The sequence below is a fragment of the Balearica regulorum genome, chromosome 5 (genome assembly GCF_011004875.1).
Source record: "Balearica regulorum gibbericeps isolate bBalReg1 chromosome 5, bBalReg1.pri, whole genome shotgun sequence".
NCBI lineage: Eukaryota > Metazoa > Chordata > Aves > Gruiformes > Gruidae > Balearica > Balearica regulorum.
Genome location: NC_046188.1, coordinates 9378614 through 9500509, shown reverse-complemented (window position 1 = coordinate 9500509; position 121896 = coordinate 9378614). Strand labels below are relative to the sequence as shown.

Below are 121896 nucleotides of genomic sequence, written 5' to 3'. Positions count from 1 at the left end.
GCTGGAGACACTTTCCTGACCAGCAAAAGGTCCTGGGGAGAGCTCAGAGACAGGTATGGCTCTGGAGGGAGGGAATAGCAATTTCTCTGCACTTTTCCATCCCCGTGACCTTTTCCTGGTCAGATCTGTGGTAAGAAGACCTGGAAAGCCTGTGAGTGCTCCTTTTCCTCAACAGCAGATCTGGAGTTCGGTGTTGACGGTTCCTTGTAAGCTGGTCATGTTGCTTCAGGAGCTGTGCCAAAACAATCAAGGCGAAGAAGTCATGCTATCTTCCTGTGCAGTGTAAGTCAACATAGACCCTTTTCTGACAACAACAGAGCTGTATTTGTTTGCATCCAACCTGTTTTGGTCCTGAGGTTGCATATAAAGCCGTATCTTTTCCATCAGTACTGTGAACAGCTGAACATTACCCTTTGCTTTTGGAGATCTCTTGAAGTGGGGATGCCTCACATTTCCAAGAAATGAAACCTGAAAGGATTAAGCCACAGTCCTTTGTCATCACAATGTGGGACACATGGACTTCTTGTGGGGGTGGCAGGAAAAGGATATCACTCAAGATGATCAAAAATGCAACCCAATGACCATGGTTGCTAAGGTCATACACATCCCCCAATTGAAGGTGTGTGGACAAGCCTGCACCAGGCTCAAGCTCCCTGGGCTGATGCCACTGAACCTGCAGGCATCTCTGCTGGGCTCAGTGAAGCCACCAGCCCCATGGTTGCCCCAGTCTGAGCACCTCCATCCTGCAGGAGCCACACTTCCACATGAGGATGGAGGAGAGACTTTCTTGGTGGATATTTATAGAGTTACAAGCTTTTCTGGGGCCCTCCATGGTGAGAGGTGCTTTATTTGTGCTGTGGCACAAGTCCATCTCCTCTTGGTCACTGCAGGGTGACGATGACAGACAGCTGCTTTCTGCCAAGCACTTTCCTCCCAGCCTAGCCTGAGCAGACCCAATCCTTTGGGATCTGATGTCTTCTTTTGTGATGATTTTCACCAGTGCTGAAAAGAAGCTATAAAATTAATTCAGTATAAAAGCACCCCCTTAGATGGGTACCAACACACAACTTACTGGGGAAAACAGCCTCCTGAAAAAGAGCCTTTTACACACAGCTTAGTTTAATCCTGCCCGCTCTGAGTGCGATAGCAAAGCTCCTGCTGATGGCTGTGAGGAAAATTAAGAGCTTTTGGCTTGTGCATCTATAATTAGACTGAGCAGAAGGCAAAATATTCTGTTATGACAACTTCAGAGTGGAAAGAAATAGGTCTGAGCAGATGTTGATTTGCAGGATAAACAAATTAATTCAATTCAATTTAGTCCCCTCTACTGTTTTAGTCCTTTGTTCCTTGATTTAAAGTGTCAAATACAGCGCTCATGCTGTATGCATGACAAAAAACACATGCCAGGACAGACACATAAATCTGCAAATAGAAATTATATCCAGTATCCTTGTAGGTCTGCTGTATTTCCCTATTGTCCTTTAACCTTCAGGACCTTGGCTTTTACCCAGGGCTGGTGTTCTACAAAGAAATACTCCATTTTAAAATCTTTCGCAGCTTGCAAATGAAACTATTGCCTTTGATGCTGAGGCCTCTCAGGACTACATTGCTGCGCTAGGTTGTACTAAATAAGCAGATCGAGCTTCCCAGTCTCCGAATTTTCAGGTGAAAACAATGATGTCCCTTTGAAAAGGCTGCTTGGTGGCATGATGCTGGCAGGGAGTTGGACCGACCGGCACACACAGGCTGGGAGCCAAGTCCCTCCTTGCACATCCATCTGTTATCACCTGGGCGGCACAGTCCTTCAGGCTGGGACTTTCCTTGAAGGACTGGGAAGCCCAAGCCCAAGTAAAGCGTGTTAATGCAAATCGCTTGGAAATAAGTTCAGTTGAAAACAAACAAGTAAATAAGGGATCCCTCCTGAAGTCGCATGCTTTTTCTGAAAAACTGAGCTTGGGTTTAAAGGACTTGACTTCCTTTAGAGGTCTTGGAGAGGTCTGTGGCTCCTCTGACTTCCAAGTTTAGACAGAGACATAATTCAGCCCTTTTAATAATTCAAAGGCATCTCAGTCTTCTCAGTCCAAGGAATAGATAAGCAGCTTTCTGAGTACTAAAACTCAGGCTGGTTTTATAAGGGGCATTAGTGCAATAGTCTTTCCGTGCTTAATAGTGTTTTGTAGCCTAAAAGGAGTACTAGTGTACACACACGCTTACAGAAATTGTCTAGTATTTTTAATGTTTAGTATTTACATTTCTTTAAACATGAATGCCAAACTATTGTAAGCTAAGACAGTATTATGAGCTGGGATGCAGGATATTTTTTTGTGAATATGTGAGTACACTGGTACACTAAACAGCAACAGCTAAATGTTTTAATTTGGTAAAGAGGAGGTGAGCACATTCAAAAAGTGCTGAAACACAGATCCCATGGCAGAGTGTAGATTGCTGGATCAAAGAAACAGGTAGAGATAAAAATGAGATCCCTGCCTTTGTACTGCAACACAGTTCCTGAAGTCCTGGTGCTTTGCTGACCATTTTTCACTTGTGTAATTTATGTACACAAATGTTGAAAATTACCTAAATTTTAGAAGAACTAATTTGATCTAGGGCATCCACAATCTACATGCAAATGGCTGGCGGGAGGGCTGAGCATTGCATCAGCTTAATGACCTGAAATACTGTTGATCCGCTCTGTATCGGGTGCTGCTGCGTGAGATCTAACATCTCCGGGTGGCACAAAGGGGCAGGCACGCTGCTGTAGTTTAACCTGGCCGGCAGCTGAAACAACCACATAGCTGTTTGCTCACTGGGATGGGGAAAAAAGTCGGACAAAAAAGTAAAACTTGTGGGTTGAGATAAAACCAGTTTAATAGGACAGAAATAATAATAATAATAATAATAATAATAATAATAATAATAATGGAATATACAAAACAAATGATGTGCAGCACAATTGCTGACCACCCGCTGACTGATGCCTAGCTAGGTCCCAAGCCGCAGTGATCCCTGGCCGCCTCCCCCCAGTTACATGCTGAGCATGATGTCATATGGTATGGCATATCCCTTTGGTCAGTTTGGGTCAGCTGTCCTGGCCGTGTCCCCTCCCAGCTTCTTGTGTACCCCCAGCCTACTTGCTGGCAGGGCAGTATGAGAAGCTGCAAAGTCCTTGACTGCTTGGCAACAACTAAAACATCAGTGTGTTATCAGCATTGTTCTCATCCTAAATCCAAAACACAGCACTATACCAGCTACTAAGAAGAAAATTAACTCTATCCCAGCCGAAAACAGGACAGAGCGACCCAGCTGCCCTGAAACTGGTTAAAGGGAAGGAAATGGTTAGTTCCTGACCTGGGCAGCTGGCTCCCGTTGACTCCCCTGTCTCATCCCTATAGCTCAGGCTATACGTGGCAGAACGTCTGCTGCTTTGCTGCCAAAAAGAAAGGAGCCGTGAAACGCCCCAAGCTGCATCTGATTGCTTTCCTGCAGGTGAGCACTTCACTTTTGTTTTGAACAACGCATTGGATGGATATTTGCAGTAGCAGTAGGGCACTTTGCAGGAGACACCAGACTACTGTCCCTGTGACCTCATGGGCCCTTCCCGAGCACCGAGGGCTTCCTCGTGCCATGGCAAGTCTCGGCTGTAGGTGGGTCCTGAGCCCCCTCGAAGCGTGCAGAGTGGTCCTGCCTGGCTCCAGACTCCCCTCCTAGACCTACCTGATTCCAGGGGCTCAGAACAGGGTCTCTACTTTTCTTGAAAAAAACCCTTAAACTCCCCAAATTCTTATTCCACATAAAAGATCTAAATATATTAGCTGAGGGGAAAAAAAGTTCCTAATTTTTTTATCAAGCCTAAGTGCTCTGTGTTAATTCTGCACTGCTGTATGCATATTCTGGATGTGCTATATGAAGCCAGTGAGGAAAAACCAGCCCTGCAAGCACAAGTCCTGCAAAGCCGAACCACCACACTCAGCTCAGATCATAAGACCCTCTCAGATCTTTTCCAGAAACAGGGAACAACATGTTTTACAAAGGAACAACTTTGCTGCATAAAAATGACTCACTTTTTGTTTAGCATTAAACTAGTTGCATTGCATGCTTCCGTCTCCTCTCTCTCCCCATGGGCAGCCCTGGGTGGGTGCCTGGGTGCAGACGGCAGAAGAAATGCTGGAAGAAACGTGTCGCTCTGCGAGCAGCAGAGCTTGGGGCCGGGTCTGTGGGATGCTCGTGTCTCTGCTCCGTGGGCTTGCCCTCTCCGATAGCATCGTTAAACCCGTCCTGCAGCAACTACCTGTCTGAGAGGCGGAGGTGCTGGGGGTGGGCAGTAGCTGGAGCCCCTGCACTCGGAGGCAGGCTGCATAAGCCCAATTTCTCTGGAAAAGCAGCTAAAAATAGCCGGGAGAGATGTGCCAAAGGCTGCACGCTCCCGGTGCCAGGTTTGTTTTATATTGCAGCAGCGCTGGGACTCGGGCCCAGGCCACGCACGGCACCCGGGGGAGAGGGGCCGGGGATGGAGGGGGGGACGCGGGGCCGGGCAGCCGTGAGCCAGCCACTGCGGCGGGGCCGGGACCAAACGCGATGCTCTGCGCTCTGTGCCCCTTCCCTCCGAGCCGTGGTCCTTGCTGGGTGCCAGCCTGGCTCCCCCGGGAGCACCGTCCCCCCGACCCACAAGAGAGCGGCTGGGGATGATCGTTGGGTCTGAGGAGGTAACGAGGAGGATCGAGGCGGTCTCAGTTTCTTTATCCCTCGTAAGAGGGTTTGCGCTATAAGGCGATACCTTAGTCCAGAGCAGCCTGGTCAAGTGGAAATCAACACTAGCTAAGTAAACGCTGATCATCCTGCTTAGAGACTTGAATTAAAAAGCTTTGCCAATCAGCCTTGATTGATAGAAAAAGGACAGGGCATTAGGATCAGTCATGTGGCTTTAGAAAGCAAGACCTTCACTTCCATCTTTTTGCTTTTTTTCATGCTTGCTGACGCCTCCCCTATTAACTGAACGAGGAGCAGACCTGTATCATTACCCACAGAATATTTACACATCGCTTTTGCCAGTGAGAAAAAAACAAATCTACACATTAGTGTCCATCTAGGAGCTAAATCCTGTGCTAGAGAGAGCTGTGCTCTTGCTCCGCTGTGATCAATAAACCCGTTAGCCTTCGCTCAGTGCCGTGGCTCTGTGAGAGCCCCTGGAATCAGATCTTATTATTTTGATGTATTGGTATTATTTTGACTGTGCTCATCTGAGAGACTGGGATCAGATTGCCTGTAAGAGCAATAAAAGAAAGAAAAAAATAGAAGACAAAAAAAAACCCCAAACAAAGGCATTAGAGGTAAAAGAAAGCCATTGGAAAAGATGAAGCTGGCAGCGTGACCGGGAAGATGCAGCAGACGAGAACATCGGGTACGAAGCTGGTACCTGGCTTGGCTGTCTCCTCTGCGTCGCTCCGGCTGCATGCAGCCCAGAAGCTGCTGCTGCAAAGCGGGGCTGCTGCAGATGGGACAGCCTCCACCCTTACAACATCAGCTGGTGGGGGATGCAAAGGGTTGTGCCTGAATTTGGAGGGCCAATGTGAGGCTGTGCAATTTCATACACGCCCGGCATCGGCCTAACTCTGCTCCCTGTTTGCACTGGGAGCCTGTTGCAAGCCCCCCTCCCTGCTTTTTAAAGATATTTCATAAATATCAGACAAAAGTATCAGAGGCAGAAGTTGCTCACCACAGCAAATGAGGGTTTCTGAAGCACTTCCATGACTAAGCGCAAATCTCGAATGTGACCTCAGCCGCTTTGCCCCTTCCTGAGGTGCCCTGATGCTGTCCCCCAACTTCCCCAGCCATGACAGGAAGAGGCAGGACTGATCCTAACACCGTTCCCAAAGATCAGGGAGACACATTGTGGATGTCCCCCTCCCTCTCCTGTTGCCTCTGGAAGGTCCCAGCTCCGGGGGCTGCGTATAATCCCCATACGCCTGGGGGTCCCTGCACGGCCACAGCCCTGCTAACCCACTGGAACGGGAGCAACCGTGCTGCGAACCCGCCCTGGGGCTCTGCACATGATTGATAGGAGCACGGAGCGGTGGGGCTGGCAGAGTGGATTAGCAGCTGATGGATTGCTGTAACTCAAGCCCTCGCATCCCTCTGCACCGCCAGCTCCGGGGTCAGCAGCGCTCGGGCTGCGGTAGAACCTGGCCAGGCCAGCGAGCTTCAACTTAAAGTCTGCTGAAGTCAGGAAGCCATGGAGGGGAAAAACCCAAGTTATGTCTCTAGGGAGACCTGTGGGGAGCGTTGAAGTTCTTACCAAAGTCCCTCGCTTTCATATTGGATAGAAAAGAAGAGCTGGAGATAGTGTGGCATGGGCTTGCAATACCTCTGGTTTGTTTTCCTGATTTCATTGCAAAAAGAGCACCCTGAAACCCCAGGGAGAGAGCGGGGCGGGGGGGGGTGGGCCTGAAGGACAAAACGAAGGAGGTTACGAAAGGAGCAGAGCAGGTTATCGGTGCAAGTGCATTCCTGCGAGGCCGGGGGGGCCGGGCAGCCGGGGCCCCTTTCACAAACCCCGGGGAGCTGTTTGCACAGCGCCCGCCGTTTGTCCCAAGAACATTTCTTAAATTGTTTCTAGCACTCTCAAGTGCGTGATTGTGCCTTGTCCAGTTATTTTAACGATTGCTGCACGAGCGAAAGCGTTACCCGAACCCCCCATCCCCACAAACACGCAGCGGGTCTGCCGGAGGGACCCACGTGGCAGGCAGGAGCTGGAGGCACGTTTTATTCACCGCCACCTCCATTGGCCAGGCTCATCAGAAACCCGATTAGTGACTCTGGCCCCAAAATCTGTCCCCATCCCTAGGCTTGTAGGAACAGCTGGAGCAGCTGCAGCCCTGGAGGGGACCAGCCGGCTGGAGCACGCCGTTTCCCACAGCCCTGGCCCCTACCCGTGGCTCCTGGGGATGCTTCGGAGGTGGCAGCCAGGCTGTGCCAGCCATGGGGCACAGTGAGCACCTGGCTCTGCCCACCAGCACCCGTTGAGGACTTTGGAAAGGGCTGGGGACAGGACCGGCGCCGTGCCAGACACGCCGCAGCAGTGGGGCAAGGCTGATCACCAGTGTTTCCATTGCACCTGGAGCCAGGTGGGATGGTACCTCCTACGCTTATTTTCAGGGGCATTAACAAACTGCTCTTTTTCCCCCGAGCCCCCCTCCACAACTCCAAGGGAACAGGGCTAAAACCGGGCTGCGTTTACATTGCGATGGACATGCACTCGGATGGCATGGTTGGGAGCGGCTGGGCTCTCGCAGGGGTGGCCTGGTCCCCGGGAGGTGCCCAGGCACACACAGGCTGCTTGGGGCTCACGTGGCACCTGGTCTGTCCCCAGCTGGTCGGATGTGGCCGAGCCAGGGCTGGATTCCAGCTGCCACAAGCACGTCTGTAGTGATCGCAGCAACGTTTTTGCTCTTGTAAAATGACAAAATCATGTTTATCTTACTATTGAATGCCCTACCCATCGCACCCATGCCCCGAACGCTGTGGGCACAAGAAGAGCTCAGGGATTTTTCTGTTGGAGGTTGGAGCATGAGGGTAGCCGTTGGCAAGGCTGACAGCAGTTCCTGCATCATCCATTCCCAGCCCGTTTTCACTGGAACCAAGTATCTGAAAGGGGTTTCTCAGAGCACCGCTGCTTTTGAATGTTTTATTAGAGACTGAAGCCAGCACAGGATATTGAGTACTTCAGCAGCAAAGCAATACAGTGCGTGGCTGGCAGGGTTTAATACCTATCTGATTGTATTTCCAATTACGAGAAATGCACTGAAGCCAGGCCTGAAGCAGGCCAGAGAGCTCTGAGCGCCGCAAATCTGGGCCATTTAGCTACGTTATGACTTCTTCTCCTCCCTTGTGATTCATCTGGAGAGCAATTAAAGCTGTGTTCCCAATTAAAAGAGTGAGACTGGCTCTGAAGGATTAGACAAATCGAGGAGTAACTTCTGCAGTAGCACAGGATTTGTACAAGCATCCCTCTTTTGTTTATAGCAAGCAAAATCTTGTGTGAACCAGTGGGAATGAACACTCCTGCTGGAAACCTGCTCCAAAGTCCACAGCATCCTTCCTTAAATTAAATTTGAATCCGGATTTGGGCTGGGGCTTTCGGAGCTCCACCTTAGTGCTGCGCTGGTTGAGATGAAGCAAAGCAGAGCAGGCAAAATCCTTTTTAGAGAGACTGAGCCCCAACAGGGGCTAGATTGCAAATCGCTGGTACCTGCTGGTAGGGCCACTCGGCAGCATCCCTGGGACTGCAGGGACCGTGCTGCACCGCGTCCCTGCCCTGGCAGCTACTTCCACCCCAGTGCAGCCGCTGAGGCTAAAGCTGCAAATCCATCTTGTGCGCACAGGCCTTATTCTGATCCCTCTGAAGCCGCTACATGCTTCAGGCGGTGGCTCCTAACAGCTTCAAACAACCCCATTAATCTGTGACAGCCTCCCTTGCCGAAGCGCGCGGGGCAGCGAAGGCGCAGGGAGCACAGCGGGAGCTGCGCAGCCAGACTTTTATGGCCACAAAGGCCAAGTCGCACCTGCTAACGGTTGTGAATAGACTTGCAGACAGCACCAGGTGTGCCATTTCAACAGATTTCACAACTGGGTGTGCCTTGCATCTATGTATAGAGCCCCGTCGAGGGGGTGAAGCGTGCTCAGCAATTGTCCTAATTTAGCAAAAATCCTATTTGTCCAGTGGGTCGCCCTGCTCGGTCGGCACGTGTATTTCAGGAGCAATTATATCGGTTGCCCTTGGCCTGGCCCCGGCCGTGGCTCTGCGGGGAGTCGGGGAACGCTGCTTTTATGGTTGGCGGGGCGGGATGGTAATGAGGGAGCGGGCGAAAAGGCAAGCGGCCGCCTGCTTCCAGCAGCGCACGGAGCATCCCCACCAGCCCGGCGGAGCGCGGGTGGCCAGGGGACCCCGCGCCCCATCTTGTGCCTGCCCCCACCTACCCCGCCGTGTAATTCAGCTCATTTCTTTAAAGCGTCAGCCTTCGAGAGGAGGCATTTTAATCACATCACTGTTCAGTGCTCAATACCAGGAGACCCAGGAGTAGCTCAGGGCTTGTAGATACTTTACAAATAGGGTAATAACAATAATAAACGAGGTCCACGTACTTGCAAGGTGTTGGTGACGTCTCTTCTGCCACCTCATAGTAAGCCTGACAGCGACGTTACATTCAAGATTTTATAATTTCAGGCTTCTTTAGAAACCTGAATCATAATTTCAAGTTCATTAGATTATCTCTGTATCCCGAAGCCATATCATAAAGATGAGAGAGATGCTAAGATTTGTTTTTTAAATGCGGACCACTCGATTGTGTTCAATAAAAGAAAGACACTGATCTCACGGGGATGGTTGGATGAGAGCAGATAAGATTTTTGCAAGCTGGAGTCAGTATTCATTACCAGCAAACGGGAACCCTGTTTTATTCTGAACTGTCTGCTCTCCATGGACATACGCGTGGTGGCACGTCCGAAGGATGCATCTAAAGCACAGTCGTGATTTCAAGCTTCCATTAGAAGCACTTTTTTCCTGCCCAGGCTTGGCCGATGTATATCAGATTTGCTCTAATTATGATCTTTGAAATGAGCCCTGACGAGAGAAGTAGCATCTGAATTGCTCTGGTTTTATTTTTATACATATGAATCATCTACTGTTTTGAAAAAAGTTGAAGCCCTTTCTCCTGCATTTTCAAACCTTCCTAATTACTTATAAAAATCCCCACCAAAATTAACAGGAAAAGGATGACGATATGTTTATATTTAATATTGCAAAGCCAAACACCAGATACAGCACCGCTTATGCACAGCTTTCACTATATTGCATCACTGCTATTTCTGTGGAAAACTCCCAAACTGTGGAAGGAAACTGAAGTAATCCCATGACCGTTTTGTTTCTGGTTGAGAATCACAAACTGCGGGGACGGCCGGGCAGAGCGCAGGCCTGGGTGTAGCATCCCTTGGGGTGCAGAGGCTTCAGAGCCACCGCAGTCCCCCGGGGTTTTGTAGGTGTCTGCCCAACAGACCCCTGGGGAGGGACGGCCTGGGAGGTGGGGACACTGCTGCCCGGCCTCTCGCCCGGCCTTCTGGATCATGGAGAAGTGCCAAGGGACTGCCCAGCTCATGCAACTGCCCTCTGACACGGTTATCCAGAAAAGAAATTATCAATTGCATAAAAAATGGTTAGTGTGAAGCCTGTAGCTCGCACTGGGGAGGTCGCCTCGAAGCACAGCGGAGGACTGGTGCAGGGGCTGTCCCTGTGCCCTGGTCAGGGCTGTGGCCTCCCTCCCCGCACGGCTCTCTGCACTGCTGCACCACGCGTCCCCTCTTCCCACGCCGTGACTTCCCGCTCTCATCCCGTGCCTGGGAAAGCCCTGCTGCTGCTCTGGTGGAGGTGGCTCCTCTGCATCACCCTGCATGCCCCGGGGCTGGGCTGGGAAGCGGGCAGACCTCAGGCACGTACAACTTGCAAGCCCTCCACCCTGCTGAGTGATGGGGAACGGCCTTCTGAGCAGCAGCGGTAGTTTGGGCCAGATTTTGGCAAGTCTGGCACTGCCCTTGGCGCTCCCCCAGCACACGTGCTCTTGGGGAGGGACAGTACGTTAGAGGGACAGCCACAGCGCCTTGGAGCGGGCAAAATACGCCTGTGTTTTGAACTGTACAGCTCAAAGACATGCAGCCAAGGCACATGCAATCTCTGCACGCAGAGATTTTAGGACCTTCATCCTCCCCTCGCTGGGTCCGGCTGTGTGCTCTCTCCAGCACAGTTCACAATGTGCAGGTTGCGTGGTGGCACGACAGATCCCTGCTGCCTGACCTGCCTCCTCCAGGGTTGGTCCGAGGACTCCTAGCCCAATGCAGGTGCTGCGATTTGAAGGCAGTTCTAGACAGACTGATCAGTGAAATGTGCATTTAGTCTGATGAATCACACTTTGAACGCTTGTCACCCACACAGGTGGGTCAAAGCCTTGGGCTCTCCCCGAGGTCGTTAATGCGATGTGAGTGCACCTTGTGAAGCACCGACTGCAGGTCCGGGATGCGGCAGGGGAGGGAATGTCTGACTGGGGAAAGCTCTCAGCATCGCACCAAGAACCATATGTAATTCTGGGGCAGACAGTATAAATGCTGCTTTAAAAAGTTTCAAACTCTGACCCCTCTCCACAACACCAATTTATTTTTCCAAATTACTGCATTATGCAGCAAAAAAGGCTTTTGCCATGTATACACGCACACCCATCACCTTGACACTAAATGGATCAACAAGCTACCGTGTAATAATTTTGATGGAATCAAATAGATGCCTTGGTAACTACAGCCTGGAATAAAAGACATTCTTTATTATACATATTATAGTAGTTCGTAAAGGCCTCAGCAGCAATCAGGACACATTGTACTCGACACCGTAGACACAAGAGCAGCAGAGACCCCAGTCTAAATCACCTTCCAATGTAAATACATCAGACAGAATTTATTTACTTTTCACAATAACTCAGCCCTTGACTCACCACAGACCAGGCACAGCTCAATGCAAATGCATCTGAACTTTCACAAAAGTTATTTATTTATACACCTATTTAGATATGCAGTGATTTTAAACCAGCCACTGGATACCATCAGGCATCTGTATGGCATTTATTCCAGTTGCTATATGAAAGTATGTGTATTCACAGTACTCATCTTCTAAACAGATTTAGTACTCAGTAATCCTAGAAGCACATATAATGGAGTCATGTTAATTAACATTAACTCAGTGAATAACATAAACCAGTGCATAATTAAATTGCCAGATTTGATTTTCTTTCATTCATGCTCCTAACAGCTTCACATGACAAACAGTCCACATCTAAACTACACTGATAGAACAAATAATATACGTTCTAATTAGACCACTTTATTAAATCAAATTGTGTTGCTCAGAACATCTGTGCAGGTTGCACGGGCTTCAATGTAAATTGCTCAAATGATGATAAAATCTCTCAGTAAAGCACTTCCGATCATTCTGTTTCAAGGAGCGTTATCTGAGGGGTAAGTCCCATTCTTCCCATTTGGGCGATAACGAAACTGAGACCACAGAACACCTCAGAGAAATAACTGGTATGAGTAAACTCAGAGTTAAATTAAAAACATTTGGCCTCTCGAGTCCCACTCTAGAGGACAAAGTTTGATCTAATTAATCAAGTATTACCCATAAAACAAACAAAGAAGCATGTGTTGCCGTAGAAGCCCCCATCATTCATCCCTCTATCACCATCGCTGCTGCTCAGCATTATAGTGGGAACAAACAGAAGCACATAATCTTACAGCTGGTCTATTGTCAAAATGACACATTAGCAGAAGGATTTACAGACATGTTTGCTTATGAAATAAAGGTTTGCATGTTCAGAAATGCAAACGTTTTCTCAGTACAGGAGCTACACACCACAGGGAAAGCTGCTCCCTGAAAGCTGTGCAGCTCAGGAATGTAGTTAGGGTATCTGCAACTATTCAGGTTTGCTGCCTCTCCCCTAAAAAAAATCAGAAACTACGGAGAATACACAGCTGCCAGGACGTACAGACCCCCAAGACCGGCTGGTAGAGCAGCTGCACTGAGGTCCTGAGCAACTCTTCAAAATAGTGGTAGAGCAGTGCCATAAGAAAGGAGAACTGGCATGTTTACTTTGCCTTTGCACAAAAATCAACATTTGCCTCTCAGAGGGAAATCCTGGCCCCAGTGAAGGCAGTAAATGTTTTGCTGATGATGGAAATTGGGTCAGAATTTTAATTTAGATTTTACTTCCAAATTTATTTCAGGAAAGATTTGCTCTGTGAAAAGTTGAGTTGATTGAGGCTGGCAGATTTGCAGTTTTCTGTATCCACCGAACCAGCAGGAAAGCTTTTCTTAAAATTATGATGTTTTGATTTTATTTTTTTGGTAGCTTGGGTGCTATGTTGTTCTGGAACCACATGAAGCTGAAGATGACACCCATCGTCTTCGGGAGAGTCTCATCATAAGCAAACTTCATGGCGTCTTGTAAAGGTACTTCTACAACTTCAATCAGCTCTCCTTCTTCAGGCTGGCCACCTCCTTCACCAGTTCTCATCTGGTCTGTTACTTCTGCATAAAATAACGTCTGCCTAGAACCTGTCACACCAACTCCAGACCTGGAAAAAAGCAGAGAGGAAACATTGTTTTAGATAAAAAGGAGGTAGCTAGGAACTAGCAATGGAAACTGGGGTCCTTCACTTGTGTCACTAAGGAACATAAAAATCCATGTCCTTATTCTCCACTAATGTCATTTAGAACCTACAAATGCAGTTTCGTTAATACAGAAATTGATTGCAACTCTCATGCAGAAATACCAACACTTGTGAGTACAGCTGCCTATGAGATGGAGCTGTCTTCAAATATATTCTGCAACTTTGGTAAAACATTAGTTTGGGAGAAAATAAAAGAAAAAAAAAGTTTTTGAACTGGTGAACTGTTGTTCTCCATATACTGAAGTCAACAGAAGTTTTTTCAACTGACCAAGTGAGAGCTGGACTGCACAGTGATTCAGAGGGGACTTACAAACAACAGAATGAAGGTTGTCGGTGTATCTGTCTGCTATCATGCTACATTTTTGCTTGGTTTTACACAAATATTTAGATTTTTTTACTCTTAAGAAGATTAGGTCCATTCACAGCTGGAGTTGTCTACTCATGGACTGGATAGGTACAGGAACAGAAAGGCAGCCTGAAAGTCTTTGTCTGTCCTTCCTGAACTTTAGCCTTGACCCCAATGGACCACAGTAAACACGCACGTTATCTGAAGTAATTCAGTCTCCCTGCTAAATTTGCTACAGTGGATTTAGTTGAGGATATTTTAGATTATGTGGTCTTTCTTCAGCTAGACCGCTTGCTGTGTATTATACTTCTTATTTGCTAATCCTCTATTTCCTTAGGACTATTTCATTTAGGTATCATTAAATAGGGGATAAGTACATAATCCACTCATTTAGTCCTTCCAAGAAAATATTCACATTGTAATCGCAACTTCTTCATTTTGCATAATTACAAGCGACTTTTCGCATTGAATCTGGATCCAAAGTTCACTGAAACTATGAATCAGGCATTAGGGCAAGCTGAAAAATTAGCTTCTGTATTATTATACATCCACAGGATTCTAAGATTTGTAGCAGTGTTATGATCTTAGAGTGTATATCCATACTTACTCAATCATTAGTCAACTAAATCTTTCAGTTAATCCAGCATAAATCACACCCCATAGCAGGAATTAATCATTTGTCCCTCAATTTTCCAAGAACACTGGCAATTACTTTGGCTGGAGAATTAATAGTGATTATTGAAGCTGGTTTCTTACATCAATTTACACTCTTTTTTAAAACACAGAATAGGGAGCAAACCAGTTAATTCTTTTCCTAAAATTACTTCTGGTACATTCTATGACTCTGGGAGAGACATTTCACAACTCCAGGATCATTCCTGTATCTCCAAGAAGTGCTCAAGAAACGAAAGCACCTTTTGCCCTTCCAGGAACTTCAAAGGCTGCTATGGGATTTCTGTCATTCTGGGCTCATCACTTTATTTCAGTGTTAGTAGTGGGTTTTTTGAAACACATTTTAACCAATAAAATGTGACCAACTAGGATGCAGCAAGAGGCCAGACTAACAGTTTTCCCTCTCTCTTCCACTCTCACCAAAGTACATGACCTCCTTCCTCAGTTAATCTGATTCAGTATTCACTTTCCTTAAAGACCTATTTTCTGCAGCCCCTGTCCTTGGTCTTTGTACGCTATTCTGATGACTATCAATCAGAGATGGTTTGCCAGTAGAAGAGCCATTTTTCATCAAGCTGCTATCAGCAACCAGCTCGCAAAAGTTGGAATGCTCCTTTTTATGCTCAAGTGCCCTTTCTGCCGTGAGGATGATGGCACACTTTACTAGATTCCCTTTGTGTTAAAATCCAATATATTTTTCTTGGTATTATCAAGCAATAGTAGATAATGTTTAAAGGCAACACTGGAAACATAATGCTGATTAAGAGCGAACGGATCCGTTTCACAATCCATCATGGCTGGGTATTTAAGCTCTAGTCATTCAGTGAACAGTCTCCTCAGCTTAGTCACCTCGATAACTGTCACTGACCTGTGTGCTACCCACACCTCACTGCCGCTGCTACGTCATAGAAGCATAGAAACGGAATCATTTAGGTTGGAAAAGACTGTTAAGATCATCAAGCCCAACCGTTAACCCAGCACTGCCAGGTCCACCACTAAACCATGTCCCTAACAGCCACATCCACACGTGAGTGTAGATGTCCATTGGAAGCAGCCTCATTGAGAGAATGTATTTGCAATGGAACAGTACATTGCTTGCTCATTTTGTGTTCCCTCTTTTCCTTCTTTTCTTGTGTAAGGAGGCAGAAAGGAGTTTTTTTTTTAAGCAACTAGAGATCTGGATCTGTTTTTCTCTCTATATAGTGATTGTTCTTCAATTGTTTCTGCAAGAATTTTATTTTTAGTAATTAAATAAACATAGGAAGCCTGGGGTTCAGAGATTGTTTTTTGGTAATTGATAATAAGAATAAAAAACACAAGTTAATTTATACAGTAAAATTTGCAAGATGAAGAATGTTGCTTGCTGGTCTCTACAGTCGCCATGAAAAAACACAGGGCTATGCATAATGTATTTAATATTCTGTTATTTCTGATGAGTATCAAATCTGAGCTTCGTCTGGGGTGCTGCACCTGGAGAATGAAAATGATCCTAAGTTGAGTATACCCACGTCCATTTGATGTAAAGGTTACGTAAAGGTTGTACACAAAAACATAGAGACTTTATTTAAGAAGCCCTTCTATGAGAACTTCCTGGCTTGATTATTTACAGCATAATCTGCTTCTATACCACCTGTGACCATTTACTTATGAAATCGCTGCAGCTGTGGAAATCACAGGAATTCACTTTTCATCCATCTTTTCTTTGAAGTAAAGGAAAACTGCTTCCTGAGGTGCTACACTGTAAGATTCAGTTTCTTGCCACTATAGCTCAAATAGCATGGAGTGATTTCAATATGCTGTTATTTCGTTGTATTTACTCATATGATACTTCTATTAAATCAGTGTTTCTCTTTTTATGAACTAAATAGATCAAGAGTGGCTACAACGCTGAATATACTTCAACAGATGAAAGCACTGGACATTAATGTCTTGTCTTTGCTATGACGCCCAAAGCTATGGCATTTCTTCACATATACTGGCATATAACTTGCCACAGAAACCAATTAAAAAATTGCAACAATACATATTGAAGGGAGGACATACCCCCATGTTCATTCTTTTTTATTTGATTACCTAACTTATCTTTTTCTGGTGCAACTTTGCCATGAGTTATTAATTAAAAATTAATTAAAACTTCCAAATTATATATAAATAAAATCAAAAGTCCTGGTATTAATAGTCATGTTATTCTATTCTACTTTTTCCCCAAAAGAGCAAATTTAACATTTCTAAGACTACTTAGAATCCCCTCACTATTTAGATGGGTGACTTTGGAGACTATTGCATGACATTATTTACAAACGTATGGACTGTTTTTATTTATTTTCTAACTACATGTCCATTTCAATGGTTTCAGAAAGAGGTTGAAAGATACAGTAACATAGTTTAATTCATAAAAAAAGGTGTATTTCTTACCTTTTTCATTTGTTATTTCTTACTCTAAATGCTCTATCTTACTCTGCCAATTGACCATTTTTGCATGTATCCATGTGGAATGCCCTTTAATAAATGTATTATTGTCTGATATTGCTGACTGCTGTCCTTCACAACATTTCCAGACTCTTAGATATTAACGTATCCTGCCTGCCCTTAGACAATTGTCCCAAAATCAATGCTATTGACATTTCATTTGTCTTAGTACCTTTGATTTTTATACAAATCCAGCGTTAGCAGGTTTGTTGCTTTGAAGCTGTTCTGAGCCTCCATCTGGTTGAAGTAATAAAGTATTTTAGCACATATCCTTGGAAAATGTGCATGCATTTCAGTGATTTTGGGTACTGGGACCAGGGGAGGAAGAGAGGAGAGAGGCAGAAGGTGGCTCTGCCTGGTAAATAGGCAACAGATGGCTATTATGTTTTCAGTATGCTTTCAGGTTTATCTGTCACTAGGATGTTCCTATGCTTTTACACACTTATCTGTACTTTCTGAGCATGATGTTTAAGGAATTTTGATGTGCCTTTATTTGTTGTTATATTCCTTTTCCTGCTACCTTCTTCCTCTATCCCAAGTCTGTGACATATGCTTTTCCTCGCACTAGTGTTTCACATTACAAATAAAATGCTTTTGCTATGGTCTGAAATGAGTCACCTATTAACAGATTACAGCTATATTCATTAGCTTTGCATCTGTGGGAATCACAGGGGTCAGCACACCCGAACTGCAAGTGATGAGTTTCACCCTGGGAAAACCACCTTTCTGATAAAGGTGTTTCCCCTCCCCAGTACCAGAGAGGCTTGGTTTGGGGGAGGGCAAGCAGGCTCTGAACTAACAGCACCAGCCCAGGGCGAGACTTCGGGCTTCAGTCTCACTCCACAGGGTCAGCATCACATTGCCCAGACCAGGCATGTCATGGCTCATACTGACCCAGACCTACTAAGCCTGGCTTGACCCAGCTGATTGTTCCAGATGTATTTTCATGTGTCCGTACAGTGCTTGACTCTCATTTACCACTGTGGGACAAATGCAAATGATGTATACAAAACGTAGCTGTTTTCCTCATCTCTTCATGGTGAAGATCAGTTTCCTCTGAGAAGTTTATAGTTGGTTCAATTAACAGCTATGTCGCTGACAAATACTCTTTGTCAAATCATTAGGGCTTAAGCTCACAAACCCTATAACTTCAACAGAGAGACTTTTAAAACCAAAAGACTATTGGCACTAAACTTTTAGCATTGCTTCAGGGACAATTAGAAACCACCATTACCTTTGACGACAGCAACCTTAAGAATGTAAGCATGTCAAAGCAAGAATACCAAAGTGGTATGGTTCTCATCACAATAGTAACTTAAACGTAAGTTTAACACATCAAAACATGATTGTACGCTGCATTCCCATATTTCATTTTAAATAACATACTCAAACACTGTGATTAAATCATGCTATGGCTTTCAAAGCTGTGGGCAACCACTTGTATGCAACAGCACAGCAGAGGAGGAGTTTCTGCAGAAGGACTTCAAAGCGCTTCTCCTCACCTCCTGCCCAGGGGTGGGACTGGCTGGCAGAACAAGGCTGTAGGTGGAGTATTTTCTATCTACTTCCTTCTTAGACTGGGGAAAATACAAGAGACAGATTGTCACTCCAATCTGTTTTTGAAACACGGCAATAGCAGCAATCATAAAGCCTTTGTTTAGCTCTTCCCTTTTATTAAATGTATGAAGAAACAGCATACGAACAAGAGCTCAAAAAATGGAAATGGGACTTTTCGCTTGTTATGTCTAAGTTCATAAGCATAATGATACCTTACGTACATATTTCTGATCACAAGTCGTTAACAGAATCTTATTGCTTGAAAAAAATAATCATGTTTAGTAGTGCCTAAAAGCCACAAGTGAGATTGAGCCCACCTTGTATGTTTTCCGATGCTCACTAACAGTGAGTTGTTTCTTCAGACTGAGCGTCTGCAGGCACATGTATGCATGTATGCATACACACGCATTTGTAAGCAGGGTCGAAATTCAAAGCACGTATTCGAGATTAGCTTTGTCTTCTTCTCATGTCTGGGTGCTCATCTATGCCAACCAATTATTAAATTCATAATTATTACTTTCCTAAATTTTACATTTTTAATTTGAAGGAACAAACATGTATGAGAAAATAAACAGCATCTTATACTCTACTCTGCTGCAGTGTGGGGAACAAATAAATTGACTGATCATTGTGAAGACTTACTAGTTTAATTCAGATTTCTGATAGACAGCAATTAAAAGCTAAATTTCTCATCATTTCTTAATATTTAACAAATATGAAATCTATAAACAATCAGCGTTTACCTGTTCCTAACAACACAGAAATACCTTTTTTTTTGTTTTAATCTGACATAGTTAATGTGAAAATTCCTAAATGCAATATATCCTTTTGTAAGATATAAACCATTTGGATGCAGAATTTGGGTATATAGTGAATACATAATTCACGTTTACAAATAAATGTGACACAAATCTCTGTTATTTATGCTGAAATCAAGATCTATTTAGGCATGCAACATGTAAACTGATGAACAGTGACATGCAGCTCCTATTGTCACTTCTTAGGACCTTTGTACAGTTCTGACACTATAAGCAGCAGGTGCAGGAAAAAAGCAGAGAAGTAATTAACATAAAATTATATTATATTATGCCATCACCCAACAGGTGTACTAGCAGGTGATCTTTCTAATTATAATGCACTCCAACATTTTCAAGGCTATTATTCTTTCTACATAATAACCTATGAATACAAACCATTTTTACCTCTTTGCACAGGGGCTAATAGCCATAGCACAGTAATTGGAACATCCAATATTAATTCTCTGAATGCTCTTCTTTGTTGTGTACTTTTGGAAAAAAATCAAATGTAGGAAGATTAAAGTAAGTACCTGTATTAATATAGCTAGGCCCTTAAAGTAATCCATCTGATTTTTTTGCAGCAGGGCTGAGAACCTGCAGCTCCTATTGAATCCAGTTCATAGCTAAGAGTTTATTAACAACCTCTGAGAGAAAATAAAGACTGAATGAAGGGGAAAGGAAGTTGACCCAGGAGCTCTGGTTCAACTTTGTCTTGATGTTCTGAGGCGTTATTTAAATCCAAATAATTTTATAAATAGTCTTCAAGAAGACCAAACATTTCAAGAACTAAAAGAAAATATTGTAAGTTGCAATGGCAATAACAACATATTTAATAACAACAACAAATTTCCCTGCCCCTGTCTGGTAAAGAAACAAGTCTCAAGGAAGACAGCTGGCAATACTTCAACCTAACAAACTAACTCTCAATTTCACCTGAGATTCAAACTGGAAGCTGCTGGGATACCATGACAGATAGAAAATTTGTTATATCTGATACACAAGTAAATCCAGAGTTGTGAATTTACAAAATTTTGCATTTGGAAAAAAACCCCAGAAAACAAACTTTTTTGTAACACCAAAATGAGGTTACTTATTGTATGCCAAGCACAAAAGTAGCAATTTGTGTAGCCATTCTAAGAGGAAACTCACCACACAGGTTGCAAACAATACAGATTTTTTTCCAGAATGATTCCTGCCTCCACCTACACAGCAAAATGAACCATTTGCATTTAAATTCACCTTCTGGCTGGCGTTATTCTATAATAAGACAGATATTTCTGATTCTTCAAAGTGTGATTCCTCTGCCCTCCTCCAGTGAAGTCCCTCCTAGTATGTTTGTCTTTCTCATTATCTGCCCCCAACCCAGTCTCCTTCATTCACCCACGCCATACTGTCCTCCTGTTGCTGGAACAACTTGTTCCTAAGACTCTTGCTCAACTAGTGTAAATTCCCCAACTCCTGGCTTCTTCCCTGATTTCTCATTGACTCCACAGCTACTCTTAGATTACCTCCAATCTTTACTGCTCCAGCTGCTTGAGAAAAGAGCAAAGTTCTGCTTGAACAGTCTAAGTACTTTCCTCATTTTGTTAAAGAGAATTCTTTTCCACCACCACGAATGTACTTTCCCCGAGTCCATTTAGTTCTCAGTCCATGTTTTTTCTCTGCATTGTTCCTTCATTGCTTCTTTCCCCTTTTCTACTTGAGGATCTTCTATTGCTTTCCCTCCCGCCCTGCTCTGAGTTCTTCCTACACATTGCCCATGACCTCCCCTTCTCAACTCATTAGCCACAGAACTGTATTGACCTCCCTAGCCCAAAACTGTTTCTCCCTCTACATTTGATGTGTCTTCTGTTTCCCCTATCCTTCTGTCAGGTCCAGCTCAAGTCCTGCTTTTATCCGTTCAGACAATTTCCTTCTCATGAACATCATTCTAGAAAGACGTGTCATTAGGAATACAAGACAACTTCTTTCTTTCATACCAAGGGGTGTGATGACACAGAATCCCTTGTTTGTATGCAAGTCTTTTCACCATGCACACAACTCTGAGTTATCTACAAAAATCTAATAGACTTAACTCAGTAATTGTGAATTATAGTTGTCTAAATATTTTAATGCAGCTTTATTTGCATCAAGAAAGAACGACAACTAACAGATCTGTCAGACATATATCAAGTGCAGTCAAAAAATATCAGCTATAATAGGATAATGGGTCTTGTGGATGGGAGGAGCAACACAAACAGTCTAACTTCAGTTTATTAAGGCTTTGAACCCTATCTGACAGTTTCATTATAAAGTTAGGAGATCATGATATACTTAGAAATTGAAGAAACTGAAATAGGTGTAAACCTAGTATGAAAGTGGTACTCATGGAATGGATATCACTGTCAAATTGGAAATACAAACTAAATAGGATTCCACTGGGGACCATCCTCCATTCAATATAATTTAGTGTTTTGTTTTAGGACTTGTATGTTGAAATACAGACTGCAGGTAGCAAAGCTGAGATAGATAGATTAATTATGAGTAACTAGAGATTAATATTAGAAATCAAAATCATCCCAACAGCTTGGAGAAATGGTCTGAAAAAATAGGATGCAATTCAGTAAAGGCAAGTTCAAGGCTCTGTGTTCAGGCAGGAATACAGCATAAATACAGACAGGAGGTGAATGTCAGTGCAGCATGGCTGCAGAAAACAGTTCTGAGAGACGGGAGGCATTGTGGACCATAAGTCAACAACAAAATACCACTGGAAAAATGCAAACATCAAACTAGAGCATATAAACAAAATCATCTGTAAGATTAGGGAAATAACAGTTTCACTCTGTCTGACACTGCTAAAGCCCCTGCTAAAATATTACGCTCCACTTTGAGCACTATGTTTTTAAGAAACATGCAGACCAGATGGAGAGAAGGCAGAGGACAGCAGAAGGAATGATCAGACAGCTAAAAAACATCGTCTAAAGAGAAAGCTTAAATCAACTAAGATGGTTTTGCGTAGGCAAAAATAAAATAAAGGGGAGACATGGTCAAATGAATACGAGGAAGGTGCAGAAGTACTTCATGTGCACTGGGAAGAGGGTAGTAAGTCACAGGCTTGAAGTGAAAAAAGGGAAGTTTAGGCAAGACACAAGGAAAAACTTGATCATGGTACAGATAGACTTCAGACAGAATGCTTGGAGAGGCTATGAAACGATCAGATTTTAGAGAAAGGACAGATACACATTTGTCAGAAGTGATTTAAATCCAGCTGAGCCTGATCTTTGGAAGGGGAGCAGTCTAGGTGAGATCCTCCCAAAATTTCTTCCAATTTCTAAGGCTTTTCTCTGATCTGATGCACTGGATCAATAAATAATATAGAACAACTATTATATGGATCACTGCGATGACAGATAATAGTAGAAGTGCATGATGTATTGTAATTATTAATGGGATGCATATGCATTAATGTAATAATTTATGTCAATGCTTTGTATTGACAGTCACAGTATGAAACAGCCTAAACCATTTAGAAAAAAACACTCTTACACTTAGAAAAAGCCCTGAAATTCTTATATATAATATAGCCATTACAGAAAAAAAATGTCCTTAGCAGAGCATAGGGCAACCAATTACTTCCTGTCTTTGCATCCAGTCCTCAAAGGATCAGACAGATATGCCAGTCTTTGGCTGAAGGAAGATCAGGACACTCCTAATAGGAAGACCCAAACATTTAGAATAAAATTCTAATACATAGCACAGCACATCCAACAAAAGAAACTGTAAAATATCATCTTTGAGGCTTCAAACTTTTGTATTAATCTAAAAAAGTAAATACTATACAGGTCCTGACTTCAGCATGGATCTCCATGGGTAGAAAGCTGTGCCCACATAGACAAAGCTGGATTGGGGGATTAACATATTAAGCGTCCTTTGCACGGCTCTCAACAGAGAAAACTCCAATTGTATACTCTCTTTGCAAGTCAACAAAAATTAAAAAAAAAAAAAAAGCAACTGAAAGAATAACCACCTGTGAGATACAAAGACATTTATCAACCAAAAAACACACGGTGTTTTAGCCAGATGTAAATCATCAATGTTGAGTCAAACATCTACACTGACGCTACAAACTTCTATGACTACAGAAATTATATTCTTTTCCTATTTGAGTTTGTATACACATACAAGCCTACATGTACATACGTATATATCTGCGTGCTATGGCCTGTCAGTGTCACCCAACCTATGAAATTCTACCGACAGCTTTTGCTCATAAATCTAGCAGGCACTTTTTCGTTCAGTAGAACAAACCTTAATCTAGTTTCAAGGAGTTGCAAAAGACAGCTCCTTTGATTCACCCCCTCCCCTCAACAGAAGCACTGCCTGTTAATCCAGCAGGAAATAACATTTGTCAGGATTGACAGCTGTGGATTTGTATTTAATTCCCAAATTAAAAACCAATGACAGGGCCTAGTTCAATGGAGATGTCAAGCAAAATAAAGAAATAAAAACCCTGCTGCTTTCTCTGTAAAATACAAACACACATACATTTTGGATAACAATACTAAAAGCTGGGAAGGAGATATAATGGGATTAAAGCTGTGTGCAAAGTTTCTCCTGGGGGTTTTTTGGCAGGTTTTTTTTTCCCCTCCAACAACTCACATTTTCTGTTTTTCTTCTTACATATTAAGTTTTCCTCTTACTCCTAATATATGTTTTAAAACATGTTAAAATCTCTTCCAATAACTATTTAAAACCCTGCAAAAAATATAATGTAGATGTTTTCAAAGTCAAATCAGCAAAATCTTCATTTATAACATTACTTACTGTCCAGTTCAAAGGAGGCTTAATTACAGTCCAAATATTATGAAGAGATTGAACAGTACAAGTTCTCATGCTTTAGCAAAATTGTGTTAATGGTAAATCAGAGTCTATCTTGGGCAGCTTCTAGTGTTAATCAGAGTAACAGAGACGGAAAATGCTTGACACAGAAAGACTGGCTGTTTTCTAGTGCTGTGACAAACTGCTCTGAAGAGCTCAATGCAATTTTTCCCAGTTCTAATAGTCTTTGGCATAAATCACAATAGTATCATTCTTACTGGGAACTCAATCCCATAATTATGAGTTTATAATTCCTTAAGTCTCTGTAAATACTCCTCTCACTTGCTGAAAATTACACCTTTCATATACTTTCAGATGTCCATGTTCCTCCAACACACTGCTTAAATAAGGAAACAGAGAACAGTAATTTACATTCAAGCCACTTCAGCAATGTGTGAAATAACAAAATGCAGTGTTTTAACTTACTGCTATTTACCTGTAAGAAGTGATCCTCCTCAGGTCTGTAACGGGAACACGATAGCCACACTCTTCTAAGACTTCCCCACATGCAATTTCTTCTAAAGAAAGGTCTGGCTTGTCTACAATGCCAGCGCAGAGTTCATAGGTCACTCCTTCCACAGCAGGTAAGGGATCCTCTAGACGAGAAAAGCTCTCCTTGTCCTGATGCTGAAAGACTTGAGGATGATGCCTTTCTACTTCACACATGTAAACAGCTTAAAAAAAAAACAAACCACAAAAGAAAATGTGTGTGGGGATGTTAAGTTTATTCATATTAAATAGAAAAAAAGATGGTACAAAAATTTTGCCTGGAAATTTCTAACCATAAGAGTACTTGGGAGTAACAAAGAGTTCAGTTGTGTTATCTGTTAAAATGATGACACACTGAAATTGGAATTTTAGAGAACAAAGGTTCCCTTGCCATTTCTGTAAAATTATTCTTTAAATTCTATTTGTGCTTATATCACTTGGAATGAATTCATGCACACCTTAAAATAAATAAACATTAAAAAAGGAAGGTAGTTCATCCAAGAAATCTCAGTTCCAGAAGTGCCATACAGCTTCCATTTGTTGGGCAATGCGGATATCAGGATCTAATTTAAACTATGCAGTTATCTTGCAGGAAAGTTGGGTTGTACATTATGTACCATGTGCACAATGATGAGTCTTTCAGCCTGTCAACTCAGCTGTTATTTAGAAAGGGTATGAAAAGCATGTATGTTTGTTTGAAGAAAAAAAAAAAGAAAAAAAGAACAAAAAAAAGAACCTCTTTTGAACATATAGTTCCTTGCACAGATTCCTGCGTGGAGTCTGAAAAAGACTTCTTGAATTAATCTACAAACAGCTGGCACTGTAATGCACTCCTAAAGAAAGTGCAAATGCCAGATTTTAGTCCTTATTTAAGCAAAACCTCTCACTGATGTCAACAGAAATTTTGCCTGGGTGAGAACTGGATGTTAACACACAAAGAATCACTACTGACAATTCCAATCATTGTAACTTTAGCTTACAGGTATAATCCCACCTGTTTCTTCTTTGAAATTTGCTCATGTCTATTCCTTTGCTTTTCATAAAAGGTTACCATGAGGGTGTTATAAAACACCCTGAATAAAACTATTTTAAAATTTGAAATTATTTTTATTTCATTAAAATATTTTACATGTATATTTCCAATACACCTAACATCGTTTTAAAATGAGCTTATCTTTTATTTCCCATTCTAAATCTTATAGAACTTTTATATAAAAAAGCTCAAGTTTAATGGACAACTTTTTGTTCTTCCACTTACTGGAAGTTATTTCTTCAAATTGTGAGATACAACAAGGTCCCTAAAGAAATATTGTTGCATAGAAGTGACTTCTCAGGTACTTGGTCTATGGGGAAGAGTCTGTACCCCAGAAGTTGATGACTAGGCTCCTCCTATAATGCTTCTTGCCTCAGAAGTGTAGTATACGAAGTTCAGCACCTGAATGGGAGATGTCTAGATCAGTCTAAAAAGAAAGACAAAGTGCAGAAGTTTGCCCCAAACTTAATCTTTCTCCAGAATTTAAAACTTTCAAAACTGTTTGCGGTAGATACATCTAGGCCTTTGAGATTCAAACATTTAAGAAAAGGAGCCTCCATTTCTTAGTTGAAAACCATGACTAGAGCTCAGTTTTGTTTTTAGAATGCAGCAAGAAAGTGGCAAAAAAACCAATCCATGCAGAGTCTGAAGGACAGATCCTTGAAGGGTGTCTATTGTCATTATTCCAAATAGTTCTAAAAGCTATGACGAGTATCATAAATGACAACTACCTCCAGGATCTCTCTAGGATGAGCCAAATACTCTTAAGATTGTATTGCTTTTTCAATATTGACTTATCTGCATCAGTAATTATAAAAAGGACAATGCATATATCCCAGTAAAGGACTTGGGCACCAAAACAGGATGCAGGTAAGAGAGCGGGTACAGAAATATGAAACTGTGATTAAAGTAACTCTCTGTTACAAGTCTCTTGAATCTCTGAAACCCATTCTGTCATTCTGGCAGGCACCTGCCATTCTCCTTCTCCCTCAGCACAACTGGGCTCCACGTAGATCAAAACCTACATTCCCAAAAGGACCCAATCCAGCAGTCCTCTTCAGAGCAAAGCCGACCCTCAAAGCACACTAACAGCTTTTCTCTGCAGTTAAGGAAGAAAAGAAGCAGTACCAGCCACTTCTGTAAGAGACCAAAAATCAGAGCATTCACCAGGAATCACAGCATGAATTCATTATCAGCAGGCTCAGAAAGGTTCAAACTCAATTTATCTCTCATAGATAAGCAAAGCCAGGAAAACCCAAGCTGCCAGCTAATATCAGGGAACAGAGGAGTCCCCCACACCGCTCCTGACAGTGCAAAATTGACTGCACAAGTGATGCACCACGGAAGATAAAGTACCGGATGGAAAAGCAGCCTGTGGCCTATTCGCTAGGGCACATCTTCACAGGGAAACCTGTGACTCCCCTCTTCCTCATCCCAGGTTGTCAGCTTATTGCAAATGCACAAAGCATTTGGAGAGCAGAAAACATAAGCAAGAACTCAGCTCCCAGCACAGTCACCCACCCACTAGTCCTGGGTCTGACTGCTCTCTTGTCTTCTGATGGCTTATGCTACTTTGGTCAGAAACTGCCACTTCATCATCACTGGGCAGTCTCCTCCATCATCAGATGGACACATGCAATGAGCAGCAGCAGCACAGTGAGGACTCAAACAACCATCTAGTGCTCATTAAACTTCTTGACTAATTACCCCAGAGCCACGCAGCTTTAAGAAGTCTCAGAGTGGAAACTCCAGTAGAATTGATGTACTTGCCTGCCTTTCTGCAAAGCTGGGACAAAGGATAGATAGCGCAACCAAACTCATCAAATAAGATCATAACTTATTCAAAGCAGCCTTGTTAGATGACTCATATACAAGGACTTGTTTGCTATCCCTAAGGAGAATAAAACATGAGTATGGACTGAGGGGTTAGTGGGGTTTAGCTGACTGGGGAATGTCCTTTAAACTTCTGATTTCTCTTGATTGCACCGTTGTTTTGTACCTCCTGAAACAGAACATGGCTTATGATTCACAGCTTTGATACTGTTTACTTTAAGTCAATGCAAATCCAAACACCACAATCCATTGAAACGTCATTATACTTACAGTGAAAAAAACAGGGCACATGTTCATCAGTACTAAGCCTTTCCCAGGAACATATTATTTTCTTATATTTGAAAACATGTGGTTAATTGACTACCAAAAAGGGCATTGACCAAGACCATGGCCTATCAGTCACGGGTGAGGAACTATATGGAAACTACTGAGATTTATGTGTAACTTTTTTCTCTCTGCTCTTTCCAAATGTGTGATTTTATGATCATTCAAGATGACCTAAGTCCACAGTACACTGAAAAATATGGTCCTGTCTGCCTGATCCCAGTTGTGCGTTTCTGCCACCGCTCAAGCCAGCATGAACTCTTTCAGACCAGTCAGATAAGCTGCCTAACCCTTAAAATTACCCGTTTGCACCCATATAAAACCTCTGCTTTAGCTGCGTAAGGGCTGGTGCTACCAAAGGGAATGGGGTGGGAATATACACACAGGGAGGGCTGACTGCCTTTACAAGCAGCACAGACTTCAATGAGAAAACCTGATCGTGACATCATGCCCTAAGGCAAGGCAAGCACATATGTTAACTAGCACAAGTGCAAGGGACGTGCCTGGTGAGTGAGTGGCAGCTGTTTGCTCACAAGTAACAAGCTACCGCCTTCCTGGTGGGACCCGGATAGGGGCAAGCAACGAGAAAGTCCTGGCCTTTATTTTTCCTATGTGGAACAGGCACCAAGGCAGACAATAACCATGGAATGGCAATATAATTATAGTGATGTGAGTAACGTCAGGGCATGGTTGCGATCACTGAACTGCTATCGGATGTCTGACTGACCACTGTCCCTAAGGCCAGGTTTCAGGCAGGTCCAGTCTCTGGAACAGTTTAACTCCAAGAACAGTCTAGTCTTTTGAGGCAGATTTGACACTTCCATATGGATGATGTAATCAACATGTCTCCTGCCTAAGATTGCCTCAGAGAAAGCAACAGCTATACAAGCCATTTTATTTAGCTGGCAAATAAAAGACATTGGATTATTGATAAATCATAGAATGGGTTGGGTTGGGAGGGACCTCAAAGACAATCTAGGGTTGGGTTGGGAGGGACCTCAAAGACAATCTAGTTCCAACCCCCCTGCCATGGGCAGGGACACCCTCCACTAGACCAGGTTGCCCAAAGCCCCATCCAGCCTGTCCTTGAACACTTCCAGGGATGGGGCATCCACAGCTTCTCTGGGCAACCTCTTCCAGTGCCTCACCACCCTCACAGGAAAGAATTTCTTCCTTATATCTAATCTAAATCTCCCCTCCTTCAGTTTAAAACCATTACCCCTTGTCCTATCACTACAAGCCCTTGTAAACAGTCCCCAAACACTTTCTCTTTATACTAGTCAATATAGTACTTCATGAGAAGTACACACTGTCAGTATAACAGTGCTGCACACTGCTGAAGAGCCAGTCAATCACTGTCAGTAAGAAACGACAGCATGACACCACCCTAGAAAGTTTCCTATGAAGTCTACCATGAACAGCCTTGAAATGGTCTCTTAGCAACAGTGAAATATCTTGTGATTTTTTTTTTAATTAACATGCAGAGAATATGCATTTCATTTTAACTTCCAAAAAGTAAATATTGCTTTGAATTAAAATAACTGATACAAAAGTCAGGAAAAAATAGTAACCTAAATTCATAATAATAACTGGTAAAATGAAGCTGTCGGCATATTGATAAACAAGCATACAGTCCTAAAATTCCCTCATTTTAAATTCCCAAGTATACAATGCACAACAGCACATTAAAAAAGGAATATTTAAGACAAAAAAAGAAAAAAAAAATTGTGCTTCTGCACAGAAGCTGCCTACTAAATACTAGATAGGTCAAGAAGGAACTTCAAATAAAACCCATCTATTGCATGACCATTGTAGAGCTGTTTGTAATTTCATCCAAAAGAGGACAATGACTAGCCGAAAAGCTAGTAAATGAAAAGAATGTAAGGCTACCCTGATCATTCGTTTCATCTGTAATGGAAATTTCCCTGGTTAGAAATTCTGACCAACTAAAAAGGGTGGGCTATCATACAAAGAAACAGAATATAGAACAAAGATTTTATCACCACAGATGCACCAACTTTTAACTGCTAAACCTTTGAAAGCTTGATTCACTAGAGAGCAAAAGTAAATCTAAAAAAGAGGATTACCTGGGCGGAACTGCTTCACCACAACAAAGCACTGCCGAGAAGTATTAAAGATCAGGACTGACACACTGAAGAAGATAAAAAAACAAAAGATCAATGCTTTATGAAGGATTAATGCAGAACTATTAAACTTACATCTTGTGAATTTAATTTTAACTACATAAATACATAGAAGATTTATTACTAAAGCCACAATGTAACAAGATCCTTGTCCAAAATCCATCAAGAGGTATAGATAATGGGTCATGTTCCCAAAGCCCATGAGAATTTATCCAAAATTAACTCACTTTTGTCTCCTGCCACGCAGACAAAGTAAGCCACCAATCAATTCCTTCTCCCCAACAGAAAAAAAAGGTCCATCTCTAGGAACATTGCTACTAGATAGTAATAACAAGAAAAAAATCCTTAAAAATAGAAATGTTTTCTTCCCTCATATCAGTTCCAGATTAGATTAGTCTAACTCTTAGGCACAGTCTAGTCTCATTCAGAGCCAGAGACTTCTGTATAAGCACAGAGCATCTCCTATCTGTGGCTACGTGCTGAGCCTGGGCCTTAAAACACACACCATCCATGTCCAATTTTGTACAAATTTAAACCAGAAGCAATTTTACCTGCTACCACATTCAATGGTTTAAGAGTCACATCTTTCCCCTGTCCTCTTTGATTGCTTGAAATACCTGTCATAGGGAAAGCTGACCAGCTGAGTATTTGGAGATGCTCTAAAAGTGTGGAGTACTAGTGTTCCCTGCTGTCTTTTTCACTTAAATTACTCCTGGGTTTTACTAGTTAAAAAAAAAAAAAAGCAGACAAAAGTCTCTCTCCTTAGTTGGTAGCCCATTAAAACCTGCAAAAACAAGTGTATATTTTGCTCATTACCATGGCAGCATTCTCTCATTTGTTATGCCTCACTGTATGCAATTGGAAAGTTAATTCATTATTCTATGAATTCTACAATAGATGAGACTAACAATGGCATATTTGTAGAGTTGAGTCAAACTTTCAACTTTCCTTGTAAAGGAGCTGTATATTTATTTTCACTATTTGATTTAATAATGAAGTCTCAAGCTGCCAGAGAAACTGCTATTTGATGATTATTAAAAATAATGTTAATGTTTATTATAATAATATATAAAAAACAAAACAGAAGGGAGAAGTCCAGATGTTAACATTTATATTCATGGCTGCTATTCTGAAAGACCCATACTGCATATTGATGGCTTCCTGCCCCAGGAGATGTCATTTGCAGACCATTTTAAAGCAAAGGGGTTTAGCCCTCAGAGAGGCTGGAGAAGAACATTGTGTCTGTTTACAGGCACCTAAAACCAGAATATCTTGGAGTTATGGTGCAGGCTGCTACAAGAGCTGAAGTTAAACCACAGCCTACAATGTTTTTAACTTTATTTAAGTATTATTCTTTGATTTTTTTTTTTTTTTTTTTAATCCTTTGCATGACTGTCCCTCTCTCCAAAGCAGTACTGTCTGAGGGTAGACATTGCACTACACAAGAGGGAAAGGAATTACTGCTACTGAACCTTTTTTTTGTGTCCATGGGTCTAAGGATGTGCACTGCCTGGAACTGGAGACAGCAGCAGTCTAAAGCTGAGGTTAAAGAGAAGAGTAGAAACTTCCCGAAGCATACAGTTGCCCTTTACCTTTCTTTACATCCACCACCCCAAGCCCAATCTTTCACTTGGCCTGCCTTCTTCAGCATGTCTCATTAAATAACTCATACCAACTCATTAAAAATAGCTTAGCTATTAGACATTATTTTTTTTCCTCAGAGTCAATCACTTGAGATTTTTGTGGAACAGATGGGAAAATTAAAAACAATCTGTCAGAATTAAGGAACAAGATCAAATTAAGCTGGAAAGAAGTAGCAGCAAGTTATTACAATTGTCTGCTTCTCACACCATCTTGAGATAAGAGGGTACAGAAATGGCACAAATCTGTAGAACTTTCTATTTAATTACTTCTAATTTTCTGAGAGACTGACAAACAATTTTGAACATAAATTTACTTTTTTTAACAAACCACTACACACAAGTTCTAATATTACTTGTCATAGTTGGAGGGTCATGGAGGAGAAAGTTCAGAATTACACCTTCTTAGGAGGAATGTGACATTACAAATGCCATTTGGTATTTCTTATTCCACAAGAAACAATATAACATGAAATATTTCCACAGGTCACTAAGTCTGTAACTTCTGAAAACCCACTTAAAGCCGCATTCAGGGCAGTTATTTGAGTATTATAGAAAGTTAGGGCAAGACTGTTCAATTGATCTAAGTGGAGGATCCCATGAGCCACTGCTTCCAACGGGTTTCTGTATTGCTGCAACAACCCAAATATGCGGGTTCAGCTGTTTGGTCTGGCCTATAAGATAAGGAAATTATCTTCTGGAGTTTTAAATCATCATACAAAGAATTCACTACAAAATTGAGATTACTATTTTTACAGATGATACAGGCTACCAAAAAGGACTACTACGAATACATCTTTTAGTGTTATCATACCACTGGATATTACAAGGCTATTTTATGTTTCAAGGCAATTCCCTCTAAAATACTACAACCAATCCTATTTTGGAATATTATATATGCATCTATAAGCTTTAAAGTAATCAATAAAGAGTAAACATATAAAATAAAAAAATTAAAACATTCACAATGACTTTGGGAATATCTTCACAAATAAAAGATAGAAAAGACAACCAAAGCCCAAGCTGCATGTTAGCAGAGAAGAGAAGAGAGGGAAAAAAAAAAAAAAGCCCAGCCAATTTTCCTAAAAAGGGAGGGATCCTAGACAAGAATCTATTCTGAAATGGACAAAGATCCTAACCCAGCAACAGGCTTCATGTGCCCATGTCCCAAAGAGGAGCACAAGACCACTTTTTTGTTATTTTTTACGAAGAAAAAGAATACTCAGATGTAACAAGATCACGATGGATCCAAAACTTGCCTACATACCTTAAAAACAAGCTATAACATGTCTAAACAAATGAAACAGTGTCTCAGCTTCAACCTGCCAACCTTTTCATTTTGGGTGGCAGATTATTACTTTCATCATATTCCATAGCTGTACATCTTTGCTGGCTATTCCTCCAGCAGCTGACAGCCAGGGAAATTGCTGGTGCAAAAAGAACAGGTCATTTATGCAAACGCAATGCCACTGAGCCCCAGATCTGCACCTGGGACTTGCTAAGCACACAGCACAAGTGTTGCACACAGGTATTGCATTCAGTACCTGCCACTGCCGGTGGGCTTGCCACCTCTGTAGGCAAGAGATGGTTGAAGAAAACTCTTCAAAATGTGCTCTATGTGTCATTCAGGAGCTATAATTTGCTTCTGTAAGACATAGATCATTTTGGACCATTGAAGGAGACTTGGATCCCTCACACTGCATCTGTTGGTGGCTGCTTTAGGAACTACAACCAAACAGAAAGACAACATATTAAGAGAGGACACAGGTTTGTACAGGGTCTTCCAGGGCTAGTGAAGACCACAGGGCTGCTCAGCTTTGAGCCCAACCCCTCCTTGGCTTCCCCTTGCAGTAGCTCCTGCTCACGTTATACATGCAATTAATCACTACTCCAATTACAGGAGACTTTTTCCCAAAGAAAGCACACATGTAAACAGGTTACTGTGCAATAATGTAGGACACTGTTTTTCTATAAATATAGGAACAATTAGGGTAGTCTTAAAATATTTTAAGAAAGATATACCCAAAATGTCAGCAAGACGTATCTACACAGATCAGCTAACCTGTACTTGAGCTTTTATTGTACTCAAGTTTGCAGTTAAAGTGTGCCTGGTCTTGGCATCTAACACACTGTGTTCTTAAAGGGATTCCAACTATTCAGTCAAGGATCTCATGTAGCATTTAACCATTTAAACTTCAAAGAAAACCTTGAGTGAAATAGGTAAGCATTAGGATTCTCTAATGGATATTTGGCTTTCCCAACGTGCAGAAGTTAAATATGACTGACCCATGGACATCTGCAACACAGGAGTCCAGAATCTTAATTCCTCCTCCACCTTTAAGACTCTCATTGAAAGAGATTACCCACCTGAATACAACCTTTATAGTTGAAAACACCTCTTACAAGATTTTAGAAAATTACTTCATTTTGTGCCATTGGCCTAGAAAACTACTTCCAAATTTCTTCCTTCCCCAAACACAGTACAGCTCTGTATTTATTGAACTCATGGTAACTGATGCTTTATAACATTCCAGTAGAGCAAACATTTATATAGAAATACTACTACAACTCACACACTCACACCTGAGAAAGGAAGGTGGTGTTTCTAGGAGCAATGTAAAAACCACACTATTTGACAACCGCAGTTATGAGGTAGGACAGATGAAAACTGACATCCTGTTAAATGTGCACACATATATGGACAGACAGAAAGTTAATTCTTTTGAAATATATCCTAGCAATTAAGATCAGCAAATGAGCTTTGCCAAAGCTACAAGAACATATACTTCTTGAGCTCCAATATTTGAAGGAAGGTTTTGAGGGATAGGGGTTGGGTGTTTTGGCTTTTTTCAGTGGGTTTGGCTTTTTTTTTTTTGTCTGAAGGGTTTGTTTGCATTTTGTTGTTGGATTTGGGGTTTTTTTTTAATGTAGAAAAGTAATTTCACCTTGTACTCATCAGTTTGGTAATCTTCTATCTTGATGATTTGTCAGTTGTTGACCTGGGCTACAGTTAATCCAAAGCAACTGTTAACACTTACTAATGCTTTTCATGAGACAAACTTCTGAAATCCTTTAATAAAAAAAGATTGATTCAGCCTTTCATTATTCTTAGATGCGACCTTAATATGTACTTTACAAATGTGAATTTGCAAAACTAAAAAATAATTTAAAAAAAAAAAATCACAGTATAGTAATAGCAAAGAAAAGGACAAAATTCTCTTGTGTTTCTGTGAATGAAATAAGACTCTCAAGGCTGGAGATGAGGATTTTTAAAGATAATCTTGTACTAATACCATAGTATGCTAAGTAATTGATGAGGTAACATGGGCAAAGAAGCTGACCTTTCTTTAATCATTGTAAGAGCAACTCAGGATCTCCTTGTGTCTAGCATGGGTTATGTGTGTGTCACACACATTGTGATCAGAATTGAATAATGGAAGACAAAGCACCTAAAAAACCACTAACGTTAACATTGAAAGCCTGGGCTTCCCAGCTCTTAACCTCAACCACTTCCACCTACTTTTAAAGGCTAAAAATTAGCTCAAAATTAGTTGAAAGTCTGTAATATCATTTGTGCTGCTTACAAACAATAATCTCAGCTCCATAATGGAGACTTTAGGAAGTAATGTTATTTGATTTTAAAAGAATGCAACAAACCAACCAAAACAAAGCACCAAAACCCCCGCAACATTATCAGAGTTTGTGGTAACTCAGTTACCATTCTCAAAGAAGACAAAGAAAAAACAATGGCAGATGCCAAAAAAGAAACACAAAAACAGCAAACAGGAATAAAAGCAAGTCATTGATCAGTCCCCTTGACTCTCAACAGATATTTGGTATTAAAAATCCCTTTGATACAATCAGAAGAAAATAATCAAATGTAGTGTGTAATCACAGAATTATTTAAGAGACACATATTAATCTCTGCTGGAGAGCATGTGGATATAAAACATACATGTAATATTTTTGCCTAGATGGCTCATAAGGGAAAAAATGTCAAGACTTAGTAATCATACTAGAAGGAAAGTTAGTAAGAAAATAAATAAATCATTTAGAAGTCCTATAATTATTTTATCTTTAAAATATAAATTTGTTTTGCTTCTTGAAGATATAGGAATTTGGCTTGCTTTGTTCCTACAGTGTTGACAAACTGATCTTTCATATTGTTTTCCATGTCAAGACTATATTTTAAAAAGACTAGATGGAATTATAATGTTTGATGAACACCTCAGATCAGGATTAAAGCATGTTAATGAAAAAGTGTCCTTTTCTTGTTCAAACCAGAAATGACTGTGCTTTCAATCTTAAAGTGATAATCAAAAAAAAAAAAAACCCCAACCCCAAACTTGTTTGAGAACTAACAATCAAAAGTAATTCTTTGGGAGGATTCATCCTTCAGGAGGGCCTACTTGATCTTAAGTCATTTCAAAATTATTTTGGGTGACCATGAGAAAGAACTGCATGTAGTCCCTGTGTGACTTCTGTATTCAAATTAACTATCCGTTTCATAGTTGGACACGTCCCTGAAAACTTCTAATGCAGTATCTGAAGTGCTGTCGTCTTCCTTTTATCAGAGCAGCACCCAGTATCTTAAGCCAGAGAAAACAGTCCCTTCGTTTTCAGAACAGACATGTAATAAAGCTGTACCCTTTGATTATTCTCCAGTGCAATTCCTTTAGTTTCCCAGAGCTTTAACTGCACTATAATGCAGATAGTGCTGAGATTAAATGTGTGTGCTTGCACAATCTTTCCTAGTTCATTTAAGTCTTCCTTCAAAGCATTTTACATTTTTCAAAGGCCAACACCAATCCAATTGGCTGCTTAAAAAGCAGCCTATTACAAAAGCAAAGCTATAAGCTCCTGACAAAAACGTTCAGCCTTTCATACTAATCACAGATAAAGTGGATTTGGCAAAAGATAATTAGAGACGTCTAGAAGACTTCTGTATTCTGATAAAATTTGAATGCTTTCTCCAATACAACTTAAATATTTAATAATAAGTAAAACCAGAATAAAGTTGTGAGACATGCATACTTAAGAAAAAAATGCTGTGGAAAAAATCTAAAGGAAGATTGGTTTCAGTAAACTGAACTGCAGCAGGAAGTTGTTCATGACACCATAAAGAAGGAAGCATATGTTTGGTTAATCATCGGACTGGTGGAAGAATGAATTAAGTGCTAACAAATCCATATACATGCACTTTAAAACATAATCTCTATCTACTTGTAAAGTTTGCAGCCAAGCAGAGAATATGATACTGGACAATTTCTTTGAAATAAACAATCCTGCCAGCACCCTGTTTTCATATAACAAAGGGAAAAAAAATAGAAAGTAAATTCAACTGCAAAATAAATGAGACATCAAAGCATGTTGCTCTCAATAACATTCTTTAAGTGTCGTATCTTGGCCCGTATCCCAGGATACCCTTGGAAATGACACACTGCATCTCAATGGGATTCTTTCAACAAAATATTTTAATAAATAAATTCAGGTTTTATTCTAAGTTATTTGATTAAATAAAGCTCTGTGGGTATTACGTGCAACAGATGTCAGAGCCTGATGGTCTTTTGTTCCAATTCCTAATTATTTGTGAAACTGCCATTTATAAATGCTATCACATAATAAGACCAATAAATAACCCATCTAAAAGGCATTAGTATGATTGCATTCTGAAATGGCAAAAATCAAAGTTTTAAAACAATAGCAGGTTTCAAGTTCACAAAATAAAGAGCCTGAGTGTTCTGCCCTAGTAAAAGTAAAGGACAAACCAGCAACTTTGTTTCTTACCTACCAAAACCCAAACATGAAGTAACACAATCTTTTGCCAGGTATGAACGTATAGATTCTCAGCACCATTAGTGAGAACATAAACTAAGAAAGTCAGTTGTTCAAAATTTACCTAATTTCCCCCTTTTGAGAATAATGGTTGCAACAGTTTCCTCTTTTCCAAGAGATATTTTCAGATAGAATTATAAAAATACACGCACTCAGATTATAGAACATTTTTGAGCTTTCGTAGGATTATTTTTACCAAACCCATATGCAGGCCACAACCGTGCTACCATCTCTAAACCATGTAAAACTTTGGCACCCTTCAGACAGAACAGGTTTAATTCAAAACCACCTGGAAGCAAAGGGAAGACTCTCTTTGATTTCAGTAACTACACGAGAATAAAAATACCCACAATAATATGCAACATTATTGTAAATACTAAAAAATGAAAATCCTAAAGTTGCAAAAACAAGATGCCTCTAATCTGGCTACCAGAAACCTGTATTTAGAAATTTATGACTAATCAGCCAAAACTCCTGTGTACCTCCTTAGTTTTAAGAATTCTTATGGATTCCGTTCTTAAAAATGAGGCAAACATTTAACTTCCCAATGAAGCAATGCCCTCAATAAAGATGTTATTGCCATTTTACCCTATTTCAGTGATACAGCAGAGAAGAGTTTATATGCTATACAGTGCTTTCATATCACATATTGAAAAAGGTGAAATGAGAATCTGAAAATTTGGTTTTTGATTTTGTGTTTTTCTCTGATAACTTTACAGCAGCAAATACATTTATTTTTGCCTTGTTGCTATGATTTTATTTAGATCGGATCCTAAGGTAACAACATAATAAGACATCTTAAAAAACAATAAATACGCCTGCAGAATTCCTGGCACATAAGCAGAGGATCTGTCAAGTCTTCACTTAAAAAACCCCCCAAAAACAAAACACAAAAAACTACAAGCATTAAGTGCATTTTATTTGCAAATATCATATGCAAACAAATCGTGTAGTTACTTGGGTTGAAAGAAACTAATAGGCTACTACATTTTTTCCTTCTAATAGCAGGAAAAATATCATTATCCTGATAGCATCCTTGATAGACAGATATCGAGTCCAGACCTGAGTGTTTTCAATGACAGTGATTACAAAACACGCCTTCCTAGATTGTTTTATTGCCTATTGGTAAAAATGGTGTCTTAGTGTTTAATTTAAAAAATACTTTCCACATGAGACACTATTCCTTGTTCTATCATTGATTATTGATGAAATTAAAATGATTCCAGCCTGCTTTATAACATTCCTTTACATTTTTGTGATAAGTAGTAATTTTTCTCTTCAGTTGTGTTATCCTTTGCATGAACATGCCCAGCCATCATTACCTTCTCTCAGCTATTATTTCCCTAAACTTTTCATCATTTTTGTTGTTTGTTGAACTACATCCAGTTTATTTTAAACAGTGCATTATCTTCTGCACTATCTTTGAAGATAAGCATGAAAATTCCACACCATTGACACCCTCAAGGAGACATTACAAAGACAAACAAGGTTTACAGCACAACAGCACATCATTGCACATAAAAGGCACATGCCACCCAAGAAAAACTTATTTTTTTTTTAACCTATAAAGATGTTAAAAAGCTGCATTTTACCCATTGTAAAGCTACTGTGGTAATTCTTGCACAAAGGAAGCATCTGAGTTAAATTTCATGGTGTCTTATAACACAGTAGGACATAAACCAGTAAAATACATATGAGATTAAGTTTCCATAAAGCCCCAAATGATCTGGCATATGAAATCGGAGAAGGAATTTAATCCACTCCTATAATGTGGTCAGGGCACATGACTTCCACCCTGTCTCCATAGCTGCCTGCTCCAGCCCCGGAGCCAGAATAGCATCCCCAGCTCCTCCAGGCCACTCGCGCGGCTCCAGCAACCCATCACCTGGCCGGCTCTCATGGCCAGGGCCAAGGATGCAGCAGGCTCCCGACGCAGCTGTTCGGCGGCAGCATACTGAGCTCCCCAACTTCAGTGGCACCCAGAAGCCAGTTACACAGGTAATTTCAGAGCACAGAGTAACCTGTTGAGTATATTCGTAGTCCTGTTCTGAGTTATGATAATTTTTAACTGGCCTCGAGAACCTCTTTCTGTTTATCCCCCAGCGCTTATACCTGCAGGAGACAACACGCCAAGGTGCGGATTGCCTTGGTTCCCTTCAGCCTGCAAACTCCCTCCTGACGGAAAACTACATTTTTCAGTTGTCTTTGTAATAAAGTATAAAGCCTCTTTTCTGAGCAAACAAAATTAAATTAAATTAGGAATTAGTTTGTTTTAAATGTGAAATAAATTATTCTCTTTACCTAAGCCAGTCTTAAAAAGCAGGAATATTATTTCCTTCTCTTTTTAGAGAGATAAGAAAAGACATAAAGTCTTTTCCATTAAGAATTTTTAAGTCAGGAAGTATTACTGAGCCACTGTGACATGTTTTTGTAGGTAAAAAACACAGCATAAAAAGGGTACAATGCACATGCAGAGTTGTAAGTTTTTAGTCCAAATGTCTTTTCCTTGTCACATGATAGTTTCAGGGTTGAGAGGAACTCACATAACAATCCTGCATGCTAGTCGGTCTCTCAAATTTGTTTTCTTTTAAATGTAGTGCATATTACAGTGAATTTTTCATACTTCTAAATAGAGAAGTAGCCATAATTTTGCTTTATATCCATTTACAATGCAATTGGAAAGCTGTCCTTTTACTTGTCAACTAGCAAAAGGTACAGTTATGTTCCTGTTCTGAAATGTTACTACTCAAAGCACAAAAGCGAGCACATGACTGTACACTGACCTTCATCTGTTCCCAAATTATGTTTTTTAAAAGCCTTGAATCTGTTTAAGGCGAGTTGCTGAAACCTGAAACGAACTTGGTCTATTGCTTTATAAAGCAGATGAATGTAAAACTTCAGTATTACATTTCAGGCTCTTACTGTACTAAATATAGCAAAATTAGGATGAAGGAGAATATAACTGGAACCTGAGTCTGGTTTGAGAGAATAATTTTTTGTTACAGGCATCAATGATTACTTTGTAATATTTGGTACGTTTCTATTTCTGACATAAAATCACCATAAATTTGCAGAAAGAAAATGTCCTCAAGTTTTTTATTTTTAAAAGCAATAACCTTAAAAAATATTAACTCCTCCCCCTGCAAATCACACCACCACAAATTGCTAACTAGCTCCAATAGACCCAAGTCTAAGCAGCACCTTGAAATACACCTTGTGTTTAAATTTTCATCGCTTGCACTCTGCTTGATATTAATTTTTAGTAATCTTCATTGTTGTTTCCAATGACATAATAAAACCTTGCAATAAGCTCTGCTAATGTTCATTTGCATGTTTCGAAGAAAGATTAACCTAAATGTAACTCCACAGGACAAGAACGATAGTAAAAGCATTATTTTCCAATAGAAAAATGGCTTATAACTTGACATTTCTTGACAAGTTTGCAAATTTTTGGCAGTTGTCAGATGGGAACTGTAACATTCATTAAGTATTTAATCTACTTACAAAATCATAGAAACCTTCAGGTTATAAGAGTTATGGAGATCATCAGATCCAACCTCCTGCTCAAAATCAGGCTAAATTCTAAGTTAGGTCTGATTTCTCAGAGCCTTGTCCAGTAAAGGTTTGAATTTCTCCATGGATGGAGGTTCCTCAGCCTCTCTGGGCAAAGTGTTTCAGGATGTACCTACGCACTGCGGGTATATCTTTTTGCCCTCAGTCTTTCTTCTGTTACAATTTAAACCTCAATATGGTAGGAAATGACACTTCTTTTGTCTATATTGACACTCAGTTGACTTTTAACAGCGCAGGTTTTGAAGGTCTGCCTTGCTAATGGTTTATTTTGTGACCAGTAATAATTTTGCACAAAACTGTTTTGTTTTTTTCTTTAAGTGGCATGGAAGGATTGAGAGCAAGCAATTATGTGTTCAGCATAAATTACAAACTATGTAAAGCAGAGGTGACTCCAGGACTGATACTCTAGTTCTAAATGGTCATGATCTTAAAAAAGATCTTAAGAAAGCTCAGGAGCCACACACTGCAGACTCAACCCCAGATTTGCGATAACTAAGAAGAAAAGAAAAGAAAAAGAAAAGGAAAAAAAAGAAAAAGAAAAAAGAAAAAAGAAAAAGAAAAAGAAAAATAGTATCTAATAAAAATTCTGCTATTTCAGCTTGTGCCAGTGTTACACCAGCTTGCATATGGTTAAATGACCTTGTCCCACTGCAATACACTGTGAGATTTTAAAAGGTGACTCACACTTAATGCAAATGAAATGACTACTGCTGTCCTCATGTTTTTGTCTTTGTATAATCAGCTGTTCGTCTGAACAGTTGGAAAGGATAAATTTATACAAAACTATCTTCATCTCTTTTGCTAAATATTTTCCTGTATCAAGTGTATATTCTGATACAAATCTATTGAATATTAGCTTGTGTTGATTTCCTTTAAAATGAGAAAGAACACTTGGGTCCCAAGGGAACCCAGCACACAAGCTCTCAGTTCACTATCATACAGCAAGGAAGTCAGTCTTAAGCACACATTTACTTGTGCTGCTGAAAGAGGATGACAGATAAAGACATAAGTTAGCCTCAATGTCTGGTTTTATATGATTAGCACAGTAATTTTTTTAATTCAGCATTATTAAATTCATTATGCATATCAATATGTAAATATATAATATATACATGTGTGTACAGATCTGACATGCCAATGTGTATGTTCAATTTAAGTAAAAAGACATTAAAAAACTTGGAGCATTTAACGGTATTAGAGTAGTTTCAGAAGTAAAATAAGTTTTGAATATTTTTGAAAAGTATTATGGAAAAGGGATCTCAATTATGGAAAACGCCTACAATCTTCCTGAAGAAGACATATGCACTAGGAAATCCTGATCAACAGGAAACCTCTCCTCTTCTTCAAGACTTTATCCGTCATTAAGAGTAGTGAACTCTAAGAGTCCTCTAAGTATGAAGTCCTCTATAATCTTCATCAACTAGACATAGTTGACTTTTCCATATAACTAGTATCACAGCTGTCCTATTAAAATACAGTAGAATGTGGAGCTTTAATGCATTATAAGGAATTTTGAACCTAATTCATCTGATAATAATTGGCTTCATATTCACAAATAGAATTTATTTAAAACCATGGATTTCCTATACAGAAAGTTCACATTATTACCTCTGGTGTCAGAAGTTGCACTGAATTTACTTGTGCAAGAGTGTTAGATATTCTACAGTTCAATAGTAGTCACTAATAAGTTAGGATGGCAGCTGTTGTACATCTGAAGCTAACAAATGTTATGTGACCAGAGATGACTGGCATGACATGTGGCTGTAGCCTTTTTATACAGTTATGTTCACAACTATTTTAAAAATGTCCACAAAAGTCCTTCAGAAATACTGTTCCCAAGAAGTTCATGGAAAACTGATCCTTTAATATTTACTCCACTCAGTTAGTTGCATATATTCACACATTATCACAGAGCGATAATCTAAAGTTTAAACAAAAATAGTAATGCAAATCATTCATCTGGAAGTCAAGTTCTCAACACTGTGACTTGAGGCTGGATTCACTTGCTTGAAACTATAGGGCATATATCAAATTTCCAGCAATCAATTATCATTTCAGCCTTTGTATCTGCGATCATAAATCCAGGCACATGCCCATATGGATAGACAAAGTGCAAAGACAGAACTGTCTTCCAGGCAAATTCCAAAAGCAAGTGCGAAGTTCAGGATTGAAATATCACTCCCTTTTCTGTCTTGATTCTCAAGCAGTACAGGCATTTTTAATTTAATCTAATATTTCCCAGTGTTCCTTGAACTTTTACTTCATGATCTTTATATTGTTAAAAAGCGCTGCTATCACTTTATGTCCATCCCAGATACCGACACACAAAAAGACTCAATGTAAGTATTTAGAGTGTTCCAACAGAGAAGAACTTCCAAAATGCAATTAATTTTACCAACTTATTTCACACACAAGAATAATATCTCTCTCAACATGGTTCTGGTTATAAATCACAATTTCTTTTACCATTAGCGTTTTGCTACAATTTTTTTACATTTAATAGATTTAGAAAAGCTTCTAGGGAAAAGTTGTTACCTTTGCTTTTTTGTTTTTATCTTCTAGTACCTGTGTGACTAGATTAAATATTTATACTTTAAAAAAAGACATAGTACTATTTCAGTATTTAATGGCTCTGAGACTGTGCCTGTTTCATGTATACCCTATTTGTTATAATTTTGCATGAACTGATCTTTGAAGTCAGGAGTTAACTGCCCTGATAGGAGAAACAAAATTGGAAAGACAGAACAAAGTTGTTGGCCATCCATTTCTTTCCATGTGCTTAGGAGAGGGTTTTGGCGTACAGAATGGGGGGCCTGATATATATCACTGACTATATAGCAGTGATGGAGAGGATTAAAATAAAAAAGTTAGCATAATACTGGGATTTGCTTAAACATAAAACACAATCTCTACCTTATTCCAAGAAATTGCCAGTGAAAAAAAAATCAAACAGTATGACCATAACTTTTTATTGCTTTTTAACAGTCTTTCTATTAGGATAATACCTGGGATTGTGTATTCACAGGTGAGAGGGTATGGTCACATACTTGGGACTAGACCATTTAACAGCACAAATAACAACAGGGTTAACTATGTCGGGGGCAGAGTCCTTCCTTCAGGTGATACATTGACTCTGAAAAAAAAAAATTTCATACAACCCAAACTTTCAGTTCCATCTTCTATGTAATCATTAAAATGTACAATACATCACGTACCAAAACTCTAATATTTGAAAAGTCAAGCACAGACAAAACTTACTGAAAACATAATAAACCATGAGAAGATTTAAAAATGTCTGCTAATTCTGTCTAAAATAGTAGAGAACTAACTGCAGGTATTACACAAAAAGTGAGAATTGAAGAGGAAACTGGAGGAAAAAGAAGTGACTCCACATCAACAAGATCTGATCAATGGAGGAGAATACAGCATGAAATACAACATAAAGACAAAAGGAAATAATGCAATTCCATCTGTTACCTGTCATGAGTCCTCATAAAATCCCAGAACTTCTTAATGCCATTCTGGGGGAAAAAATAAATAAATCCATCAGTAAAATTAATTCCAAGTGAAAACTGACTATAAATAATTTTAACAAAATTTTAACAGGCATTTCTTTGAAAACTTGGTACCGCTGGTTTTATTTACAAGACCATTATTCTGGATTTTAGCAGTATTATAAATGCGGAGGACTGTCTTAGGATAGTTCAAAATCTTAGATCCACAATATTATGCTGACAGCTAACGTAAGACTATGGCAGTCTTCAGGCCCAATTTTGGCCACAGTATCAAGTCCAGATGCCCAATCTAATCATTCAGGTGCTAGGAAGCTATAAGCTAAGTTTGAACCAGTAAAATAACCCATAGATCTAAGTTCTTCCATGTCCAGAAATGGTCTTATCTTAGGAGGACAGCTCAGTGCTTACCTCCTAACTAAACTCATTTGGGATCCAGGAACAAGAAGACATCCTTCCCTCCAACCCCTGACAAGCCCAAAATAGTAGTTTTGCCTAGCATGAAGAGATCACACTTTGTTCTATACAGCAGCTGTTACTCTGCACTGCTTGTGGTGGTGAGGATACTAACAGTAGGCTTGAAGCCACAGCGCTCACCCAAGAACTGGGAGAGATAGAATGGATTATTTTCTCAAGTTGGGCTAATTAACTGTCCTCTGCTATCTTAAAAAGAATGACACCCACTACAGCAGAGCTGAAACCAATCCCTGAAAACAAGCATTCTTCCACAGTAATAATGAACATGTATGCACTTGCTTACATTTATATTCTATCTTCTATAATCACCTATTCATACACACCAGTTAATAGAGACATGTATATAATTCTTTACCCTGCTTATTCAAAGTGTGATGGTATTTTTCAGCTGAAATACAACTCAAGAGATTTCACTCCTAAGTCATTTTTAAGTCTATATAAGGAATCAGTAGACAACCACAGGAAATTATTTTGATTGATAACTTTCTCTTACTAGCAAGGCAAAAACTAGACCTGCTGAAAACCTACACACTTAAAATATGCTTAATGTGAAAAGCTGCACAAGCTCTCTATTATAAAGTATGGTTAAATGGATGATCAAACCCTCAGCAACTGGTTAATGATTTAAAGCAGGTAAATGTGAGGAATGAAAGAAGAATCAAGTTCAGTTGGTGGGTAAAGGTGCCAACCAATATAGACAGGCCCTTCAGCTCTATTACAGATGTCATGGCTACCAAGTACACAACAGCTGGTGGGGATTAGATAACAAGCACTCTGGTTCAGAGATTAAGCTCCTGAGCTTTATGAGTTTACCAAGCTTTTTGGAAGAGGGACTGTTTGCCTACTAGCTGGGTTTTCCTTCATTCCCATAACTCTAATTATAAACAGTTGTTCACCTCAAGAGAAACTCTACTCTTCCAATGGTGTCTGTGCATACCTTCTGTTAGCATTGACAGGAATCAAAGGCGTGCATTAGAAAAGAAGCCCTGTCATTGTTTAAATGCAATATAAGGTTGAAAGAGAAATAAAGACAGCAAATTCTCAGCGTGAACTCGAATATTAAAGTTGTTGTTTATCAAGCTGAATGTATATCCAATCTGTTCCACCTGGTGAGAGAGAGAGAGGAACAACTTTAAAAGAACTATGACACAACACACAGTTGCAACACTTGAACTTGATAGCATACGCTATGCTGTGTGGTAAGATAATTTAAGGTATTAAATGTGTATGGTCCACTCAACCCTTTTGTAGGTTTATTTCTACCTGTAAGACATGCATTTGTGGGATTTCCTCATTTGCAGATTGCTGTGCAATTTTCCATTTGACATGAGTGTATTGGGAAACTACGGACCAAGGATCATGTCTTCTGCATGTACTTTCATGCTGTTTCTCCAGTTTCAACCTTCCCTTGCCCCAAACAGTAAGATGTACTACCATCGTCTGTTGTCCCTTTGTAGTGTCCACTTGGGAGAAATGTGGGTGTCCAGCTGATGGAGAACAGAAAAAAGCCTGAATCAAGGCTCTCCTTGCGTTAATTTAGGCTATTAGTCCTGTGATAATACTTCCTAACGTATGATCCCAGCAACAATCTTCCTGGCTCTTTCCTCCTGCCATCATTTTGCAAATTATAGAACCTGATTGCTTTGGAGCACTTATGAAAGGGTTTCAAACAGCTGAGGAAAATTACACCCTAGAGAATCATCCTCATCCAGATGGGATCCATCAGATTCGAATGACCTCTTCTTAAGGATGAGCTCCATTAGCATTAACAGAATCCACCTCACAGACGTGCACATAATTTTTAATAGAAAGTAAAAGAAGGAACTTAGTACCTAAAAAGAAATTAATTGGAAAATAAAATCTATATTTTCTAAGTGGCTGGACAGCACATAGATCGCTTTCTCTAGAACATGATTTGATTAGTTTAAGACCCAAATTCAAAACCAGCCACAGGCTAAATTAATTTGAGACTGTCCATTCAAGATGTTATCATCATACCCTCTGACTGGACAATGTTTGTGAAGCTATTTTCTGCCTATATTTGAATAAAAAATTATTTCATATGATCAACCTGCACCTGTCCAAATAAATAAATCAATAAACAAATGAAACATTCCAGCATCTCATTGTTTACAGTGGCAGAAACTCAAATGAGCCCCATTCATGCCCTATTGTCCAAGTCAAATGTAATGTGAACCCAACTGTATGGAGTTGAGTTTCTATTGTACCCAAAGCGTGGTTCTTTCCTAACAGACTAGTATGGAGGTTGCTAATTATTAATAGCATGTAAACAGTTACCAGTGGTTCTTATGCTGCTTTACATACTTTACAGAACATTAATTCTAACCAGTTTCTAACCAACTATATCAAGCTGTAATATAACTATCTTATCTTTCAGACAAAAATATTAATTGCTGAAACTGATCAAGTTTTTAAAAGCCAGGTAGCCATGATTACTTGTTAAACTGTTCCATTCCGTATATCCTGGCCTTTGATAATGCTCTCCTATCATCACCAGTTACAGATAGTTGGAAAGAATTAAAGGTATCAATGGTCAACATCAGTCCCAAAAAAGAGATATATCTTCATGAAATACAAAAGATCTCTTAAACCCTTAACACTTCATTTTAATAAACATATATATTTGCATTATTATAAAATAGTCCATTCTCCAATGCCTAATAAGGAACAATCAAAGTATCTCTCAATGAAGTGAGAGAAATAAGTATAATTGATTGCTGGAAGATCTAAACACTGACGAAAGGAAGGAAAAATGAGTGTATTATTACATTTGAGAAAGACAAAAAAAATTATTCTTCAAATAGGAAATGTGTCCTATGATGTTTTATAAAGACAAATATGTCAAAAATATTTTATATTAGTTTTTATCTGTTCAGAATAGCAGTTCTGATACTGCAACAACCACGTATAACACATACTCGATTTGGTAAATCTTTAATCACAAAGTAATCACACTCTAGTTCTGTGCTCAGTGATCAGGTTCCGTGATGTTGCAATGCTGAACTAGTGCATATAGTATGTGTAAATTAATAAAGCTGTATTCCAGGAGAGGCAGCATGTGAGACAACTTCGTTTCACGTTACACAGAAGACAGATTACTTACATAAGCACAAATTGCATAAGAAAGCCGTACCAGGTCAGATGAGATGTCCATCTTGCCTAGTATCCTGTCTCTAACAGCTAAAGGAAAATTTAAGAACAGAGGAAGCATACAGCAACGCTTCTTCAGAATACTCCTCCAAGCCTTTGACAAAGGCAGCTGATGGGTGTCAAAATCCCTCAAAAAGGCATCCAAATCCAAGGCACAGTCCTCCCCCAACCCCAAAAAGCAAGCAGAAATAGCCATTTCTATACTATTTGAATGTGCAATAGCGTGTCACAAGTCCTGCTCATCTTGTCTATAAGACTGACTTGATAATGGCATTGACAACTAGAGTGTGCTACCAGCTTAACAGTCTGCACAAGAACTCAGTCCCTTTTGGTTCAAGTGATTCCAGGACAACCATGCACTGCAAAGAGCTGTCTGCTAGACAAGTGTTGACAGTGGATACAAGTTCAGCAGACATGACTCCTACCAGCAGAGAGCTGTTTATGATGCCACCCATACTTGATCTTCACATTCTCTGTCCTCCTTCCATCCTTGAAATCATTTTCCTAAGACTCTTCCTGCACCTGCTCATTGCCATAATTACAGGCAGGAGCCTGTTCACACTGTCTGTTATGGATAAGTTGGACTTGTCTGCAGCCTATAATCAAAATACCATTCTTTTTCCCACCTACACTCTCTCTGTCTCTGGCTAAAATGCCTTAAGAATGACCGCACCAGGGATACCACTGTCCTCTGCTTTCCTCCACCACCTTAGGCAATATGATGTCTGAACAACATGGTCAAATTGCTGTCAGGATACCAATGCAAAGGATAACTTTTGCTTACTAGAGAAACTCACCTAAGACTTAGCCCAGGCTAGCCAATAAAGAAGATAAAAAGGACTATGCCATGTTAACAATGTAGGAAGAAACATTCACTGTCACTGATCTTATGGTGACCCTGGGTGTGCTCCACATGTGACAAACCCTGGACACTTTCTGACACAAGTCACCTGGGAGTTTCCCTCTATTCTTCATTTAGGGCAGCTTAAATGCATTCCTCCCTCTTTTCCCTGAGGGCAGCAACCATACATGGTCTGCCACCCGAGAAGCTCTCAAACCAGCTCACACATCAGGTACATGTGTCTCCATATGTACCAATACTCAGCTCAGTGTTACACTGGTACCATCCTGGGCCTCCAAAAAAACCCAATCAAACCAACCCCACCTCAGTTTGGCTGTGGTCTCTACTGTTGTGTACAGCAGTAGATGCAGTTTTTTCAAATGGAGGGAGTAAGTACTTTAATACCATTTTAGAGAGACAGATGTAGGCCTTTCCTCAAGGACTCTCACAAAGAATGGGATCTGTTTATAAATAATGGAAGTGAATTAGAGCTGTGGTGCCCCAGTTATAATTAAGATGACCTGCAACTTTCTACTGAGTTTTGAGATGAGGAAGAGAAAGGGATAGTGGTGCAGCAGACCATGCCATGCAGCTGAAGGTAACCCAAGTACAGTGCCACACTAAGGGCTGACACGGCAGAAGTCTGTAAAATTATGAATGACATGGAGATGGTGAATGTGAAACAACTGTTCGTTATATCTCATAGTACAGAAGCACTGTCTCATAGCTGGCTCCCTGAGGAGAAAGATTAAGGCTTATCTGGGCACTTCCAAAGAACCAGTGCTGAAGTCCAGCAGCAGCACAGAGAAGTTTGCCTCACTTGGTCTATGTATAAAAGAATTTATAGCTTCTGAAACATCTATGTGCAAATGGTATTACATATATGTTTTATACTCACATAATTAAAGGTTTATACTTAGATTTTATTAAAAGTTTTATTATGAAGACTAAACTGAAGACATTTTAGTGTAATAGGCGCAAGAACACTCACTAAACCTCTTTAAATGCTTCCTTTATGTCATAATTGTTACACAACATTACACAAGGGTGTCTAAAATAAATCCTCAACATGAAGGTTTACAGTCATAGATTTCCTGTAGTTACTCCATTGGGAGTTCAAACCATTCAACAAATCAAAATTTATGTTGAATTTGCACTGATTTAAGTGACAGCCAAACTTGTAATGAGCTCTGGACAGACAACACGTGACTGAAGCAGAAATGATACTTATCCAAAATCTACTTAAAGCTTCTTTTTTATTTGTCTTATTTAAGTATTTAATAATTTTAAAAGCTACTGAACTGAAGACATTGGCCAATGTCATCTCTCATGTTTGTCCTCAGAAAACTTCTGCTTGGACAGGCAAAGTTGCCAAGAACTGCAAAGTCACACCAAAATCACTTCAGTAAAAAGGGTTCATACTTTGTATGACAAATTTTTGAGGAGACTGGTAACAGGCTAAGCAGGCAGATCACTTAAAATGTGGGGGACATATGTACAAAATAGCAAACTAACTTCATATATGCCACTAAAAGAGGGGGAAAAAAAAGTCTGTCCGTGACAATGATTAACTTCTTATTGTTTACATTACAGGAGAGACAACACTACGTTTGGCGACCCATTGTGATAGGCACTAAACATATGTAGTGGGAACAGTTCCTGTTCAATGATCTTACAATTCAGTTAAAGCCTAGACAAAAGTTGGTGTAAACAAACAGAGGCAGTTAAGGAAAAAAGACAAATACATTATGGTATAGATAAACTACAGGCACAAGTTGTGACGGCTAAAATGACAAACAACAGTCATGATCCCCTTGCCTCTACCAGTTGGACTGGGTTTAAAGCAGTCAGCCAAGAAGTAAATGTTCCATGTTTGTGAAAAAATCCAATTCAAGAAGTTATTTTTATATTATAATTGCTTCACTCTGTCCTCATTGCTCCATTTATTCTGTGTCCACGCTCCTAAGACACAAAAGCAGTTAATGACCTTAATGCAAAGGGATTATGACCATTCTTCATGCAATAAAATTATAACACTATAGGTACAGAAAAACAGATAAGAGAATTAATTGGCAAATAATGGTCTTAAACCAGAGTCAGCAAAGCCAAGCAAGCGTGCGGTCCCTGTTTAATGATTTACATGTAACAAAGCAGTAAAACACCCTAAAGGAATAATCAGATTTTGCTTTTTTCTGTTCTCAAAAACTTTTTTAAAAGGTATGATGCTATTTTTTTCTTTAAAAATGTGTAAAAGTTGTTTTTCTATTGCACTCATTTTCACATTCAACCCATCTTCTATAAATTTATCTACACAGCTTAGTATCAACGTGCACAGCAATGCCTCTATCTGGAAATTCATTACACATTCTCTTGTTGAGTTGTCTACTTGTTGCTCAGAACCACATGGCAAAAGAACACCAAACTTGTAACTTTATTAGATGAGTTTTCGTCAGGTTAATCCAGATGAGCACCATGCCTGGGGAATCAAGTAACTGACTCCTGAAGACAGACAAAAATCTGTGCCAACGCAGCCAGCTCCTGCAGCCTCCTGACACCTTTATTTCCTTAAGTGGTCATAGCTTAATGCTTTTCAATCATATTCACCTTTTTATGACCAATAAAAGCTGCCAAAAGGTAAATTTGCAATAAAAGCAACTCAGTAATTCATTCCTTTTTGCTTTATAACATATATGCTCCAATAATGGGAAAATATGCCCTGAAGATGTGTATTAGCTGCCGCTTCTCCTTGAATCACAGTTCTTGGGCTAAACAGAGTGGACTTCCCCTATGGTAAACCCAGCAAGACAGAAGACACCGGATGCTAGAAGTTAAGCCCCTATCCCTCTGTAAATGAACCTTTCCTTTCCTTTCTCCACTCGCTACAGAAGAAGTGCTCCTATCAGTTGAGATTTCCTTGTTACATTTCCTTTTACAGCTAATGGAATCTGATGTCACATCTGTAGCAGTTTTCAGTGGAAACATATGAGGATGTATAATCTAATATAAAACATTTCTTGCCAGCTGAATTATTAATGCTATAACTCTTTGTTATATATAATCAATACATAATGTTTCCAGTGTCCACAATGATGTGCCCACAGAAGCTGTACTTCCAGGCCAAACTCAAGATTGAATACTTTTTGCTTTTCACTTTCCTATCATACAATTAGTGACCAAATTACCTTGCACTGTCTGAATATTTTTCAGAGTATTTCCAACACTATGCCACATAAAAAAAATATGTGAACAATTAAAAAAATAAACCACCAGCTTTGATCTCCAAAAATCCATAGTTTGGGATTTTTTTAAAGAAATAAAGCATTAGTAATCAACATACTATGAAATCTGTATGAAGAACCAAAATCAAACAGAGAAAGACTGCTAAAGCAAGTTTGGACTTAAGTTTCCCAAGTAAGAATAAAATAAAATAGCTGTTCCATATACTTTAAAAGTTTCATTGCTTTCTATTAACTATTTTTATTGGATTAATAAATTAATGGGGTGTATTTTTGTTTATAGAAGCTAGAGAGCTGCCATGTTGTATGTAAAAATCTTCATCCACAAAAAAAACAGTGCAAAGGAACAGTCAAGAAATCAAGGACAATTAATATTCAACTTTATCATCTAAAAGAAAAACCCTGTCCTGAACAGATTATTTTACATATGAAATGTTTGAAATAATGACTATCATAAGTTTTTTTGTCTACTTTAAAGGTTTGATTTGTGATAAGCTGAAAGCTGTCATCTTTTTATATAATTGCAGATTTCATAGAAAGTATTACTTATCTTTCAAAATGAAAGGCAGCACTTTCAGCTGGCATAAAACCATACAACTAGATTAAATAATAAAATCAATAAAATCATTCTAATTTGCATTAGTTGAGTGCCTGGCCTTCTTTTTTTCGTTTTGAATGTATACATTGCTATTAGGGAACTGTCTTATGCTTGGCTATCATATTACACAACTACTAATTTAAATGCTATTAAACTCACTCAGTCCTAGGGTGCAGTCCTGTAACAGTGGTAGTCAATTGAAACCCAGGCTGCCCCTTGTTCTACCCCAGCTGCACGTCTCTGCTCTACCCCTACTCCATCACTGGCATTTGTGTAACCATGCAGCAAGCTGGTTCTGGGAACTGATCTGATTAAAAAAAAAACCAAACCCAACACTCTACATTAAAACCTGATTAAAAAGAAGATTTTTAGTAGTTAAGATTAATGTAATGGCATTATATACACCCAAGTTTTCACCAATGACTATTAAACAGAACAGCCTTGGTCTACTAAAAACTAGTCCAAGAGGATAGAGATGTATCTGATAAGGAGTGTTCTAGAAAGACACATGCACACAAGAAAGCCTAAATTACAATTTCAGTCCACACCCACTAATCCACTCCATCAGACTGCACACGCTGGAGTAAATGAAGCCTCATCTTCAAAAACAATTTGCAGAATTACTTGGTGATGCTGAAGAACTACTTCAAAAGAGTTTAAGTGTTATGGAATTTTACTGTTTTTTAAACAAGCCACTGTTTAAGCTCAAGAGGAAGGGGGGAGTGTTTGTTTTTTAAACAAAGCTTGTTAGATTTCATTACTAAACTATCCAGAATGTTTATTTTAAAAGCATCCTGATTACAAATAATAGCATTTTGCAGTTTTTAACTTATCATATTCAAATGTTTCAGTTAGAAATGATTGGTTTTACTGCCTTTGTGGAATCTGCATCCAAAAATACACAAACTGATGACTTTTCACAACATTAAAAATGAACATTCTATCTGAAGCACAACTACTACCGCTGCTAATTGGTTTTAATTGACAATATTAACAATTTCATAAGACTAAGCTAGCAAAGTTCACAACGACAAATCCTCCTATACCATAAAGAACAACATGGCAGCTCCAGCTGACAAGGCAGTTCTGGGCAGGGTAGGGAAAAGTTGCTGAGGTCTCCACTACACTCACCTTATGTTTAAGGATCTTGAACTAGAGACAGAGGTGCTCAGCCCTATGCGATAACAAACTCTGAGGTATAGACTTGACATCTTATCTGAAATTAGCTGGAAGACATAAAGGTACTTCTTGAAGAAATCATGTGTACCAGTGGAGACCACACCAGGGATGCCTCGAGAGACATAAAACCTAAGGTCATAGACTGTAATTTTTACAACCCATATCAATTTTCTCTTCAAAGTGAGGGTTATTCTGGTAGGAGTTTGTAATGAAACTGCAAACAGATGGTTATGGCAGTAGAGTTTACTGTTCAAAGGTGCAATTTTTTCACACTTTAGGAGGTAAAATAAACAATGGAGAATGCATTAATTTATTCAACTGTTAATGCAATACTGGGCCAAGCCACTGTGTTCATTTTATGTACATCAACTGCCAGAACAATTACAACTAAGATACTTGATGTGTAAGTAAACTTTCTCGTATAATCCTCTGGAAGTTTACTTTTCAGGTCACAGTTTGTTTTTTGTGTGTACTTTTCAACAATGGAGTTGTTGCAGTTTAGCTTGGCATTCAGCTATCAGTACGATCACTTACCTTTGAATGAAATTTATAAAACATGAGAATTAAGCATATATAAGTACACTAAATTAAGTCAAATCTCCTTTCTCTCCTTGTTTTTCTGTTTTTAAGGTACATTATTATTAAGCACAATTGTATATACATAGCAAACATGCTTTGTTCCAAGGCAAGTATGTAGCAGCATACTGAAATCTATACTACAAAGAATAAGGTTATGGTGTTTGGGTTAAGAAACCAAATATACACAAAGGTCAAATTTAGGACTTCTCTCACATCATTTTACTGCCAGGTCAGCACACAATCTAAGGTTATAAGTTGAGACAAAGATGGGGCTTTTTTAGTGCTAAGTTAACTCCAATTGTATTGAAAGGAACTAATTGCTAATAAGTAGAGTTTTCAGACTCTAGTGTTATTGTATATAAATGACAAAATTTAAAGCCAGTATTCAACATCTCTGTTTTTCTTAAATTCCTGTCATACTACTAAATTTTGCTGCATGTATTTTCCCATTTTCACTAAACTGTGTTTTCCCTTTGAAGTCTGCGACACACTTTCTTATTTTGCAGCAATAAAAGCAACATACATCTGAAACTTTTACTGGACATAGTTAAGGAATATATTCCTAATACTGAAAGATGATTTAACAGCGATAATATCATTTGCAAACTGTGCATTCAGCTGACATGATGGCAAAATACTTTCCTGTAAATAAGTACTGTACTTTCAAACAGATGTATTACACATCTCACACAGCCACTTATATCCATACTTGCTGAAAACCTGCACTGCAAAGGCCATTTTTTTTAATCTTCTCCCTATATTTTTCTGTTATTGTTAAAGAAAAAAATCTCACATAATTTGTATTAACAATTTATTGCAAAATTACTATCAAAGCAACAAAAACTCAGGAAATTAAAACTACTAAGATTTCTTTTGCCATACTTTCTGCTTAATCTAAGCTAAATCAGCATTTCCATCAAAATAGTATCACCCTCCCTTTCCCTGCTTTCTGCATGGCCTCCTGCACGCAAACAGCACAAACGTTTCTGCAACCCGCACACTGAGCCACACTAAAGATACCACCTGGTTAAACCAACTCAGCACAAAAAAGCTTCTCCATTGCCAGTCATGTTGCCACTGCATAAAGTTACGTGCCACACAAAAGAGGGGACAACTGTACCTGTAATTTCATGTCTCACATTCTACAACCTGATCTGCCAAATAATTAAAGACATACTAGACTTGATGATGTTCCATGGGATTAATAAATCTATCTTTGAAGAGGATCAGAAACTAGAAGCAATTAAGACAATTGTCTTGGGTAAACCACCATCAGAAATTGTAATGTTTTGTCTTCTGAATTCTGTATCAGGACAAGCAAAACCGATACTAACATTAAAAACATATCCCTGTGGAAAAGTAGCATTTTTTTTTTTTATTATTTTTTTTTTTAGTTTATTGTACACCTTACGCATCCAGTGAACATCAAGGGAAAAGTAAAATAAAATTCCCTGAACTATCCAAGAGGCTGAGAAACATAGATTCAGGAGGCACATCTATTGGCTCCAGCTCAGAGATTAAAAGCCAAGGAAATACCTCAACCAGAGAGCTGCTGAGAACTCCTAGGTGTTCTGTTTCATTTCTTTTTCTGGAGTTTTCCTTATTTGTATAGGTTGTTACATATTCACAGAGTTGGAAACAAACAAACAAACATGGCCTTTGTAGTTCAGTAATAAACAAATCTGGGGAGCAATTTATAATAATTCATTAACAACTCCAAAAGACAAGATTTAAGAAAACACTTTGTAGCATCCAGTAACTTTTGAGGCACTCACTGGGAAGATGGAAGATTTGAATTTAGACTTTACTCTGAACCCCTGTCATTTCAGGCAAATGCCAGAACTCCCAAATAACATCTAAACATCTTTATTGGATAATGTCATATTCTGTAGTGGGATTTAAAGTGCAATATTTGTCCTAAGATTACAAAACTATTTCTGCTCTACTGCCTGTTAGAGCCTTAGTGAAATTCAGTAAGACCGATTCCTGCAAATTCCTTTGGAATATGGCACTTACACTCCTATATCACTAAACCCAACATTTTTCCAAACTGCTAAATTTTACTGAGATACAGCCAACTATAAGAAAAATAAACTTTGTTTTAAAATTTTAAAGGGACCAAAAGAATTAAAAATGTCTCCAGGAAACTTGTTTTAATCTTTTCTGGCCCATTGGTAGCTGCTTCTTTTGACCACAAAATTACCAATATAAAGGGCCTGACTGAAATTTCAGATGAGTGATACTTAATGACAGGTAGGGGACATAATTCTGCACTCATCATAACATACCTACATCAATTATGTCTGTAGTAGGTGTTTCAAGATAGAGTGAGATTCAGTATAAAGTACCCATTGCGAGTCCGAGACCCCATAGTAGGTGAGAAATCTCACTTGATATTCTCATTAATCAAAATATCCTTTCAACCCCTTAGGAAGAAGACTCTCCAAATGATACATACTGGACAAACACTGTTTTGGTCCAAACCACATTCCCACAACTCGTGATTCCCCTGACCACTTACTGGTATAGCACCCCAAAGAATTTGGGACTGCTGAAGACAACCTTGTGTAGAATCTGACTCAGAGAGACATCAACCCCACTTACTTCGCTGGGATTTAGGGCTCTCACCTCACCTCTGCAGGCACAGCAGGGAGAGAAGCAAACACAAAGAAGTATAGCAAGTAGAAGGAGAAAATGAATTAAAATCATCGGTCCCAAGGCAACCACTACGCCTACAAGCATAATTTCTTCTTTGCTACCCTAGGTCATGACCCTCATCCAAAACAGGAAGGAAAGGAACTGTCCTTTCATCATTAATTTCGCTATGCCATTCAGGAAAACAACACTGACAACACCATAAAACCACAGTTTAAGTTGCCACTGGTGTTTCAGCCAAATGCTAATCACCACCATCAATTGTCTAATATTTCTCATTACCTCTTTACTCATTCTAACAAATTCCATTGCAACTTATACAAGGTATGATTAAAATCTTCTCTGGTTGACAAAGAGCCAGCAGAAAAAATCCTACCCCTCTTCTACCACAGTACTGGACCACTCCATTTTTAGACAGATAATAAAGCTGCATTCAAAAACTATGCAGTTGATGAATGCTGTTCTAATTTCAGAAACAAAAACTACCAACTATGTCACCTGAAGCAGAACATTGATAAGAAAAAGCCTGTGTATAGACTGTTGTATCATTAAAACTGGATTAAAAAAACCAACACAGAAAACAATTCATCATGCATAACTTCAAAGTTACTTAGTTTTGCAAATGCACCTGTAAAGCAATAGCGTAGATCACGTAAGTATGATTTTAAAAAGCAATTAACAAATCTATTCATTTATTTACAATTTACAAAGGACAACATATTTCTGATGCATAAGTCAAATCAATGCAAGAACAATATAGCTCAATGAACTGTAGAGCTTGCATCACACACCAGTCTGGTACATGCTAACAAAGCACCAGCATTAACAAGATTGACCAAGGTTAGCAAGCAGCACTTGGGAGATCCGAAGTTTCAAGAAAGTTGGGAACAAAGCCAGATGCAGCACCCTGGTGTCTCCACGGTGAAGTAAGATCAGGGAAGGACGCCTCCTATACAGCAAGTCTCATAGAAACGCGAGGTTACCGCTTACTGCAAGTGCTTTCACAGACAAGGTCCAGGGATTTTTAGCATGTCCCCTCAGCAGTACTGAATACTGTGAGTATGTTAAAACTATTTATTACTGTTTCTATCAGCTCCTGCAACAGAATACCAAAATATCTTAAGCTCTAAGACTTTATCCTGAGCATGCAATGCCATGAACCCAGCATAAACAGAAGAGCCTAAAATCTTAGGCAGAGAATGAAGTTCACAATTTTGCTCCAGAGATTCAGCAGGGCCGTTCTGAGAATGAAGGATTAACTTCCACAAGTACTACAGACGATTACACACCTTCCCCCGCAAGAGCAAGACACGCTTTTCTGACCAAAAAGTATACAAAACATAGCACCGCAGAAAGTTGTTTCTTTTCTCTTTCATCCTCTCCCCAAGGCACAACTGTTAGGTGTAGTTTGTCATCCCACTTAATGCAGTACTGGAAGGCATGCCACTGCTCTATCATAAGGGCTGCAGAAGAATGTACAGGGGGGGAGGGAAGACACAATGCCAACTGGCATTCCTCTGGGTTTTTTTGAGAAATACTTCAAAAGCAAATATTCCAACAGTTTTTCCGTTTAGTGAAATAGTTTCCCTGACTAGCTTGTTTTCAGCCTCTGGGTGTGATTAAATCTCTACTCTCCTGCTCCCCCCCCCCCCCAAAAAAAGTAATTCTTACACTTAAATATTGACATTCATATTATTACTTTTACAAATTAATCTTTCTTTATGAAATGCACAGTAATGCTCTGTGGAGGCTCGTACATTCCCTTGAGTATTGTGAAAGTTCTGCCAAGAGGTTTTAACTCCTAGACAGATCAAAGAGAAAGAAAGGAGATAAAAAGAAGCAGGGTTCTCCAGACTGACAGATGACAGGTCAACCATCTCTCCTCAGCAAGAAAAAAGGATGGTTTACAGAAACAATCAGGGAGACCATCAGGTTTCAAATTTGAAGGAACTATCCCATAAAGTACTATAGCAGTCATTTCTGTACTAATGATTACTGACTGGTTTCACTGAATAGGAGGCAAATGATCTCACGTTATTCTTTAACTTATCTTACTGGTACAAATCAGATGAGTTACAGATAAAATTTTAGGCTGTACTGACTACAGTGCTATGGAAACATCATTCTAAAGAGCAACACAAGCCCTGCAGACTAAGTCAGAAACTGCCTACCTATGTCCAATAATTTAAAGTGTCAGAAATGTTTCAACTCAGAGTGCAAAGTGCAGACATATATATGAAATTCTAAAACAGATTTGCCAAAAGATTTGATAGCCAACTTTTCTTCTAATTCTGCTGCTTCAAAAGTTCAACAAGCTTCAGTGGCCAAACAATAACAAATGTAGGTCTTAAAGCCAAAATGAAACTGAACAGTGATAGTTTATTTCAGCAGTTCAAGATAAGAATATATACAAGAGCTATATAGATTCATACCCTAAATAATTTTTTAATTATTTGTAATGTTACACTCAATATACAAATTTACGTGTTTCCTCCATTTTTTCCACACCTTGATTTGCAGTTCAGTTTGTCAGAAAATGTAATTTATGGTCAAAAAGCACTGAACTGCTGGGACTCCAATCACCTTACTTTCTAAGTAAAAAAAAAAAATATCTGTTAGTCAAATTGCTTTAGACTTTGCATGAACTAGGATTAAGCAGAAACAATGCGAGTGAAGACCTGGCCTCACCAATGAGAGGAGCAAAAGATATCATTTTATTCAGCAAGGTGTGAATTTCAAAAGTTTATAAAAATACATGCTAAGGATCTTAGTGTCTGGCCAGACCCATTTATAATCTAGAACCTATTTATGCAGCAAAAAAAAATGCTACATCCATTCCAAGTTCACAGATATTAAAGCTAATTAAAACATCAGCTAAAATGACAAATATCATTGAAAAGAATCCTTAAAACAATAACACCCAGTTATCAAATTCTATGTAGTTGACTGCATAGTCAATATTGCTACTCTTAATTTAAGTGATCTTGTACATCAAGAAAATCTTACAGAATTACTCAAATAATGTTACGCTTTTTGATGATATATACCATTTCTAAGCATATGATGTGCAGAAAATCCAGTAATTGCAGTCATCACATATTAGGCTCCTGGGAAAAATAATTTTCTACATTACTAACCAGATCTAGAGTCAGAATCATGCATAGATGTAGCTGTTTAGCTCCAGAAAGTACTTGCAAAACTGAAACTACAACATTGAACATTTCTGAAACCTTAAGATGGATAGTGAATAATGCATGGTCTGCTTTATCAGCTTGCTGAGAAACTCTTCTAGTCTTTTAAAACAATTGTTTGTATTTACTTACTAAATATGCACCTTGATCATATGCAGCATGACATATCAGAATAAGCATTTGGCTTAAAAGAATGAAGCTCAAAGTCTCAGTGGAAATGTTTTCTATGCACACTTTTTTCACCATTTTTTTTTAAATTAGATTAGAACAACACACTATTTACTGACTGTGAGGACTGTGGAGGGAAAAGAAGGTGAGGAGGGGAGAGGAAAGTGAGAGGACCAGGTTCCAGAAGAAACACTCATGCAATTACTAGATGATACACAAATGCACTTTGCACACACTGAACACATAGAATGCATCTTACACTCTGCAACACAAAGAAAAATAACTATTTCAGAAATACGTAAGAATTTGAAGCACTAGATAATTAAAAATACCAGAAGAAGGCATCCCTAAATACAGGGGAAAGAAATTTTAAAAGCACAGTAACCACCACCTCAATTTTTACACTTGAGTACTTTCCCCCCCTGTACATTAGGAAAAAAAACACTCTTGGAAATAAAGAAATAATCTTGCACACATGCATACACACAGAGAGGGTCACAAAAGAGATACTTAACACAGGTTCCTGAGCAGATGACCAGCCATTAAACTTTCACCTTTCAGTAGTTACGATGATCTGATGTCTCTTTTATGATATGTCCCATTTTTTTAAATTAAAATCTACAATGTGTTTAACAAGCAATTCTTCCATCAATCTTTGATGTGTTTTACTTATAAAGCAATGACAGTTTTCAGTTCAGTCTCCTTAAAGTTCCAGAGAAACCATTTTCCACTCACTTGCTTTGAAAGCCATTAAAACAACTTGATGAAGAACAGCAGCAGGGGGCTAATAGAAGCCAAGGCTTAGTAACAATCTTTAGATTTTTCTCCTAAGACTTTCTCACAGACCCTCCTCACAAAGATCCTCAGAGCTTTTCATCCTCTCCTTTCTCCCCACCCCCCCCAAAAATTAGTTCAAAGTGACAGATGCAACTAGGTCCAGGTTCTGCTATTTTCTTAATTTCACTTTTACCTCTCAATTTTGATTGACTCAACTGAAATCTTATTCCTATAGCAGTGGTCCTCTCCTCCTCATCTTCCCATTGGGAAAAAACAATACACAGAAAGATTCAAGAAGTAACTTAGGAACATCTTCTAACCTGTCATCTATTCTGAAGACAGCAATAGTACAGAGAAACGTACTTGTTGCTGAAAAGTCATATACAACTGACATTCAATTAATTGAATCAATTAGTGATTAATTGATTAGTGATTTATATGCAGTTCTATGTTTTACTGCAGTATTTCTGAAACCTTCACAATGACAGTGACCCTGTAACAGTTTAAATCTTGGGATATAATGTAAAGAACTATATGCAAGTCAACTGCAAATAAACTTCAACCGCTCTTTAAAAATGGGAACAGCCTGTAACAAATAGTAAGTTCTTTGGTTATAGTTTCATGCAAATGTAGAAATCAAAGTTTTATGAAAAACAAAACTATTATGATAGTACTTATGCTGATCAGAATCACTAAAACATACTCTTTTATCATGTTTTGCTGTGCTCACCACCATTTTATTTCTTTATTGCTATGGCCATTTGAAGTGCAATCTTTGTTGATCATTAATTTTGGGGAACTTCTGGAACTCCGGAGCTCTACAGGCTCTTCGATTGCTGTATTCAAGTGACGCCACGGTGGTCAAAATACCACACATGGCATTTCTGCAACATGAATAGCTACTTCCATGAAGCAGGGCTATGGGACATGCCTACTCATCCCAGACTCTAGTTACAACCCCTAGTTCTTTTAAAAACTAGAACTACACTTACAGTACACATGGCTGGGAGCAAATGGGGACTAAAGGAGGCCAGATACATGTCTCCTCATCTTGAGGATAGTGGCAGCACATACAAGAGATCTGAGGTCAGGAAAGACAGATGGTGGGCATTCCCATTACAGCTAAGTCACCTCTTGTCCTTACACCTTTCAGCTTTATATTTTCCAGTCGGTGATTCTCACAGTTTGTGTTTCTACTTTATTTTAGTGAGCTTGTATTTGTAAAACAAACCAGGAGAATACATTGTGGAATAAACTTCTAGATGTCTGAGAACAAATCTTATCGTTACTTTTTCAGAGCAATGTCAACAATCGTACTTTCTGCATCTCGCCCTTCTGCTGAGGGGCGAGACACTATTTAAATGTTATTTAACACTATTAAAATGTTAATGTGAGATTTTTTTAATGAGATTTTCTTAAAAAAAAATATAAGGCAGAAGAAATTATCTGTCAGATAATTATATCATAAATATTGGAAAAGGATCCATCAAGAATATAAACTAAAGAAGTTTGAGAAGAACAGAAACAATATTCTAAGGAACAGGAACAGTTATGTATGTATAATTTTCTACAAGCATAAAATCACTTTACAGAATTGAAAAAATGTAAGGCTGGAAGGACCTCACAAGCTTACTCAGTACAACTCTCTTTTAACGGGGGCAGGATCAAACATATGTTATGTGAGTGCCATATAATACATGCCAGATACAGAATATGCATCTGAGCATTATCCAGCCAGAGCCTCCATTCAGGCTGTCCATTCAAACTATTCTACCATTTGTGCAATTTTAGGTTTAAAATAAATACTTGCAATATTATATATGTACTAGCACTGTAAGATTGTTATGCTAGAAGTACATGACCTAGAGTTTGTCATGAATGCTACTGCAGTATAACCATTTAATTAAAATTGCCATGAGCATTACTTCTTTTTGTGTTAGTTATCAAGTATTAATGCTTAGTTCTCCAGGAGGGTAAACTTTTTTCTCCCCCATATTTTCTATTTTCAGAGAAAGAACATCTCTCACCTTTAGGAGTTTAGCCTCATTTCCCTATAATGTATTCATCACCGCTCAGCACATCTGTCCCAGCAAATCCCATTTCCTGTTCTATTCATGAGGCTCAGCAACCTGGAGCTTTAGTGATTGCCGCCACACTTTTCCCATGGCCTTCTCACCTCTCACCCCCCCCACGCACCCCGCTCCCATTGTTTATCATCTGTTCTCCCCTGCTGCAAACTGCTGTCAGATGTTCACTTATCCCTAATCTTACTCACTGCCTTTGATATTCTTTCTAATCCAACAACCTGTCAACTGGGGCATCAGCCCATGTCCAGACCAGCTGCTCTGTCACAGGCCGTAAGATTCCCTCTCAGCTCCAAGAGGTATTTAAAGGATTTTGACACAGCAACCGCAATGTGAAACAAATAATTAATGCTGTTTTGATCAGTGAGTAGGGCTTTAGTGTGACATGAGCTGACCACTAAGAAAAACTGAGCTTTACTTTGTTTAAACTTCAGTAAACTATAGTGTTACTGTATTAACAAGATTTTGATCAATGTCTGAAGGACAGTACCAAAAAGCTACGTTCTTTAACTTGTTTTAGTTAAAAATTACGGAGAATAATTTATCTGAATGAAAGTCAGAAGGGCAGTTAACTTTATATGCCTGCTGTGTAAAGCATGCTTATTTATGCATCAACTTGTGTAGAGTTTTCAAAGCACGGGAGCTGACCTTTTATGAGTTACAGCTGAAAATACAAATGTATTTTAAATGTGGCAGCAGTTGAGGTAAAATTGTTATCTAAAACATGCTTGTATTTTCATGAATATAACAAAGTACAGTTTCATCCCATATAGACCATCAAAACCAGCCATTTTAAAGAATATTCCCATTTATAGAAAATGTCTAATTTCCATAATATTCAGATTTGCTATAAACACTTAAAATGTTATAGTGTTCATCTGCTTTAAAACACACCAAATACATACAATGTCATAGCTGAAATTATGATTCAGATGGCAGATTTTTTTTTTACTGGGAAAGAGAAGTTTCTGCTATTTAAGCAAACATATGTATTTTGATCCAATCTGAAAAACCAATAAAGCAGTTATTTGTTGAAGAACATGAATACTATGTTATTTCTCAGATCTAACTGCAATTACTACAAAAGAGATGGTACCAAACAAGTTAAAAAAGCCTACTTTATACCCTACAGTAGCTGTATTTCACACACACAAAATGTAATAAAATCTCAGTGATGGATTTTCTAGCACGGTTCATTCACTTAGAACTAAACCACTTTCATTCTTAGGGCTCGTCTATGCCAGGACATCAAGAAAATGAATCTGAAATAAGAATCTTGATGAACTTGAATTCTGCTACTTAAACTCCATTAAACCCTTGTGCGGACACAGTTATTCAGTTTAGTTTACTGCTCCCTTAGGGCATGCACTGGAAAGTTAACATGGATTAAGGTAGGGTATGAATTCAAAGTGCAATCGTACTTTGAAAATGGTTTAACGTAAACAGAACCAGACTCTTTGTTGTAGCATGAGACATGGAGTTAATCAGGAAAGTCCTGTGTAGACACGCCCTTGCAGATGAGGCTACTGGAGTGGTGGTGCCAAAGCCAATGGTTTTCAACCTCTTCATCTGCAGACCTGGAAACATCTTCCAGTGAAGCTGCAGACCTTCATAACACATTAAAATCTGCATTTCTTAGTTGATTCACATGGATGACCTACAAGTAGTCCAATGGCCCTCAATGAGCTACGTATCAGAACTAGAAACATACTGGTTAAGCTAACTACAATTTACATACTTCCTCCTAATACTCAGTCTTAACTTCACAGCTATTGCACAGTAACCCAAGTAGTCTAGCTATTGATGACATTAAATGAGATTTAAATGTTCATTTATGCATGTGTAGACACAGTTCAGCCCTGTGCAAGGATGCTACAAAAGATGCTCAACAGAGCCTTATTCTTTCCAATAAGTGACATTTGCTGTCATAAGTTTGTTAAATCATAATGTGACTGACCTGAAAATGTGAAGTTTTGTTACTGCCAACTACTTTTCATGTATTTACTTCAAAGAACCCTACATTCACTTGTCAAAGCATGCTGGATAAAGAAATTAAGACTAATACAACATAATATTCAGTGAAACAAAAACAAGTACTAGTGGTTTTTTCAACTACTACTCTTATTAACTAATTCTTCTCATTTCCCCCTTTAGTAATTCATAAACATCTCATACAAAAATAACTTGTATGAATTTCCAGAGTTGAATTCAAGGTATATGGGCAGAAGCAGATATGCCTAGATTCCTTAATTTCTTTTCTTAAGCCTGTACTCTAATTGCAAAGAACGCTGTTTCTCTCAAAGGAAATTATGTTCCCTCAGTATTTAACTCTCTAATGCCATCATTGCAAAAACTTTGCATTTGTTTTCTTTCACCCATATGAAAGAATGATACTGCACTTCAACCATAATTCCCGGTTAACACAGCAGCCGTCAGATCAGCCAGATCAAAAATCTGTCTCATCCAGGATCCTACCTCTGACAGAAGCCAAGATGCCTGAGGAAGAATATATTGTTAAAATACTCTCAGCCCCCTGCAATTTACAGCTCAGGGACTTCCTGAGCTACCAGCAATGTGTTTGCATTTAAGATTAATACTATATACTGACATAACAGACTTGACAAGCTGAAGAAAATGAGACAAATCTTGCAGCGAAAATGGCATCTCCTTTTATTGCACTACTGCTTTGAAAAAATGAACTGCAAATAAACGTATTACTCGGTAGCATATTTCCTACTAGTGGAGCCTTTTGAAGATTCAACAGAAGACTTACTTGTTTGAACAGGTAACTTAAAAATCTGTTTACTCCCTCATCATTTTTAACTGTCAAAATAGAAAAGAAAATGTTTTATGTTTATAAAAAAGCAGACGGAAGTTCCAGAGAATATTTCAAGCAGCTGGGCACATTCATGTTGCTATTACCATTAAAAAAAAAAAAACCCAACAACTTCTGAATGTAAAATCAGATTGTTAATATTATTGTAACACTGCAACACTTTGCTTTTTTCATCTTCAAAGTTTTCATGACATTAATGATACAGGCTTCACTTCTCTCTGCATGTATACATAGAATCAGGCTTTTAATCTTCATGACATCTCCAAGACAGTTAAATTGTAAGGCACAGAAACAAAGCGGTTGCTTATGGCCACAAAAGAAAGCATTAGCAAATCTAAGATTAGAAATAAGAAATTCCTTCTTCACTGATGAATTGCACACTACTCCTGCAGAACATTTTCTACCCATTATAACGTTCATGATGTATTAAAATCCACAATAGTCTTCAAAATTACTTTAGAATGACTGTAAAACTTAAAGGGATTATAATTGAATTCCCTTAACACTGAATGAAAACATCATGCATTAAAATGAAATTGAAGGGAGCATTTTTCACATTTAACTTCAAAACGAATGATTCTAAACATTAAATTGATAGAGGAAACATGACGCTCAGGCACTGGACCACTCTGAAGTGCAGAAGGAATGTGAAGATCACAAAAGAGCAAATAGTTCCAATTTACTACTACTGACCGTATAGTTCAGTCGATATGCATGGAGTTTTTGAGGTTTATCCCACATCATTAAAACAGATGCCCACTCACCATTCCACGGATTGAAAATACAAACTGACTTACATACATACTGGGAAAATTACTGACAGCTGATAGTAGTCTAGTAGCGAACTTCTAAAAGTTCCTGGGCAGAACACACATATATGTTTATATAATGTGAGGAAACAGTGGCAAGCGCTCCCTTGCCAGAACAACCTTAAAAAACAAAGCTATAGGAGTCTGGGCTAGATCCACAAAGGCTTTGATATGTAAGCTCTGGGTAAAAGTTTCTCTAACAGTTCAAGATATTATTCCCCCAGCTAGATGCTTCCCCTCAGCTAATGGGGAATGCCTTCCCTTGAAGAATACTGTCCCCACCACAGAGGTCACCAAAAGGAATATGTAAAGCTCAGTAATTTAGCGTAAAGGGCTGATGGAGGTGAGTTTGAACTGGAACAGCAGAGTAAGAGCTGGAGAAAACTACTTTCCCTTCTGCTGATTCTCAGAGGATAATAACTGCTAGCATGGGGACAAACAATTGCATGCAGTAACTTCTTAAATTACCACAGCAAGCTTCACCAGAGCTCTGCCAAAGCCCTGTGTCAGGGTCCAAATCAAACATGCAAAACCACTGAAATCCCTGCTCCCCTGCTGATTAAGACTATGTTCAATCCAAATTCCCATTTGGATAATTAATGCTGCCCCAAATCCTAACAACTCTGCTCAATTGTTACTACTCAGAGTCTACTTCATGACCTAGTGTCAGCAGAATTCTTCAACTTGGTATTTTTTTGGTCCATCTAATATATAGGCCAGTGCCTGGCTAATACACATAAAAGAGAGCTGAAGATTTACACACAAATGTTTCCCAGCAGTGAGCACACTGTCCTGTGATGTGGGAAGCAATATTAATTGAAGCATGATCTTGCAGACTGACTCTACCACATCCCAGGGAAATGCCCTAGCCCTTGGGCATTGAGTTAATCTCTCATTAGCCATCCCTCTCGTCTCTTGAATAAATTATTTATGAAAAGCAGAAAAACTTCAATAGGAAAAACTGAAAAGAGATTTACCATGGAGCTCCTGGTAAAGAACCCAATTCTTCAGGAGGTGATATATGTTTTTTTTTTAAAAAAAAAAAGCCACTTTAGACAACAAATCAATTTGCACTTCGGGGGCAAGTACACATAAAAACTAGCCAGAAGCTATCCTATATGTGACATAAATGAATTCTCTTCTTTCAGTACCAAGCAAAACAAAAATACGTACACAGGGTTCCTACTGACAAAATGAAGAGGATGTTCATCAGGCTGGGTGAGGTACTTTGTCCATCTCTCACCCTCAGGCCACCCCACTCAAACCAACATGGCTTACTTGACTGAGGGCCCCACCTGGAGGAAAGGGCTGACAGCTGAAAATCCCAAGCAGAAAGTGAGGTCCATTTTGAGGTGCTGTTAGATGCTTATTTTGAAGAACAGCTTTAAACTCTACCTTACCCCTCCACATTGGCCCTAACCAAATCTGCCTATAGTTTGCTCAATTACTGCACTTCATTTCTACCTCTGCACTATACAAAGACAGAACAAATCATTTAAAAAAGTGGTTGGTACAGTGATTTGTCCGGAGAGCCAGGCTATTCCTCATAGCTTGGATGCCTAACACCAAAATGCATGTTGCCTCAATCTGCATGGTTCCAAACCTAGAATTCTTTCAGAAGGGTGTACACCTACCTTTATGCTCTATAGGAAACATTCATCACTTTCATTTAAAATATGAGTGGGCAGAGGAAGAAGAAGATGAAAGACATCATATGAAAATATTTTATGACCCTCTACTGGAAAAGCAGATCCACCATGGGCATAAATTGCTATAACTTCAGAAACTTCTATGACTTCACTACATCTATATAGCCAGAAACCTTCATTCTTCTTGTGGTCTTTTGGAAGAGTATTTCTAGATGTAACCAAATATAATGGTTCAATCCAAAGGACGACTCAAGCTCTTAGGACAAAGGGAAACTTAGGACTCAAGCACAAATCTAGAATGACACTGCTGCAGTTTTCTCCAACATGATAGTAACTGCCTAACTTGACTCTACGTACATACAACTCTGTTCCTGTATGTGCTCCTTGTCTGAACATCCAGATACCTAAGGAAAATACTCAGCTGGCCAAAACACTAATCCAATCTTTGGGCCTACAATACTGAACGTGTTAAGTGCCTCTGATGAACAGGTAGGAGACCATCCGAGTCTTTGGCTCCACTCTTGATGAGGTGTGACCACAATTGTCTTCACATGCGTAACCTGTGTGGGCTTACAACAGTATTTACTCCACATTTTCCTTAGATTTCCCCCGCCCCCCGAATGGATCCCTTTCTGATGTCTTGTAGATTTCTGGTGGTCTGTAAACCTGCTAGAACAATAGTGGTTTACAAGTCAGTGGGGTGCAGGTTGAACGGATAAAATCAGACTAGCAGGGTAAAGTGTGATATAAATCACCTATATCTAAATTTATGTTTAACTGCTGAAGACTTAACTGTTTTAGCTGGGATCAAAATTACCTTCACACAAGTAGCATAATTTTTAGACAAAATGTCTTAGAATCAATGCTGTAACGTATGTGTTCATGAATGCTTAGAAATAATCTTAAAATTGCATGCTGTATGTAAAAATTCTTTCAATTTCCTGTTTCTACAGAAAAGCAGTAGTTGTAAAAAAGCAAACTAATAAAGTAAAAAACCTCTCATTCTATATACATCCTTGGACAGAGGAGTTGTGTTGAAATATCAATGCCTATTTTAGGAACATATCTGTTCAAAAATAATTTTCAACATCTCAATCTTCAAGGCCTGAATTATGATTCATCAATATTAAATAAACACAAAAATATTCATCAATGAATCTTCTTCAGACTGCAATGCATTATAGAGGACATGTTACAGCTTCCCAAAGAGTACCTGTAAGACCGCCCCAAGCCTTCTAATTACAGCATGATGCCACACATTGCACAAAGTATCCAAATTAATTTCAGTTTTCACAGTGCAACAAATGCCATTATTTAAATTTTCCTCATTTAGATTATTCCGTTATTCAGAAAGACTTTTTTTATTAGATTTGTGTTAAGTTCAGCAAGCAGGTGTAGGGAATTTGTGGAAGGGGGAAACTAATTTTACTCTAAGATACAGCACCAATTAGGAACTGAGAAGACAAAAAGTTTCTTTTCTTTTTCCAGCTAGTGAACAAAAAAACATTGGATGGTGGAAGACCTACTTATCATAAAAACATTAAGACCAAGGGCTAGATTTTGGAAATAATTTTCAGTTTTTGATGAGTGGTGGAATTTTCAAAAATTCTGAAGCAGATGAGGCAACTAACTCCCTTAGATTTTAGACATTTAACTGTTCAGGTATTTAATGGGGTTTTCAGCAGGCCTAAATGCCTTTGAAACAATTAGTCAAATGACTAAAAATATTTAGTATTTCCTCTGGTTAGTAAGTCAATTTTTAATTGCAAAGTGTGTTTCTAAAAAACGTAGGGCCTGTCTCCCAGGTCTGGTGCAGACAGTTGTGCCCTCGTTGGGCTTATGCTTTCAGTAGGCTGGACCCAAGCCAACTTCTGTACAGATGCCATATAAACTACATTTTCACATTCATTTTAAGACAGTGCTGCAGCCAAGAGAAACAATCTCTGCCCTCCACCAGCTCCCAAACATTCATCCCTAACCACCTCATTACTACCTCCTCTCTGCTAGCATAGGCATTTGAAATTCATCAGAGACCCTGTTTAGGTTAAAAATAATTTTTTTTTTGACCAGATTAGGTTTGCCCTGGACCAGATTCTGATCCAGCTCACTATGTTGCTGCACAAACACTTGTGCAAGGAGAGGAAGTAGTAAGATGTGCTGAAAGGGCAAGTCTACTTCTTTTGGTGGCAATGCTGGTCTCTGTCAAATCACAGCATGTGACGAAACACATCCTTATTTCTCCTTTACCAAACTCATCACATTTAAGGCACTTGTATTCAATTAAACGTAATTTTGTAACACTGTTTTGTATAGTTTCATTAAATCTCATTTTTCATGTAAATAGAGCATGACTCAAATGAAAATGAAATTTGTCACTTATAGACTAAGCCAGCAAAAATTCAGAACATGAAAGAAATAATTAATTCAGGGTAAAGTTTTCAGCTGTTCACAAATCAAAATGTTTTACTTATCCCAACCAATGAGAAGAGAGCTCTCATTAGGAAAATCATGTACAAAATATTAAAAAAGAGTTAAAAAAGAATTTGCTTTTCCTTTTCTGTAACTTATCTCACTGTTCGACTTAAACACAACTCCTCCATATACATTCCCTCTTCTGCCTTTTCAACCGATGTGTTTAGAAGCAAAGCAAAGAAGGAGTAAGAGCAAGATGTGGTCTGCAGCATGCATTTCTAGGGCTGTCCACATTCCACCCATCTACCTGGGTAAAAGCTCAGCCTGGACCAGTCAACGCTGCATTGTCAGCTAAGGAAACCACCAGTTTTGTGCACAACTTCGCTCGCAGAAAACGTTCAAGGAACATGCAGTGCTTTACACCGTGAGAAGTGACTTTCCTTGCACACCTCACATTCCTGCCACTGTTGGACATACCAGTTCTCAGGGATCCTGTGAAAGGTGATTCACCTTGATATAAACATGGTAAGAAGAAGGATTTCCTTGCCTGCTTCCCACCTGCCAGCATCGAGGCTGGCCTCGCAGGGCAGCGGCACACCTTGGCCATGTAACAACCTACCACGGCAACAGGCTCGATCTGCAAACTATCAGCACCAAAGCACGGCCCTGATCAAGAGATGCCCCACTCAAAAGTGAACTGAAAAACCTTAACTGGGGTTAAGGAGACAGCCCCAGACCCCGGTGAGGTACCGGACACCCGGGGGCTTGGCACACCTATGGAGGAGCTGGAGGTGATGGCACACCGCAAGGCAGCGCCCTCCACAAGCACCAGTGTTTCGGGCTATCTCCACCGTCCACCTAAAGCCCCACCTTCCTCGCCGGCCAGGGAGGGCGGGGGCGGGCGGGCAGGGGCAGAGCAGCCGCCTGAGGGGCGGTTCCGGGCGGTTCCGGGCAGTGGGGGGCGGGAGGGCGCCATGAGGCTGAGGCGCACGCTCCTCCGGCGACACTGCCAAGGGTCTCAAAATGGCGGAAGCGGGAAGGTGACAGGACACCAGAGAGGTCGCGGGCCGGCCAGCCCTTCTCCTTCGGCCTCCCGCCCCTCCGCGCCGCGACAAGGCGGGAGAGGCCCCGCAGCCCGGCCGCGGCGGAGGGAAGGGGTGGGGGGACGGAACGGGACGGCCCGGCCGTGAGGGCCGGGACTGGGCGGGCGCCAAGGGGCGAGTCGTCGGCGCCACTCACCTGCCGGTAACAGAGGCGGAAAGGCCGCAGGTAGAGGGAGGAGGTGCAGGGTTTGACCGCCAGCTCCTCGATGGACTCCATCCCTGCCGGGGGCAGCGGCCGCCAGGAGGTGGAGGAAGAGGGGGAGGAGGAAAGGGAGAGGCGTGCGCAGCCGCTGGTGGCCGGTCTGAGGGCGGCGGGCAGGGCCCAGTCGAGCCGGGTAGGGCGCGGCGCGGCCCCGGTGCGTTTAGAGCCCGCGGCGGTGCCCACGGGCGGCTGCCGGTTGCAGCGCACGGCCGTGCTCCCGGCGCGGTACGGAGCCCGGCAGCTCCCTCCCTCGCAGGTCGGCCCGCGGAGGGGTGACAGGACGGGGCTGCGGCGCCCTCCTGCCCTCTTCCCTTTGAGGAGAGGCAAAATGCTGGGTTGCACCCCCAAAACGGGAACGCGGCAGCAGCACACAGCGGTCCTTTTGCCTTTACTCGGCAAAAACACCTATTTGTGATGCTGTTTTCCCAAATGGTTGGTGGATGTTTACCGGGGGTCAGCTATTTCCATGTATTACAGCAAAATTCATGGGGTACTCCTGCACTAAACACAAACCAGGCCCCCTTCTCTGAAGACTTAATGTAACCAAGTGCTGCATTTTGCCACAGGTCGTTCAGATCCTGGATGTTCGTCAGCTTTTGCAGGATGAGGACCTTGGTGTTAAAAGCACGATCTCATACATCTGCCTGCATGGTGTTTTCATGGCAAAATGGGAGTTGTATGAGTGGTGTGGAAAACGCAGGTACAAATACAGATTCATTGATAACCTGCAATGCGTTATTTGGTGCTTCTCAAACTTTCCCCTCTCGGGGTCAGCTTCCAGCTGTGGCCGCACACCCAGCCCACAGCGGAAGAATAAATGCATCTTCATTAGACTCTTCAGGCTGTTTTCAGAAATAACATTGCAAAATAATTACACTCTCCCCTTTTACTTCATTTTTTTTAAACAAATCACTATTAGATTTAACAATTCCCTGATTTTCATAGGAGTTTGATCATCGTTATGCAACATTAGGTTAGATTCCCCTTGGTGTTTTAATATTCCTGATAATGATTTTATAGATTCATGAGCAGCAGAGCTCATAATTTGTTGTGGTCATTATCTCTCTGATTTGTGTTTGCTTTCCATGCAGATGTTCCAGTGTACAGCTATTTCAGTTGCTATATAATTCAAATTATTTTGTCAATATATTGACCACACTGAGAATAATCTGAAGTTTCTTGCATCTGTTTCTTTTTTTCTTTTTTAATCTACTTCCACTGCATCACTGAGAAGGTTTGTTACCTTGTCATGTGGTAACAAGAATCTTAGCATGTTTGGTAGGACTGAAAAGTGTGTTTTTAAAAGTATATTTGCAAAGCTATCATAACAAATAGGCAACTAAATGTATTTATTAGCCAACTTTGAAAATATTTGTGTAACTCTATTTGCATCATTGGATATGTCCTTATATTTCTGTTTTTTTCAGAATGATCTTGAGGTCATTCAGAGCTCCTAGGAACATAAGCTATATTTTTCTATTAAATTATTTCAATCTTCCAAGTCCAATTTAAGTATAAACACAGTTTCCATGCACAGCAAGTTTACAGTATCTCTGTTTGCTTATGTTAAAAGTTACCGGGTACCCAGGTCGGTTCAGCCAGTTAGATTGCCCTCTTCAATAAACATTCTGACACCACTTTAAGGTTTTGAGTGTGTGTGTGTTTTGGGGAACGTGTCATAGCGTGTGATGGATTGCTTATTCCATTCTTAGTCTTAGGTAGGAAGCTTTTGGGGTTGTGATGTGTCACAGACCTGATCTCGCTAAGGTGCCTGGAACAGTTGAGCGCAGTGTCGCAGGAAAACACATTTCGGGGTGCTCTAGCGTTAACAATTGCAATTGAAAGTCATAGACTTCTTTATTGGAAAATGTTCTTTGCGAATATGCTAGCTGAACTGAGGATTTAACAGGCTGAGACTGAGGAGCCAGCCGCCTTAGTATTACCATTTTACAGGTGAAATCTGAGTGAGAAATAGGAAAAATACGTCCTGCGTAGCAGGACTGGCGTTGAGCAGCTGGACCTGAATTTCATTACGATTCTTCGTTAAGGCCTAGATGCCCAGTGCAGCAAGTGGCTTTGCCTCTGCTAGTCCAGGAATACTCCTGCGAAGGAAATGCCCCTCAGCTCCCACTTACTCCAATGTGCAGTAACAAAGGGGAATAACTTAGTTTTGGACAGTGAGATGCACTCCTGCTTCCCTGTTCTCCTGCACTACATTTTTAGCTTGCCTGTGGTGACTGGTGCAGTGACTGACATGGCTCTAAATGCACTGGCTTCACAGCAAAAAGTACAAGAGGTACAGCGCAGGGATGCAACTCAGCAGCTCGGCTCAGGGGTCAGGAGAGCTCTGTTCACAGGTCAAGTCCCACCAGGGCAGACATGCCCACCATGCGCTCACCACTTCTGCTGGAGTAACTTGATTCCAAAGGACATTGAGAGACCAGGCGTGTTTGGTCAGACAGCGCTGCCCCGCATGGATTTATAACCTCAGATAACGATCAGCTTGCAGATCGCTGAACTACTCTGTTGTGTATTACTTGACATGCCTGTGTGTCTGTCCTTTTTTAAAGCAGAAGTATTAGTGGTGGTGTTCCTCCAGAAACTTGGAATTACGAATGTCTATTTTCACAAGGTATTCAAGTACCATGTTCGTGTTTGTTAGCTTCAGTGAGATGGTTCCGATACTTAACTTTAAGCCCATGTGTAACTGCTTGCAAAATTTTTTGGTTTTGATTAGCACTACTCCATAAAATATCATTTATGTTTCTATGATACTCTCCCTAGATCATCGAACTACTTATATCCTGGATTACCCTTGGCAATCACAGTTTCTTTGCAGAGCACCATCCAGGTTTACCGTTATGCTTCTAATTGAAATAGCTACCGATGATATGCTTCCACAAACCAACTGCCTTGTGCTGTCACATCTTCCTTGCTAAGTGTTGCTGTTAATTTGACTCCTAAAAACCCAGGAAGGTGTCAGAATGACAGGTTGCATTTCACTCCATTAAATACATTCCTTTACCTTCCTTAGAAGTGGCTTCTGTACTATATGTTGTTTTCTTGCTTATTAAACTAACAGATACAATGTTGTGAATGTTACCCTGAGCGGCTTCCTCATGGGTTCTTTAGTTTCCTGGAGCTGCTAGTCTCCTGCTGTAAAATCCTAAAATCTAGACGTTTTGCTTGCACAGGTGCTAATGGGTCTGGGAATGGTTTGTGTAACAGTGTGATTAACAGCCTAATAAAGAAAAGCAAAGATGACGAGTAAAAGTTTGTTCTTTTCCTGGAAAGAAAGATCAGCAGAGTAGGTCAACAGGCAGAGAGGAAAAAAGGAGAAGTGTCCTGTCTGGAGCTGAAGAGTCTTTAAGGGAAGATTCACTGGGATTTCTTATAAAAAATGAAATGTTAACATTAATGTTGAAAAGGAATTCTTTCCGCAGGGAAGGTTCTTTGTTTAACAGACTTCTCTCTCCTTCAAAGCAGTGTTTGCTCTGTTACTTTGTGAGTAACTTTTATTACCAACAAAATATCCAAGCAATTTTTTTTGTTGTTGTTTTTAAAAAAAATCCCCTTAAGCTCGAAGTTTCCACCACCACGGTCCTTCCCTTCCCCTTAAATCCAGGCAGACGCACAGTCCTTGGGGATGTACTGTGCAGAGGGTCAGGTTGCATCCTCATTAGCAGTTTGTTTTATTGCTGTTTGCTTTGGGACACGACCGGGAATGTTTCCCACGCAAGCCTGGTGCTACTGCCCTTCTCTTGCCCATGGCGGCTCCCGGAGCCAGCGCACCCTCTTGCCTCCACCTGCGTGCGCAGAGGAACGGGGAACAGTTCTCTCTCTTTACCAGAGTCAGGGAGTCCGTTGCCACCTGCCCAGGCCCATCCATTCAGGCGGCAGCCCCACTGTTTCCCGGAGGTGGACACCCAGGAACGTCCCTTGCAGTACTTCCCTCTTCTTGCTGGAGCTTAGCAAGTGCCTGGGCTGCTGGGTTCATTCATGCACAGTTTGGCAGCATGTTTTCCATAGTGATTTTCGTGTGCATCTGTGTGCGTGTCTGCATGTGCTTTCAACAGTCAATCCTTACTCTGCTCGCTTTGCTCTTTGACCATACCATTGCTCGTGAACAAAAATCATCAAGTCCTGACCCTATCTTATCTCCAGAAGGCTCCTTAATATATTGCAGAGTATCATTACTTGCTTATATTTCTTATGATATTTGTGAGTACTTTAGTTACTAAGATACTGCAAGTACAAAAGCCTCAGCAACTAGAGGGACGCTGACTTGCAACTCTCAGCTTTCATTTTTTAATAACTATTTCTAATATAGCCTCATATTTCTACATACTTCCTCCTCTTCCTCCTCAGCTCCCCAGGCCATGTACAGTTTTTGTTAAGGTCACATAGGGGTATCAGGAAGGTCTGACACCTTCGCTGTAAAGGCTTAGTGAGAAAGATGGAAGAAAATGTCCAAAATCCAGTATAGTTTGTAATCTTGTGTTGGGAATCATTATGGTTCGCAGCATGGAAGCCTGTCTTCTTCTTGTGGGCCATCTTTGGATTGCCAGAGAAACATTAGTTTTGAGTGCCTTTCTGGGAATCAGATGCAGGTTCTTTCTGTAATGAAGTGGCTGTTGTGAAGTTTGGCTTCTAAAGTTTACCCCTTAGGCTCCTGCGGAAAAGCAAGCCTGAAGCTGCCAATATCTAGCTTTTAATTATTATTCAGTTCTGGGGCATAACCACCCTGGTTACATTCATGAAAGTCAGGAATCATGCTTATGCAATTCTTCTGGCATTGTAAATAGAGCCCTAGAGAAATTTGTTTTTATTTTAGTCGTAAGTTTTCTGAGATGACTTTTTTTTAAAAAAAATAATTTACATTTTGATTACAAAATATAAAAGTAGAGGTCTGCACTGCAGTACATAATGTTATGTTCCAACAATTTTATTCACCATCGGTTGGTTCAGAGCTGCTTTAATCACATGAATAGCCTCAGTCTGAAGAACTCAGAGTAATTATTCATGTATGGGTTTGCAGAATTTGGTTCATAAGGACTGACAGCATGAGCAAGATGGGAATGGTGTATGTGTTGCTGATGCGCACCACTCCAAGTTAGAGGAATATTTCAGTTTGTTCTCCTTAGGTGTTTTCAATAGCTCCTCCTTGTTTTCAGGAAAAAAAGTGTGTCTCTTTTAATGAGAAAGGCCCATCTTGGTCTTTATTTTGCAAAGTCAAGTACTGTCTCGTGGCTGTAGTAGAAAACTCACCTGTATCTAGTACAACAGTGTGATTTCCCAGAAAAGCTGAAATTTAGCCATCTGCCTCGTGAAATGAAGGGCTGATACAAAGCTCTTTTTTCAGTGCATATCATCATTAAAATCCTTGAACTAAATATGGTAAGAAAAAAAGTAATTTAAATATATTCATTATAAATATAGATATGGATATCATGACATGTAAAATTGATCTCTCAAAATAGTGGAGAAAAAAGCTCTTCAACATAAATATGTAACTAATATGTCAATTAGACAGTTCATAAGATATTCATAATATAATATGACAAGTTGCAATATGGTATAAAATAGAGAGAGGGAGGTGAGAACATGGGAAGTAAATTCTGATTTCTAGCTTTTCAGCTGAGCGGGGGGAAGAACAAACACATAGTCTGTGAAAAAATAAGAAACAATATGCATGCAAAATTTAGATACTTTTAAATTATTTTAATTACTATCCAACAAATGTTGCCTACAGCTAACAGAGTGAAAATGATTAGAGGGAAGACTGATTTTTCAGTAAGCTCCTCTCTAATGAGGGAAAAAAGAAAATTATAACACCTTGTTTATATTACAGTACCACATACAGCTACAATCTGGGTCTCATTATGCTAGAAACTGTTCAAATACAGGTAGAAAAATGGTATTTTTCCCAAAAGAGCTGCAAACTAATTCATACAAAGGAACAAACAAAACTAACAGACAGTAATAAGGAACAGCTGAAGGAGAGTAAAGGAATAAGAAGAATCTGCTTTTTTTTGCCTCATATGTATGCAATAGAGCTGGAAGGAGAAAAGTATTTTGATTTCTGAGAGAACCTTGATGTTCCAATAGTTTGAAATTGTAAAAAGGACTGGAGCCCAAGTTGTTGGATACTTGAATGTTGGCCATGGCTCTAGCCATGACCCTGGTATCTCTGAGCTCTCCAATCACCATGACACTGTGCTGTGCCTCATAGCCTGCCCTGGACTGCAGGCATCACAAGCCCAAGAGTCCTTAATCTTCAGGCAGTTTGCCTAGCAAGATTTGTTGAAGCTGTGGGAGCTGGAAGCCCCGATCCTCAGGAGACTACCAGCTGGGCTGCTCAGAAGCCGGGGCTGGCATAGCTCCAGTGGAAGCTTGCCTGTTTTCCGAAGGAATTTAATGGAATACTTGTCTGTATGAAATGTTTCTGTTCGGTAAATTGAGACATTCCAAAGAAAAAAATAGTTGGGTTTTTTTTCACCAGATGTAGGGAGCAGGTACCTGGCTTCTATTTTAAATACATGTATATGTGATTTGTGAGATGGAAAGGTAAGGAGATACAACTGGCCATTTTCCTGCCTCTTCTTCATTAGGCATACTATATTATTTTCATATTTATTTGTATTGCAGCAGCGCTTAGGAATCCAGAACTTTATTGTGCTCATCAGTATCAAAATACAGAACAAAACAGCCTAAATGCTTTTGTGAGATTCTTGTGGTTAGAACTGAGTTGGAGGAGAGCTCTGAGGAAGGACGGGGTAAGCTCTCCACAACTTTGTTCAGGGAGGTGTAACTTTTCATCAAAGAGTGTGTGTGATTGAAGGACAGCATGGAGAATGGAGCCTGGGAGTGCTGCCACAGTGCGCGACGTGGGCTGGAGATGCGGGGCAGCAGAGTTTCAGTGTAGGAGAGTTGAAGTCCGGGAGCAATATAGGGGTCAAAATGATTGAGTTGAGGTGATTTAGCAGTAACTGCAAGCAGTTGAGCTGGTCTGTTGTTGAGAGCTCACTGGAAAGTCAGAGTTTGGGTCTTTAAGAGATTGGGTCTCCATAAGCATCAAGGTTCTGAAAAGTAAAATCCTAGGCATCTTACATTGGACTCTCAAAACTGTTGGCATTGACATTTCCTAACTTGACTTTGAAACCTTGATAATGTTGTGGTTTTCTGTTGTGTTGTTGTTTGTTTTTTTTTAATAAATATTCTGCATATTTAGACATTTTCAATTCTTTGGTTATAGTTCAGAAACAAAAAAAAAATAGCACAAAACTCAACCCTTCCCCTCTTTCCTATTTGTGAACTACCTTGCAGGATTTGTTATTTTGCACTGTGTTCTTGAAGGCTGCAGAGAAAATTTCCAGAGCATTTCAGTTGGAGATTTGGGCATTAGTATGCTCACAGTAAAACCAAGCCCAGGTATATCCAACTCTAATCTTTGTCGATCTCCTGGAGCAGTCTATTTTCACTTTACTTTTGCAATGCTCCCTCTCTTAATGCCTCTTCCTTGCCTGCAGCCACTTCATTAGAAAGCCTGCAGAATGGAAGAGGCGGATGTATTTAATGTTGGTAGGTGTTCAAGACCAAAAAGGCAAAACACTGTTTGTTTGGCTACCTACTTGTGTGTAAGGATGTTGCACCTCAGCTGAACAAGACTGACAAGGCATGGGGCATTAGGTGTGCAAGGGCTATCACTGCTTTTAAAGTGATAGGGAGCTATTCACTGCATTGCTTTTTTGCTGAGCCTAGATCAGAGATTCTCATAAGTAAGCAGGCTGTATGAAGAAAATGCCCTCCTTCATCACAATCAGGAATTATATATTGTGTTAACCATAGTGCTCTACAATAACTACTACAGTCTTCTACTTGGTATTTTAAAGATATATAGTGCATGTATGCTAATATATCTGCATGAGAGATTGCCATGTCTTAGAGCCAATCTTTGGCAGAAACAATAGAACAGACTCACAAACAGGTGGTTCTCATCACTGGATGCATAATGCTCTGTGTATGCATTGTAGCCTTTTGCCTAACGCCCTGGTCCTGTAGAGAATGCATTTCTTTCTGGGCATAGATATGGATGCATTTGCTGGAGAAGGTAACCAAGCATTTCCTTCACTGAGGCATCCTGCTTGGTACCTGTATAAATATCACTAGGCAATCAGGTAAACCAATAGCACATCATCTGTCATTGCCAAGGACGGCATTGCTATTTAGCGTACATAATAAAGGAAAATATATTTAGCGTGAATGTGGATGTTCTGTTCTTCATTCATGTGTGACCAAATTCTAATCTCTTTCAGTCTGCCATAAATCCAAAACAACCAACTGAAGTCAGTGCAGTTCCTGGGGATTTGTGCTACTGTAAAAGAGAATTGAACAGAGAATTTTTTCTCCCTCTCTCTCGTAATAGTGAGAAGGAAAGCTGGAATGCCAGCCTGGATTTACTTCTTTGCTTTGCTCATGTTGTCATAAAATGGACATCATTTAAACCTTCTTTATTTTTTTATATTTGGAATATAACAGAAGGAGAGCCTTGATGGTTTCTTATTTTACAGGAATATAAACATTAAAAGTCATTTTTCTTTTACACATGAGTTAGGAAGCATAATTTACTTGAAAGGACCCTATTATATACTCAGTACTGTATTTGTTTATCTAATTGAATAGAAGAGCATTTACTGCAGTTTCAAAGTTAAGCCAATAAACATTTGTCTTTGTATTGCGGCAGCAATGTTTGACAATTGGATTGGGCAACACCCATTTTAACTTAGGTTTATTTTATAGTATTGATGAAGCAAAACTGTGAGTACATTTTCACTTGCTTGCACTGTTGCCACAAGTTGGATATTTGGCAAAAGATGCTGAAAGCCTTTCTTACAAGTTGTCTGCATTACTTACTTCATCCTTGTTTCCAACAGCACCAGCTCGCCTCACAACTTTACATTTTGCTTCACGTATCCCAGGATACATTCTGTGTGCAACAAGGCACAGAGAAATGAGCAGTAGGATTTTAAGTGGATCTGCATGTATAATTTCTGTTAAAATCAAGAGGAAAGCAGCGGAAATCAAACAGAATATTTTTTCCTCTCATGTGCCGTGCTCATACTAAAACATCTGTCCATCCACTCTGCCTACTTCAAATCCAGAAACACCACATTTATAGGAGTGCTTTAAAAGCCTTTATTTTCACTGTCAGTTAGATAATGCTGTTGGCATTCTTAGACATAAAAATATTTAAGATTGCTGTATTTTTTTATTGGTTTTTTTACTCTATAAATGGCATTCTGGATTGTGCTGCCTGTATCAGATAGCTCCTGGAACATCCCTCCTAATCAGTTCCTTTTGGGAGACGGATCATCGCGCTCGTTTTGAGGCTGCGCCAGCGCCTGCAGTGCACGGGGACTACAGATGAGATCTTTGTTACAGAAGCATGAGATCAATTCTCCATTCCGGGCCATGTAGTAAGTGCATTCCTGACTGAATGTTACATCGTTTTTATTTTCCTGGGACAGCATTGCACTTTGTCTCCTCACTGAAAGAGCTACGTTCATTAGCTACAGGAAGTCCTGCTAAACATCCATAACGTTACATTAACAGCTGCTGGTGGGTCTTTGAATGCCCAATGATCAGGGGAGAGTTTGCAAGAGATTTGGTGCTTCTTTGCTCTGATTGTTTCCCTCAGCATGCTTCAGAATCTAAACTTGTGTAAAAAAAAAGGGCAGTTAATCCTTAAGGTTGCGAAGAAAACTTTTGAAACATACAGCAGATGGAAATCAATGCAGTAGTGTCTGCAAGCAGACAGATATGCTGAGAAGCAATCTGAAGGCTGATACTATTTGGATTAAAGGAAAAAGAGCTGCGAAGCAGTCGTGCAACTTAGATATCATCAGTCCAGTACAGGGAATCTGCAAGTCTGTAGTGAGCCCTGTCTCGTTTTGCATCATTGAGAGGTTTGTTTTTGCCGGTGGCTCAAGAGAAACCCAATTTTCTCTCCTGTTGATTTGTGCTCCCTCTGTTTTGTATAGACAACTCCCATTACTTCCTTTGGCAGTGCACATGGATAGCTGACTCAGTAACAGAGCTGACCGGAAAAAAAGATTTCCAATCTATAGAAAATAAATTTCTAATTCTCTACTTCTTTTCTGCACTTCCCAAGCAGGGACAACAGACTGCTAAACAAAAAACTGTTTTAAAAGCTCTGGGTAGAAGAAAAACATTTTCTCACAACTACAAAAAAAGAGAAAGCATCAAGACTAATGAATGATGAGATCTTTGAGTTCAACTGTTTTGGTCACCATCTCTGTGGGTGAAATTTAGCAGGATTTCTACAGAGCCACTCCAGAATAATCCGTTGTTTATGTCACCAGGAGTGCTGCATGTCCAGCTCCCATCCAGCGTATGGGACAAACCCTCTGGTGACATAGTGTTGCTGGTTTTGACGGAGGAAAAGGAATCCTTACATTCTCCTGGATGTCACCTCTGAAATGGTAAAACAATAGGATAATCGAAGAAATGCCCATCTGATGGGTGTAGATGTTTGCATGCAGCACCTTGCAACACACCTCGCTGCCTGGCAGCTTTAGGTTGTTGATGTAGTAATGCACATGCAAGACTATATGTGGTACCATTTGCTTTAATAGTAGTAATTAGTAGGCCAGTAGAATAAACAAAGTTTTTATGAAAATGAGGTCTAATCCATTCATGGATGGCTCTGGGGCAAAGATTGAATCCCATGCTTGCCACCAGTCAATGCCCCTCTAAAGGTACACAGTGTCCAGTATATGTTTTGCCAGATATTACTGTAAGTTCCTTACAACAGACCATCTATTTTTTACATTAGCTACACTGCACAGGTAGCGTGGGCCTCAAACACAGCTCCATGCTGTCAGTAATACCTGCTGTATTCTCCAGTTCAGGTCCCAGCTTCTGCTCACAAAGAAATTGTGGTATCTTTGTGTGCCTGGCGTTTGCGTAATGCACCCAGACAGGGAGATGCTGTATTGCATCCTAGTGGTAGGAAGCTACAGTGAGGCAAGTTTAAATGAGAAATAAGACATGTGTTTCCGACAGTGGGGATCATTCACCACTGGAGCACAAGTTCCAAAGGAAACCATTGCCCTGTAGCTGACAGTTAATACCATATTTTTTGGAAGTTTGTGGACAAGTTGACAGATTCCACCAAGTTTCAGCTGTTAGGGGCTGTGTGACGCAAGGGAAGCAGGGATTTATCTGGGGAGAAGTGCATGGCAGAAAACACATTGGTTCTAGTCCACCACTACCTCCTGTCTCCTCTTCCCTGGTGTCACTCCTGTGTTCCCAGCAGAGTCTCAGGAGGACAACATGCAGCACTGGTCTTTTGTACCTGCAGCTCAGTGACAACAGCGCTGCTCCCTTGGAATACGAGGTGATGTAGGGGAAGGAGGACTTAGGTTTCATGTTTCTGCCTGTTCACCCTTCTTCTTACCCTTTCCTCTCTTGATTTTGAGGAATTAAGTGCTGCTTGGAGAAATGGGTGGGAGATCTGGCTTTAAAGAAGATGAATCCTAGAACCGAACAGACAGGCTGTTTTTTCTACCTTGTCACAGATAATAAAGGAAGTCTCTGCTGCTGTCATATGCTACATCCAGACAGGACAAGATGCTTGAAGCCCTCAAGTGTTGTTAGTATCTGCTGTCAGCTAACAACATAAAAAATTGTGCTGGTTTTGCCTGAGATGATAGAGTTAATTTTCTTCATAGTAGCTAGTATGGGGCTGTGGTTTGGATCTGTGCTGAAAACAGTGTTGATAACACAGGGGTGTTTTAGTTACTGCTGAGCAGTGCTTACACCGAGCCAAGGCCTTTTCTGCCTCTCACCCCACCCCAGCAGCGAGTAGGCTGGGGGTGCACAAGGAGCTGGGAGGGGACACAGCCAGGACAGCTGACCCCAACTGCCCAAAGGGATATTCCATACCATATGATGTCATGCTCAGCATGTAAAGCTGGGGGAAGAAGGAGGAAGGGGGGACATTGGGAGTGATGGTGTTTGTCTTCCCAAGTCACTGTTCCACGTGATGAAGCCCTGCTTTCCTGGAGATGGCTGAACACCTGCCTGCCCATGGGAAGCGGGGAATGAATTCCTGGTTTTGCTTTGCTTCTGTGCACGGCTTTTGCTTTACCTATTAAACTGTCTTTATCTCATGCCATGAGTTTTCTCACTTTTACTCTTCCAATTCTCTCCCCCATCCCATGGGGGGGCGGGGGGGGGGGAGTGAGTGAGTGGCTCTGTGGGGCTTAGTTACTGGCTGGGGTTAAACCACAACAAAAATGGAGCACTTGAACCCCAAAGTCCTGGAGATTGGCCATGATATAATGAGGATTCAAAACAAATAAGCATTTCATTTTCCCTACATTATGAGTCTTAGGTTTTTGTGTTTTTCTGCACGAACTTGGAGGCTTAAAATGAATTATTTAGGTGACAGACGAGTCTTTCTTATGGTTATAATTTCTTGTCTTCATATGCTTAGACACCCAGTACTGTAGGGTAAAGAAACACATCAGAAGACTTTTGCTGATATCCTTAAAACTGGCAGCACCGGATGCTATTGTTACAGAGAATGGGACTGTTGTGAGACTGAAGATGAAGTCCTGGTTTTAGTTGCAGAAGTGATTTTAACAGGCTCCCACATGTGTTTAATAAAACCAGATTTCCACCTTTCCAACCGCAGTTTTAGTCATAGCAGCGTATTTTGCAGTTTCCACTCAAGCCAAGCTGTATGTGATAGTAATGGCAATGTTGTTGAAGCAGTGAGAGTCAAATCAAACACCATTGCAATCGATCTCACACTTCTCAGCTAGTGAACTGAGCAGGAAAGTGTTAAATCTCCTCCAGCAGTGCTGTAATGGGAGAAGCTCCAGTCATCTTTACCTCCTAAATCACTTGCAAACCAAGTAAAGAAGTAGATCCTCCAAATTAGGTCATCTCTTTGCTTCATTCTGAAAGATTTTTATTAAAATGAAAAGTGTTGGCTGTTTCTTCTCTCAGACAGAAAACAAACATTGGCATCTACAGTGGTGGAAGATGAATACTTGGTGCTGGGCAACTTGATTAAAGTGTATTCCTTGTAATGAGCGGTGCCTCCCTTATCCTGCCATTGTGTTCAGACAAAAAAAAAAAAAAAGAGGGCCTGCCCTTTCCCATTGTATAGTCACATTTTCCAAGTTCAGCCAAAATGGTTTTTATAAAAAGCTCTAAAAAAAAGAAAAAAAAAAAAAGAAAAAAAGATGAACTTTTTCTTTTAGTAAACCACTGAGGCAATTCTTAAATGAAAGCAATCTTGTGCATCTTGTATATAGGAAAACTGTTGAAGTTAGTGCTCTATCTAAGCTACCAGAGGAGGAAGATCATACCGATAAAAATGGTCATGGAATAAATCTTATCTGAGCTTTGCTTAAAGGTTTGCTACTAAAATTGAAGCTGAATTTTACTTAAAACACTGGGAAAGGTAATAGAGGAAGGAGTGATTTGCAGCCAAAGACTGTGTGTTTGTACTGTTATATTTTTATCACTGCCATCACCAATACCACCATCTACATTTATCTACCAGTGTACATTAAACCAGCAATCCACTAATATATTAACAGACATTATTAGCTGTAATGCCCAATTCAGTCAGCTTTAATGGGAGAATTGCAGAGTCTCTGCATCATGTTTGCCATTACCCAGAGACAGTTGCTTGTGGGCATTCACCTGTGTGCAAACCGGGTAGGAAAAATTAAAATTGTGCATCGTATGCTTACATTTTGGAAACAGTAAAAAGAAGCTGTAGTCAGTAGACAGATACAGGTATCCTAAAAAACAAAACAAACAAACAAAAAAAAAAACCAAACCAAAAAAACCCTGAGTCTTAGGCTAAGCCATGTCCTCAGCTCTGTTTTGTGGCACTTTTATTTGTTTTAAAGACTCAGCGTGGATTTTCCTTGGTGTCTTTATGCACTGAGTCTGGTTCCACCACCACCAGACTCAGTAAACAAGGATGTGCCCAGGGAAAAACAGACATGGTTAAAAAGATCTGTGTTGCCAACCAAAATCTGGTTAGGTTAGTGTGGGCTTCTAGCAGCCAAAATAAAACAATTGTGCAGGGCCAAGAATTTCGAGATAGAGAGGGCTGGAGGAATTCTAAATATGCTACAGAAGTGGAAGCAATAGGACTTGGCAAAATCCTTGATCTAGTTAGAGAAACAACGCGTCTCGCTAGCCAAACAACAGGGTGGTGTCGAAAGAGAGAGTGAGATGGCAAAACCCTTGGGCAGAGACAACAGAGGATATCCAGGAAGGGGTGTTTGAGACCTGGGTCTGGATGGAGATTAGAAGTTAGCTCTAATGAAATATCCATCTGCTCAGATTTTTGGTTCAGAGTAAATATAAATTCCTGACCTAAAATTCTTCTTTAGTATGATCAAGGGATCATCTGTACTGACGAAATAATTCTGCAAGATCCAACAAAAACACAGCATTGAGATATACATAGATAAATATAATATGTATACCTCCATCTGTACTTAGATATATGTGTGTTAAATGGAGATGGTTTTGACATAATAATTTAAATAATAGAGACAAATATTTCATACTAGAATAGTATTAAACAATTACAGTGAAGAATCTTATTTCCTTGTGCTTAACTTTAGTTCTGTATTGACACATTTGTTTCCAGGTTTTCTTCTTTTCCTTCCTTATTTTAGGGATAATTGCATTCCCCATAGCTACTTCACTAATAGAAAGAAATTAATCTGTGGAACCTGCATCGGGGATGCTTAACATATATAAATGCTTGTGCCTGTTTGGCAAGAGAATTAGCAAAGTGATGTGGATATTTTTATAGTCCCCAATTACGTACTAATGTGTATTGATTGAGAGTAAACCAGTGCACTACCAATTTCTCAGCACAAGAGAGAGGTGCATTCAGCCAACATGGCATTTTTACTGTATGATTTTCTTTGTTTTTAGCACCAAGTTCAATATAAAAGGCAGGTACTTACAGTTAATTAAAATTACACATTTTATCCAGGAACACATCAATAGATAGGCGTGTAAAGGTAGAGATTTTATCTCACTCAAAGAGAACATGGGTTTGGTTGACTCTTACTCTTTGAATTTGTGTTTGTGGCTTATTACCATTGTAATCAACAAAATATAAATCTCCTTCTAAGCGCTTGCTTGAACCTGACAGCTCTGAGGGAGCATTTTACGGTGGGACCCCTCTGTCCGAGCCCCCGGACTGCTCAGGGTCTTTTTTCTTCTTGCGTTGGAGCTCTCAGAGCTCGCAGATTTAGCATTGGGGTGAGTCAGCAAAAAATAACCCTGTGTCGTTCTGCTGGTGTCTGGCATCCAGAGCCTGGGTTGCTGTAGCAGAAGAGACACACGTGCCCCCGCAGGGCCTGGAGCCCGCCGAAGGGCGGAGGCACGGCTCGTGCCAAAATACGCAAAGAATTGAAATGAAAATTCTCCTAACCCTATACAACATGCATTTTTTAAAAATGCCTAGATCTCTCATCAAAGTAAAATGTAATTAGGCACATTATTGCATGCCTTCTTAATTGGAACAGCTTGTGACAGAGAAGTATTTGGGAGGATTTCAACCTGACAACAAAGTGCAAGCGTTACGCGTGCTCTGCTCGGGTGGAAATGCTGCCCGGCAAATCCACGTGCGTGCGGAGCAGCTGAACAGCAAGGGTCAGTAGGACTGCTGGGCTGCCCAAAGCGATTCCCGTGCAGAAAAGCTCAGAGCTTACGCTGTAGTCGCAGTAAGATGCTGTTAAAATTCTGCTAGACTCCTAAGTGAGGTTAAGTCACTTCCCTGTGAGCAGTAGTGAGCAAGTAAACAAGTCAGGTAAGTGAAATCTTTTCTCCAGAAGTATAAAGGTGTGATCAAATCTTTTCTCCAGGAGTATAAAGGAACGATCAAAATTTTGCCTTGTCTTGGAGTTATTGTCCCAGACTTGAAGCCAGTGATGCCAACAGAAGAAGTGTGCAGTCAGTCCAGAAAACTTTATTCCCGTGATACTCAACCATGAGAGTGAGACACTATGGGAGGAATTCCCGTAGACAGAGCAGAGGAGAAAGACCAGCAGCATAGACAGGATACAGGCAGAGTTAGGGAGGGATTGACACCAGGGGGGTGAAGGATGCCTTCATTCTTCTGGTGCGATGGCTCTGCACTGCTGTGGCCAGAGGAGAAATACCCCAGGGGACTTCACCCAGACAGTGTGGCTACAGGCCAGGTATTACTTTCTCTGGGTTCCTGTGTGCAAGCAGCGAAAGTGAAGAAAAGTGTTAGAAATAAAAATAAGAGGAAGATGTTAACCATGGCTGCCACAGGGTTTCTTCTTAGACAGTACACTGCTCGCACAGCCCCACAGTAAATGTAGAAATGAGTTTGCTATATGTTTTTGTACTACTACTAATTTTCATATGATTAATAAAATATTCTTTTCTTTTCTCCAATACTTCTCTTGGTGGAAGGGGAGTGTAGCTGGAAAGATTTATTTTAACATGGTGCATTGAGAAGAGCTGTTGCCTGACATTCTATAGTTAAGTTATGAAGTATTGGACACTGGAATAATAAAAACCTACTTGCTTTGATCTTGAAGTTAAAAAATGATTAAAGTATAGAATTGCATGTGCCAACATTAGACCTCCACCCACAGAGAGATTTAAAGCTGTCAGGGGAAAAAGGAAAGTTGAAAGACAGCTTAAATATAATAATTCAGAAATTGAGCTGCTTTGTTATTTCAAAGATGGTCAGAGTAAAAGGGATTTTTCATACCCTATTTGTTATACTAGATCTAAGAACCTTATCCCAAGACATTTCCTCCTGCATACAACCAAAAAAGCTGAAAAGTACTAAGAAGAGGTAGCATATCACAGAGCTGCGTTTCCGTATTTTCTGTTTAACTGAACTCAATGAATTTACAGCCTGGAGGATTCCCTCTTCCCCCCTCGGTACCTCCATGCTGCTCAGGGTGACCCCTGCCCTCCCTTCTGCTTGTGTGCTCCAAACAGAAAAAACTGGAGTATTTGGTAAAATAGTTTACAGGGATGAAAAGCTTTCTTCTTTTAATTGTATGCATATTGTCATCTCCCAGGCACATGAAATTACCTTGTGGAATTGCAATTATGAACTTATTACTGGTTTATCTAATTGCTAAAGAATACAGAGACGTGTTGAGTTGGGTTTCTGGCCCCTGCCATGTAAACTGCTCCAGTGAAGGCACACCCTTACACCCACACACGATCCTGATTTAAGTCAGTAGGAAGCCTCTGGTTTTGCATAATCATTCTGTAGCCAGTACAGAAGACTTAAGAAAATGTATTAGCTGATGCTTGCAGGATTACATCTGCCCAGCCAGGCTTCTTAATTCTTTTGTAGTGACGACTCTCCTAGTGCAAAGACAATATTTGATCTTGCAGTCTCCTGGATTATATTAGATAATTTTGATTCTCTGTCCAATTACACATCCTTGGCCCTTTGTCAAACATTCTTCAAGAAAAGGAAAGACTTTTATGATAAAAAAATGCAGTAGTGTTCATTGCAAATGACCATGGAGATCAGACAGAACATTAGATCAAGGACAGTGATTTGGGTTTCAGTAGTGCTGGGTTCATTACTATAGACATGATGATCCTGATCAGAAATTGCAGTTTGACTGTGTTAATGTTTTGTGAGAATAAAGACCTAGGAAACACACCATGTCATCTCTGAGACATGAGATATACTAGCACAAGAAGACTTTAAGACTTGTTTCTAGGGCCAGCTTTCATTTACACAGGAATCAACGTTTTTGCATTTGAATTGACTCCCTGTTGGCAATGCCCTGCTGTTCTTCTACTGTATTCTTTACCAGATGTTCCTTGCTGAAGCTCACACTTCAGAAAACACGTTGGGTTTAGGCATCAGTAGGATTTTTGTAACTCACTGTTTTGATGCACATCTCCCTTCTCAATATCAAAATTTAAACACTGTGAATCTGGCTGCTGGGGTGTACAAAAAGCTCATTTTGTCCTTCCAACCAGCATGGATCCACTTGCCATTTGAAGGGGTCCCAGACTGCTGCAGGACAAGCTCCTAAGGCACAGTGTTGTCTTTTGGGAAAGCCACACTCATCTTCCCCATGTGGACAAGGGAACCTTCCAACCATGTAGACCTTCACCCGTGTTGTTTTGTGAAAGGGACGCTGAATTAACTTCTGTCCTAATCAGCTGTGAAGCACACTGAGATCCACAGCAGGAAGCAAGTTCAGATGAGAAAAAATAGTGTTAAACTCCCAGATTCTTCTGTTTGAAGATCTGTTTTCTGGGCAATTTTGTATTTTCGTTCCTCCATGAGATGGAAGGTGCTCCCGGGGACAACCACCTGGCATGGTGAGACAGGGTTTGACTCTTGGGAGGGCAGGGGCAGTCCCCAGCATCTCAGTCTCTTTGGAGTACTGGTCCTTGAGGGCCTTGAGGGACTGCTTTAGGATATTGCTTAACCTTAAGTTAGGCTTACCAATAACTGGAAGTAGAAGCATAAAACCATGATGTAATAGGGTATATAGTAGAAGGTTTAAATGGGGAAAAAAGTGACAGTTACACAGAAAAGCATGGCACAGGAGACCTCCATGTCTTGGTCGGCTTCATCTGCACTGACAAATGTTATCTGGTTGTAAGGATATGTCCATGGAGCAATGGCACTCTCAGGTACAGCTGTAAAAGAGAGGTGTCCAGTCAGTTTCATGGAGAACAGGACATCACATGCCTTTGGGTTCCTCTGAAAATGGATAACCTGAGGTATTTATGGTTCGTTTCAGAGGGCTAAGGTTTCACTTGGAGTTTTACCACAGCGTGATGGAAATGGACATGTTTTAAATGGTCAAATCCTCTATGCCAAATGCAAATAAATAACGCTTTCAAGTTAAAATAGCAAAGAACATCTTGAAACTTATGTCTGTAGAAATAAACCCTCTAGCTAATAGTAAATGACTATTTATAATTGCCTGTTGGGATGCCTGACATCAGATGGTGGTACTAGTAACATGAGAACGGTATCTGACAGGTTGGGAAAAACACATGGCAGGAGATGGGAATATTGATTTGTAGGCAAAATTTGGAAGCAGAGGGAAGGAGAGAACGGCCAAGAATGTGCTTTACTTTTTAAGAAAGTGACATTCCTACCACCAAAACAAAAACCTGAGAAAGAAAGCACATTCCAAAATGATATCATCGCATTCCTTCTATACCGACAAACACGCGGCGCTGTAGCTGCTGTTTCCTGTGTTTGTGATTTTCCTCAAAGAGTGTTTCAGTGAGAGATGTTTTCAAATAGGAAGAGAAATTCAGTTTCAATGTCCTTAAGAGCCTCTTGGCAAAGTCAGACCTTCTATCTGAGGCCAAGACTGGCTTAAATAACAATGTCTGGGTTGGATAATACACCAGCTTGTAAATTTTTGATATAGGTAGAAAGTAGGTTTTCTTGTCTTCAGTGACTCTTCATAGACATTATCCATATTTTCTGAGCACCAGCTCTGATTTCTGTTGGGTGTTTTAGGCTGAGCAATAGACCCAACGTGAGATTTTTATTTGTATTGTACTGAAACAGAATCTGCAACATGCCTTGGTTTCCAGGTTTGCAAGCGGATAGGAGGCTTGTGAGGCTCAGTAACGTTTGTGTTAAGGTGACTCACTGAGCGTAGCAAACCACTGCAATACCTGACCAGGGATGTGGTGATTCTCCATCATCAGGAGACTGGAGCAAGCCATGGTTTGTAAACCGCCACCAACCACAAATTGAGACCACAGGGTTGTGCAGGAACTTCTGCATGAATTTCTCTGCCCTGGGTTACACCAAAGGTCAGATTGTCAGATCACGAGATCATGACGGCCTGTCTGGCCTTAAAACCTGTATGATTACAAATCTGTGAATTGCAATCATGGCCCAGATTTACTCTTCTACTGCTAGAGAAGGCAATCAGGCCTGGGGAGCTATGAATGAATGCATGGGCTGCCACAGCCAGAGATCAGCGTGGGACTTTGCCTGTGCTGTACTGCTTAAGATAGGGAGCAAGGGCAGAGGGGACAGATTCAAGTTCACATAGAAGTAGTTTACAGGCTAGCAAATGTATCTTACAGCACCAACGCAGGCAGAGTCTCACTGCAACTGCAAGGCAGTCTTGCTGTTTTTCTGCTCTCTGCTGAATTCCATTCTGGTATAACTCGGTTTTCCTGTGACTGAAGGGAGAACAAATGCAGACCTGATGAATTGAGAAAAGTCAGAGATTCCTATGCTTTTTTGCAGTACAAACTGCAAAAATATGGGTCTATGTATGGTATTGACAGTGTGTATTCTTCTGAATTCAGTTATTATAACACAGACTGTTATTCAGAAACCCTGAATTTTATCATAAGCTAAGTGATGAACTCCCGAGAGGTTTCCTTAATCATTTCACCATATTTCTATCTTCTGTCATTAGCATCCTAAAATCATCATCAGGCACTGCCACGAACCTCCTGTGTGATTTCTGACAACCCGATTCTTTCCTTTCCATTTCTGTTATCCTTGCTGTACCATATCTCTCCCACTGACTTAAAATACAAGTCTTGTAGGGGCAGGGTCTACCTCTGTGGGTATGAAGAGGTCTTGTTCTTAGTCAGGGTTGCAGTGCAAGCAATAAGAAATAATATTTATTAAAAAAAGGATAGACATTTACTCAATCCTTGACTCAGGCCAATAGCCCAATCCTCATACCAAAGAGGTCCATTTTGCATGATTGATGCCAAATTATGGCATCTTCATTCACATGAGGGTAAAATCTCACTTGGCTTTAAGAGAACTTTTTGGGTGAGGAACCACCTACTGCAGCAGAATCGCCATGACAAAACTGTGTCCCTCATAACCTTTTCCAAACCATTCCCCTGCTGATTGCAGTTTAACTCCAAATCCTATTCTGCTTTTATAGTGTGTGATCCTCCTCCATCCTGCTGCCCCCAGACTGACAACTGTTCCTTCTGTCCTTGAAGCACCGAGGGAACCGTATGACTGGCTTGTAACTCTCCCTCTCCTCAAAGCAAATGACAAGGTTATATGGCAGTTGCATGCTTCCTTTGTTATCCTTTTGTTTGAAGAAATAGGACTTGCACCTGACTGAGTCTGCAGAGGCATTCAGTTAAACAAAGACGTTTTATTTTAGCAACTGTTTAATTAAGAGGAAACCAATAGACAATCTTCTCTTCCTCCAGGCAAGGAAAGCATTGACAAATGCTATATTTAGTTATGAACTGTGCAACCTGCAAAAGGATTTCATCCAACTTATCAGGAAATTAATCCCTCTTCATTTCTAACAACATGAATTTCAGGGAATGTGAGCAGCTCATACTGCACTGGAAACTCATGTTCCTAAATGCATTTGTGTTTAAAAAAACCCCACAAACAAACCTGGGGCAAAGAAAAGCATTTTTAGGCAAGCAAGTCTTCTATCTAAGCTGTAATCTGGGGTACACTTGCTGACATAGGAAGACAAAGTAGCTCTTTGCCCTTGTTCCTCTCAGTGCTGCAATAGCCTGGGGGCAGTGATGGCTGAACTGGACTAGATGTGGGACTGCGCGCAAGGGATGACATGTTCGATGGAGCTCCATCTCCAGGACTAAGTATTGGCCTCAGCTATGCCAGACAGCCCTCCTTAGCTGCAGGACTTTGATGTATTTATTGCTGATGATGATTCATAAGACACTTGAGAAGTCAACTGGTTCCTCATATCCCAAAACAAGTTTCCAAGGCTGGGTAGTATAGCTGTAAACTGAGCTAATTAAATGTAATTTTTCGTATGTGACAGGAAAAAGCTGATAACATCAAACCCTAATGGAGAGAGATGGGATAATTTCCCTGAGCTACATGCTTTGCTGCTGAGAAAGCAGAGCTTGGCCGATGGTGGAAGATGGAACCGATTTCCAATTTAGCCTTCTATTAATGTTTTATGATTTTAAATTTAGCAGAGTAGTTCACTTTTCTGTGATCTTTGTGGATTCCTATTTCCTTTCTGTGGACTGCTACAAGGAATTCTGTAAAACATACCTACATATGCGCGTATCAGAAGTCTCTCCTGTCCAAAAGAACAAGAGAGTCCCAGTACAAATTCCACAGCAACTGCCCTTCCTACCAAACGAGGCTCAACATCCTCACTGTCAAAACTTCCTCTGAACTCTGTGGCTTAGATCCAGGTCTGGCTGGGTCTGGCTTTTCAGGTACAGACGGGTAAGAGTGAGCAGAGGACACAAGTTGTTCTTCCTCTGTTAAGCTGTCTGAGCAATTAGGCTCTTGGCAGAGGAAGAGCGAGAGATGCAGCGCAAGTCCTTTCCTCCCCGCTCTGCGTGGGCTTGAGCTATAGGCTGTAAGATTTTATCTAGTGCATTCTTACGGCACATAGGGAGTTCTCTGGCATCAGGCCATCGAGGCATATTGATGGCATCCCGGGATACCTTTTTAGAGAAATGCAAGAAAGTAAAATACATATCCACACACCTTGGGCACTAGGGACCATCTAAGAGATGGATTCTGATTCACTCCATCCAAAAATGGAACACAGAGTGCACAGCATGAATTGCTTTCTGCTTCTCTTTTTATTGATTATAATTTAAAATATATCATGTAGAGATATATTTCTTGGACTCAGCAACCTGAGATTTAAGCAGACAAAGTTGGGCAAAAAGCATTCAGCTCAAAGGACCAGGATGGGAACAATAGATGATTCCTCCTGAGGCACATTTCATCCCATGCCTGATACAGTGTCAGCCTCTCAGGCCTAATCCCTTGGGAGCATCCCCACCACTTTCATACTGCCAGCCCTGGCGTAGGTTGAGGGGCCATTGGGTGCTGAGTTAGTATGTGCTTACAGGTTAACTGGGATTTTGATTTTAGTTACATGAATCTAGAGCATCTCTTCCAATGCCAGCAGCAGTTGCTCTCTGTCTATGCTGCTGACACTCAGAAACCAGTGAATGACCTACTCCAAATCTGGGAGCTTCAATTAGCTGTTCAAAAAATGATGAAATCCTGTGAGGTAGTGTGTCAGCTGAATGCAAGCAGAAGGAAACCCAAAAAATAAGTGTGATTCTGTAACAAATCAATAAGAAAAACAGACTGGGGAGGGAATTTTGCCCAGCAGGGTCTCCCTGGCAGGAAGGGAATCTTTATTTGAAGAAACATGACTTCATTGTGTCGATTGTAGTGCTTTTTCTTATCTTGTGCTGTTGCACAAAGAGAATAGAGGCGTCTGCAAGAAGGCCTAATATACTGGTGCTGATTTAGATGTGACTGGGTGTAAAAACACAATCATTTTAGAGCTGGGGTAAAGTACTGCTGGCGATTTAGCGCTGCATATCTCAGGGTCTCAGTTTGCTCGGACAGGCTTCCTGCCACTATCCGCCATTATGTATCAGCAGGAAATTACACTTTTATGAGTGATTTACCTTTAAACAAACACTACTACACAAACAATATGGTATTGAATTTGGTGGTTTGCCTTTTAAGTATTACAGTGAAAGATTGTAACAGCTGTCTAAGCTGATAACTACTACCTAGGATAAGAATATTGTTGACTGAGTTATTAGTCAATTGTTTAACTAAATCTAGCTGCATCTCTCTCTTTTAACTGTGTGACATTTACAGTTTCTTTAAACAATATTGTTCCTTGAAACATGCATATAACTAGATCCTTGGGTGGGAACTTTATGGGTAAAGAATTGTTTTGGAGATCAGATCACACTTTTAATTTAAATTTTTGTATTTTGGGGGTTTTATTTATTTATTTTTCTTAGCTGATTCCTGGAGGGAATAGTATCCTAGAAATGAATTTCTATGTGGCTTTCTAAGTTCAGCGATGCGCTGCCACCACAACTTGTGGCTAAAGCTGACTAAACTGCACAGCTGGATGAATTTTGGCAGAGGAGGATTGAGACAGCGTAATGAATCCTCTGTACTTCTACTGCTGTGACTTTTGTGAGAGGGTTTATCCTAAGGTAGGAGTTAATTTTGAAGATGCTGAATGCCTGCAGCCTTCGAGGAGACTCTCAAGTCATTGCAAAATCAGACACAGCATGTGTGGAGGAGGTTGACCTTGCAAAATTCTTAGTCTGTTTTTGAACAATTAGGACTAACTTCAAGCCCAGCTGAGACTTCCAGACTTTGAGGCTCCAGAGTTTGGACTGGATCCAAGGCCCAGTGAAGTCACCTGGAGATTTTCCATTGACTTTGCTATGCTTTGGACCAGGCACTTTGAAAGGCTATTCCCATGAACTCAAATGCCTAAAGCCAAACATGGCTTTACACAATTGAAAACCACCTGCTTTGTATGTTTTCAAAGGCAGCTCCACCACTCAGCACTAACAATATAGAATTAGGTTGAAAGGGTGAAAATAGTTGTGGATGTGGAGTGACTCTTCAAAAAGCCCATAGCAATGCTCCAACGCTGCAGCACTGAAAATGAGAATTTTTAATGCAGACTTTTTTATAGTCATTCCTGAATTAGATTTAAAGGAAAAAAAGTCATGTCAATATTGCAGAACTAGACCTCTCTGGATGTTTTATGTATTTGAACAATGCTCACTGCATTCTTTGAAAAGAGAATTATCTTAATGCTTCAAGGCATTCCTTTTGTTGAATCAATTCCACTACCATTTTAAAGCCAATTTCCTGATATCAACTCTGGTGATACTCTGGAATTGATCTATACCAACAGCCCATTTTCATCAAATCATTCCTGGAGTGGTTTGCCCATTGCATGAAGATTCAGCGCTATGCCTCAGAGACGAGCCATTCTCCACAGCTTTGCATCTGGCAATGGTCTAGTTCCAAAAAGCCAGACTCATCCCTGAATTCATGTACAATCTACAAATAAGGGCAATCTCATCTCTTTTGTCCCATCATTAGCTTTTTGATAGCACACTTGCCATTTGTGTATAGATGCTCTTTGTAATAGAAACCCTGACTTTTATGAAGTGTTTGTATTAGGTCAAACCAATATCACTGTCTTTATGGTTTTTTCTTTCAAACAAGATCAGTTTTGAAAATTCTTTGACGTTTATGCATAAAATATGTGGGTCCTGATGTGAGTGCCCAAAAGCTTAGAGCAGTAAGCCCTTCTTTTTCATATTACGTGGATGAAAAGGAAGAAAAGAAAGCTTACAGAGGCTTTATATAGTCTTACAAGCCTCATGATCTACTTCTATTGCTTATTTCCTGCCCACGTCTAAGTTTTCAAAGGCTCCTTTCTTTGTTAGAGGGCTAATTATTTTGGCTAGTAGGCCAAAGCATAGACGCATATTGGATTAACAATGCCCATTAACTCTCCCTCAGCAGGTGGAAGATTTGATTCTGATCTCCTTGATGCTGGCGTAAAGGAAGAGTCACGTCCTGGAACCAAATGGATACACCACGGTACAAAGGAGGATGAGATCAAAATCCAGCTCTGTCACTGCCATGAGTACCTTCTGCTGATGTAGCTGTCCTTGAACGAATCATAGAAACTTACAGTTGACTTTTCAGCTCCTCATGTATTTTAGGGCACAAGAGCTATTGGTCACAGAGAAAATAAATGCTCTCTTTTCAAGGTGGTTTCCTTTTTTTTGTTGGTTTTGTTTTGTTTTGAGTCCATAGCAAAAGTGGGAAGAACTGCAGATGATAATGATTTGAGGTCCTTAAATGCACGAAAATGGCAGAACAGTCGTGCAAGCAAATAAAATGGGGCACTTCTCTATAAAACAAGTTGTCAAAAGCACTGCCTCTTAATGTGGAACAATAAAATAATCTTTTCAAATGTTTAATGGCCAGGATGAATGAAAGAATCTGTGTATGCTTTATAAATGGCCTGATTACTGCCAGCTCACATGCTTGCTCTGCAGTTGTAGTACATTAGAATTTGAAGTAGGATGTTGTTAGCAACTCTTTGCATGGGGTGGAATTTGAATCAAAAGCTATAAATGACCTGTGACAGCAAAAATGAAAGTGCAATTGCTTTCTCACATGACCTGTTTCTTTTAGTGTCATTAAACTTAATCAATGATTAACCTTTAGTTTAACAGTGCTTGTCATTTCATAGCAAATCAAGTAGAAAAAATGTTGTCTACCTGAATAATTCCCTAGAAAATGTCTCTGAGGTACATTAATAGTTTGAAAGGTGAGAGGCTGGCCTGAATTTGTGTAAGCAAAAAGCATTTGAAGTGCAAAATCACCGAGTGCAATTGAGGGAATGAGAAACATCTGACTACCCATTTGACTTGTACAAATCCTGAATGCAAACCCAGATTTTAGGAAGACCTAGTGTCTCCTTGCACGAACAGAGTGTTCAGCTAACTAATAACACATGAGAAATAGTAATGAATGATTTCACAGAGCCTTCATCTCATTTAGGCTGGTTTTGCATAACAACTTTATGTAGTAAATATATACAAACAGTGTGTCCTAATCCAAGATTGTCTGGATATGGTTGTGTTTTTTTGATCTTCATTGAGATCAAATGAGTTATGTTACTTTACACCGAATTAAGTTCTAGCTGGAATGAATTTCCTTTTGGCAACCAGTTAGGATGTTTAAAGCATTTACTTTCATTTCTTGATCTTAAAAGTATTTGTGGACAGTTCACACGGACTATGTATTACTGTGCCTAACTGCTATCAGCCTGTATAATTATCTCATTTGCATATGCTAACAAGGTACATCCTAGGTATAGTGTTTTCACATGCCTTTTATCCAATTAGCTCATTGTACCCACCAGTCTTGTGTTCTCCCCCTCTGTCACCAAATTAATAAGAGTTGTGAATTGAAAATGGTTTCATTCATATGGTGTGTCTGCGCAGACAGACTTCACTCAGAAGAAACATGGCTTCTGCTGTTCACAACCTTTATTTATTCATTACACATGCAGGGAGGGTCTGTAGGGGTCCCAGATAAGCTGGGGAGCTTGATGTGGGAGATGCTGACATAATTCAGAATTTCACAAAAATTTGCGTAATAAAAAAAATCAAACTCCCAGAACGACTTCTTGTCTTGTCCTTTCGTCTGAGGGCACATGGAATGATTAACCTTTGCTTGCTTTCATCCATTTTGTTTTCAGAAGGAAAAGCTGCACACAGTGAGGATCTCTTTCCTCTTTTTTCCTATACTCAAGGTGTCCAGTGCACTTGGTTTTGTATTACTGGTTCAATTCCATTGAACTGGAATTTATTCAGGTGATACAGCTGTGCTCATGTGCCTTCGTGCGCAAAATCATACCCAGCTACACTTATTTTAAAAGAAGAGGATTTGCATGTAGTTTTACACCAGGAGAATAAAAATTTTAAGAAGTAAATTTTCTTCCTAAAATACTGGCACAAAGTATGTATGATCCTGCACAAGAGTCATGGTGACATTATTTCCCTGTTAATATTGTGGCAACATGATGACCAACTACTTACCCGGTAGCCTTTTTCACAACAGTTTGCCATACCAGCATGCCTCAGAACTTGCACATTCACATTTTCACGTGTACCTGCTGTAGACCAGCTAGATTTCATTTCAGACTACCCAACTTCCATTTCAACTGCTGCTGGCCAGCATCGACCAGGAGTGCTTTCATCATGGTCACTGCGGTCAGAGCAGTGTTGGGAAAGTATAAAGGAGAACAAGGTTAGGCTTATTATCCTCCTGTGCTCTTTTGTGTCTTACCCTTTTTTAAATCAGGAATATTCCCAAGGAAAACCACAGTGTCCATTTTCTTTGTGAAGGAAGGGTGAATTACACTGAGGGGTTCTCAGAACTGGCTGCTCTTGTCTTTTCAAATGATCTAAACCATCAAGCAGGGGACATGGTGTATAAAAGCCCTATATATTGAAAGACCAGTATGGAGACACTTTTAGGAACATCTCCCATTTTATTGTCATGCAATAAAACCTCACTTACATCATTAACTCAGTGATAGCCTAATTAATCAAAGGAAAAATGAAAAGGAGAGAAAAGTTGGGGCAACAAGAAGACAGTAGTATTCAGGCAAGAGAGAAATGAGTTAAGAGTGGAGAATATGGTTTTCAGTTACTCTGTTTTCTCCTTTTCCCTTCTTTCTCTCTCATCCATGTCACTCCAAGGAAAGCAGCTGGCATCTGTAGCCTGTTGTGCAGATGGGTTGAGAGGAGCACATATTCCACGTGTCTGGCACGCTTCAAAAGTGGCTGGTGGCTGATTGTATATTTGCCAGCAGCTAGTGATTAAGGAGACTTGCTGTAGCCATGGGATGTCTGGCAGCACACGGGGTCAAAGAGACTGAGAGTATGAGGAAACATCGGATTAATACCTTTCAAAGCGCTGACCACATATGCTGCCACGTGGTAGACACAGCCTGCAAGGGTGAGCAGGTTTCTTCATGGGACTTATCAGTTTTATAGGAGTCCTAAGTTCCCGTTTTTACTCCTAGGCATATGCACTCTACACACACCTTATAAGCAACAGCCCTCAGCCTAAACAACTTGCAGTTTAAATAGGCAGGAGCAGCAAGGGATGAGAGAAGGAAGATGAAATTCCCCATTCCACTGGAGAATTGAAGCCCCAAGAAATAATGTAGTTTGGCGACAAAGGAGACTTGTGACAGTGGTGAGAATTAAATCCTATTATTTCAAGTCCTTGTTGAGAGTCTTAGCTTCAAAATCATTCTTTGCCTGTATGTACAAGGCATGCATCTAACTCTCAGCCACTTGACTCTTTCCCCCAATAAATCAGGGCACTACTCACCTTGGGCATAGGTCACATGCAAACCTCACTGGGATGTTGTGCCTCTCTCCCCAGTTTCCACTATAGCATCGCTGTTGTTGTCACTTTGCAACACAGTTGGGACTTAAATAGGTCTTGCTGTTTGCAGGAGGCACAGCAGCCGCTTATCCCTTTCACTGGGCTGTTCCCTGCCCACCCAGCCTGATGTAGGACTGGGAGAGAAAACAAAGCACAGATGGGCAGATGGCAAACGACATTGAGAGGATCCTGGAGGGGCATTCCTGCACGGAGCCAGCCTTGGCGGGCAGATTCTCCCCTGTCCTTGCCGTGCAGGCGGGAGCATGGCATGGCTCCGGGTCTCTCTGGAGCCACTCACTCATTTCTCTGGAATGGTACCAGCACAAAGCTGCAGCAACATGCTGGCAATTCAGGCCCAGCATGAATGACGGGGCTGGACTAGTCATTTTGCTCCATGCCAAGAGGGACTCTGCCAGAAAATTCACTGCCAGCAGCACACTTGCACCACGTTCAGCTTTACAGACACCTTTCCAAAACAAATATATCCATTCAGAATGAAATTCAGCTCTTTGCAAACCTGTGTCAGGCTCTGCTGATAGGGGGTGTTTATTCAAAGGCACCAGCTCTCCAGTGTTGAGCTCTCCGGCATAAAATCAAATTTCTGCATTTCTCATCACAAGATTAAGAGCCTTCTTGAACCTACACTCAGGAGTTAAACTTGTGGTGATCCACAGGAGAGGCTAAGGCAGAATAATTCCTTCCTTTCACCCAGCATTGGGTGATCTTTCTCACTATATGACTGATGCACTTCCATTACTGTGCCCCTAGTGAGTTGATCTGGTCCTTGGTCACTAAACTCACCTCTGGCCTCAGTTTCCCATCAGACAATCCCAATGGCAGCTTCTACACAACCATGGGGCTGTAATAAAAGACCCATGGGCTCTGGCAGGACCTCAGCCAGCATCAAGTTACCGAAACAAAGGAACTTTCTTCTGACCCACCTTCTGTGTTGGGTTTGCATGTCAAGGCTTTGGTAGTGGGGTGGGGGGGTGGGTGGGAGGGCTACAGGGGTGGCTTCTGTGAGAAGCTGCTAGAAGCTTCCCCTGTGTCTGATAGAGCCAATGCCAGCCAGCTCCAAGACGGACCTGCCGCTGGCCAAGGCCAAGCCAATTAGCGCCTCTGTGATAACATATTTAAGAAGGAAAAAAACAGTTAGAGCTTTTGCAGCCGGGGAGAGGAGTGAGAAGATGTGAGAACATCTGCAGACACCAAGGTCAGTGCAGAAGGAGGGGCAGGAGGTGCTCCAGGCGCCAGAGCAGAGATTCCCCTGCAGCCCGTGGTGAAGACCATGGTGAAGCAGGCTGTCCCCCTGCAGCCCATGGAGGGAGGATGAGGGGGTGTAGAGATTCCACCTGCAGCCCGTGGAGGACCCCACGCCGGAGCAGGTGGAGGCACCTGTGGGAAGCCCACGCTGGAGCAAGCTCCTGGTGGGACCTGTGGACCCATGGAGAGAGGAGCCCATGCTGGAGCAGGTTTGCTGGCAGGACTTGTGACCCCATGGGGGACCCACGCTGGAGCAGTCTGCTCCTGAAGGTCTGCACCCCATGGGAGAGACCACACTGGAGCAGTTCGTGAAGGTCTGCACCCCATGGGAGAGACTCGCGTTGGAGAAGGTCGTGAAGGACTGTCTCCCATGAGAGGGACTCCATGCTGGAGCAGGGGAACGATGAGAGGAGTCCTCCCCCTAAGGATGAAGAAGCAGCAGAAACACCGTGTGATGAACTGACCGTAACCCCCACTCCCCGTCCCCCTGTGCTGCTGGGGGGGGGAGGAGGTTGAAGCCGGGAGTGAAGTTGAGCCCGGGAAGATGGGAGGGGTGGGGGGAGGTGTTTTAAGATTTGGTTTTATTTCTCATTGCTCTACTCTGTTTTGCTTAGTAATAAATAAGATAAATTCCCTCTCTAAGTTCCGTCTGTTTTGCTCGTGATGATAATTAGAGAATGATCTCTCCCTGTCCTTATCTCGACCCACAAGCTTTTCATTATACCTTTTCTCCCCTGTCTAGTGAATGAGGGCAGTGATAGAGCGGCTCTGGTGGGCACCTGGCCCCCAGCCAGGGTCATCCCACCACATCCTCATATGTCTTCTGCACCAACACTGCTCCCAGACGACCCAGGCATTGCATGGAGGTTTTGAACACCAATGACTAAAGCAGCAGGTGGGTGTCCATGCTTTTCATACAGGACTGAAGTGCCCAGATGGTGAAGACTAGCTCTCTGGCTCTACCCTGGGCAAAGACGAGGAGACCACTGTGGCAGCACACGCTCCTGACCAAGAGCCAGGACCAACCTCTTGCAAGTGCAAGAAACCACAGTGCAAGAAACAGAGGAATGAACACAAATACTTGTATGAACAAAAGTCAAATGGGTGACAGTGAATGGAAGAGATCAAGAATTCTTGTTAATTTGGCTGCCTTTCTCAGCAGTGGGACCAACTATGTGCATCAGGCCAGGTACCTCAGTCTTTGGTCCGTTTTCATACATTATTCATTTGTTATAAATTGCTACTGTACACCCTGATATTGCAACCCCCTCATCAGCTGCCACTGGCAGCAGCAGAGATGGGTTTAAATGCCTAGTGATTTCGTCAGGTGTGATGGCTGCCACCAGCCCGAGGCCTAGCCTGGAGGCCTAGGAAAACTAGTATCTTCACCAGGTGCTTTTATTAGACAAACTTCCCATGGACAAAGCTTGCGTTGCTGTATGAGGAAAGAAAAGGAAATTAAAAGCTGGTGTAGCCTCAACTTGGAAAAACTGACACTCAGCAATCCCTGGGGAAAATACCCTAATTCAGGGGAGCGGGAGGAATCGCTGGGGAGTTCGTGGTGCAGGGTCGGGACCACGGCCAGGCCAGGGCCAAGGCCACGGTGAGAGCAGCTGGGCAATCCCCGGCCCAGAGAGGACAGGTGATGCAGAGGCCGGGGCTCCATGCCCAGCCCTGCCTGGCCTGTGGACGTCGGATGTGGCCTGCGGGTCTTGGCATCCTGGAAGAGCAAGTCTGGCTGATCCAGGCAGTAGCACAGAGGGATGCGATGTGGGGGATTTGCTTCAGACTTGCTTTCTCCCTCGCAGAAGTAAACTATTCAACCCCATGCATTCCAGCCCCCCAGGGGGACATGCCACCCAGTTCGAGAATAGGTGCATTAATAAACCAACAATATCTGCATCTGCATCTATATCTAATCTGTGGCTGCTAAGTGAGATTCGCTGTTTCCCACCCCCAGCAGCATCTTGGCAGCAGTTTTTGAGCTCAGTTTTCCACCTGTAGTTTGAACATCCCATACGGTGGTGTTCATTCAGCGCCTCTATTCCTCCTTCACCGCTCCTGTTGACTGGCATTGAGGAAGTTCAGGTGATCTCCAGCCCTTCAGGGAAGCGATGCCTCTCCTGCTTTCACTGGTTAATTTAGCCAAGGTGGTTCTGGCTTGCTGGATAGACAAGCCCTTGCTGGATTTTCTCAGCTAAGCTGCAGTCCTTAGCTGCTGCAATAAAAGCTCTCCACTGGCCATTAATTTGGCACCAATGTTTCCTCCTGAGGTTCGTCATAGTCTCGCAGTCTGATCTCTGCATAGTCCTCCAGAGAGACCTTGACGGCACACAGGGCCAAGCAGAATCTCTGCTTCCCCAAGATGCCTTCCTGCCACCTCTCTTCCTCTGTTTGGTCTGAGCTCCAGCTTCACACAACAGTGTTTAGTACCTTCAGATTCGTTATTTAGCTACGTTTTGGCCAAAACACTCTAAATATTAATGCAAACAAGGCCTGTCTCTTTTAACTGTTTCCCTCTGCTTGCTGATAGAAACAAGAGGAGAGCTCTTCCCTGGGGACAATCTGCCCATCTGGAGTATTTAAGCGTTTAGGGGCTGCTTTTCATCCTCGTCCCTGGCACTTGCTTCTTGCAGGGCTGGGCTGCATGTTCACAGGTATATGACATTACTGATAATAATGCAACAAGCTGGCATTCATCAAGCATCTTGGATGAAGGATGTCTTTAAAAAGACAGGTAGGGGCCTGTGCCATGGGAAAAATGACCAGGTTTTCTAATCACTCATATGGAGTTATCTGGACACATGGCTACCTTTCATCACTTACACTGACGCCAAAAAAGGGATTATAAAGCCAACATGCCTGTTGAAATGTCTGTGTGTACTAAGCTGTCATGGACTTGTTTTGGGTCAAAATAACATGTGTACTCCATTTCTTTGTTTTTAATTTCCCCCCCTTTTTTTTACTGTCCTGATTTTCTTGTAAGATTGGGAATAAAGAAGACACAACTCATCCACAGAAAATATAAGTAATATTGCCACTAACCAACACTGCTTCTTGAATGCCATGCATAACCCAAAACATACTGTAATGATAGAAATAAATACAAATATCTAGGTAATTTTTCTCATGAGAACTAAACACTTCAGGAAATACAAACACAACTACAGCCTACTTATCACCACTATCTGTACCACAAACATAAAAACAGAAGAGTAGCCATACCAGATCATACCAAGGTCCATCTAGCCCAGCATCCAGTTTTGGACTGTAATCATAAGCAGATGCCTTGGGAAGAGTAAGGAAAGGGCAAACCTATAAGATACTTTTCCAGCATCCAGCTATTCTCAGGTCAGGGGCTCCCTGAGCTAGGTGTGGTTTCTGTGTGCTTTGTAACCTGAGTGCATTTCCCTACTGTGAACTTGTCCAGTCACTGCTTGAACCCTTATACACTTTTATCATCCACAACATCCTTTGGCAAGCAATTCCATAGAACTAATATCTATTGCATGCGAAACTACTACTTCTTGTTTGTTTTGAATGCAGTTCATGTACAGCAAAAACCAGTGGACAATCTATCCCTATCTACCTTTTCTGTGATTATATTAAGCAGTCATGCAAATTAATACCAATGTCATTATTCAGATTTGGCTTTACATCATTCCTGGAGCTATGCTGACATATTCCAGGCTAGCAAATGCTTGTCTTCTGCAGATCTTGCTTGGAAAAGGCACAAACCCCATAACAGCTAATAAAAGAATGCATTCAAAAGATTTTCTGGCCTATACAAATAACTCTGACCAATTAGGACAAGATGTAGGGCTTGGTTTTCCGTTGCATGGCACTAATGGAGTTACACTTAGAGAAACTGTAAAGCTCTAGGGATTGGGAAGGAAGTAATTTACATTAAAATCTTATGTAACAAAAAAAAAAAAGTATGGTGCAGCACTGGAAAATGTAGTTTTCGAAGGTATGCTTCAAGAGACAGAAAAAAAAGAATATATTCATTTTAAAAATGTCATTGTTCTAGGATGTAACATTAATCCTTACAGATTTTCCTGATGGCGAGGAGTGATATGGTTCAGCTTTGCTCCCCAGTGAGTCAGTGGTGTGCACCACCCCACAACAGTTATGGATTTTCAGTTATCAGCGTGCAGCATTTTGTTCCCATTCTTGTGTGTTTCCCTCCGCTACTGCCACTTGTATCATTCCAGTTGAGGCATTTTTAACCGGGATGCTAATAAGCAGCAGCAAAGCAAGCAGTGAGTACCACAGAGAAGCTAACATCTCCCGTGACTCCAAGTGGAGATCTGCAAAGAATGGCAAGGAGGATGCCAAGCCAACTGGAGCTGCGTAAGTCACTATGGCAATGGAGGAACAAGAAAGGAAGGAGAAAAGGAGAGAGCTTGCCACCTATCCCTGCAGGACTCATGCAAAGTGCTGATAATGTGTGTTTTATTCATTCCTCCCCTTTGTTCTCTAACCATCTCTTGAGAGACATTTCAAAGAAAGGGAGGCGAGGAAGAGACTAAAAGTCTCCTTTTAGATTGAGGAATGCAGGCTCCACCCTTGCTCCCAGCTCCATCCTTTTTGTGCTGCTGCAGCTGGGGAGTTTCCCTTGAGGCTCTAACTTAAACCTGGGGTTGGTCCTAAGCCAAATGGTCCAAGGATCAGGGGAGCCATTTTCTTCCCTGAGCTCAGGGCCAGCCTTTCATTACAGTGTATGGAGCTGGAGGCAGTCAAAGATCCTTCCAAAAAGAAGAGGACTCTGTTCCCTGTGCCATAGGGCAGCTGTATAAATGTAGGGGTGATGGGAAATAACCAGATAAATGTCAGCTTCTCGTGCGCTGCTGCTGTGCAGAACGTCCTGGGCACGCACAGGAGGAGCCATGACCTGGATTTATTTCTGTGCACAAAGGCACGGGGCTACCGCGGGAACGCTCTGTCCTGCTTTCATGTTCATGCTTCAGAAAAGATGTTGACAGGTTGGAAAGGCATCAGGGAAAGGTACCTGAGCAAAAAAACTTTATGGTAGGAGACTGAGAACTCAGTGGAATTTTGTCTGTTTGAAAGAGGCTAAGGGGTGACTTGCGGTCTACAAGTATGAGCATGGGGAAAATGCAACAGATGTTTCAAGCAGAAAATAAACCCATAATAAAATCCAGTGGTTGGTTGTTGATGCTAGACACATCCAGAACAGAAGTCAAGTAAAAAAATTGAAGGTAATTAACTACTACTTACTAGAGTAAAGTTGGATTCTCAGTTTCTCTTTAAATCAAGGGTGGATGACTTCCCGAAATCTCCTCTGCAACATCTGAAGATGAAGAAGAGCTCATGGGAGATGATTTTCTATCAGGGTTATACAACAGGTCAGGTGAAAGCCCCATGACAAAACTGAATGTCCAGCAGAGTTGATCTTCCATGTTTGGAAGATCAATCCTTTGGTCCATCTTCCATCCTTTGGTCCTCACCCTGACAACCCTTGTGTGGCCCTGGGTGCACTGGGAAATCCATACAGTCCATATTCACATTGTATTTATATATATACCCCAGAGAGATGAATGAGAAAAGTGTTTCCATAATCAGACTTAAATCTCACTGAGATTACAGCATTCAACATCAGGGCCTCACAAACTGTGATAAAGAACAATAATAATAAAAAAATAGCCGCCTCTTTTTTTTTTTTTTTTTATACACAGTAGGTCTGCTATCAAAAGTAACCAATCTGCTAGCAATTATATTAAAATATATTGCTGTTTTGAGAAAATGTTGTATTGCTTTTGGTTAGAGTGGGTACCCTCCCCTAAAAACAATGTGATCTGGCCAACTGGGAGAGGTAAGTGTTCAAAATACTTTGTGTCTGGCCATTTCGGGGGGCGGGGGGGGGGGAGGGAAATCCACTCCATTACCTGGAGGCTTTGGCACTGTCTGGATTCAGATCTCCATCAGTCTAAATTTTTTTTAAAAAAAGACTTAATGTGTGTGAGTTCGCACATGTGTGTCTGAGAAGGAAGGAAGGCACTGACTTTGCATATTTGACTTAAAATGGTTTCTAGGTGTGGTTGACACATCCATTCTGCAGTGACCTCTGCTGGCAAGGTAATCTTCCTTCAACACCACTATGTTAAGGGCATCTGCAAGCATATTTTATTAGCACCTTTATCTGAACCTATCGCATTACACTCGGTGTCATTAACGCAGGGCAACACAGTTGAGATTATGGAGCTGTCATACAAATGCAAAAAAAAAAAATGCTATGGGGCATATGAAGGTAGTAGTTAAACAGAGATAGTCAAATCTGATTAATAGCAACGATAAAGGAATACCAACATATGCCAGTCTCGATGATTAAAAAGGAAGGTAGCTGGAAATTAGCAATTGTTACAGGTAGCTTAAGGATATTGTTATTTTTTTCACCTTTTGAAACATCCCTATGGGCATATGTCTGCCAATGAAATCATTGAGATATTTCTCCAGTGCTTAAGGAATTGCTGTCATGCAGCAACTCATAAAAGATGCCCCTTGCCTTTCTGGAGGGATCTATGCATTTAATGGCAGAGTGTCTCTGTTGCTATAAATCAGATTAGTGCAATTTACTTCATCACTTGCTTACACCAACCAAAAATCTGGCTCCAAATCTTAGCATTGCAATTGTCCAAGAGCACCTACCAACACTGGGTTAGTTCTTGGCCCTTAGACAAATCCCCAGTATTCACTGTTGCAACTTGACTTCTTATATCTGATTCTTTTCTTTTATAACTTGTTTTGCTTTCTGTGATCGTCATTTGTTTGTCATTTCAGAAATGCTTTGTTTGCAACCCTACCTGTAACCAATAAAGCCGTATTTCTGTGCAGAACGCAGAGAGGAGCAGTGTTTCTAGGTGCTGTCCTCAACTTAAATGCAGGTGGAAATATTAAAGACTCAGCTGCCTGCCCATGCTGAGCTCTCCCCTCCTTACTGTCACTGTCTAAATATGCATGGCTAGTTCTAACTATGAATGGGAACTCACAGCCAGAGCACAAACAGAGCAAAGACAGCAAAATTAGCTTACAAATTAACATGGAACATGTAACCTCAGTTGTGGCTATGTGTTGGTGTTCGCTGAGAGCAGCCAGGGACTAGGGTCTGTGGAAGAGGATAAGAACAGGGCAGCAGATAGTGGTATTTCCCCATATTGCTCCGCTAGCCACCAGTGACTAATCTAACCCAGGTGCGGCAACTGGAAGTGTGTAGAATGTTGATGAAAAATTACCCGTTTTCCAACACTTGTATCTATAAAGCAAGTAGCAGCCCTCAACTTTTGGATACATCCTGATCTAGAAGCAGGAGGCTGCAGAGCCCTTCTTCAGAGGGCTTCCCCTCCCTGGGCCAGTTTTTCCCTTATCTCTTTGGGGTTGCACCAGCAGACAGAGGTTGGATGCATTCCTTCCCCTTGCAGTGAGTGAGGCTCGGGTGTAATGGTGTTCCCCGAGCAAACTGCGCAGGGCCAAGTGCTGGAAGGCAACGTATGACTCCACCATGCCTTGGCCAGTGCAGTGGAAAGCACCAACAGACAGCTAGGTTCACGTGTGCTGGAGGTCTTCCCATGGTGAAGCCCTTCAGGACAACTCAGTTTTGCCCCTCCGTGGCAGAACACCCCACCACCTCCAAACCGCCCGATGGGGACTGTGGGAAGAAGTGGCACATAGAAGCATGAGCGCCGCAATTGCCTCATGTGCCTCCTGTGAGACAGTTCCCTGGACATTCTGGTCAGGGCCAAGTCACCGTACCCCCTGTACTGGGAACAGACCCAGCAGCCTTGCCGCCTTCTCCCCCTCCTAGGTGACTCACGGTATAATATCTGTATTGCTGACAGTCTCACTTAGTTAATGTGCCTCTCTGGGGGCTCAGAGAAGACTCATAGCTCTTCAGGTCTCTTCCTGTGAACTCCTGGGACTCAATGAACTTACCCTATTGCAGCCAAGGTGCAGGGGAATCTCATAAATCCTCTCCAGCCCTATTATATGTTGTTTAGTGTGTATTATCATGTTCGACATCTCTAGTTATAGTAATCACTTTTAAAAATGTACTTCTGCAGTGTCAGTAATTAATCAAATGCCTTTGTTTCATTAGCCATAATAATATTTGGTTTCATGTTCTTAGGTGTTCCTCTTTATAAACCTCTCTCATGATGAGTGTCTCCTCCTTAGCACTCAGTCACTCCAGATGTGTTAACATCGCTGATAAGGTGTTTAATGGAAAGACTATGAAATATGTTTTTCTCGTATCAGACTGGGATCTAAAAGGGTTGGGATCAGCATCAGGTCTGCTTTGCAGCTGCAAATATTGGCTCTGGTCTTTGAGCCCTGTAGCTCCTGACTGACTCCTGTTAGCCTGTGCTCAGTCTCCACACCGTCGGCAGTACAGAGCCTTCTCTGCGGCTCCCATCCCAGCTCCTGCCCCTATCCCATACCTCCTGGGAGGTCTCTTGTTGGTTTAATAGGAATGGGATTAGTCCCTAGAGGTAAGGAAAACTCCTGCCAGTCTGTAAAGAAAAGGAAAAAGTAATGAGTGAACAGACAGTGTGGATTTTGGTAAAGTGGAAGAAAAAGAAAAAAGGATGTCCAAACCCAACAGTGTATCTGTATTAATTAGAGAGTAGCAAAGGTGAAGATACATCTGCAATACATGTCATTACATATTTCCCCTACTGAGAGCTTGTGTGTTGGGACTTCATCTGTCACAGCTACGTTCACTGAAGCAAGGTACACCAAGCTGACTGGCAAAGCCAGGTTATTCAGTATCTCTAACTTTGTAATTTGTGCCACTAAGGCTGTTACTGTACACTTCAGAGTCATGCTGTACGACAGGCACTTTCTTTTCTTCTCCTTTTCTTTCTTCTCTGTGATAAGTTCTTTTTTATTTTTTTTAAATCAAGCAAAAGAAATTAATCCTGGCATACTTCTGGGAGTAAAATAATTGTATAAATTGGCAAACAATCTCTGCCCAAACACGCATGCAGAAAGCAAGTTCTCACAATTATGGTTAATGCAAAATGAAGTCAGATTTAGAGGCCTCCAGCGTGATTTCTAGCATGATAATGATGAGAAGAAGAGATTAGGCTTATCACAGACAAAGCTTGTAGTGCTGGGATTTTAGTAATTCAAAAACAGCCGCGCTGCTACAATGCACTTTTAAACTATTTATGCGCAGCAAGATGGTCACAAATACTACAGCTTTGCAAAGCAAGGCAAAGGAGGGCTTTTCTGCTCAATTTTATGCCCTAACACAGCAAAATGCTGAAGTACAGGCATAATTTCCAGCACATGGAGCAGCTCCACAGGCTCCACTGGGAAGCACCATGTGCCTAGAGGTGCACAGGTGCTGCTCATTACCTGGGTGCTCAGGTGGTTTGGGTTTTTTGGTTTGGTTTTTTTTTGGAATGAGGCCTTATCTGAACCTCCTGCAGCTCTATGCATCTGCCATGGGAAGGCTGGGAAGTCTCAGAGAAGAGCCTGGCAGGAGCCTGAAGCAATGCTCAACTCCTCTTTCATTTAGCAAGGAACTGCAGTGCAAAGCCCAGAGCTGTTACTCCCTGGTAGAAGGTGAAGTTGGGAGAAAGTGTCCAAGTGCTGGGCATGGCATGGATCCAAAATCGCTTACACATCTGTATTCCTACCCTGTGTGGCACAGGTTGGAGATGGGGCCTGTCTCAGAAGAAATGGATCTGAGTATGATTTCCTACATCCCGATGAGATCCTGCCAGAGTGATGTGGTAGGCAGTGCTGGTCTGGCCGCAGCAGACCCAGGGTCCATTTTAGCTCTCGTCCTTGTCATAGCTTTTCCTTTGCAGCTACATGTCAGAACCCTTGACTTCATAGTACCAACTTCCTTGGCACTGATCATTGTGTCCAAAAACTTGTGCCTCTTTGACTTGATCCCAACAAGGGTCTACCCTCACTGGCAGAGACAATCCTCTCTTCTGAATAACACATGACAGAGGGACATGAAGAAATACAACCTCCAAGCAGCCATCGTGTGAATTAGCCCAGCTGGAAAAGAGCCAGGCTGCAGGAACAGCAGTGCTGAGTCAGACCGAGGGGTCACCTAGACCATATCCTGTCTCTGACCAGCCCGTAGCGGATGTTCACCAAGAGCAGGGCAAGTATAGTGATATTTCCTCCACTTCATCCTTCCAGTTTCTGGCAATCTGGAGTTTAGGGACTTCCTGAGCCAGGGCTGTATCTTCATCTCTGCAGTCTAGGAGCCTTTGATGGACTTTTCTTTCAAGAATTTTCTAATTGCTTTTTGAACCCATTTATACTTTTTGGCCTCCACGACATCCTGCGGCAGCGAGTGTCACAATGTGGTTATGCATTGGGTGTGTTTGCTTTAAACCTGACACTTAATCACATAAAGGCTCCCCAGTCCTTGCACTGAGAGATACATTTTTATCAGGTTCTCCAGGCTGCTGCTGATTTCACATACCTCTCTCATCTACTGTCCCAGTGGTCTCTTTACCAGCTGAACAGTCCCAGCCCATATGATACTTCTTCATTTTAAAGGCTTTCCATAGCTTTGATCATCCCCATTGATCTCCTGTGAACATTTCTGGTCCTGCTCTCTTCGTAGGCAGAGCAAGCAGCCCTGCCTGCAGCGGTGAAGGGGGCACACACCCTCAGTGTACGCAAACACCACAGGGAGGGGGACAGGCATCTTTTTGATTTCTTTCCTAATAGTTCCCGATGTTCAGTTTTTATTTCTGAGTGCTACTGGACCCTGAGTTACATAATTAACAGCACTCTCCACAGTGATTGCAGGGTGTCTTTCCCAAGTGGTAATAGCTAATGTAATGTCCATTACTGTATAGACATTATTAGGCTGGATTTTTTCCCCTGTAAGCATGAGTTTGCATTTGTTATCATGAAACTTTTATTTGCTATTTTATCATTTGCTAATGTGAGATCACAGTCACTGCTGGAGTGAGATTTTCTGTAACAACCAGCATTAGTTGTTTTACTGTTCATAGTTAGCATTAGCTTTTTACTAACCTGGGCAAGGTTAATACAGTGCTAATGATTGGAGTCTCATCTCTAAGGGTGGTATTGGACACAAGACATCAAGCTTTGGGTTCTGTGCCTGTATGATGCTCTTCTCTGGACCAAAGATGTGTTGGACATCTCAAAAGCAGAGATGACACCAACAGACTGCCTCATTTCTTGAATTACAAACACCAATTCTTACCTCATCATCCTACAGGCAGTAGAGAGTTGAAATGCCTGATTAGTGAGATGGGTGTAATTCACACGCTTGGGGCTATTCCAGGCACTGGAACTAATCTAGGCTGTGGAGTACGGTGATGTGCCTGGAGCTATGCAGGCTGCAGGTTGGATTGCAGGTTGAAATTAAGATATTGATTTTCTTTATGAAGTTTTCAATATACCAGGACACTTATATTTTGAAGGCACACCTCTTCTGATGCAGGTCTGTGACAGTGGCAAAAAATGTGCAGGTGCAACCTTGAATCCTGTAGGTCACTTGTCAGTTCTGTCTCATCCCATAAGGTGAGATCTTCTTTCCCCTATATGGTTTGACTCTGTACATCCTAAGGGTGCTGTGGAGGGCCCATTGATCGACAGCTACATTGGGAAGCAGGGACACAGCGAGGCTGTGGATTTTTGAGGTTTACATTTGATTGTGATTGGCCGTTGCAGGGTGGGAAGAAGAAGTCGGCTTTCCTTGCGACAGATGCTGGGGAGGCAGAGCCAGGATAGGTCGTTTCCGATGGGAGCTCACGGTACGAAATAAATAAAGGGAAAGTGAGAGTGAAAGACACATTGTATAAGATGTACAACTGGCGAGATGCCAGCATAAATATTCATTGCGTATGTTAATTAGCAACTATTGCTGTTACTCATTAACTAATTTATTCAACAAATAGCATTCAGGCCACTCTAGAACACTGCATACTGTTACTGCTAAAAGCGGTATCAGTTTCCCTGGCTGTCACCTGGAGACATTGATACTCCCCCATCTTTGCAAGCACTTTGATATGTAGAGATGAAAACTGCTGCATGGGGCCAATCAAGCACAGTATATTGCTTATAGAGTAGAAGTCCAATCTATTCCCAGTAACATGCATAAGAGATTTAATTCATTAGTTCAACCTCAATTGGAGAAGAATTGCAAGTCTATGACAGGACTTCTGTTCAGACGACAGCAATGGTGTGTAGGTTGCAGAAAGTCCGCAAAGGAATGGATGGGCTCCTCTGTGAACTGACTTTCTTTAAAAGAGAGGAATCAAAGGTAGAATCAAAAGTCAACAGAGGGGGTTTCCACCAAATCTGGTAGGACCTGGCTGTCAAAACTAGAGCGGATGGGAAAGAGTTGCAGAAGATGTTGGCATTACTGAGTGACCGGATGATAAAACAGAAAATGGAATTCAGTGTTGGAAAGCGCAAAGTAATGCACTTCAGAGAGAAACAGTCTGAATATGACATATATAATGAGGACTTCTAATATACCTATTACCAATCAGGAAAGGGAAACTGGAGCCACTAGGGACAGTTCTATGAAACTATCACACCACCAGTGCTCAGTAGTGATCAAAAAGGCAAATAGGATGTTGGTAATTATTGGGAAAAGAATACAGGAAAGAAAAGAAAATATTATATGAGCCATTACTTAAATCCAAGTACAATCAAATGGTCTGGTCCCCCCCATCTCAAGCACAGTGCAGAACTAGACTAGATCTGTAGCTGTGATACAATGGGATATGATAGTTATGGAGGAATAACTTCTATGCAAAGACTGAACAAGTAGACTGGAATCTTCCTTATGGAAAAAAGCAATGATGAAAGGCAACATCTGAGAAAAATGTTTTAAATCCCAAATAGCATAGAAAAGGTAAATAAAGACAGCTGTTCTTACAATAGAAGAACTGGGAGACATGCAAAGAAATGATCAAGCAGCAAATTCAAACAAGAAGAAATACTGTTTCATACCACATCTAATGGATTTGTGGAACTCCTTGCCCAGGGTGTTACGGAGGCCAAGAATATAACCGGTTTCAGAAAAGGAATAGAAACATTCATGATGAAAAATTTCTTTAGTGTCTGTTGAATGCAAAGGCTTAGGAAGTTGTTGATTGCTAAAAGCTAGGACGAGGCTATTCCCACAGGAGGATTACTGTATCGTGCCTTGCTTTGGACTCTCTCTACAAACCTGCTGCAGGTCAGAGACAGGGTCCTGGGGCACCTGGACTCATGGGTGACCTTGTGTAAGAATTTTTATGTTAATGCTCTGCAGTGAGGACTGAGATCCCTTTGAGGTCCCTTCCACCTAATCTTCTCTAATTAGACATTGGAGAAGAGCCAAAGGATGAAAAATCCTGATCGATCAATTGATCTATCTATCTATCTATCCATCCATCCATCCATCCATCCATCCATACAGATAATGTGTGTCATTTAGCAATGGCTTAAGCTTCACAGTGTATCTTACAGTACTTAACACAAATGTACCTTGACATGCAACTGAGCCACCAGTGGTATGCTGTCATACACAGCAGATGTGGATTGCACCACAGTACTAACAGCTCACCAAGATGAAGTAGTGGGCTGATCCTTATGATCTGCTCCCACAGCACTGTCTCTGTGGCAAGATACTCAGGCAGCAATGGCTGTGCTAGTAAATTCAGGTATGGCAGCAGCATCCCCAAGTGCTGAGCTGTGACTGCCTGCTCTAGCAGACTGTTAGAGCATCCCTGACATGAATTTGGCCCATTCTAACTGTTCCTGGGCACAGCACTTAGACCAGTCCAGGGACCATTTCCAGTAAGCCATTACCATGTGAACACTTTTGAGTAGGCAGCTCGCTAGCACTGACACTGCCTTTTCCACGCCAACTGGCCGCAGAGCCCAGGAACACTGCTGGGCATGTTTAATTAACCAGTGAACATGTAGCTTCTGTGTCTGGATCCAATTACAGGATTAGGTCCGCAAGGACAGGGAAGATGAATTTGTGAATCAAAGTGGTGCAGATTTGTTCCCTATGAACAACAACGTTTTTACATGAGGCTGAAGGAAGAGAGACTACTCAAAGAAAACCCCAAAGATTGTTATCTCAGCCCTAAGAAACATGTGCATTTTGGAACTACATCACTAACGATGGTAGGATGCTCAGTTGGAAAGAAAGGAACTGGAACAGAGGCTCAGGGACTCTGAGCCTCAAGGGCGAATGGCCTAGAGGAAAATCCTAACAAAACAAAAAAAAGGAAATAAAGGAGCAAATGAAAACATAGCTGACATTTACACAGTACCTGAGACAATAACCTCCTAGTAGAGCTTTTTAGAACTGGTGTATTTTAAATAAAATATAAAGTGAAGTAGCAATTAACTAAAAAGGCAGTCCAAGTCCAGCCCCTACAACAAGTTGCAATATGTAGAGAAATATGTATGAAATTCTTTGATGGGGGTTTAAAGTATGAGATAAAAGTAGTGTTGAGAAAACAGTATTCTTTCTCCTATCTGGTCCATCATCACCAGTGACTGTAAGTTGGTCGTTGTAACTGCCTAGCATTTGGTACTGCTGATTTTTAAGGTGGTTGAGACCAAGGGAGAAAATGTAAATGCATGCTGTTCCTAAAGTGTTGGTTGCATTTTATTAAAGCATGAAAAATATCAGTTCGCTGACTACTCGTGCTCAAGCTGACAAAAAGCACTGCATGAAAAGCACTGCTGGCCCTCTTCCTGTGTTAGCGGGTTGTGATGACGTGAACTTAGGCTTTCAGAGGAACATGGAGCTTTTCTTCCTAATTTATACTATGCTCTGACTTTGAAACTGGGTAAATCTGCACCGAGCTTCATGCACAGAACTGTCACATTTTCTGGTGTGGGGCAATGGGGGCAGTGGGATGGATCTTGCATTCTGGTTCATGTGGCAAAGAGGCACCGTGTGTGATGGGGAAGAGCCAGGAGACCTGGGAGGACTCTGCATAGCATGGGAGCAGGAGTGGAGAGGCAGAAGGTGGGCCAGCAATGCTCAGGCTTTGCCCTAAGACACCCTCTGGGCTCCACTTCAGGAAAGCTCCCCCTTGCTTTCCTGTTTTAATTTGCTCACAAAATGTTTTCTCACACCACACAGGTTCTTTTTTATTATTATTATTTTTGGCAATGTTTTCCAGGTTTATTTTTAATTTGGTGCAATGGCTCACACCCAGCAGGCCTCTCTTTAATACAACGAGGAGTCTTCTCTCTTTGGATAAAGTCCTCATGGGAGAAAAAGATTTTAAAGTAGCCCAGGGAAGGGGGGGGAAGGGGATTGTTTTCTTTGAAAGAAGAGCAACATGTATCTACGAATCACAAAGATTTCTGCAGCCTACGCTTAAAAACCCTGGAGAGTCCCTCACAGGGAGGATATCACCTCAGGGAGAGTCCATCCCTCCCTCCCTACAACCCCTACACATGCTGGCTCCGGGTGCAGACAAAGTTTACCTCTGCATTCGAATAGCTGCAAGCCCTGGCTCCAAACCCACCCAGCCTCTTGTGCCTCCTGTGGGAAACTGCCCCCCAGCTCAGCTCCCCGGATGTGGGCACTGGCTTCCCCCACAGTAGGAAAGAGGGATGCCAAAGCCCCTGGGCGAGTGAGCATCTGCAGGGTGCCCATCATCCAAGCCCAGGCCCCCATCCATGATGTGGTCGATGTGGTGAAGTCTTACTACTGGGGCTGGAAGAAGGAGAGAGGTGCGCAGTTCACATCCAAGAGGTTTCCAGGAATATCACAAATCCTAGGGGATCCACAGAAAGTCAAGCCCATCCACCCTGGACACCCCATGCCTCCCTTCTGCTCCCCAGCAGACAGCCTGGAGACAGCGCAGGAGATGTGGTGAGGCACCAGTCTTTTCTGGCTTTTCCAGGTAAGCTTTGGGAGGCTGTCCTGGGGACAGAGCTGCTCAGTGGCCCTGCCTTGGCCCATCCAGCCTGGCATCCTGTAGGGGCATCATCTGCACTCAGTGTCTTCACTAAGGTCCAGAAGGAAATAGTTGAGAAACATGGGATCACATTTACCTCTCTTCTCTTGGGAAGGTCCCTTCAAGGCATTTTCATGGATGAATCCGGGCCATAGAACTCTATAAGTGTGTTCGTAACAGAGATGAGGGGAGTGAATACTTTCACCATCCTCCCGAGGGAGATGTATTTCAAATTATGGTAAATACTGTAATTTCTAGATCATGTCTATCTCTATTGCGTATCCTTCCTCTGTCCAGTTACCGGAATAAAGCATATCCTTTAGTAGCACTGAATGTAAAAAGCAGCCCCATTTTTGCTCAAAGACAGTGAGGTGGTTACCTACTTTGTCTAGTGTACTGTATGAAGACTTTTTAATGTCCCACAAGGAACATCTTTTTAAAGCAGCCTGTCAGCTTTGCACTTTAATCCATTGGGCTACAAAATACAGGAAAAAGAAAGGAAAAATATCTCTTTTTAAGTGACAGTCACTTAACCTGTTTCAGTATTTACACATTTAGCAGGAGACAAATAATGGGCTTGTTCACTAGCAAGGACTTCATTTTGTGCCACTTTTATTTTCCTCACAGCTTTGTTGGGACTTGATTGCCCATCAACAATGCACTGGGGGAGATATGTCATTTCATATGACTTGGCTACAAGGCACATCGTGGATTTCCAAATGCTTGCATTCATTGTTCCATTCACAGTATATGGTGTCCCACTCCCTTTTGAATAAGGACAAATATTTTTACATATGCAGGTCATCAGATAGCTCAGGCTAATTCTATTTTGACTGGATACTGAAGGACCATACTCAGAAACCAGTCACATGGATTCCCCCTCCTGCCTCATTGTCCATACTTCTTGACAATCAGTCAGTTGTCCTTCTTGGCTTTTTTTGCTTGGAGCAGCTGAGTAAAGCCACATGCTCTCTGGATAATCAAACAGCTGATCCTCGAAGCATGCGTTGCCAGTCGTGACTCGGTAGATATGTAGACACTATCGCTAGCTGGCCTTATGATATGTTCCTCGTGGCTACTGAATAGGCAATAGCACAAAGAGATGAGGGAAGACATTCAGGGCACATGCATAAACCTAAAGTATGGCATGGCAAAGCGTATCTTTGTTTATAAGGGACGTGTAGCCTTCAGCCAGGTCTTCATTTGTTGCACCTGGATGTCGCATCCTTGAGTACAGTAGGCCTGCACTTACGCATTTCACCCACAGATCCAGCTCTTCTACATCCTCTCTTTCAAATGCTTATCTTTTGCAGAGGAAACTTGCTGGAGATCCATTGCCTAGACTAAGGACAGAAAACATGCACAGAGACCCCATTCTTCCCTTTAATGAGATGCCATCTCCATTTAACTGGTTTCTGGCAGAATTCTCAAGCGTTGCAGATCTCACATTCCAATTACATCAGTTGGTATTTTGCTCTTTGGCAAAGGCCACCAACTTCAGCAGCTTGCTGCATTCACTAACAGTAGCAGAGATTACCTACGAAACAGGGCGACAGGCCTAAATAAGCAAGTTACATGCAAGGAGCCAGATCCTTGGCCCAGCTGGGGCTGCTTTGCCCAGCTCCGGCAGCACAAAGCTGTCACCAAGCCAGCCCAAACAGCTGTTGGAGGATTCCCTTGGCGCAAAAGAATTCCTGAATGGCAAAGAGCCACTAAAGCAACTCCTACACAATCTCACTCACTGGTCCCCAGAAATCCCTGACAGCTGGGACGGCACAATGGGGCCAGAAGCACCTGTTACCATTCAGAGCAGCCTAAAGGCTGCTCTATAGGGCAATGAATGGCAAAACGAGCACCCAGGATCTTTGGGAGTACACAGAAGCCTGCCTTTATCACCTCGCATCCAGAGCCGGAGGTGCACCGTGGGAATATTTTTTCAAGGCGCTGCTATGGTAGAGTCAGAAACTCGAGGCACTCTGGGCACGCCTGTGCTTTCTGGTGTTCATATTTGAGGAGACTTGAGTGAGGGAAGAAGGAAGGCTGAACTCCTGCAAGGGGAAGGAGCCTGGAAGCAGAGCCAGGCTTCACAGTTTGGCACCTCTCAGTATGGACCCACTGGAAACCTCAGATGGGAGCCTCCATCCAGAAATCTGTAGCTATCTATTCTGAAAATGAGTATTATAGCTTGGCACCTTATTTAGTTTGGCATTTCAGGTAAAACTCAGGGTTTTCTCTCAACCTGCAGTCCCAGCCAGGCCTACCAGAAATTTTTCCTTCATCTTGCTTGCCCTCATGGTCAGCTGGCCTTTGCCAATTCCCTGTTGTCACTGACCCCAAAGAGTCACCTTGCTCCCAGCTCTCATCTCAGTCTAATACAACTCCTTTTTGATTCCTGTCTACCACAGGTTCCTCAGTGATGCTCTTCTGCTCTACTCAGATTTTGGGTCTGATGTCTGCACTTTGTTAATCCTTTGGCACGTGGGAACAGATGAGTGCCTTAGAAACACAGAGGTATCCCAGGAGAGGATGCTAGATGTACTGGTTCCGCCAAATGGCCATAAAAAGGCTCTGTATTGTGGTATGCTTCTAGAGAAGGTGTGAAGCAGAATGAAGCCCCTGGTTATGCTCGGGTTTGGGTGCTAACGTTTAGGACAATTTATCTTTTTTTCCCTGGATCGGGTTATGTCTGAAGTTCTAAAATAAAATCTGTATAAATGGTGCATAGTGAAAAACAAAGCAATAATTTGCTATTTTTATTTCATCATACGCACACCAAATTCCAAATAAATAAAAAAAAAAATTCCAGCTCTGTTAATAATCCTCTCCCAGTGCTCATCATGGGATTCATCCCCAGCCCTAGACAGACTTCACTTAAATGACAGTATCAGCATCAAGATTTCATGCAGCATCTGAATAGAGCATTGTCTTTGTGCTGTGCTCTTAACACGCTCTTGGTCTTATTAATTGGGTACTTAATAAGAATTTGTGAGGAATCCACCTTTCATATGCTGCCAATGTGAAAGGGATTAATATTGAAGAGATCTAACAAAGGACACAAAGACAGGCCCTGACCCGGAGACCTCCTAATCGAGGATTTAGACAGTACACAACAGGTGAATACCCCGGTAGGATAAATGGAGACAGGAAGGAGGAATGGAAGGCAAGTGTACTTGCCTAAGCTAATAATCAAGTGATCTCAAGAGTCACAGGTGGTCACTAGCTGAACCCATGATTCAAGAGCCAAAAAAGTTTAGTCCAAAAGCTTACAAGATGAATGTGCTCTATGTGAGCACAATTCAAAGCATTTTATAAAGCCACTGGAAAGATTCCCATTAATGAGGCCTGAGAAGCTAAAATATTTACCTCTTGGTTTTAATCGTTATTGGATGCAAAATTTGTGGGTACAATAAAGACAATGGTTTTATGGAGTGCTCTAATCCCTCAGTAACTATCCTCAGCAAATACCTCTGTGTTCCGCAGGTGATAAATTACCTTTCCCTTTCTCTCTGAACCGCACAGGCTAGTGCCCTTCTAG

At 41.0% G+C, this 121896-nt stretch overlaps 1 protein-coding gene across 1 annotated transcript; it reads right to left on the bottom strand.

Moving 5' to 3' along the window:
• Positions 1-11340: 11340 nt before the first annotated feature.
• Positions 11341-72456, bottom strand: NUDT14 (nudix hydrolase 14). Its single transcript, XM_075753390.1, has 5 exons — positions 72243-72456; positions 44307-44350; positions 29725-29789; positions 24395-24632; positions 11341-13164 (listed from the first exon to the last, which is right to left on the bottom strand). The coding sequence occupies exons 1-5, from the start codon at positions 72321-72323 to the stop codon at positions 12924-12926; spliced, it is 669 nt and encodes a 222-aa protein (XP_075609505.1). The 5' UTR covers positions 72324-72456; the 3' UTR covers positions 11341-12923.
• Between the last annotated feature and the right edge of the window lie 49440 nt (positions 72457-121896).

Coding starts and splice junctions, on each gene's coding strand:
- NUDT14 (XM_075753390.1), bottom strand. CDS start 72,323: ATGGAGTCCATCGAGGAGCTGGCGGTCAAACCCTGCACCTCCTCCCTC. Junction 29,790..44,306: donor TTTATGAGGACTCATGACAG/GTAACAGATGGA, acceptor TATCTTCTTCAG/TGTGTCAGTCCTGATCTTTA. Junction 13,165..24,394: donor AGGAGGATCACTTCTTACAG/GTAAATAGCAGT, acceptor GCTTTTTTCCAG/GTCTGGAGTTGGTGTGACAG.